At 49.2% G+C, this 119591-nt stretch overlaps 2 protein-coding genes, 1 non-coding gene and 1 pseudogene across 5 annotated transcripts; 3 read left to right on the top strand and 1 right to left on the bottom strand.

Annotated features, from left to right (window-relative positions):
• Positions 1-5084: 5084 nt before the first annotated feature.
• On the bottom strand, positions 5085-25185 carry DAO (D-amino acid oxidase). 2 transcript variants are annotated; one of them, XM_081546016.1, is made up of 11 exons: positions 24670-25185; positions 20646-20848; positions 18374-18488; positions 16749-16825; positions 15626-15691; positions 13984-14038; positions 12403-12507; positions 11394-11476; positions 9425-9542; positions 8655-8753; positions 5085-5414 (listed from the first exon to the last, which is right to left on the bottom strand). In XM_081546016.1, the coding sequence occupies exons 2-11, from the start codon at positions 20837-20839 to the stop codon at positions 5283-5285; spliced, it is 1044 nt and encodes a 347-aa protein (XP_081402142.1). In that variant the 5' UTR covers positions 20840-20848; positions 24670-25185; the 3' UTR covers positions 5085-5282. The 2 variants fall into 2 exon arrangements, with proteins under 2 accessions (XP_081402142.1, XP_081402143.1); XM_081546017.1 differs by lacking the exon at positions 5085-5414 and adding an exon at positions 7676-8096.
• A 2070-nt stretch (positions 25186-27255) lies between these two features.
• LOC145528048 (U7 small nuclear RNA) lies at positions 27256-27299 on the top strand (annotated as a pseudogene).
• Positions 27300-37225: 9926 nt separating this feature from the next.
• SSH1 (slingshot protein phosphatase 1) lies at positions 37226-93220 on the top strand. 2 transcript variants are annotated; one of them, XM_081543007.1, is made up of 15 exons: positions 37226-37425; positions 42659-42699; positions 63003-63106; positions 67674-67738; positions 68210-68331; positions 70378-70446; positions 71994-72059; positions 73545-73739; positions 74822-74915; positions 75834-75962; positions 79001-79047; positions 80865-81011; positions 82544-82744; positions 85063-85636; positions 87118-93220. In XM_081543007.1, exons 1-15 carry the CDS (start codon positions 37357-37359, stop codon positions 88318-88320), a joined length of 3126 nt encoding a protein of 1041 aa, XP_081399133.1. In that variant the 5' UTR covers positions 37226-37356; the 3' UTR covers positions 88321-93220. The 2 variants fall into 2 exon arrangements, with proteins under 2 accessions (XP_081399133.1, XP_081399134.1); XM_081543008.1 differs by lacking the exons at positions 37226-37425; positions 42659-42699 and adding an exon at positions 59631-59952.
• Positions 93221-100022: 6802 nt separating this feature from the next.
• TRNAG-CCC (transfer RNA glycine (anticodon CCC)) lies at positions 100023-100095 on the top strand. Its single transcript has one exon. It is a non-coding gene; the product is annotated as a tRNA-Gly (tRNA).
• The last annotated feature ends 19496 nt before the right edge of the window (positions 100096-119591 follow it).

Genomic DNA, 119591 nt, shown 5'->3' with positions numbered 1-119591 from the left:
TGTACCACGAGGTCACCTGATTTTCAAGACAAGAATCTGAACTCTTATGTGAAATCTCCAAAATATTGAATGCTAGATCAAAAAATTTTTTTTAATTTTGGTGTGTTGGATTGTTTAAAATTTTAAATGTGTGAGTCTAATAAAATTCATCTGTAGGCCAGGTTTGGTTGATGGGCGACCAGTTTGCAGCCTTGGAAAGTTAGAAAGATCTCTGAAATAAATGGACTGCAAAATAGAGAGCCACCAGGGTCTGAGGCAGCCCTCTCTCTGGATCTGAGGTCCTGGTTTCTGTCCCTCTCTGCAGACTAGCTTCCTTCTGCCCCCTCGTGGCTGCTGCATGTACCTAACCTTGCATATGGCTTCCACTTACTAGGGTTCAGCTCTGCACACATAGCTGACTCAGCTGTTCAGTGTCCCACTTTGAAAATCTCAAGAGAAGAAGTTGATTGGTCCAGTTCAGCATTGGTCCAATTGGTTGGGTCAGGGAGGGGTGGGGTCAAGAGGTACAAACATGGCAGCTTTGGTCATGACAATTACCGGTATGCCTGGAACCCATAGCAACACATAGGTAAACTCTCAAGTCTGTTCATTATAACCATTATGGGTCATGTCATGGCATATGGAATATCCACCATATATTGGTATGATATTCAGCAGATGCAGAAAAGAAGTAAGACATGATCCTTATCTTCATGAACTCATAGTGTAGTGTGGAGAGAACACTACACATTGGGACATAGAGCCATACTGGCATTAATGGAGGAATGCAGAGTGCTGTGGGAGGCACACAGGAGGCCAATCCCAAAGCTCTAGGACACTCTGAAGTCTCTTCTGGCTCCTCAAAGATTCCATGATTACCGTCAGACTTAGTCACTGTCGGTTACCTTCCTGTGTTCTGATTCCTTGACATTTGAACATCTAGATACGTCACATATAATCATTCTCCATTAATCAAGAATATGTGATGATGAACCACTTCAAATATCCCTACCCCACATGCCAGAAAACAGAGCACTTCCTGAATTAAACAATTCTATTCGCAATAGCATCAAAAAGGATAAAACAGAATAAATTTAATGAGTGTCCAAGACATTTACAAACTATAAAACAATCCTGAAAGAAATCAAAGATCTAAAAATATAGAGACATTCCATGACCATGAATCTGAAGACTTAAAACTGTTAAGGTGTCCATATCAGAACTCCTAAAATTGACCTCATAAATTTAACAAAATCCCTATGAAAATCCCAGCTGGGATTTTAAAACTTACTACAAAGCCACAAGCAATCAAGATAGCATGGTTCTAGCATAAGGATAGATACACAGACAAACAACAGAATTGAGAGTCCAAAAATGAACCCATACATTTATGGTCAATTGATTCTTGACAAAGTACTGAAACAATTCAATGAGAAAAGATAAACTTTTATAAACTCAGCAAGCAGCCAAGAATTCATTGTAAATATGGTTGCAGATCACCACTGGGGAAGCAACAGGTATGTTAGCTGAAGAAAAATGAAGACATCAAGGCAAATGCCCTACAGTGCCACATGGATTGCAGAATTTCCCCATGCTCCTTCTCTTCTGAATTTTGGGATGGGGACCAGAGGAAACCACATTGCAAAGAGGTCTTTACCATTTCCAAAAAGGAGGGTTACTTTGGGTCTGAATGAGGTCTTGCCTGGCTCCATGTACTCTTTGTGAGTTCTCCAGGTTCTGGGCCCTACAGAGTTCCTGCTGACAACTAACTTCACCCGGTAGGGGTCACTCTCCCTAGGGAACTTTAGGACGGGTAAATCACTTTGGTCAAAAACTAAATGTTATGTTCCACTCCAAGCACCAGGAATTGCCCCCCCCCCCAATCTGGTGAGAATCCCCCAGTTTGGGCCCAAATATGGCTGTGAGGAGGAGAGACCTAGTTCCTTTTCAATGTGTTTGCAGAAAGAGTTGGGGAGGATGCTGATTAAGTCCTTCATTATTGTTAGGACAGGAATTCTAAAATCTTGGCTCTTTCATATTGTTTAGCTTAGGGCCAGCCAGAATCATGGCAGATGTTCCATGAAGGGTCCATCAGGTGAAAGGACATGGATATGGATATGGATGGCCTGGGCCAATCAAGACCTCTTCTCAGCACATAGGGTGTCACTAGTCTCAGATGCATGAGGACTCCTAGGCTATGCTCTTCCACAAAAACCCCAGACAGATGAAAATTCAGCCTCAGAGGCTGTGGCAGATAATTAGGAATGAAGATGCTAAGGTGTCTTCTGGGCTCATTCAAAGCATTCAAAAACATCTAGAAGCCTGTTTGCCATCCCAGAAGGCGCCAAACAGAAGGAAAGGAAGATGTTCACTCTGCCCCCAAAAGATGGAGTATGCTTGATGAGTTTAGTTCCCTATGAAGGGGTCCCTTGTGGAATGATCCCTCCAATGTTTCCTCCTCAAGGGCTACATAGTGCTCGTGGGTCCACACACAGGCACTGAAAGGATTGGGAGTCCTGGATGTGGAACAGGCATTACATGTTGTTGTTCGATGCCTCACCTCTTCGGCCTCCTCACAACACAGTTGCTATATAACGTCCTGCCGTGAAACCTGTTACAGCGTTCCCTCAAGTGCTTCCTGGGGCCTTACTGCGCCAAGTTTGCAACTCGCTCAGAGCTCCATCACATTAACCCTTACTCAGGACTTCCCACACTCAGGCTTTGCACACCCTCTCCCTCACTAGCAGCCTCTACAAGCTTCCTCACTCAGAGCCTCCACACTAGAGCTTCCACTCCACTCCCTAACTTCGAGCTGCCTCCCTCAGAGCCACCTCACACCCTGCCATACTCAAAGATTCCTCACACCTTCCACACTCAGAGCTCCCACACTCAGCACTTCTACCCTCCAACACTCAGAGCTTCCTCACACCCTCCTCACTCAGCATTTCCTCACACCCACCCTCACTCACAGCTTCCTCACACCCTCCTCACTCACCACTTCCTCACACCCTCCTCACTCAGAGCTTCCTCACACCCTCCTCACTCACAGCTTCCTCACACTCTTACTCACTCAGCACTTCCTCACACCCTCCTCACTCAGAGCTTTCTCAATCAGAGCTTCCTCACACCCTCCTCACTCAGAGCTTCTTCACTCAGAGCTTCCTCACACCCTCCTTAATCAGAGCTTCCTCACACCCTCCTCACTCAGAGCTTCCTCACACCCTCCCTCACCTCCCTCATTCAGTGCTTCTTCACACCCTCCCTCACTCAGAAATTCCTCACACACTCCTCACTCAGCACTTCCTCACACCCTCCTCACTCAGAGCTTTCTCAATCAGAGCTTCCTCACACCCTCCTCACTCAGAGCTTCCTCACACCCTCCCTCACCTCCCTCATTCAGTGCTTCTTCACACCCTCCCTCACTCAGAAATTCCTCACACACTCCTCACTCACCACTTCCTCACACCCTCCCTCACTCAGCACTTCCTCACACCCACCCTCACTCACAGCTTCCTCACACCCTCCTCACTCAGAGCTTTCTCACTCAGCACTTCCTCACACCCTCCTCACTCAGAGCTTTCTCAATCAGAGCTTCCTCACACCCTCCTCACTCACAGCTTCTTCACTCAGAGCTTCCTCATACCCTCCTCACTCAGAGCTTCCTCACACCCTCCTCACTCAGCACTTCCTCACACCCTCCTCACTCAGAGCTTTCTCAATCAGAGCTTCCTCACACCCTCCTCACTCACAGCTTCTTCACTCAGAGCTTCCTCATACCCTCCTCACTCAGAGCTTCCTCACACCCTCCTCACTCAGAGCTTCGTCACAACCTCCTCACTCAGAGCTTCCTCACACCCTCCCTCACCTCCCTCATTCAGTGCTTCTTCACACCCTCCCTCACTCAGAAATTCCTCACACCCACCCTCACTCAGAGCTTCCTCACACCTTCCTCACTCAGCACTTCCTCACACCCTCCTCACTCAGAGCTTCTTCACTCAGAGCTTCCTCACACCCTCCTTAATCAGAGCTTCCTCACACCCTCCTCACTCACAGCTTCTTCACTCAGAGCTTCCTCACACCCTCCTTAATCAGAGCTTCCTCACACCCTCCTCACTCAGAGCTTCCTCACACCCTCCTCACTCAGAGCTTCCTCACACCCTCCCTCACCTCCCTCATTCAGTGCTTCTTCACACCCTCCCTCACTCAGAAATTCCTCACACACTCCTCACTCAGAGCTTCTTCACTCAGAGCTTCCTCACTCAGAGCTTCTTCACTCAGAGCTTCCTCACACCCACCCTCACTCAGCACTTCCTCACACCCTCCCTCACTCAGCACTTCCTCACACCCACCCTCACTCAGAGCTTCCTCACACCCTCCCTCACTCACCACTTCCTCACACCCACCCTCACTCAGAGCTTCCTCACACCCACCCTCACTCAGCACTTCCTCACACCCTCCTCACTCACAGCTTCTTCACTCAGAGCTTCCTCACACCCTCCTCAATCAGAGCTTCCTCACACCCTCTTCACTCACATCCTCCTCACTCAGAGCTTCCTCACACCCTCCCTCACCTCCCTCATTCAGTGCTTCTTCATACCCTCCCTCACTCAGAACTTCCTCACACACTGCTCACTCAGAGCTTCTTCACTCAGAGCTTCCTCAATCAGAGCTTCCTCACACCCTCCTCACTCAGAGCTTCCTCACACCCTCCTCACTCAGAGCTTCCTCAATCAGAGCTTCCTCACACCCTCCTCACTCAGAGCTTCCTCACACCCTCCCTCACTCAGAGCTTCCTCACACCCTCCTCACTCAGAACTTCCTCACACCCTCCCTCACTCAGAGCTTCCTTACACCCTCCCTCACCTCCCTCATTCAAGTGTTTCTTCAGACCCTCCCTCACTCAGAGCTTCCTCAACCCTCCCTCACTCAAAGCTGTCTCACCACTTGGATTTCCTGAGCTTTCCTTCCTCTGAGAATTCACTGGATAACAGTTCTGGCTGTACTTCTTAATGTCTGCTGTCCTGCTCCAGACTGGAGACTCTCCTATGTTAATAGATTCTGCTACCCACCTTAGGAGGAAAAAAGAAGCAATGACACCATAAAAGTGGACTCAAGAGAGATACCTTGGCCATTGGAAGAGCCATACTCACTTCTTGGAATTGACCTTGTGGTTTCCTTTCACCTTGTGCTTCTTGCAGAAAGAAGTCAGGGGTGGGGTGGGATGGGGCAAGTGATGGAGCACAGTTTTTAGTGACTGAGAGGAGCAGGGAGTTACTGAGGGGAGGCGGTGGTCACTGGCATCTTCAGAGGTGGGATGGTGGTATCCTGAGCAAATTCCTGTCTTCCAGAATTTTCCCAAAGAGCTTGGCCACCTCTTGGGCACAGCCCCAGTGGATGGTGAGCCCGAAGCCTCCATGGCCATAGTTGTGGATGACCTAGGAGAGGCAAGAGAGAAGTTCTGGGCTGCCCTGGAAGATTCAGGAGCTTCCTGAAGAATCCTGGGCCAAGCCAGATGGTATCAGAACTTCTCTTGGCACCATGGTGGGATGGCAGACCCCAGGAAGAGCAGTAAGAGGGGGTGGTGTTTGCAGAACTGGATGTCAACATCCTAGACTTCTCTTTTACTTAGGAAGTGGACCTGCTTTGAGCACTCAGCACACAGGAAAAGTAGAATCATCTAGAACTTGATCAGAGATTTCTTTCACCCCACATCAAATTATTTGAAGTTCCCTAAATCACTTTCCTCATTCCCATACTGCTCCAGACAGCTGAACCTCCTGTGTTAATAAATAGATTCTTCTACCCACCTTGGGAGGAAAGAAAACAGGGGTACCGTATAGGTAAACTCTGGAGAGGTTAGACCCCAGGGACATTTTTCAAAGCTGAAACTGTTAACAGGGAATTACATTCTATATGTGACTCTCCCCCCAACCCCCCCAACCCCACCCCTGCACAGACAAATTCTGTTACAGATGGACCCACAATTCTCTGTATACACACATTACATACACAAAACTCTTCTACACACACACACATACACACACACCATATGACCAAGATAAAGGAGGAAGGGTAACCCAGATTTCTTCAACCTCAGATAATTCTCACCTTTTCGATAAGCCCAGTTCCCACCCCATGAGAGAGGAGATGAGGGGGGCCCTAAAGAGATGATGGGAAGCCCAATATGGACATCTGAGAAATGGCACTGGACTCAAATTTAAACCACTTCCCAGCCTTGCCCTCACCATTGGTTTGACAGAGGCTAATTATACAGTGGAAGTGACAAATAGATTTAAGGGACTAGATCTGATAGAGTGCCTGATGAACTATGGACAGAGGTTTGTGACATTGTACAGGAGACAGGGATCAAGACCATCCCCATGGAAAAGAAATGCAAAAAAGCAAAATGGCTGTCTGAGGAGGCCTCACAAATACCTGTGAAAAGAAGAGAAGCGAAAAGCAAAGGAGAAAAGGAAAGATATTCCCATCTGAATGCAGAGTTCCAAAGAATAGCAAGGAGAGAAAAGAAAGTCTTCCTCGGGGATCAATGCAAAGAAATAGAGGAAAACATCAGATTGGGAGAGACTAGAGATCTCTTCAAGAAAATTAGAGATGCCAAAGGAACATTTCATGCAAAGATGGGCTTGATAAAGGACAGAAATGGTATGGACCTGAAAGGAGCAGAAGATATTAAGAAGAGGTGGCAAGAATACACAGAAGAACTGTACAAAAAAGATCTTCACGACCCAGATAATCACGATGGTGTGATCACTCACCTAGAGCCAGACATCCTGGAATGTGAAGTCAAGTGGGCCTTAGAAAGCATCACTATGAACAAAGCTAGTGGAGGTGATGGAATTCCAGTTGAGCTATTTCAAATCCTGAAAGATGACGCTGTGAAAGTGCTGCACTCAATATGCCAGCAAATCTGGAAAACTCAGCAGTGGCCACAGGACTGGAAAAGGTCAGTTTTCATTCCAATCCCAAAGAAAGGCAATGCCGAAGAATGCTCAAACTATCGCACAATTGCACTCATCTCACACGCTAGTAAAGTAATGCTCAAAATTCTCCAAGCCAGGCTTCAGCAATACGTGAACTGTGAACTTCCAGATGTTCAAGCTGGTTTTAGAAAAGGCAGAGGAACCAGAGATCAAATTGCCAACATCCACTGGATCATCGAAAAAAGCAAGAGAGTTCCAGAAAAACATCTATTTCTGCTTTATTGACTATGCCAAAGCCTTTGACTGTGTGGATCACAATAAACTGTGGAAAATTCTGAAAGAGATGGGAATACCAGACCATCTGACCTGTCTTTTGAGAAACCTGTATGCAGGTCAGGAAGCAACAGTTAGAGCTGGACATAGAACAACAGACTGGTTCCAAACAGGAAAAGGAGTACATCAAGGCTGTATATTGTCACCCTGCTTATTTAACTTATATGCAGGGTACATCATGAGAAACACTGGGCTGGAAGAAACACAAGCTGGAATCAAGATTTCTGGGAGAAATATCAATAACCTCAGATATGCAGATGACACCACCCTTATGGCAGAAAGCGAAGAAGAACTAAAGAGCCTCTTGATGAAACTGAAAGAGGAGAGTGAAAAAGTTGGCTTAAAGCTCAACGTTCAGAAAACTAAGATCATGGCATCTGGTCCCATCACTTCATGGGAAATAGATGGGGAAACAGTGGAAACAGTGTCAGACTTTATTTTTTGGGCTCCAAAATCACTGCTGATGGTGATTGCAGCCATGAAATTAAAAGACGCTTACTCCTTGGAAGGAAGGTTATGACCAACCTAGATAGCATATTTAAAAGCAGAGACATTACTTTGCCAACAAAGGTCCATCTAGTCAAGGCTGTGGTTTTTCCAATAGTCATGTATGGATGTGAGAGTTGGACTATAAAGAAAGATGAGCGCTGCAGAATTGATGCTTTTGAACTGTGGTGTTGGAGAAGACTCTTGAGAGTCCCTTGGACTGCAAGGAGATCCAACCAGTCCATCCTAAAGGAGAGAAGTCCTGGGTGTTCATTGGAAGGACTGATGTTGAAGCTGAAACTCCAATACTTTGGCCGCCTGATGCGAAGAGTTGACTCATTGGAAAAGACCCTAATGCTGGGATGGATTGGGGGCAGGAGGAGAAGGGGACGACAGAGGATGAGATGGTTGGATGGCATCACCGACTCGATGGACATGGGTTTGGGTAAACTCTGGGAGTTGGTGATGGACAGGGAGGCCTGGCGTGCTGCGATTCATGGGGTCGCAAAGAGTCGGACACGACTGAGCGACTAAACTGAACTGAACTGAACTGAAGTGCCTTCCACCTCTGGGAACCCCAGTTTGCCCTATGAAGCATGGGGACAACCATCCCTGTCCCACAGAGCTGTAGGGGAGATTCAGTTGGGTCATTCTTGTCATGGACACAAAGTAGATGCTCAATAAACGCCCCCTTTTCCTTCTACTTGACACAGACTTTAGCAGATGGAAGCACTGCCCTCTGTATAACCTTGAGCATGTCATTTACCACCGCTAGGCCTCAGTTTCCCCATATATAGAGGAGGGGCTATTAGCCATTATGGCCCCTGCCTGAAGTCAGCATGACTATTCCTCAGAATGCCAGTGCCTTCTTAGGTGTCAGAAGAGGGTATTGCTTTCCTTGCCAAGAAAACATACCTCTGTGTTTGAAGATCCAAAGCGAAGCTGTTCTCTTTCTAGTCGAACCTGGGGGCGTACTGGCCGGAAGCCAGACCATTCACCAATAATTTTTGCATCCTGGGAAAAAAAGCATTGGTAATTCAACTCTGGATTTTTTTTTCCTGATGCCATTTGTAGGTGGTAGAGACAGCTTTTGGAACCTCACGACTATCACCACCACCACCAGTCATGGTTTTTTATTAGCCACCATCACCACCAGCCACCACCATAGTATTGCTTCATCACCACCATTATCACCACGTTCAGATTTTTTTTTTTGGCCGGGCCATACTTCATGCAGGATCCTAGTTCCCTGACTAGGGATGGAACCCACACACCTGCAGTGGAAATGTGGAGTCCCAACCACCAGATTGCCAGGGAAGTCCCATGTGCTTTCATCACCACCAATACCAACCACTACTTCCATTCCCGCCTTCACTACTGTCACTATTATTGTCACCGCTAGCAGACAAATGTGAAAACTGAGATTTCTGCAACAAGTACGTCTGCTCCATGTGAAGACAGACTATGGTGTTTGGGGGATGAGATGTCACCTCAAGAGAGAGCAGCTGTTAGCCATGACTGGATAGGTTTCATTGGCCCACAGCAGGACTTCTATTGTCAGTCCCTTCTTGGAATTATTTTGCTCAATTATGCCAGTCACAGTATCTTCCCACCCTCAAGTTACCTTATGATCATCAAGCTGCTAGGATCCTGGTCTAGAGCAAGAGTATCTCTCCCCACCTTACCTTCAGTGTAGGCTCCAGTCTACAGCAGCCTTCCCAAATGGTGTTGTGGTCTGGGATATTATTCGTCTCACTCCAGTTCCCCAGCTGGAAGATGCCACCAAGAGTCGTTGCCTGGAGCCTGGATAAAGTGAGCAAGGTCAAAGATGAAGGAAAATGAAGTCTTTGAGATAAAGGGGGAGGAGTCATTGCCATGCTCACCCTTACAACCGTGTTTACCTAGATCAACATTATAATCCCACAGATATTGAAAACAAACTTATGGTTACAAAAGGGGAAATGGAGGGGAAGGAATAAATCAGGAGCTTGGGATGAACACACACACACTACCATATATAAGATAGATAACCAACAAGGACCTGCTGTGTATCACAGGGAACTCTATTCAATATTCTGTGATAACCTACATGAGGAAAAAATCTAAAAAAAGAATGAATATATGTGTATGTATAACTGAATCACTTTACTGTACACCTGAAACTAACAAAATATTGTATATCAACTAGACTCCAATAAAACTAAAATATTAAATATAAAAAACTCAAAAAAACCCAAATATTATCACCTCTACTAATAACACCAACATCACTACAATTGCCATTGTCATCACCATCAACTGCCACCACCTCCACCCTCACCATTAACATCACTCTCATCATTGTCATCCCTTCTATGTACAGCATGGTAATGATAGTTAACAATACTGTCTTATATCCTTGAATGTTGCTAAGAGAGTAGATCTTAAATGTTTTCACCAAGATCTACATACATATGTATGTATCTACTTACATACACAAAACTTTAATTATGTGAAGTGATGAATGTGTCAACTAACCTTACTGTGGTAATCATTTCACAGTATATACATACATCACATCATCATGTTGTACATCTTAAACATACACAATGTTATATGCCAATGACATCTCAGCAATATTGGGGAAAATACTGTCTTCTCCATCAACAACATCATCTTCACTACTGCCTTCCTTGTTACCATTAACATGTCATCACCATCAACTCCTTTCACCATCTCTACCACCACCATTAGCATTGCATAAACACTATCATCTCTGCCACACCACTAAAATTGCCATTGAGGCAGTCAGCACAGTCACACCATTAACATCGCCTTTGAGATTGTCTTGACTGCCACATTTTTAAAAATTTATTTGGCTGCATCGGGTCTTAGTTGTGGCACATAGGATCTTTGACTGTTGTGGCATGCAGAATCTTGTTCCCCAACCAGGGATCAAAGCCGACCCCCTTGCATGGGGAGCACGGAATCTTAGCCACTGGACCACCAGAGAAGTCCCTGCCACATTATTAAAAGTCAACATGGATAGCGTCATCTCCATCAGTACCAACTACCACCCCCAATTCCCACTCACTACTATCCATCATCCACACTGATCTCCTTATCTATAACAACATGACCCTGATGCTGGGAAACATTGAAGGTGGAAGGAGAAGGGGATGACAGAGGACGAGATGGTTGGATGGCATCACCGACTCAATGGACATGAGTTTGAGCAAGCTCCAGGAGTTGGCGAAGGACAAGGAAGCCTGGTGTGCTGCAGTCCGTGAGGTCGCAAAGAGTTGGACACGACTGAGCGACTGAACTGAACTGATCCCCGCTCCCACCATTCCTTCATCAATAATACTATCATCATCAGCCCCACCACCACTCCCTTTATGGCCATTCACAACGCTGCTCATGTCACTGCCATCGCATCCACTACCTTTGTCTCCAGCCTCACCGCTACTGTCATCCCAAATCAGGTTCAAGAAAGAGCCCAGGTAAGGCTGAGTCCTGCCATCTCAGAGATTGAATTTTTGCTCAACCTCACTTAAAAAATTGGAGGAAAAAAAACCTGAAAAGATTAAGCAAGAGCCCTGGGGCAAGCAGCAAGGGCATAAAAAGAGCAGGAAGTTACTCCCTCCTTCACCCTACAATGTCAGATTTTTTTACCCTGGGATGATGTATGGAGACTTGTAGATGCCTCTCTCGGGGTCATGGGTGATAATGAAGTGTTTCAACCATGGTGCATCCACCTGTTGATTGAGGACAGAGAAGTCTCATCAGGAGAGTGAGATCAGTGGGCTCCCTTCCCGTGCTCCCTTTATGATCACATGTTCTGGCAGGAGTGGTACAGTTTTCCCTTAGCCTTCCCATGACCCCTGTGTCCCAAGTCTGCACTTGACTGCTTACTTTTGCAGGAAGAGCTGTCCTAATGGAGAGTCACCCCTGGTCCCCAAAGCATCACACATTCTCATCCTCAGAGAAGCCCAACACACATGTGTAAATGCACACACACATTTGCTCACCTTAGGAACACACATACCTATGAATGCACTCGTGTATACTCACATGGGCACACACAAGCATACATATCCACAAATAGGCATGCCTCACACATAGACAGATGTACACAGTGAGAGGTGGGGTAGAACAATGCTTACACACTCAGGCTCTTAAACCAGGTTGCCTGGGTTCTAATCCCAGTTCCACCACTTACTATGATATATATGAACTTGTACATGTTACTTAATCCCTCCATGCCTCAGCTTTCCCATCTGTAAGATGGTAATAGTGATGTGATAGTACCCATCTCAAAAGGTTCCTGTGAGGGTCAAATTAATTAACATGATGAAATGCTTGGGTCTGTGTTTGGCATTTAGCAGACATTTCGTAAACATTTGCTCTTTTATTTTGATACCGGCATATGCAGCTCCCATATAGGAACAAACACACACATATACATGCTTTACTATTAAGGACTCTGCCAAAAAAAAAAAAAAAAGAGTATGTTTGGGAGGGTTGTGTTCTTGGTTCTTGTTTCTTTAACATGCAAATTCCCTGAAGACTGGGTGGGGGTTCCTCTCTCAGAAGTCCCCAATTCAGCCTCTATCTTTACAGATGAAATAAGCAGGCAGAGACAATCTATCAGCAAGAGCTCATCCCTCACCTTCAGACTCACCTTAATGATCTGCCCTCGGCCTGGCTGCAGCAGGGGATCTGGTTGCAATGCCCCAGCCCACACCCCAGTGCAGTTGATAATCACATCGGCGCCTTCTCTTGCCACCTGGTAGCAACCAACAGGGCAGGTGGGTTGAAAGGGGTTGAGGACCCTAGGATCCCTTGGCTCCTTCCACCCTGCAGCTCCCTGCTCCCTGCTCCCTGTGGAAGAGCTAGGGAGTGGGGCTCAATGAGGAATCCACGGACCTGCCTCCAATATTGCCCTGCCATTTACCTACTGTGTGACCTCAGAAATGTCCCATCCCCTCCACAAGGTTCAGCTTCCTTAGCTATTAAATGGGGCTGGTACTATCTGTTCATAGGCTGCTGGTTCCAGTGTGATATAAATGCTATAATGTGTTTGGAAAGGAGTACTACAGAAGGGGGAAAACTTCTTGGAACCTTCCAGAAGATGTCAGAAAGGATGCAGAGATAGTTTTCTCCCTCCTTCTGACTCCTTTTTATTTCATTCTCTTGCCTCCTTCTCTGCCAAGACATCTGCAGAAGGCACGTTGGAAGCCCTAGCTCTGTGCATTTGTATACGATGCTCCATAACTCAAAGATGTAGCATCATGGGTACCCAAACTCCCAGTCCAGCCCCAGTGACTCTCCTTATATGTCACTCCTAAAACACACTGATATTGTTCACAAGCTAGTATTTGCCCCAGTGGACTCTGAGCCCCTTGGGAATGAGAGCTGTGTCTAATTCAAGTATGCATTCCAAGTGCCCATCAGGGCTTGACCTAGAGCAGATGCTCTTTTATTTTAGTAGGTACCAAGGGGGCTTCCCTGGTTGCTCAGTGGTAAAGAATCCACCTGCCAAAGCAGGAGACGTGGGTTCAATCCTTGGGTTGGAAAGATCCCCTCAACTCAGGTTGCCATGCCCTCCAGGGGATCCCCTGGAGGAGGAAAGGGCAACCCACTCCAGTATTCTTGCCTGAAAAATCCCATGAACAGAGGAGACTGGTGGGCTACAGTCCATGGGATTGCAAAGAGTTGGACACTACTGAGCATGCACACATCAGGTACCAAGAGGCTTCCATGTGCTAAGCTCTACTCTGGGTCCTGGGATTGAGTGATACAGCAAAGCTCCTGGTACACAGCCAGTGCCAGCTAGTGGTGCCTGCTGCTATCATTATTATGGACGGTGGTGTCACTCTGGACCTAAGTCACTTTGTTTTGTATCAACATCAACCCAGATGTTAGTAAGAAGCAGCCAAACATCTAGAACTTGAGGACTTGGCTGTGGCTGACAGTGAGAAGAGGCAGCCAGCTCTCTGGCCCTAAAACCCACTGAGGCTCAGACACAGATTAGCCCCTAATGGCCACCATGATCCCACTGTTCCTTTGCTTCTGCCACCCACATCAAGGCAGAATGCCCAAGTCATTCTGGGATTAAAAATAGGCCTAAAGTCTGGTACAGGCCTCACAAGAACCTTGGGACCCTGACTGAGAAGGCCTTCCCCAACCCTGGAACAGGAAGCAAAGGCCTCCCTTCTTTTCCTCTCTCCCACACCCAGCCCCTTCCAGTCCTTCAGCTCACCTCCTCAAAAGACTCCACCTTCCGCAGGAAGAATTTCACTCCTCTCTCAGTTAACCTGGAATAATCAAACACATCCGAAATTCAAGCATTCAGTTCTCTGAGGATGGCAGGGGGGACATTTCCCAAAAAACCTTTTGTGGATGTTAGTCCTACAGGATGCTCCTTGAGAATATGACTATGTAGTCCAGTCAGTTCATTAGCACCTTGATGGACCAGTGACCCATGAAATGTCCCTTGGGAAACCTGAGATGGTCCAAGCCCCTGGTTGAGCAGATGGAGATGGAAGAAGGGCCTTGTTGAAGGTCATAGCGTGAGTCAATGATGGGATTGGGACTGAAACCTGGGTCTTTTACTACCCGCAATATGGCTCTGTATTATCAAAGGGGAGGAGATGCAGAGGGGAGGACGGGCAGGGTTGGACCAATGCCGAATGCTCCTTTGTCAGCAGCAGAGCATGAGGAAGGAGGTGGACTAGGGATGCCCACCTCTCCCCTTAAATTTCACAGAAAAGAATATATGTCACTATTAGGAATATAGTAGAAACATTAGGAGAATAGGAAGTAAAACACCATACAAGCTGAAGCACAATCTCATAATTATTTCACCCTCATAGTTTCCTCAAGATATCAATAGAGAAACTGGGGACACTCTTCCCTGGAGAGGCTGGACAGGAGTCATGAGTGTTCTAAGGTTAGGAGATGTAACCATGTTTTGATACAGAGATTTCCAAACCTGGCTGATCAGAGAACTTTTTAAAATATAAATTTCTGAGCCCCACCCCAGAGAATCTCATCAGTAGCTATAAAGTTGAGTCCTGAAATTTATATTTTTAAAGCCTCCCCAAGTCATTTGAGGAAAGTCACCATCCATTTCAGATTTTTTAATATTAATAAAATAACACACAGGCAATTGATGGAATCTTCCTTAATATGAATGTCTGGGAATATAGATACAGATATATCTCTCAAACTAATGTTTGCTATTTGAGAATACTACAGGATTCTTATCAACAAAAGGAATAAGAGAGGGACATCCACTATCATCTGCATTAGTTAGTGTTCTTCTGGAGGTACTGGCCAGAGCAGCTAGACAAGAAACAAATGTGAGGTATAAAAGTAAAAGCCAACTTATGCTTGAAGATGATGTAAACATATCTGGAAAACCTAAGAGAATCTATTTTAAAACTATTACACTAACATCACAGATTTTAGTGAGGCTGACAATACACATCACATCGAATGGTTTCAAACAGGTGTGGAAAGCGCTGTCCTAGTGCACAGAGGTGGTCAGGACCAAGGATAGCTCCCACCAAACCTAAAGGTTTTCATCAACATTTAGGGCTTACCAGGTGGTGCAGGGGTAAAGAATCTGCCTGCAAGAGACACAGGAGATACAGGTTCAATCCCTGGGTTGGGAAGATCCCCTGGAGAAAGAAATGGCAACCTGCTCCAGTATTCTTGCCTGGGAAATCCCATGGACAGAGGAGCCTGGCAGGCTATACACTCCATGAGGTCGCAAAGAGTCTGACATGACTGAGTGACTGAGCATGTATGCAGTACAAAGATAAATCCCATGAACTGTCATTCACTACAACCCTGGTTCCTGGGAGCTTCTTTCTTCAACGTAAAGCTGAAAATCTCACCTTTCAGTCAGCCACTGCAGATACTTCCTCCCCTCCAGAATCAGGCTTGTGTTGAACCAGCCATAGCTAGAATCACAGTAGGCAAAAGGTGGGAAGAGAGGATTGGAATCAGAGCTGTATTTGAGGGCTATCAAATAGGGGTGGGAACTGTCACATTCTCTGGGCCCCTAGAGGGTAGAGCAGGTACACTCAAGGGGGAAGTGATTTTCAGCTCAAAGCAAGGGAACATTTTCTATCAGAGCCCTCCTTGACATTGGGGTGCGCAAGTGGAAATTGACGTGCATCTGTAGAGAAGATTCAGACATGGGGCGAGGTGAGGAGAGGATCATAGAAACATCAGGATGTAGAGAAAAGAACAGAGGGGTTTGTACAGGGTTGGAATCCCACTGTGGTCACTTGGCTGTGTGACCTGGGGAAGTGACTTGGTCTTTCTGAAGCTTAGTCTCCTCATCTACAAAATAGGGTAGTGGTATGGAACTTCTAGAGGTTTCCCTGGTGGCTCAGTGATAAAGAATCCGCCTGCCAATGCAGGAGATGATCTGAGTCGGGAAGATCCCCTGGAGAAGGAAATGGCAACCCACTCCAGTATTCTTGACTGGAAAATCTCATGGACAGTGGAGCCTGGCGGGCTACAGTCCATGGGGTTGTAAAAGAATCAGACAGGACTTAGCAACAACAAATGGAACTTCTGGGCTTGAGATCTGTATCTATATCCCCTACCGCCCCAGTCTAAAGCACAGTTTGGGCAGGTGGGTTCCCAGAAGGAGTTGGACAGAGCACTGAGAGACTAGAGTACCAGGGGCTCTAGGCCTGGTATGGAACGGGAAATCTGGTGCTTCTATATTCCATATAGTGGGCTTCCCTGGTGATTCAGTCAGTAAAGAATCTGCCTCCAATGCAGGAAACCAGAGTTCAATCCCTGGGTTGGAAAGATCCCCTGGAGAAGGGAATGGCAACTCACTCCAGTATTCTTGCCTGGAAAATCTCATGGGCAGGGGAGTCTGGCGGGCTACAGTCCATGAGGTTGCAAGGGTTGGACACAGCTTAGCGATTAAACCATATTCCATGTAAGTCTATCTGAATTGTGGGGCCTTAGCTCCTTCAGCCATGACAATAATCTTACCTGTAATCAGGAAACATGTCCAGCTCTCTGAGAGTCAGCTTCCGAAATCCCAGAACTATATCTTTCCAGTAAGGGTCCTTTAGAAGAAGAGAAGGTGGCACAGAGATGGACGAACATCGACAAGAGTGATAATAACAAAGACTTAGGTAATGTTTACCATGTGTAAGGCGCTGTTCCAAGCATTTTACTCATACTGATCCATTTAATCTTCACAACAACCCATTGAGGTAGATACTATTTTTAGTTCCATTTTACAAATGGGTGCATTGAGGCTCAGAGAGTTTAAATAAGTTATCTACTGTCACCCAGCTAATAAATGGTGGCACTGAGATTTGAACCCACACAGTGGGGCTTCAGAGTCCATGTTCTTAACCATGGTGCTATGTGAGGGTAAGAATAAGGCTGAGGATGAGTGATAGAGTAGGGTCATGAATAGGGGATGAATAAAAGGGGTGACAGTGAAGGTCACCAAGGGATGAGAGTGGGAGGTTGCAGAGGGAAAGGTCAGACAACCTGGTAGGGGGAGATTTTGGCCTTGCCACTGACTGCTTTGAATTCTCTGAGACTCAGTTTTCTCGTCTGTACAATGGAGTTAATAATCACTCTTTTTTTTTTTTTTGTGGCCACTCTTAGAAGGTAATAGATAATGAAAGTAATGTCCTTAGCACAGTGCTAAATGTTGACTAAAACTTGGAGAGCTGGCATGGGATTCTGGGCACCCAGCCAGACCACCCTCACCAAACAACCTGAGAACATTCCCCATGGTGGTGCCTTTCGTACCACACTGGGCACCGTGGGGTCACAAATGGCCCGGGTTCAAATTCCAGTCCTGCTGCTTAAAGCTTTGTGAGTTCAAGTAAGTTACCCCATTTCTCGAAGCCTCTAGCTTCTCATCTGCAAAAGGAGGACAGTGACAGCACTTACTTCCAGGTTATGATGAGAATCAAATGAGCCACTAGTTATAGAGGGTTAGGACAGGGCCTGGCACCTGGTAAGTACTTTGAAGTCTGTGCCAGGATGAATGTTTTAGTCCATTGTGATAGAAAGTACCAAAACCCCCACGGGAGCAAGAGACCTCTTGACTTCAGCATCAGATGTCTACCACTCCAGGATGTGTTTTGAATTTTACCCATGACCATGAAGGAACGGCTAGTTCTCATGGTTCATCTGAAGAGTTTTTGGTCTCGGGCGGTTTAATAATAAAATGGAAAACAAAAATAATTTTTAAAGCAAAAATAGAACATTTTTAAACCTTAGTTATTTCTTTCTCCTTTTTTTCAAGACTGTTTTTTTTAATGTGGACCATTTGTTTTTTCAAGTCTTTATTGAATTTGTTACAATATTGCTTCTCTTTATGTTGTAGTTTTTTGGCTAGGAGGCATGCCGGGTCTTAGCTCCCCAACCAGGGATCATACCCACACCTCCTGCTTTGGGAAGCAAAGCCTTAACAGCTGGATCACCAGGGAAGTCCCACAAAGATAGAACTTAAACCAAACCTGTCTTGAATGCAGGAGTCTGCCTATGGGGCTCGAAGGACCTCCCCCTCCTCCTGCCCTGCCTGGGCACTCCTTGATCTGTGATCAAGGCTCTGCACTACAGTTCATGGCCAAAGACGTCTCACTCACCGGAACGGCTTCACGGAAGAGGTTGTAGCCTGAGACCGGGGCCAGGCCCATGTTTGCAGCATTGGGAGAACCAATGAGGCTCAGGAGATAGTTGAAGGTCTGCTGGTTCCAGTGCCTGGAAGGATTCCCCCAGAGTCTTGGTCACCTAATACCCTGATCTGGACAAGAGAGCTCTAAAGGTCAGCTTGCACGGGACTGTGCTCAGGCTGGTAGGATGTATCCAAATCCAGAAATTCACCCCATTCACTCTGCAGTGACTCAAGTGCTAGTCACCCTCCACAAACTTTCTCATATTTCCACATTAACAGGACAGAGAAGAGGAGGAACAATGGATGCTCCACCACCATAGAGAACAGGCTTGTGTGCCAAGGGAGAGGGGGTTAGGGGAGGGGTGGAATGGGAGGCTGGGGGTAGAAGATGTAAGCTATTATACGTAGAATGCATAAACTGCAAAGTCCTACTGTATAGCACGGGGGACTACAATCTATTCAATGTGCACGTGCTAAGTCACTTCAGTTGTGTCCGACTCTTTGCAACCCTATGGACCGTAGCCCTCCAGGCTCCTCTGTCCATGGGATTCTCCAGGCAAGAATACTGGAGTAGTTTGTCATGCTCCCCTCCAGGGGATCTTCCTGACCCAGCGATCGAACCCGCATCTCTTATGTCACTTGCATTGGCAGGCAGGTTCTTTAACACTAGAGCCACACCCAATATGCTCAGTATCCTATGATAAGCCATAATGGAAAGGAATATTTTAAAAAAGAATGCATAAAGCTTATATAAATACATAACTGAATCACTTTGCTGTACAGCAGAAATTAACACAATATTGTAATCAACTATACTTCAATTTAAAAAATTAAGAAGAAACAATGCTCCAATTTTCAGGGCAGCAATGGAGAAACATAGAAAACAGACCTAAGGACACAGCGGGAGGGGAGGAGGGAGACGGTGAGATGAATGGAGAGAGTAACATGGAAATTTACAGTACCATATGTAAAATAGATAGCCAATGGGAATTTACTGTGTGACTCAGGAAACTCAAACAGGGGCTCTGTGACAATCTAGAAGGGTGGGACGGATACGGAGATGGAAGGGAGGTTCAGGAGGCAGGGGACACGGGTGTACCTATGGCTGATTCTTGTTGATGTATGACAGAAAACCACAAAATTCTGTAAAGCAAATATCCTTCAACTAAAAAAATTAAGTGGCAAAAAAAAAAAAAAAAAGGAATGCTCCATCACAACTTTCAATATTTGGAGCCCACCTCCAGCTTGGGATCATGTAGCTGCGAGTTTAAATGAAAGCTTTGACTGCTTTGGGGACTGTGAGTCCTGTGGTTCAGGCTGTCTCTGGGAACCGCCCCCCACCCCCATAAATGCCCAGACATTGCTTACTGCTTCCAAACGCTTTATCTTCCTCCTGGGCACACAGCTCGACCACATTTCCTAGACTCCCTTGCAGTTAGAGGTGGCTGCAGTTAGGCGTGGCTGCTGCATGTGGCTGCGTTCTGGCCAATAGACCCTAAAGACTCCTCCCCTGTGACCCTCGTGCTCTCTCCTTCCACAGTCATTCACTGGCTCCTGGCAACATCGAAAGCCACGAGGAGGATGGCAGAGCCATGAGACGGAAGGAGGTCAGGCCCCTGAATTGCCACCCGCTGATCAGGAATATTGGTTTCATAATTTATGGGCATGAGGATGAAACTTCTAACTGAGCCAATATTCATTTGAGGGTTCCTGTGTTGAAGCCGTCGGTGGTTTCTAAACTGAAACAATGACCTCTGCCACTTCTTTGCTAAACTTGAACATCAATCCACCCACTTAGACGTCTTCCTGATAGCCAGATGCACCGGGCACTGACTGCCACCCAGGTTAGGAAAGAGATGGAGACAAAACCTCCATCTGTCTGGCACACATGGCTTCTCAGCCTTTCAGCCACGGTTAAGTGTAGCATCTGTCTGTCACACAGCAAGGACTTAATATGTGTTAGTATTGTCCTTGGAGAAGGAAATGGCAACCCACTCCAGTGTTCTTGCCCGGAGAATCCCAGGGACGGTGGAGCCTGGTGGGCTGCCATCTATGGGGTCGCACAGAGTCGGACACGACTGAAGCGACTCAGCAGCAGCACCAGCAGCAGTATTGTCCTTACAGCATGTCAGGACAAAGCCTCCAGGAAGAGTCATTCTTGGGGACAGGAGCCCTGAGAGAGGACATCCTCTCTGCAGACTCAGCCTCTCCAACCCCGACCACCCCCAAGGACCCTCACTCACGTCTCCTGTGGGTTGCTGGGCTCTGAGAGGTAGGGCTGCCAGAGGCCGGCAGCCACGTCAGTGGTGGTGAGCGGGGTGAAGCGGTCTGCATAGACCATCACTTCCAGCGACTGTAGGACCGAGCGATAGCGCTCATGGATGCAGAGGGCGGTGGACAGGCCGATGACGCCCGCTCCAATCACGACCACGCGCATCGTGCCAGCCTGCAGGAAGGAAGGGCTGAGGTGGGCCACCATCACCGTCACCTCCGTCGTCATCAACACCGTCCACTGACAGCTTAGGAGGTGCCTAACACTGCCCAGCCCTTTTTATACTTGATCCTTTTGTTGATCCTTACCCAGGGGAAAACTGAGGCCCAGAGAGGCAAAGCAACTTGCCTAAGGCCACATAGCCAGTAAATGATGCAGCTTTCTCTGGGGAGCCTCCTTGAATATCCTGTCCCCAGGCTGGGAAAATAAAAAGGACACAGTAGAGTGCCTAGCCCAGCTGTAGGCTAGGCAGTCTAGTGGTTAGGACAGTGTGTGTGTTTAGTCGCTCAATTGTGTCTGACTCTTTGCAAACCCCATAGACTGTAGCCCTCAAGGCTCCTCTATCCATGGAATCCTCCAGGCAAGAATACTGGAATGGATAGCCATTCACTTCTCCAGGGCGGGGATCTTCCCGACCTTGAAATCGAACCCTGGGCCTCCCACTCTGTAGGCTGATTCTTTACCATCTGAGCTACCAGGGAAGCTCTGTGGTTAGGACAATGGACTTCAAATCTCAGGTCTCAGCTATGCTGTCTGCTGGCCATGACCTTGGGTAAGATGCCTCTCAAGACTCAAATTCTTTTTCTGGAGAAACGAGAAAACTAACTCATGCCTCAGAGAGTAGATGGAAGTTTTCACAAGGCAGCAAATGTAAAAAGCTTAACACAGTGTCCAGGGCAAAAGAAGCAATTTCCTGACATTTCTGGAGCACCTACTGTGGGCCAGCCCTGTGCTAAACACTTCTTGTGCGTCACTGCACCTAAATCTCCCACATTCTTACGAGTTAGGGGCTGGTGTTATTGATCCCATTCAACAGATGAGGAAACAAAGACTCAGAGAGGTGGAGTAACTTATAGAAGGTCACACAGCCAGTAAATGGAGCTGCCAGGATTTCATTTTAATTCAAGTAAACTCGATACACATTTACTGCACACCTACTGTGTTGGCAGCTGTGAGCATCTGGGATGCATTGTTTGGCCTCAGAACTCAGACCTTCAGAGTGCATCCTCTCCAGGCCTGCCTTGAGGTACTGGGCTGGCTGGGTATCCTCAGAAATTCAGAAGACCTAGCAGCTTTTGACCTTGAAGCTGCTTGGTCCTCGCACAGCAGGGAAATATTTTGCCGGCTCCTGCTAAGGCAGAACAAGGGGACTTTTTGTGCCCGGAAGGGCCAAATTCAACTTTCCCTCCTCTTTGCTCACAACTCTCCTCCCATGGACCTTGCCTCCTGGCAACTGCGGCCCGTGGCCCTGAACGGCAGGACATTCTCAATATGGCCTAGTTTTGTAAAGGAGAAAACGGCTCCAGCCCACAAGAACTGGACTCTGTTGGGGTTTCAGCAGCCAAGTTGGAGATAAAACCAAAAAACGGAAAAGCATCGTCCTCTGGGTGATTCTCCCTCCAGCCGCGAGCCTGGTTTTGGTGGCAGGGGGACCTGCTCAGGGACCCCCTCACCATCTCCTCCACCCCTTGCCTCAGGAGATTCAATCTCCTCAGCCGTGACATAGGGTTAACCCCCATCTCCCGGATCAGCCTGAAGATTAAACAACTAGCCTGGTGAAAGTTCCTGGTATGGGGCCTGGCCTCAATCTGAGGTGACCTCTTTCTGTCCCCCAGCACCTTGAGAATAACAGGGGAAAGAACATTGGGTCTGGAGGAGAAGACAGCATGGGGAGTCAGATCTGGTTTCACTGCTGGCTCGCTGTGTGACCTTGGCCAAGTTACTCGCCCTCTCTGGGCTTTCTGTCTCTACATAGGCCCTGGAGATTTGACCGCTTTCATACCTTGACAATAAGAAGGCTGGAATAGAGGCTTTTTCTGTGTTTTCCAAAATTCCCTGTAATGCAGGAGGTGTTGTGGTGTGGAAGGGTGTCAGTGATAGCCGGGCTGGGGATTGGGCAGCCTGGCACACACCATCTGTGTGACCTTGGGTAAGTCACTTCACTTGACTGAGTGAGAGGTCTCTGGGCAGGAAGAAAGAGACTTCAGACTGAAGCTGTCACATGGCACGCCTCCAATAACAAGGCTGCTCAAGGATGGCAAAGCCTCTGGTTGGAGGTGAAGGAATGTGCCCACGAGAAGGACATGAGGGGGGACCCAGATCAAGTTCTGAAACCCACCGGCCATTGCAAGGAGGGATAAATAACAGCATGGAGCTCAGTTTCTCCAGTGTCTAAAATTCTAAAATGAGCATGATAGCATCATGCAGAAGAGGAAACTGAGGCTCACAGAAGAGGGGCCACTCAGCCAAACTCACACATTTGTGATCAAAGGATTTGTAGAGTTTTAGGGTTAAATTCTCTGTGAAAGAAAAAACCTGGCAATGGGGAGAAACAGTAGCAGCTGTGAGCTTTTCAACTCTTAATATGTGTCACTCATTGTGCTAAGAACTTGACATGCGTTATCTCCTTTAATCTTCTAACAACCCTCGGGGTTGTCATCATGCCCATTTTACAGATGAGGCAACTGAGGTTCAGGCACCTGCTGGTAAGAAGCAGAGCTTAGGCTGGCCTGACTCACAAGGCTATGTGCTAATCCCATGATTTGAAAAAAACATGAAACCAAGCAGGTGAAGAATAACAGCCAAAGCTTCTGGGTTGTGTTTTTTTTTTTTTTTTAAAAACATGAAATTCAATGAGTGTAGGAATTTTTAGTGTGTTTGTGGTAGGCACAGAATTAAAGGAAAAATATGTGTCCTAAGTCAATTATCTCAGTCAAATAAATGAATCAGATTTGATACTAATTGCAGCAACTGTGTGTTTCTGTATGTATTAAAGTGGAATATAAATAGATAAGATCCTTATCAGAATCGGCAGTCAGACTGTAGGATCTAACAGAGCCAGACTTGGGTGAAATCATTTATGCATGTGTGTAATGAGTTCCTGGACTGGGTCTGCACACAGCTCTGTTATCGTTCATCCATTTTCTCATTGTTACTGATGTTTCTATTAGTGTTGCTATCTTCTGCTTTATGCTGTTAGTTTAACCAAACATGCTTGATGTGTACATTCAGGAAGACGCAAACAGCTGGGGTTGTTACATTTGTATGTGTGTGTGTGTATAATTATAATGTCTACCTGTATGTGGATCATGAAGGGAATTCTGGCCTTATGCCACTTGCCAGACACACATAGAAGCGGTACAGACATCCTCTCACTTTACCCTTACAACTGCTCTAAGAGGTTCCACAGACTGGGGACTGAGGTTTAGAGGGAGGAAGTCACTCCCCTAAAGTCACACAGCCGGTGTGGCACAGAGTTTAGATCTGGACCCAGTTCTGTCTGAGCTTCCTGGGCTGTACCATAGATCTCTTAGGCAGCCATCAAGAAATTGGCACATGACAGTGTCTGCTTACTTTCCAGTCTTCTAATAGTTTGCTTATAACCTCCCTTGTCCCTAGAACAGACCTCGAAGCATGAAGACTTTGATGGCTGCATGTGCAAAAAACAGGAAAGACTTGTTTTTTTAAAATCTAGTCACAGGTGAGTTATCTGAATAAATATAATCAGCTCCCTATGGATACCTCTTATAAAGTTTCAGAGTTTATTTTTAAAATGAAACATATACTATCAATGCTGGATAACCAGGCCACCACTCCCAGCCTCCCAAATAATAATAATTGACCTTTTATTGAGTACTTGCTACCAGCCGAGTTCTGTGCTAAGCCCTCTGCAGTTATCACCTCTTTTAATATCCAGGTTAACCCTGGAAGAGGTGAGTTATGATCCCTATGTTCTAGATGAGGACACTGAGGCTTGGAGAGGTGAAGGCACTTACCTGTGGTCCCTGCAAGGTTGTCACCTGCGTCAGGCTCTAACGTGGACCTTCTCTGTCGACACCGGCAGGAACGCTTACATCTGTTGTGCCCCCACCCTCGCCCCCAGTCACCTGACGTGCCAAATCTCTAGCAAAGAGGCAGCTGCTGTGGGCCCAGGGTCCTATCTCCTGAAGGGAGGCTCCCGATTCTGGGGCGTCCTGTCCTCAGCCCGGACTGGAGCTCAGGGTCAAAGTCTGAAGGGACGGACAGGGCACGGCGGCGAGGGGTGGGGCTGGGCACCCGCCGCCGCCGCTCTCCGGGGCTGGATCCCGGCCAGGTTGGGAGACCTCACCTCCCCTCGCTCCGGTCCCTGAGAAGTTGCCTGACTTTTCTGGCTGACCCCGAGTCCCCGTGGACAGGCCTCAGAGAGGGAGGGAGGAAGAAGGGGGGTTCTTGGAGGGCTGATGAGCACAAGGAGATCTGTCTCCCGGGCCAGCTGGAGACGATCCTCTTTCTTCCCTCTTCCTGCTGCCACCCTGGGGGAGGGGACGGCGGCTTCCTGAACCACTGTGCATCTGGCCTGCGGGGGTGGGGGGAGTGGTCAGGCTGGCGGCCCCTGAGGGGAGGTCAGAGACACAGGACAAGAGCTCCTGGGGCCAGCCAGCCAGCCAGCCTAATGCATTCTGGGATGCCGAGTGGATGAGACTCAGGGCGATGCCTCTTTGGGCCAAAAAGATGGGTAGCTCTTTGCTCCTCTATCCCAGAGACAGGCGTGGCTGGACGCCAGGTCCCCTCCTCTGCCAGAACTAGACCCGGAGCAGTGATTGTTAGAGCCTGGAGAGCATCAGGCACCTCGCTGTATGGTTAGAGAGACTGATGCCCAAAGACAGGGACCAACCAGCCCTGGGTGAGTCATCCTTTGAGTTAGCTTTGAAAGTCCAACCTCTAACCCCTTGCCTTCAGCATCCTCAAATAACAATGTGCAGATGACATAAGAAAATGCCTGCAAAAGACTAGTGCATTCTATTTTTCTTAAATAATAAAGAAGATGGCGTGAACTCCGCCATTTACTTATATGATTCCATTTTATTTGAAATTTTTAAACAAATATCATGGGTAACACTTATTTATTTATGGCTACACTGGGTCTTTGTTGCTTTGCACAGGCTTTCTCTAGTTGCAGTGAATGGGAGCTACTTTCTAATTGCGGTGCACAGGCTTCTCATTGCCATGACTGGTCTTGTTGCAGGGCACGGGTTCTAGACCTTAGCTGCCCCAAGGCATATGGAATCCTCCTGGACTGGGATTGAACTCATGTGCCCTACACTGGCAGGTGGATTCTTAACCACTGGGCCACCAGGGAAGTCCCATGTATCACTATTATATCTCACAACCTTAGGGAAATTGCTTGTGCCTCTAAGTCATTGTGGGAACACTTAAAACTTAGCAAAAGTCAGCCAGATATCTTTGTGCCCTTCCCATTCCAACAATGATTTGGGTTTTGTGAATTTCAATGTGCCAGTTCTAAATATTTTGCCTAGATTATCTCACTTAATGTCTAAATGAACCCTAATAGTAGGTAGTGTCATGATCAACTTTCTCTTCATAGTTGAAATTCAAAAGCTTGCTCCCAGTATCCACTATAGCTAAACATATCTCTATCTTAAAACCCAGCAACCCTACTTTTATGTACGTATCCAAGAGAAATGAAGACAAACACCACCCAAAAGGCTTGTACAAGAACATTCATAGCCCCAAAGCAGAAACAACCAAAATGTCTATCAGCTAAAGAATGGGTAAACAAATTGTGACATTTTCAGACAATGCACAGCATGGAATATTACACAGCAATGAGGAAATTGAATACTGCCACACACAACAGCTGGGTGAATCTCATAGTCAATATGTTGAGTGGAAGAAATCAGGCAGGGAAGAGCCCACATAACATAGAAGAGGTAGCCCACACTAGTAGGTGGTGACTGAGGATGTGGGAAAGATGCTTACTTCTGGGGCTCAAGGAATTTTTCTTGGGATGCTAGAAGCATGTCCCTTTTCTGGGTGGTGGTTGTGGGAGTGTGTCATATTCATTGGAAGGACAGATGCTGAAGCTGAAGCTCCAATACTTTGGCCACCTGATGCGAAGAGCTGACTCACTGGAAAAGACCCTGATGCTGGGAAAGACTGAAGGCTGGAGGAGAAGGGGGCGACAGAGGATAAGATGGTTGGATGGCACCACCAACTCAATCAACATGAGTTTGAGCAAGCTCCAGGAGTTGATGATGGACAGGGAGGCATGGCATGCTGCAGTCCACGTGGTCGCAAAGAGTCAGACATAACTGAGCTACTGAACAACAATAATGCATATGGGAAAAACCATCAAGCTGCACATTTAAGATTAAGATGAAAGGACTTGACATGGAAAAGAAAGTGGTGGGGAGAGAGGGAATAAAAAGAAAGAAGAGAAGGAAGGAAAAAGGAGAGAGTATGAGAAAGGAAGGAGGGAGGGAGAAAGAGAAAAGAGAGAACTTGCCCATAGTAACACAGCCTACAAGCAGAGGCTCAAATTTGAACCCAGCCTAGTGTTCCCAGATCCAACAAATAAAAATAAGTGTTACAGCTTTTTAATAATTTTTCTAGTAGGACTTCCCTGGTGGCTCAGACAGTAAAGTGTCTGCCTGCAATGCGGGAGACCCAGGTTCAATCATTAGGTTGGGAAGATCCCCTGGAGAATGAAATGGCAACCCACTCCAGTACTCTTGCCTGGAAAATTCCATGGACGGAGGAGCCCGCTAGGCTACAGTTCATGGGGTCGCAAAGAGTTGGACACGACTGAGCGACTTCACTTTCTTTCTTTCCTGTCTGTACCAGAAAATCTGCCATGGGAAAAAAAAAATAGAGGGCACCCTGTATTTTGTCCAGTGACTCTCACCCAGGCAGTCTGTATCCAGAGCTGGAACACGCAGCCACCACCCTGGAGAGCTTTACTGAGAGTTGAGAAAGGCCCCAGGCACCCAGGGCTCCCCCACCCCAGCGTGGGAGGCTCTCCATGTCTTCAGAGTCCTGGGCTGTGGGCAAAAAGCAAATTCAGTATTTACTATATCCCCTAGAAAGGATGTGAGATTTTTGTCTTTATCAGAAGGGAGTATGAGTTTTGTTTTTTAAAAAAAGAAAAAAGTGTTGAGAGACACTGAGCTGGTTGAATCTGCCCATTTTATGGTTGGGTAAACTGAGGCCTAGAGAGCAGGAGGGATTCGCCCTTCTTCCTGCAGGGGTATAGGGCTTACTTGGTCTGCTGATCACAAGGACATTGAGAAACTACTCTGAAGTCCAAAGTTCACTGATCATACTGATAGGAGAATCCAGGAGGCTTCTAAAGGACCTTTGAAAGCCATTTCTGTCTATTTGGCTGGAGCTGGATCAGATTCTTCTGACCCATTGGCTCGCTGATAACAACATGGCCTTCTAGCAGCTCTGAAATACAGTCAGGCCAGGACAAAAGGATCCTTGGCCAGGAGAGTTCTCTGAAGGAGGTTGAACTCTGTGGGGGGCCAGGTGAAGTTACAGAATAGCCAGTTAACCTCACACATCCACACACACTCTCTCAGATGAAATTAGTTTTATTAGAACTTTTCTAAGTATTAGCATCATCATAACCTCTATAATTGTGTATAATGCTGATGGTAGAGAGAAGAAAGTACTAGTTACTTGCCACCACTAATCCCACCACCAAGAATATGGGCCATTAACATTTTGGATGAATGTCCCCAAATGTTAACATAAATACATCTGGGTTATGGGGCTTTTTTGACTTCTGTTCTGTTATCAATATGGCATATCCTGAACACCCTTCCATAGGACTGTAGACCAGGAGAATCCATTTTACACAGGTTGCCATTGTATGTGGATATAACAATTTTTTTCATGGAGTTTGGTCTTAGTGTTTATTTATTTGTTTGTTTGGCTGCATCAGGTTTTAGTTGTGGCATATGGGATCTAGCTCCTGGACCATGGATCAACCCCTGGGGCCCCCTGCATTGGGGGTGCGGAGTCTTAGCCACTAGACCACCAGGAAAGTCCCAGGATGTAAAAATTTGTCTGTCATACAAAGCTTGATAATCTCTTAAATCCATCCATGCTGCTGCCCCCAAAAGTTTTAACAGCTCTTGTATGACAGACAAACTGGGGGAAATCACAGAGTGATTCCTCTGCTCAAATGTCACCCTGTCCAGAGGTTTCCCTGACCACTTAAACAGCCGCCTCCATCATCATGTCCCCCAGATTGCTCTGTTTCTCTCTCCAGCCCTTTCTTTCTTATCAGGTTTTTTTGATGTGGACAATTTTTAAAGTCTTTATAGAACTTGTTACAGTATTGCTTCTGTTTTATGTTTTGCTTTTTGGCAGTGAGAGTTGTGGGATCTTAACTCCCTGACCAGGGATTGAACCCACATCCCCTGCATCGTAAGATGACGTCTTAACTACTGGACCACCAGGGCAGTTCTTCTCTCAAACTCTTTTTTACTACTTGATATCATATTTTATTTATTTGACACTCATCTGTACACATCATGTTCTAAGAACTTTATTCATTTAAAAATGATGTATTTAAATAGTCATATATTATATGCATGTGTTAACATGTGTTATGGCACATCTATTTAACTACATGCTGTTTGGCTATATCTCCCACCTGATTGGACACCACCAAGGACAGTGACTCAGCTTGTTCCCTGATGGACCCCAAATTTCCAGACTGGTGCTCAGCGGAGCATGCACGCATGCTCAGTCATGTCCAGCTCTTTGCAACCCCATGGACCATAGACCACCAGGTTCCTCTGTCCATGGAATTTCCCAGGCAAGAATACTTGGGGTGGGTTGCATAGGCACTCCATAAATTCTTGTCCAATGAATTGAGTGAATGTAAAAATGATATAGTGCCCAAGAATTGGGTGCAACATATTGTATTATGACATTCTAATAGTTTTTTATAGCTGTTAAATAACACAATTTTAACTGAGTAAATTTTTAAGATCGAATTGACTTAATTGAATGATTGATGAATGATTCACAAATGGGTAGAATGCCATCCAACAAGAAGAAAGGCGCTCTGAGGAGCTGGACAAAAAGGAAGCCTTTTATAGCAGAAAGGGGAAAAGAATGAATTGTTTCAGGCTTAGGAAACCTACCTATGAGAGACAGAGGGGGCTGTGTGGCAGATTACCTCATTGGTACTGACCAGAAAATTCCAGAGTGACCGGTTAAGACTACGTTCCTGGAGGACGTTGTAACTGCAATTAGGTTAGATATTAAGTCTTAGTTTGCTGATGTGGGGTTTAGCCTGGTCAACTACAATTTGGCATTTGCTATTAGGACTTGCTACCTCTATAAGGATTATATCATGTGCTGTAACAGCTGCTGACTTTCAACATCCCTTGAAAGGAGTTCAGGGTGGAGAGCAGAAATGAGACCCTATGTGCTCTGGGAAAACCTGACAGAACAGGTCTTTAGATAGATCTTTACAGGAGCTGATTTTATGAGCCCAGTTCTTGCATCTCCTCATACCTAGAAAAGCACTGAAATCCTTCATGGTGATGACTGCTCCTCATGACTAGCAGAAACCTTCTGCAAAAAATTGTGTGCTTGATTGCACGTACTTCCCCTTCACCAAAATCACATATGTACTGACCGTTCCTCCTACCTCTTGGGAATAGTTCTCAGAACTATCTGAGATGCTGTCTCTTGGGCTGAATAGTCCTCATTTTGCTCCAAATAAAATGTAACTCACAACTCTTATGTTGTGCATTTTTTTAAAGAAGTCAACAGCACAAGTGATTCCATTTGGGATCTGTTGTTTCTTTTTAATACAGTATGTGTGTATTGTTTTATATTCATTTTCTATAGCGCCTACAACCAATTACTAGAAACTCAGTGGCTTAAAACAACAGGAATTTATTTTCTTGTATTTCTAGAGGACTGTAAGGAGATCAAACCAGTCAATCCTAAAGAAAACCAACCCTGAATATTCACTGGAAGGGCTGATGCTGAAGCTGAAGCTCCAATACTTTGGACACCTGATGTAAAGAGCCGACTCATTGGAAAAGACCCTGATGATGGGAAAGATTAAAGGCAAAAGGAGAAGCAGGCAACAGAGGAAGAAATGGTTAGATAGCATCACCGACTCAATGGACATAAGTTTGAGCAAGCTCCAGGAGATGGTGAAGGACAGGGAAGCCTGGTGTGATGCAGTCCGTGGGGTTGCAGAGTTGGACACAACTTAGTGACTGAACAACAACAAGAGGTCAGAAGTCTAAAATTAAGATGATGGCAAGTCTGTGTTCTTTCCGGAGATGATGAGGAGGGAATTCACTCCTTTGCCTTTTTCTGCTTCTAGCAGCCACCTGCATCCCTCGGCTCATGGCCTTCCTCACATCACCCCAACCTCTTGTGTTGTCACATCTCCTACTTCTCACTCTGATCCTTCTTCCTCCTTCTTATAAAGACCTTTGGTTTGTATCAGGCCCACTCAGATAACTCAGGATAATCTCCCTACGTCAACACCCTTAACTTAATCACAGCTGCAAAGTCTTTCTTACCATATCAGGTAACACATTACAGGTGCACATGGACATCTTTGGGGAACCATGATTCAGTCTCCCAGAGCTTTGTTATTTAATACTTGTGAATTGCAAATCAGTTGCTCTGAAAATGGAATTATCTGTAGTGTTCTCTTCCCTTCTCCCCTCCTAGGCTATCCGGGAAGAACCTCTGTCTCTTGTCTGAGTTCTAAAGTAGAAAAACAAGTGTCCAAGTAACAGGCTTCACCACGCCCTAGCTCTGTGACCGTGGGCGTGCGACTAAACCATTCTGTGCCTCAGCTTCCTCAGCCATGAAAGGAGAACCACAACAATGTGACGAGAAATAAACAAAGAGGTTCAAGCCAGGACAAAGCAGAGGGGCTGCAGGAGCCTTGATAAGGGGTACCTAATCTGGCCTCAGGTCAGGGAAGGCTTCCTGGAGGAGGTGGCCCTGGGGGCTATCATGGGGGACATTCACATAAAAAAACCCCTGTCCCTAACACGTTTGCAAATCACTTTGCCTACTACCTAGCAGACAGCAAATAATTCATTAACTGGCTGTTTTTAATAGTTGCAAAACTGAGACTACAAGGACCATGATAATTAAATACAGTATGATGAAAAAAATAATTATGATACTGAGTGGAAAAGACTCTACTGGATGCAAGGAAACTTTGGAGCTGGGTCTTCCACCAGGTTCCCCTCCTCCATTCCTAGGGTTCCTTGAAGCCTAGACCAGGGAGCTCTCACTTCTTTTCTTCCTGCCCCATCTCCTTACAGGCCACAAGGCAAGCCCACAGGTCTTTTTACAGCTGGGTTTTCACGGAAGTGTTTAGAATGACCAAAAAAATTTTTGTTTCCATTTAGAATGATCAAAATTTTAAATACAGACAGGGTCAGATGAAGACAGGATCAGTGAAAGTGCCGTATTGGAGGCTGAGGCAACGGGAAAGCCCAGTAACATAGTACACATCCCATTCAAAATGTTGATATTTTGTTCACTGAAGATTTTTGGCATACCGTTTGATTCCTGAAACTATAATCTTTCTCTGGTATTCCCTGGTAGTCCAGTGGTTAGGACTTGTGCTTTCACTGCCAAGGGCCGGGGTTCAATCCCTGGTCGGGAAACTAAAATCCCACAAGCTATGCAGTGTAGTCAAAAAAGGTGGGAAAAAAGAAAAAATATATATAGGCTTTCTCTTGGTTGAATTTTTGTTGTTGTTGTTTTGGTTGCCCCTTTACATTTTGTGTTCTCACCCTGGTCCCAGCCCAGCTCCTGAGGTTTTTCTTAGAAACCATGTGACAAGAGAGACAGTTGTGACAATGTTGAGACAGTTTGCTGTGTGCCTGGGGGTAGGTGGGGGGAGAGATGTGAAATCCTGGGAAAATGCTGAGTCCAGTCTAGGGAGCAGTGAGGGAATTTTGGAGGTGGTGTCTGGCAGGAGTTAATGTGGGAGGGAAGAGGGCCCCTCAGCTGTAAGAGGAAGTGAGAAAGGGTGGGGATGGTCTCTGGACCAGTGGGTGTGGGTAGAGAGGTAAGCAAGGCCAGGGTAGAAAGATTAGGGTTTAGTTTTATTTTTTTATTTCAATTGAAGTATATAGTTGATTTACGATGTTGTGTTAATTTCTGCTGTACAACAAAGTGATTCAGTTATACACACACACACACATATACATGTATGGGCCTCACAGGTGGCACAGTGGTAAAGAAACCGTTTGCCAATGCAGGAGATGCAAGAGACTCAGGATTTAATTCCTGGGTCAGGAAGATCCCCTGGAGTAGGAAAAGGCAACCCACACCAGTATTCTTGGAAAATTCCATAGACAGAGAAGACTGGTGGGCTACAGTCCATGGGGTCTCAAAGAGTCAGACCTGGCAGAGTACAAACACACACACACATATATACATTCTGTTTTAAAATATTCTTTTCCATTATGGTTTATCATAGGATACAGAATATAGTTATCTATGCTACACAGTAGGACTTTGTTGTTTACCGATTCTATATATAAAAGCTTACATCTGAGCAGGCTCTGGGCATTGGTGATGGACAGGGAAGGCTGGTGTGCCACAGTCCATGGAGTTGCAAAGAGTTGGACATGACTGAGTGACTGGACTGACTGATAAAGCCCTAACATATAAGGAAAATTCATTATGATGAAATAACATCCCTGGAGGACATAGGGAAGTCTCAGCAGTATGTCTGTCTTTTTTTTTCTCTTTCTTTTTTTGAAGTATAGTCAATTTACAATGTTGTGTTGAAGTGTCTGGGTTTTTAAAATTATTTATTTATTTATTTATCTAGGCCACATGGCATGTGGGATCCTAGTTCAATCACGAGGGATCAAACTCGTGCCCTCTGAAGTGGAAGCTCGGGGTCTTAAACACTGGACTGCCAGGGAAGTCCCACGTGTGTCTGTTTTCAAATGAATGTGTTCAGAATTGAGAAGTAAGATAGTCATTAGTCAACTGAATACTGCCCATAATTTTGTCTCATGCTTGACATTTAAAAAATAGGTGCTAAATAAACAGAGCAGTTTGTCTGCCAAGATGCCAGTGTGTTGGGTCAACTTCTCCAATATTAGGAGTGATGTTTCCCTCTATAAACTCTGTTTTCCACATGATGAACAGCTCCCGACAAAGCTCTCAAACAAAACAAAGTATATTCTGCCCTCTGTTTAAACATAGTTGCATTTCTGAAAACTCAGTGAAAAATACTTTGTGTTGATATGTCAAATGGAGTCAGATAATTGTGAAAGGTGCTTTCACCCACACAGGAGTCCTGTGGGAATGGAGCAATTCTTCCTGGGAGCTGAGAAGAGTGGAGGGCACTGTCCAGTGAACTGCAGGACTTTCAGCACTTTTAGCATTTCCAGTTCCTGCCCTCTAAACGCCAGAACCACCAACAGCTCTCCCCATCTGCCAAGACATTCAAAAATATTCACACAAATTAAAAAAGAAAATAAATAAAGTGGAGAGAGGGGAGGGGGACTTCCTTGGCAGTCCAGTTGTTAAGACTCCCTTCTTCCACTGCAGGGGGCACGGGTTCATCCCTGGTGGGCAAACTAAGATCTCACATTAAAAAAAAAAATAGTCCAAACCACCTCCCCCCATCCCCCGCCACAAACCCTGCTGAGAAGAATGATACTGAGGGAATGTGGAGGAGGTCCCAGCCCTTGGATCTAGGGGAAAGAGCAGGAGTATCGCCCAGGCTGCCTGTGTTGCTGGTTTGGCAGTGAGATGCATGGGACAAGGACTGGACCGGTAAATCTGCAGATGCGTGCATGCGTGCATGGGCTGGGTGAAAGATGAGAAGTAGGGGATTTGGGTGAAACTGACGCCAAGTTAAGCCACCCTTTTAGTATCTTCCTCCATGTCTCTCTCTCCCAGCCCCATACTGGTCACCTCCCCCCAGGACAACAATAGCAGCCCATCCCTGGCCTCCCTGCACGCCTCTGTCCCACAGTCCATTCTCCAAGCCTTAGCCAGAGCTTTCCAGAGAGCAACCTGACTCCCTCTTCCCCATCCCTAGGCTCCAGGTGGCTGATGGAAATCTCCTTTCAGTTTCCGGCCTCTGTGCAGGCTCTCCCCTGGAGATCACGCCCAGCAGTCAACTCTCACCCTCACCCGTTAATCCTGCTCATTTGTCAGGTCTGAGAGCAAATGCCCCCTTTTTGGAGAGGCCCTACCTAACTTCCCAAGGAGTTAGCTGGGTTTCTGGACACATGGTAAGAATTCATATAAAAAGATGGGCCAAATAAGTTCCTATCGATTTAACTGACTCTCATCAAATCCCCTAGGAAAATTAGAGATACCAAGGGAACATTTCATGCAAAGATGGGCTCGATAAAGGTCAGAAATGGTATGGACCTAACAGAAGCAGAAGATATTAAGAAGAGGTGGCAAGAATACACAGAAGAACTGTACAAAAAAGATCTTCACGACCCAGATAATCACGATGGTGTGATCACTCACCTAGAGCCAGACATCCTGGAATGTGAAGTCAAGTGGGCCTTAGAAAGCATCACTACGAACAAAGCTAGTGGAGGTGATGGAATTCCAGTTGAGCTATTTCAAATCCTCAAAGGTGATGCTGTGAAAGTGCTGCACTCGATACGCCAGCAAATTTGGAAAACTCAGCAGTGGCCACAGGACTGGAAAAGGTTGGTTTTCATCCCAACCCCAAAGAAAGGCAATGCCAAAGAATGCTCGAACTACCGCACAATTGCACTCATCTCACACGCTAGTAAAGTAATGCTCAAAATTCTCCAAGCCAGGCTTCAGCAATACGTGAACCGTGAACTTCCAGATGTTCAAGCTGGTTTTAGAAAAGGCAGAGGAACCAGAGATCAAACTGCCAACATCCGCTGGATCACTGAAAAAGCAAGAGAGTTCCAGAAAAACATCTATTTCTGCTTTATTGACTATGCCAAAGCCTTTGACTGTGTGGATCACAATAAACTGTGGAAAATTCTGAAAGCGATGGGAATACCAGACCATCTGACCTGTCTCTTGAGAAACCTGTATGCAGGTCAGGAAGCAACAGTTAGAGCTGGACATGGAACAACAGACTGGTTCCAAATAGAAGAAGGAGTATGTCAAGGCTGTATATTGTCACCCTGCTTATTTAACTTATATGCAGGGTACATCATGAGAAACGCTGGGCTGGAAGAAACACAAGCTGGAATCAAGATTGCCGGGAGAAATATCAATAACCTCAGATATGCAGATGACACCACCCTTATGGCAGAAAGTGAAGAACTAAAGAGCCTCTTGATGAAAGTGAAAGAGGAGAGTGAAAAAGTTGGCTTAAAGCTCAACGTTCAGAAAACTAAGATCATGGCGTCTGGTCCCATCAGTTCATGGGAAATAGACGGGGAAACAGTGGAAACAGTGTCAGACTTTACTTTTTTGGGCTCCAAAATCACTGCTGAGGGTGATTGCAGCCATGAAATTAAAAGGCGCTTACTCCTTGGAAGGAAGGTTATGACCAACCTAGATAGCATATTTAAAAGCAGAGACATTACTTTGCCAACGAAGGTCCGTCTAGTCAAGGCTATGGTTTTTCCAGTGGTCATGTATGGATGTGAGAGTTGGACGGTGAAGAAAGCTGAGCGCTGAAGAATTGATGCTTTTGAACTGTGGTGTTGGAGAAGACTCTTGAGAGTCCCTTGGACTGCAAGGAGATCAAACCAGTCCATCCTAAAGGAGAGCAGTCCTGGGTGTTCATTGGAAGGACTGATGTTGAAGCTGAAACTCCAATACTTTGGCCACCTCATGCGAAGGGTTGATTCATTGGAAAAGACCCTAATGCTGGGTAGGATTGGGGGCGGGAGGAGAAGGGGACGACAGAGGATGAGATGGTTGGATGGCATCACCGACTCGATGGACACGGTTTTGGGTAAACTCCTGGAGTTGGTGATGGACAGGGAGGCCTGGCGTGCTGAGATTCATGGGGTCGCAAAGAGTCGGACACGACTGAGCGACTGAACTGAACTGAGCTGAACTGAAATCCCCTAGTGCTGGTCAGTTCTGTGTTGTTCACTGTCGAATACTCCATGCGGGGCACTTAATAAGTGCTCAATAAATATTTCATAAATGAATGAATGAATAAACGAATTTACGCAGACTGCTCCTCGAGGTTCAAGGCGCAGGGACGAGCAGGTTTTTATTTTCTGTCTCTATGCCTGCTTGCTCCGCGCATTCCAAGCTGCGCGGTCACGGAACCTCAGTTTCCCGGCCTGCACAGGGGCTGGGCCTCGTGGGGAGCGCTTGCTCGAAGTCGGGCGCGCCCCCGCTTCGCAAGCTGGCGCGTCAGGCGCGCGCGTCAGGTGCGCGCGCGGAACGTGACTGGCTGGCCTGTGCCTCCCACCGCCCCTCAGGGCTCCCGCGCCGCGCACGCGCACGCGCGCCCCGCGTGGGCCACGCCCCCCGCCCGCGCTCCGGCCCGGCGCGCGCCGGCGCGGGGGGCGGGGGCGGCGGCGGACGCCGACGGGGAGGGGCGGGCCCGGCCCGGCTCGGCGCGGCCGCCCGCGCGCGGCTCCTGGAGCGCCCCGGGCCCGGCCCGGGCGGCGGCGGCGGCGGCTTTAGCCAGAGGCCTCAGCGGCCCCCGCGCGCCGTACCGCATCGCAGCCATGGCCCTGGTGACCCTGCAGCGCTCGCCCACGCCCAGCGCCGCCTCCTCCTCCGCCAGCAACAGCGAGGTGAGCTCCGGGCTTGCGGCCCCGGCCGGGCCGAGCAGCCGCCGCGCGAGGCCTGGGCCGCGAGTGCAGGGCGCGGGGCGCCGGGGGCTGCGCCGAGACAGCTTCGAGGGGTCCTCGGTCCTGCGGGGACCCCGCTGGACGAACCCCTCCTGGGTAGCCGGACTGGGGTGACTGTGTACCCCCGTCTGGGGTTGACTCTGTGTGTGTGTGTGAGACCCCTGTTTGGGGGTGACTGTGCATGAGACGGTGTGTGTGACCCCCCCCGTGGGGGGTGACTGTGTGTAAGCGTGACTCCCGTCTAGGGTTGACTGTGTGTGTGACTCCTGGGTGGGGGGTGGCTGTGCATGAGACAGTGTGTGTGACCCCCATGGCGGGGTGACTGTGTGTAAGGGTGGCCCCCTTCTGGGGGGTGCCTGTTAATGAGTGACGCTGCCCCCTCGCCCCGTCGGGGCTGACTGTGCAGGGTGCTTGTCTTGAGACTGGAACTCCTGATTGGGTAAACTGCGTGAGATGCCGGTTCTGGGATTCCGGACCCTGTGTGCCCGGCTGTGTGTATTCTGCGCCTGCCGCTTCCTGTGTGTGATTCCGGCCTGTCCCCTGGGGGCTGTGTGTGTGTAGTGCTGGGGGGGAGAAGCCCTGTGAAGGTGTGAAATTGTTCCCCCTGGTGCACGCCCCTGGAGTTCTGGCTGTGGGTGTGAGTGGCGGTCCCGTGTCACTGTGCGACAGCGACCTCAGGGTGCTGGGTGACGGTGCCTTAGGTCTTTGCGCGCGGCTGAATCTGGGTTCTTCCTGTCCCTGATATCGCCCGAGGCTGGGTGTGTGTGTGCAGCTGGCTGTGTGGCCGAGGCTGATTCTGGCGTTCCTGTGATCGCCCCGGTGCTTTGGGGAGCTGAATGTGCCTCTCTGCGCGGTGCGGGTTTCTGTGGGTCTGCGTGTGACCCAGGCTGGCTTCTTGCCCCGGAGTCACTGGGGAATTCGTCCTCCGAGCGTACAGCTGGGCTGGGCCAAGCTCGGCTGGGCCTCCGGCTTCCGAGCAGGAGAGCTAGTTAGGGCCTCGGGTCTAAACTCAACATTCGTGGCCAGGCTGAGCGTTGACCCACAGACACCGCAGCTGGAGGAGGAGATGGGAACTGTTTATACAGAAGGGAGAGGAGGCTGCTGGGGGAGGGCCCTGCAGGCCCAGGAAGTGACCCCGCCAGCATCTGGGCAATTCAGGCCCCTTCTCCCTGGGGGAAGTTGACTGATATCACTGGTAACGTTTGTGTGTGTCTGTGAGAGAAGAGGACCTGTTTGGGGTGTAACAGCCCTGCCTGTCCGGCCGGCTCCTGGTGGGCAGCTCTTCAGCCTGTTTCATTGGGACTGGCAGCAACATTTCTCAACCTGGCTGCACGGTTGAACCTCACAGCCCTGGCCCTCTTGAGGAAAGGCCGTTCATGAGTTATCTTGCCTGTAGACAGAAGGTTCTAACAGTCCCTGCTCTGCACGGCAGCCAGTGGCCTGCAGCTGGGAACTGAGTGCGACAGCTTCTCGCTTCCCCACAGACATATGTTCCCCTACATCATTTCTACTACTGCTATCTTGCAGTTTACAAAGTACTCCTCTGCACTTAATTTCATGGTCCCTTCTCAAAAACAACGGGTGAAGAATTCAGCTTCGGGAAGAGGTTATTTGGACAGCCTGTCAAGCCTGAAAGTGAAGTGAAAGTGAAAGTCGCTCAGTCGCATCTGACTCTTTGCAACCCCATGGGTTGTACAGTCCATGGAATTCTCCAAGCCAGAATACTGGAGTGGTGGGTAGCCTATCCCTTCTCCAGTGGATCTTCCCAACCCAGGGATCGAACCCAGGTCTCTCACATTCTGTACCATCTGAGCCACCAAGGAAGCCCACAAATACTGGCATGGGTAGCCTATCCCTTCTCCAGTGGATCATCCTGAACCAGGAACTGAACCGGGGTCTCCTGCATTGCAGGCAGATTCTTTACCAACTGAGCTATCAGGAAAGCCTGTCAAGGCTAGGCCTCTGATTCTAAACCCCACCTTCCCTGTGTTACTTTGCATCTAGTCTACTTCTGCTCTAAACACGTTTAAAAAAAAAAAGTTTTTTTTTTGACTGTGTTGGGTCTTTGCTGCCCAGAGGCATGTAGTTCCCTAACCAGGGATCGAACCCGCCTCCCCTGCATTGGAAGGCAGATTCTTAAACACTGGACCACCAGGGAAGTTACCACATGTAAAATTTTTTTTAATTTTTTTTAACCGAGATAGAATTCACATGCCATAAATCTGACATTTTAAAGTGTACAATTCAGTGGTTTTTAGTACATGCCCAAGGTTGACCAGCCATCACCACAGATTCCAGAACGTTTTCATCACCCCCAAAAGAAACCTCACAGCCCTTAGCCATCACCCACAGCCTCCTTCCCACCCACCCCTGCCCTGCTCTCACCAAACTGGAGGCAACCACTAATGTTCTCTCTGTTTCTACGAATTTGGCCTATTCTGGGCATTTCATGTAAGTGGAATCATACACTGTGTGGCCTTTTGTGTCAGTTCTGTTTCACTCAGCCTCATGTTTTCAGGGCTCGTCCATGTTGCAGCGTGAGTCAGGACCTCATTCCTTTTTATGGCTGAGTAATATTCTATTGTATGGATGCGCATTGTGTTGGACCTTGGGGTTGTTTCCACTGAGCATATTTAAAATTATTATATAGAAAGCATTATTTTCACCAGGTGCCAGTGACCTCCAAAATAAGAATAAAACTCAGACAGCTCTTCCTCACCTTGAGTAAATCAGCAGCGTTAGTGGCTCCAGGAGCCAGCAGAGACTGGAATGTTCCCCAGAAGGTGAGGCATCTTCCAGGTGGGGTGAGGCATGAAGATGCAGGAAGGAAGGGAGAGGGCAGCATGTGTGCCATCTCTGCCTCTGGTCTGACCTTCTTCCAGTTACTTCCCCTCTCTGAGCCTCAGCTCATCCGAGAGGTCCAGCTTCCCTCTCAACGTGTGTTCCTTGGCATAGGTAGCTTCCTTCTCTGGAGTAATTGACCTTGCATTGCCTTTTGTCCTGAGACCCTCAGGGAGCGAGAATTAAGTGATTTCGACATCTGCATCCCACCCCATCACTTCCTTACTCCCCAAAATGCGCATCCTTCGTTGAGTCAGACACGCTCAGGTCACTTCTTTCCTTCCCCAGCCCGTGGTCCTCCTGCCCGGCATGGGAACCAAGGGAAGTCAAGCCCAACCCGCAGAGCAGTGCTTCCCTCTTTTTGGTTTTGTTCCTTTCGCCTCCATCTTTATCTCATTTATATCATGAACCTTGTCTCATTCTTTTGTGAGAACAGGCAGAGTGCCCAAGAATAGATAAAGCAGTAGCTTTCAGGAATTGTGAGTTTTGACCAACAGTCAAGGTGACTAATTTTCACGGGTGGATCTCCAGTTCTTTTGGGGAGGGGAGTATCGGATCAGGGTTTTTCAACCTCAGCGTTGCCAACGTTGGGGCCAGAAAACCCTGTGTTGCAGGGGGCCCATCTTGTGTGTTGCGGCGGATGTAGCAGCACTCGGACTGCTACCCACTAGATGCCACTAACGTCCTCCCAAAAAAGACTCTGGCCTTGCCTGGCATCCCCTGCCAAGAGCAGTGGTCCCCAGTTGAGAATGACTCGGTCAGACCCAGCAGTCTCTTCTGAATTTGTTCCTGTGGTTGTGTGAGTTGTTTCGTGTATATTTCACCTCGGGGCTGAAGCTGGTGGCCCTGTGGTCAACGGAGCCGTCTCTGGTGTTTCCACTTCTCCTTCAGCATGGGGTGGGGAGTGTGAGAATGAACTGATGCTCTCTGCCTCTGCCTAGTGCAATACGTACATGATCTTATTACAGCGTGGGGATTCCAGGACCTTGTGTCATATTCATTGGTGAAACTGCCACCTGTGGTGTGTGTCTGTGGCTGCCCGGAGCCCTCCACACATGACCTCTGTATCCTTTTCCCACCACCGTCAGCTTCTGTCTGGTTTCTGTCCTCAGTCAACCTTGCATCTAGCCCAGCCATCGCTGCTTTCCAGGTTTCTCTCTTTCCCATTCAATGGGCCCTTCTGTGTAACATACTAAACATGCCAACTCCCAATGGTGGAAAGTTGTTGGGGTGTGTGTTTTCTTCTCATATGAGTTTTCTCCTTGAAAGAAAAAGAAAAGAAAAATTATAGTTGGGGCTTAAATCATGGTTACTTTTGGAGCCTTTAACCCTGCTGGTCTTGTAACTTTTAGAAGATGTTAAATATCCCTTTCTTTCATGTCTGGAAATACACTAAGAGCCTAGAAAGTTTTATATTAAACATGAAAGCCTTTTTGAGAACCTACCAAAAGCTTTAAGACCCACTGACAGCCTGATCCTGGCTACCTTCTATTAAGAAAGACTTGCCTGGAATGGTGGTGTTGGTGGTTGTTTTTTAAACTTGTGTTGTGGCTTAAAATGGTGTTGATCATTTGTGATTACCAGAGGGTGGGGATTGAGATGAGGGGGAAATGGATAAAGGCAATCAAAATACATAAACTTCCAATTACAACATAAATAAGTACTACAGACACAGTATACCACATGATAAATAAAATTAACACTGCTGTATGTTGTATTTGAAAGCTAGTAAGAGTAAACCGTAAGAGTTATAAAAAAAAAAATGGTGTTGATCACTCAGCTATTGCTTAGACTGAAGAAGGAAACAGAGCCTCTTAAAACATCACCCCCTTCCCCTAAAAAAAAAAAAAGCAGGGGACTTCCCCAGTAATCCAGAGGTTAAAGACTCTGCGCTTCCAATGCAGAGGACACGGGTGCGATTCCTGGTTGGGGAACTAAAATCCCACATGCCTGTGTGTCCAAATAAATAAATAAAATTTAAAAGAAAGAAAAACTGGATGAGCTCCAAAGCAGCACTGGAAAAGGGAGAGCTCAGGGTGGAACGAGTGTGTGGAGTACCTGGGCTGGCTAGGAACACTGTGTTAGCAGGCACCCATCTGCAGTGCCTTGGAAGGCAGGCTGGAAAACATCAGGAACCCTGAACATTCCTCCGTGGGAATTCTTCAGGGGAGCAGCAGAGCAGGACTGGTCCAGGAAGGGTGCGGTGTTTGGAAGGAGCCAGGTTTCCTGGACATCTGTACCTTTTGCAGACACCAGAGCAGAAAATGTGAGCCTTGTGTCCGAGGCTCGTTGATAGCGGGGTCTGGGCTGTGACATTCTCTTCCTTTCTCTGCAGTTGGAGGCCGGCAGCGATGAAGATCGCAAGATAACCCACAGGTAAGCAGGCTTCGTGTTTTCACCGTTTTCACCCTGGAGTCTTTTTTCCAAGCAGGTAAGAAATACTCTTGTGCCTTTCTAAAAGGGAGAACCCTGGAGAAAGACTACAGCAGCTTTTCAGTAGGAGGAGGGCTTTACAGATGATCCAGACATTTAACTGTAAACAGCTTTGATAATTATGTAACATTCAGAGAAGAAGAAGAATTGCCAGTATTCCACCACCCTGGCTTTGCCATGATGAGTATCTTTACAAACTTCTTTCCAGGTTTTACCTCTGCTTTAAAGAAAGTAATCATTCTCATGTGTTCTCACGTTTCCATCCTGCTTTTGGGAGGGTATTCCTTTTGAGGTAAGTACATTGCTGATTCGAAACAGACATTCAACCTTTCAGTTTATTGATTCAGGATGTGTGTGTGTGCGTGCACGCATGTGCGTGTTTGCGCGTGTGCATGTGCGTGTGTGCAGGCGCCTGTTGAGAAGTTTCTCAAGCTTGTAGTCCTCAGTTGCTGTATTCCCAAGGAGACACCAAAAGTATGGTTGTTTTTCTTTGCCAAAAAGTAGGTGTTTTGTTGGCTTGCAGAAGCTTTAGTACTCTATTATATAATGCATTCTTCTGTTCCAGTGATCTAGTCTTAAACTCTGGCTCTTAAGAGTTTAAAAAAGTAAACAGCTAGATTTAAAAAAGGGAAGAAACTACACAGAATTTCAAGGATACTGTTCTTTTATTATTATTATTGTCTGTTTCATCTTGGGAAGGGGAGGAGAATTAACTGGAAGAGGAAATATGTGTTGAGAAACTGGGGTCAGCCATTCATTGCTGAGAGCAGGCTGTCGTCCTGGTTAAATGCACACACAGCAGTGGTGGAGCTCCGCCTCGCCTGTCTGTGAAGTTTCCTGTGTGTTTGAGGGAAGGAGGCACCCTTTTTTCTAAAACTCACACGTATAGAAACTAATTGTCTTAGTACAATGGCCAGGTCCTCGTTTTCACATTACGCTGGAGGGAGGACCAGTCGCTGTGACACATTTCCTTCTTCAAACTGGGGGTTCTGGTCACTTCGAGTCTCGAAGGCTGGAATCAACCAGATTCCCAAGTGGGGGCAGTCACGGGCCGTGTTGTGGATCAGCCGGTGGAGGCCGGGAGGGGAGTGGAGGTATGCTCCGGAGACTTTTGGGGGAGGGAGGTCGGGGCAGAGGGCCTGCGGCGCGCGCTGCACCCCCAGCTTGTCTCCAGTCCTTCCCTGGACTTGGACTCTCTTCTCCTCCTCATGCTAGACCCTTTCTTCCAGGGCTCTTCCCCAGGAGATGGCACTTAGATGATCTTTGGGGAAAAGAACTATTTCGTTTTTTTACTTGCCCTTCCGGTGCTGACAACATAGCGCTTTGAATTGTTTCCATTAATAAAGAACTTACAGCCAGCAGTGATAGGAAAACGTGTATGTGCTGCTGGCCAATAAAAGGCCCCTTTCTTTGCACCGTTTGGAGCTGAAGAGGGCCATTCAGAGGGAAGTAAAGGCACCTCTCTGCAGGGCCACATCTCATCCTCACAGCAACCCCAGGAGGAGCAGGTATTCCCACCCTCCATCCCTCAGGTCGCAGGTTGCATTCCAAGTGGGGCCTCCATTGTCCGTAACACTAGAGTTTGTCATAGGACTCCGCCTTTCCGGGGAACAGTTTAGTGATTCAGTTGGACACGGGTGTTGCAGGTACAGGCATGCGGACTTACTGAGGTCGCCCAGGTGGTTAGAGGCAGCATCAGGGCTGGAACCCAGGACTCGTGCTGACTTGTGGCGATGCCTCCCGGGAGGTCAGATCACCCTGGTGACCCCCGTGAGTTCCTCTTTACTGCTCTCAGCGAGTCCCCAAGGCCATCGTGAGTCCTGGGAGACCCAGGCTGGGGGTGACCTGGGCTCTGATCCCGTCCTCACAGCCTCCCCTTTCTTCCACTCTTCACTCACCTGGACGTTGAGACCTCATTTCAGGCAGAGGACAAAGTCCTGCTGTCTAGCCCTCTGTGCCGAATGAGAGAAGTGCTGAGGTCCCCGTATAAGAGGCGTGACTGCAACTCATTGGCATCTGCGTGGGGATTTGTGTTTCCAGACCTCTTCTCTCTGAGCTTCTCCTCGAGAAAAAATGTGTGGAATGGCTGGTCATTCTTTGCTCTCTAGGGGGAGGAGAGTTGGTGAGAGGAGATCTCTCTTTGCTTCACATTCATCCTGAAGTTAATCTGACCTGATTTGGTTTCTAAAGGGTGCTGGGGTGGGAGAGAAACTGGGACCTGCAGGGTTGTCCTGTTCCCTCGCCCCTTTGTCTGCCTGTGTACCCTTAATTGACAGCTTCATCTTGCAGGTCCCCCAAGAAGTGGTCTTGGACCCAACGTGTAGCCAGTGAATTGCTGAATTCGTGGGTCAGATCTTTCTCACCCTGCCCTCTTCCCCACCCCCTCCCCCCGCTGGGAGCACCATGGTCAGGTCCCTGTACCTCCCCCGGTTTGCTGAGGCGCGGCCCATCAGCCCATCCTTGGACCTCAGTTTATCATCCAGCTGTCAGAGGGCTGGCAGTCTGGACCCACCCCCAGCTTCTTCCTCCTGGTCCACACAGCCTTTTCTGCCTTCAGCCTCATCGCTGGCCCTTCCTTGCACAGACGTGCCATTTTTCAGTTCTACCGCTGCTCCCTGTCCAGGCTCCTTCTCTAAGCCAGTTTCTTTTCCAGTTGGCCGCAGCCCTCACGGCCAGCTCAGCGTGCTCCCCCGCAAACCTCTGTGGCTTCCCTCTCCTCAGCAGGTACTGCACCTGCCTTCCCTGGCAAGTACCTGTGTTTTTGTCTTGTCCCTAACTGCTGGGGCTTCCCTTAGGGACAGGATCTTAGTTCTCCGCCTGCACATAGCACGTCAGGAAGTTTAAACATAAAAACTTAGTTTTGATTCTGCAGTAAATTGCATTCATGTACAAGAAAGACATTTCGAGGAAAGATAACAGGGTTCAGAGTCTGGCTCCTGCACTAGTGTAGAGGTGCCCACATGCCTCTAGGAATTACTGTGTCTCTGTAGGTCTCTGTTCTTCCACCGGTAAAACAGATAAAGCGCCAGTCTTTCAGGGTTGACCAGTAGTTTGTACGGAGCTCCTCGCCTAGAGCCAGGTCCATGATGGGTGTGGAGGACAGTGGCTATGATCAATCTTCAGAGAATGGTGTTCTATCAGTGTTAGTTTCACGGCCCAGCAGTAGAGGGTCTGACTCCCTGCAGGCACCGGGCCCACTGCGTGGGGGCTGGGAGGGCCGTCCCCATGGATGCCCTGTGACCAGGGACCAGCCTGTATTGTTTACACCATTGTTTACGGTGACGTCCCCGAACGATGGAAATAGGAGCGCACCTTTCGCAGAATCTTGACTGTCACCCAGTCGGTTTCTCCGAAGGCCTGGGGGGTGTCTGGGGAGCCGCTCACCGCCCGCCCAGAGGGAAGCTGAGGGACACCGAGCCCTCGCGCCCCCTCTCCCCTTCCCTCTCTCCGTGCAGCCTGCTGCCGGCCCCCGGCAGTCCCCTTTGGGAAGCTGCGCTGTTCAGACTGTGGGAACCGGCGAGCAGATGGCTCCGCCACAGCAGCCCCTGGCTCCCTCGCCATCCTGGGAGCTGCCTCGGTCTGGCAGGAGACCCAAGTGGTTGTGTGCCAGGCAGGGCCCCGGGAGGGAATAGGGTTGTGTTGTTTCCAGACGGTGGATCAGGAGTGAATGTTTTGCTGCCTTTTTTTTTTTTAAATCCAGCGTTTCCAAGTCAATCACATGAAAATCATCATTAGTGTTCCTTTAATTTCTTCTCTTGCTTGCCCAAGCAAACATTTGGGCCAGAGCAGCAGGATTTTGTCTTCTCCGTTTTACCTGGTTTCAGTGGGAAACCGTGAACTCCCGTGCACCCGCCTTTCCCTTGCTCCTCTCCCTGTTTCGGAAATCCCCAGAGGACCCCGATCTCCGTGTAACCTTCTCTCCCCCCGTCCCGGATGAGTCAGGGTGAGGTGTGTCCTCGGTCTGCAGACCCTGCTTCCCATCTCCTTTCAGAACCTCTTCTTCAGTGCCCGTCTACCCCTGGAGCTTCCTCTGACCTCCTTGCTGGTTTCTCAGCCTGGACTTTGACTGTCCCTGTTGAGAGTCAGGTCTGTCTGGTTAAGTCCTAACCAGAGGTGTCGAGCTTCTCCACATTCAGGCTCTGTGTAGCAGGCTGCTGTATCAGTGATCTACTGCTGTGTAACAAGCCGCCCCAAACTCAGCAGTCAAAAACAGTACACAGTTATTACCTCTCAGCTTGCATGAGCCAGGAGCCCTTGACATGATTGAGTTGGATCTTCTGCTTGGGGTCTCACATGGCTGCAGGCAAGGTGTTGACCAGGGCTGGGGTCTCATCTGCACTTCGGGCCCTCTTCCAAGCTCACACTGATTCTTGATAGAATGCATTCTCTTGCGGCTATAGACCCGGCTGGTGGCTTCTTCAAGGCTGACAGGAGCGTCTGCTGCCATCAGGGAATACCATCAGGAGACAGATCATTGCCTTTGTCGTCAGTTATAACCTAATTAAGGGAGCGGCTCTCCCATCCTGGTCCTTGGTCCCAGCACACACTCAGCACAGGGGGCTTGTCCGGGGTCCTGGGCCACCTTAGAATCCGCCCAGAAGTCTCAGTCCACGGGAGTTCTTGAGATGCGCCAGTCTAACGGAGAGAAAGACGCATAAACAAATAGGTTTCTGTTCAGTGTTGCAGACATGGCAGGGTGTGTCACGTAGAGGCGATGCTGGCTAATGGGAAGGGGCCAGGAGCCCCGGGGAGCCAGCAGGGATCGACCACCTGCCAGACCATCCTGTTCTCTCGGCTACGCGCCCGCACGCCCCTTCACCCCTGAAGACCTCAGTCATCCTCCCTTCCAGCCTGAACCCCAGGGGCCCCGCCATGAGCGGTGTGCCCTGTCCCGTGACCTCCCTGACTGTGAGCTCGAGTGAGGCTGGTGCTTGATGTCCCTTCCCAAGCAGTGGGTCTCCTGGGTGGGCACCAGGGGAGAGAGGTCTGTGTGCACATCAGGGCTCCCATTCACGAAGGGCCTGTAGGTGCTGGGAACTTGGGCAGCTCGTCTCATTTCTGTCACCCCCACGAGATGCCGGCCTCATTGTAGGAAACCACAATTCCCTGGGGCCAGAGCCAGGGTTTACATTCAGGTCGCTGTGATCAGAAACCTGCATCCCTTCCTGTCCCCTCCCTCACGACTTTACTAGTAGCCACCTCCCACCCCCACCCCACCTTGAAACACTGGGGATGCACACACTTGTAACAAGTGAAGAGTTAATTTGATTCTGTGGGAATGTAATTAAAATTACTAAGGTTAACTTAAAATGAATTTTGCTCAGGGTCTAGTAGGTTTCATTAAACGTTTGAAATAGCAGTGCTCAGACTTCTAAAGCGTGCCTCGAGGCCCTGGTCTCATTTTCCTGTGCACTTAGCACACCAGGGAAATGTGTGCGCCCAGAGAAGGCTTGTGTGAGCCCTTTCTTCATAGTGGTACCCATGATCACTCTATGGTAAACGGAGCAAAGCTGTGAGAGGGAGACAGAAAACCTGAAGTTCTAGTCCTAAAATGTGTTACCTGCTGTGCAGCTTTTAGGCCAGTCACTAAACGTCTCTGGGCCCCCACTGCCTCCTCTGTCAAGTGAGGTGAGATTAGATAACGGCTCCCAAACCCAGGAATAAGCATCTTCACACCCACCAGTTTAGTTCTGTGTCACCTTGTTACAGCTTCTAACTATCCTCTGTAGCTTTGTAACAGCACCCAGCTGTATGGGGTGGGGGGGGGGGGCGTCTTGCTGAGTCACCCTGAGATGGCGAGAACTGGCGTGGCCTCTGAGAGGAAGTGGACCCTCTGCTTGGACCCACTTCCCCCTCAGTGCGTGTCGGGCCAGGCACACTTTGCCCCGGGAGCAGGGCCATGCCCTTGGTGGTGACCACCTGGGCAGAAGGGACTCCCGCCTTCAGAGGTCATCTTGGCGTATGTTGTGCTGCCATGAGACACTGTGAATTTGGGCGGCTTATTGGGAATATGCCTAAGACTAGGAGGAGGCCCACCAGAGTCTTTCTGCTTTAAGGAAGGCTGCAGGAAGGAAACAGGATTAATCAAAATAGGATTAGGAGGGACCACTCCCAGGGCATGCCAAGTGATGGGCTGGGGGTGGGGGTAAGACCAGGAGTCTGGCCTGCGAGGCTCCCACATTGGAGCATGGAAAGCCCTGGAGAGGGTTCGCACTCCCGCAGTGGAGATGGTGTGTGTTGCTGAGAGTGCCCCACTGGTAGCCTGCCCCGCCCTGCAGTGTTGGGAGAGAACCAGAGATACATGACTGCCATGTAAATTACACAGTCATGCTTCTGGCTGTGCTTGGGTGGGGCAGGGCCTCTGGGTCAGGTCTGTATGCCCCCACCCCACCCCCTGTGTGACTGTAACCTCAGGGCAGCCCCCCTGCCCTCCCTGAAACAGGAAGAGTCCTCCTGGGCTTCAGGAAGCTTCTGTGAGATTGAGAGAGCGTCTTGTATATTGTGTTGTTTCTGGTCCTTGTCTGACAATGGGGCACCATTATTTTCACTGATTCTGGGAAGCGAGAGTCCCTTTTGCCGCCTTCCTGACTGTCTTACCACCCCCCCCCACCAGAGGAGTTCCAGACCAAAACCCAAAAAGGTTAGCCTAGTGGAACCCAAGGGAAAAAAACAGCCACTGCCTGACCTGTCTTCCTCCAAGTTACACGGAGCCTGGCACCGGGTTTTTATCCACAAAGCATCACATCTTGTGTGCCTTTGTTTATTTTTACAAGTTAAAAAAAAATTTTTTTTGTTTAGTTGAGTGGCTACTTTTGAAACTTTTTTTTTTTTTTAAGATTTTGTTTCAAAGAAGGCCCAGAGGCCCCCTCCTTAGGCAATGCCCCGGGTGCTGTGCACTGGCAGAAGTGACCCCCACACGCTTGCTGAGTGTTCTCAAGGCGTGAGTCCCCACATCAGGACTGCCGGGGAGGGGACTGTTGATGTGGTTTAGAGAGAGCCGGGCCCGCTGCCACCTCCAGAGATCGCTCGTCCCTTCTCCCCAGACGTCCAAGCCCACGGTTCCGTGCTGTATCTGAAGCAGGTGGAAGTTGGGAGTGTGTCTGCTCAGGTCTGCGGTGGAGACCGCTGAGCCCTGCGGCGTGCGAGCTTCCTCAGAAGCCCACTCCCCAAGCCTGGGCGCCCTGTGTGGGCCCCGCCACACCGGGTGGGAGGGGGGAGTGTCTCATGAAACCACCTGATAACGGAGGCAGTTTTTATTTAAGAGTGATTTGCCTTATCAATTCAGCCAGCATATGTTTGGTGCCTGTGTATGTTTTGGGTTCTGTGCCGAGTGCGGGGAATTCCATGTTAAATATAAAAAGACGTTGTTAACGTTCCAGAGGTATCTCTTGTGTGCCACGTCCACCGTGGCTCCCAAAAGGGATTTGAAACAGCATATAACATTTGAAGCGAACCGTATGATATAAAATTGGAAAAGTGGGACCTGGAGAACATGGGGGAAAATAAAGCAAAGTGAGGGGACGGTTGTATGTGGAATTCAAGGCATAACGTGGGTTGGTGTGATTATCAGAGTTTGGCTCTACATCTGACTGTGAGCTTCCGAGGAGGCAAAGCAAAGAGAGAAACGACGATTGGTTGTCTGGTTCACGGTGTCCTGAAAACACCGCCCAGTCAGTCCCTCTGCAGAACTGTTCCTGAGGGTGGGCGTTTGTGAGGAGATCCAGTGTGATAAGCAGTGAGGTGGCTTGTCTCAGGCTGGGCCCTGAGGCCCACCCCACCAGTTAACCTGTGCGTTTGTGCTCTGGAGAGGTGAAGTCGGTGGCAGTGCGTGACGCGACAGCCACCGCAGCTGCCAAAAACAGGATGCTGAACTGCATCCTGCAGGCCCTCAGCGTCCCGACTCTACGTTCCTGTCCCAGCTCCACGTGCCCGTCACAATGGGAGGCTCTCCAGGGCAGGTCGGCCCCCTGCTTTTCCGAACATGCGGTCTCAGAGCAGGAAGATGCTAAAATTAGGGCTCACGTGGGCCAGGGCCCTGCGTGTGTGCTCAAGGCCTTCAGAATCTGGACACCCAGAGACTGAGAGGGACTGTGAGAGGGGAGTTTCCCATCATCCTCCACGGCCTTGTGCACAAAGCAGTCCTGCTGCTGTTCTGGAAGTGCGGAGGGGAGGTAGTCCTGAGACAGGGAGAGATCTTGAGTGCTGAGGGACAGAGCATCCCTGAGAGGGAAGCGGGAAGCCAGGACATCTGCCAATGATGATGACCAGCGAGAGGGTCTCAAGTTTTTATCACTGGCCAATAAAGAAAAATTGTTGTTTAGTCCCTCAGTCTCGACTGACTCTTTTGTGAACTAATGGACTGTAGCCCACCAGGCTCCTCTGTCCATGGAGTTTCCCAGGCAAGAAGACTGGAGTGGGTTCTCATTTCCTTCTCCAGGGGATCTTCCCAACCCAGAGATCGAACCCGCGTCTCCTGCATTGGCAGACGGGTTCTTTACCACTGAGCCAGCCGCCAGGGAAGCCCAAGAGGAAAAATGAGAGGGAGTGTGTTGTCAAAACCCAGTTAAGCGGAATTTTTTTAGAAGTAATTTAAAAAATTTGGAAGCAATTGAAAACATACATAAAAGTTGCAGATGGAGTACAGAGTACATTTTTCTGTACTGTTTTGAGAGTAAGTTGCCAGCCAGATGCCATTTGAATACAAGCAAGGACGTTATCTTATAGAGCAGGCCGTTGACCCAACTTGACCTGATCCATGACTCCATCTAATCATCAGACCCCATTCAGCGTCCACCGTTTGTCCCAACGATGTCCTTTGCCGTAAAGGGTCCAGGTCAGTATCGCCCACTGTGTGGCATGGTCCTGTCTGCTGCGTCTCCTTCAGTCTGGGACATTCCTCAGTCTTTCTCTGACTCTCATGACCTTTTGAAGGGACAGGCCTGTTAGTTTGTAGAATAGAATGTCCCTCAGTTTAGGTTTGTCTGATGTTCCCTCAAGGTTAGATTTGGGCCGTGCAGCGCCCCGTGACGTTCACCGTGGTCGTCAGGTGGCTTTGCTGGGCTTCTTCCCTGCACAGGTGTTCTCCCTTGTGCCATGAAGAAGTGTTTCTTGTGGGAATACTCTGAGATTGGGTCAGTGCCCAGTGCCCCCTCCACTTTTCTGTTTATTTATATCTGTGTGGACACCTGTTTGTTTCATGCAGTGGTTCATAGTCTGTTAATTATGTTCTTGACTTCAGGGTTCAAATTGCCCCTGATTTGGCCTGTGGGGTCTCGTTCAAGTTGGCTTCCGTGTCCCTGGACATGTTCGCATCATCGTTTCAGCACTGCCTTTTTTTCCGACACCAGATGGCAGACCTCACTTTGTAGTTTTTGCTCCATCTCTGGAATCCATCATTCTTCCACGGAGCCCTAGTTCCTTTTAGTAGAAAAGGGATTTCGAAGCAGGCAGGTGGTTTTTGTGATGGGTAGAAATAGCAAATCACTATATTTTATGTCTGGAACTGGGGCTTCCCAGGTGGAGCAGTGGTAAAGAATCCTTGCCTGCCAACGCGGGAGATGGCAAGAGACGCAGGGAAAATCCTGAGAAATGTCATGGATAGAGGAGCCTGGTGGGCTACAGTCCATGGGGTCGCAAAGAGTCAGACACAGCTGAGCGACCGAGCATACACACACGTGCCTGGAGCTAACAGTGGTGCGGGTCAATTATGCGTCAACAAAGTTTTTTTTAAATAAAGAATTTATGAATCATTTTAAACCCTGTGAGTAATCATCGAAAAGGATAATTGATGGATGAGATTAGGAGCTGGTGCTGGACCCAGAAATCTGACAGTGGAATGCAAAACGTGGGAAGTGATAGATGCAGGTTGCCAAGTTCCATTTATTTGGGTGTTAGTTAATTGATGGGCCCAACTGAGAACTAAATGTCCACTAATGTAAAAAAAAAAAAGGCAGAAAATATTGCCCTTTTTTTTCATGTACTCTGTAAAGCCTCCTTGAAGCTCGTCCTGCTCTCTAAACCCAAATGATACTAACACTTATTAACATTTATTTCTTTTGAAGAAATAAAATACCAAATTAATCTGGAAAATAGAAGCAAAGAAACTGAGGTAGATATGCTTATTATCACTATTGGAGGTGTTCTCTGCAGGTCCTTTCAGCGGGCAGAATTTGGGACTGTGTGGCTGTATGTGCACACACGAACACACACACATTGCACGTTTGCATCTATATTATTCCCTCTGTTTATGTTGAAAACCATGAGTTCAAACTGATAACCTTCAATTCTGATCCAACATCTCCGGGTTCATTGTAGTTTTTTCTCGCTCCATATCTGTAATCCCTTTCCTCACAGTGAGAGAAACCTGGCTCCCATTGTCCCTAAAGTGTTTACTTGTCTGATCAACCCCCTTGTCTGCCACTAGCCTCCCATCTTTGCAACCACCTCTCTGCTCCTTACCACACCCGCTCCCCAACCTGGAGGCCCTCCCTCCTCTGCCCACCAGAGGGTTTTTCAGTCTGACATGTTGGGAAAAAGAAGCAGACTTGCTCTCTTAATGCTGTTTTCCCAAGGTGTCCACTCAGCAGAGGTTTGTCGCTTCCTGGTGAGACTTCCAGTGTCATTTCCTGGCTTTTCCCCTCCTGGGCCACTAGAACTTGGATAAGCCATGTAACCTCTCTGAACCTCAGTTTCCCTGTGTCTAAGATACTCACAGATGGGTGCTAAGGGTATCCATGACGTGCCCAGCAGGACACACAGCAAAGATGTTTATTATTGACTTTACATTTGCTGAGTACACATTACCTTCTGTGCACTGAGAGATGGAGAAGTCACAGCTTTGACTCTCCAGACTCTGGTGATGTGGACGACTTAGTTGTTGTATTGTTTGAAGCACTCGGTTGCCAAGAGGACCCAACCTCCATGTGGCTGTGACAGCATTTATGCAGCAGCGAATCTTTATTTTTTTTTTCCCTGAAGGTTGTAATGCTTAATCAGAGGTGTCTGATAATTGATTGAAGCTTGAGAAATATTTTCCCGGGTCACATGTTTTCATTGAATAATCGAGCATCTTGTTAATTTACTTTTGAAAGAGATTTGCATTAATTTATTATTTTAGGCTGTGCCAGGTCTTCGTCGCTGTGTATAGGCCTTCTCCAGTTCTGGCGAGTGGGAGCTCCTCTCGAGCCGCGGTGTACCAGCTTCTCATTGTGGTGGCTTCTCTTGTTGAGGAGCACAAGCTCTGGGGCGCGTGGTCTCAGTAGTTGAGGCGCACGGGCTTAGTTGTCCTGTGGCATCTTGGGATCTTCCTGGGCCAGGGATCGAACCTGTGTCCCGTGCGTTGACAGACAGATTCTTGATGACTGAGCCACCAGGGAAGCCCTTTAATTAATTTTTTTATTGAAGTTTGGTTGATGAATAGCATTATATATAAGTTATAGGTGTACTGTATAATGATGCACACTTTTTAAAGATTATGCTCCATTTATAGTTATTATCAGCTTCCGGCTGTGTTTCCCATGTTGTACCGTACATCCTTGTTGCTTATTGTGCACATAATAGTTTGTACCTCTTGATCCTCTGCCCCTGTGTTGCCCCTCCCCACTGGTAACCACTGGTTTGTTCTCTGTATCTGTGGTTCTTACGTTCCTGTCCATCCTGTACGTGTTGAGCACCCAGTGTTGTAGCCACTCAGAGATGACCAAGGTGTGAGTCACAAAATGGCTTTGAGACTGGAGGAGGTACATAGCTCAGTCAGTTTGTGAGTATTTACTTCTGAGTATAGACTCTGCTGTATGTCAGGCAGGGACAAAGACTTAAAAAATGATGTGTGTCCTGGCCCTAGAGTCCCATCGTGAAGTTAAATACACTGGCGTGAAGATAATATCACCACCAGTTAGTAGGTAAACAGGGCCAGGAACAGTTTGTGTCCTTGGGGTCCTGTCCCTTTCTAAGTATGTGACCTTGAATGAATGACTCACCCTTTTAAGTGCTCAGTGAGAGAAGGTGCTGTAAGATGTTGAAAAGCATGGCTTGCAGCGAGGGCAGCAAGGGAGGGCTTCCTGGAGGAGGCGTGAACATTGGTAGGTGGGCAGAACATGAGGAGGCTGTGTGTAGAGACACAGAGTAGAAGAGCTGACAAGAGCCATGACAGATGGGGATGGAGCAGAGAATGTGTGGAGTGTGGGAGGAATAGTGTAAGAGGTGATACAAGGAAGCTTTTTATTATAAATCACTTTTGCTAATTGCATTATAAGCCTTGAAGTCAGAGCATGTAAAGCTTAGGTTAGCAACATGAAAGGCTGTGGCTGCCACAGCAAGTTCAAGGGTTCTGGGTTCTCTAGATGAGGCCGCATCATTGAAAGCCCTGGAGCTGGGATCTAGTGCAAAAAGGGCAGTGGCTGGGAATGGCATGGAGCAGGTTAGAGGCCAGGGGTCCTCCATTCTCCACCCTGATTCCCACTAGGCTGCAGGCTCCCGGCGTAGCTGTGCCATCCAGAGCATAGCTGCTCACCACACGTGGCTGATTAAAGCCCAGTATTCTTGGGCTTTCCTGGTGACTCAGATGGTAAAGAATCCACCTGCAATGCAGGAGACCAGGGTTCCATCCCTGCATCGGGAAGATCCCCTGGGGAAGGGAATGGCTGCCCACTCCAGTCTCCTAGCCTAGGAAATCCCGTGGTCAGAGGAGCCTGGTGGGCCACAGTCCATGGGGTTGCAAAGAGTTGGACACGACTGAGCGAATTTCACTACTGAAGTCAAATAAAAAGACAGATTTAGCTCATCCGTTTCACTCATCACCTTTCAAGTGTTCAGACCCTAGGCCTCTCCGGCTGCCATATCAGACGGCACAGGTGGAGAAGGTGTCCTTCCTCTTGGACAGCATTGCCCCGCAGGGACGCTGAGTAACCCACACAGAGCCGGGCACATGGGGAGTGGACGTCACACGGCTCACGGGGCTGGGGGCCTGGGAAGGAAAGAGTGCCCTCGCCAGGTTAGAACTGGGCCACCCATGAATATGGGATGGGGCTGCCTCCCAAAGAAAGGGCTGGGAACCGGGGACAGTTGAGACAGTCCGTTCTTGGAATTTTTGAGTTGTTTCTGAAAGCATTTCCTTCATGTGCCTGTTATTTCTGGCTGGCTAGGTTGTCTCTGCTGCCATTGCATTTCATGCACAATGCGGCCTTTCTCCCTCCGTGTTCTCCAAGGGAGCTTCGATCCCAGTGTACCAGACATTCACTGGTAGATGCACCAGCTCCAGCCTCCACAGACGGGGCCTGAGGGCTCACGGGGGCCATCAAGGAGCCCTCCCGAGGTTTGCGGAGCCAACCCAAGGCAGGGTATCTGCTGTCCTACTTAGGCAGGGGGAGAAGGCCTGCTTTTGCGAGCTTGCTGGTATATTCAGCTGCTCTCTCCCACCCGTCGCTATGAAGGCACACTGTGTAGCTGGCTGCAGAGAATGTCTCTTACTGTCCAAAATACTTGCGGACATTCCTTCTCTCTGAGAGAAGCCCACGCCTTCTAGCCAAACAATACATGCCCCAGCAGCAAAGACATTTGTAACAAGCCCTGCCAGCATTTCTTGCTGGTGACCCCATTCCCTGAGAGTAAGGCCCTGCAGAGCTGGAGTTTCCCTGTGGTCAGCATTCTGTGTGGAGGGGAGCCTTCGAGGAGAGGGCTCTGACTGGTAGGTAGGTGAATCAGGTGAGTTGTTGTCTACACTTAGGGCCCAAAGAACGGCCTTTGGGACAAGGCCTTACCAAATGGCCCTGTAAAGCACAAAATGGAAATAAGGTGTTGGTACACCTTGGGGTCTCTGTGACTTTTGAACTTGAGTTCAAAATGAGAGAAGCGTCCGCAGGAGAACAGTGGAGAGAGTGTTCTGTCTCCATCTGCAGGGTGCCCGCCTTATTCCCTACAGTAAGTCTTCTATCTCTGTTGTTGTTGTTGAACCACTAAGTCGTGTCCAGCTGTTTAGAGACCCCATGGACTGAAGCCCACCAGGTTCCTCTGTCCATGGGATTCTCCAGGCAAGAATACTGGAGTGGGTTGTCATTCTTTTTTCCAGGGGATCTTCCTGACCCAGGGATCGAACCCAGGGCTCCATCACTGCAGGCAGGTTCTTTACTGTCTGAGCCACTGGGAAAGCCCAGTATTTGTTAAACTCGATGGAATGAATGGAACCCCCTCTTGGAGTGTACATGTGGACCACCTTTCCTGTAGTGACAACTTTCCGTCAAGAATTATCGTCAAGTCCACTGGACAAACCAGTCTACTCTGTAATCACTGGGCAGAGCTGTGTGCAATTCTATCCATGCAAAAGTTATTCAGTTCATTTCAAACAGTCCAGTCAATATGAAACCTTTTTTTAAGAAATTGAAGCATAATTGATTGACAGTGTTGTGTTCGTTGCAACCTTTTTTTAGAGTCTGTACTTTTAAGCCAGTGTTCTCTGGTTTTGTTTTTTTTTCCCCCAATGTGTAGCATCAGAAGTCCTAAAATCATAACCAGTTAAGTAACTTCTTGTACCCTCTTCTATAAAATGAGTTTCATAACGCCTGCTGGGTTCTACGTAGTAGAGCTTCTTCAAGATCAAATAGGCTGACATCATCCAGAGAGCTTTTTCAACAGCAGGACTTATCAGAGGTCTGATTCATTGTTATGATTGTCATCTCAGATGACTGTGATTCAGGACTGCCTTTCACGGGCAGGAACACCTGTGACTTTGAAAGCATTTGGTAGGAAAAGGGCACATGTAGTTATCTGCTAACCTGTTGTGCTACTTCTAAGGATGGTATTATTTTGTTGTTGTTTTTTTTTTTTACCTGGCATGGCCTCCCTTCATTGCACCTAATTGTGTTCGTATCCTTCCGAGAAGACCGCAAGTTTTTATGGGTGTTATCTTTCACCAGCAAAAACATGTGTCGCGTACCTGCTGTGTGTCAGGTACTCTTATGAAGGAAGCAGTTTCTTCTGTGTCTTCCGTAATTGTTAAGTTCAGCGGTTCTTAGCCCTGACTGTGCTTCAGTAGCAGTTTTGGGACTTTTTTAAAAAAATAAGTGGGTGCCGAGGACTCGTCACAGACCTTCTGAATTAGAGTCAACTGATATTAGACCTGAACGTGAATGTTTTAGAAGTTTTGTAGATTCTTCCCACTTACAGCCAGAAGTGGAATTTAGAAGCATTAGTATCATATTCCATTGTGCGATGTCTCTACACCGAGTGTTTCCCTTCTTCAAGGAGTTATGTTTCTAAGTGGCCTGGCACACATCCAAACTGCCCAAATGTGGACCCATCCCTTAAAGATTGTTGTCTTTACCTGGTCGACACTCATTTGGGCTTGGCTTACTGTGGTTCTCCTTACTCTGCAAATACTTGGCTATTTGAATGACTGAACAGAGCCCTGTAAGTGAATATCAGAACATACACTTAATAGACCAGGGGTTAGAACCCAGAAATACGGATTCCTAGACCAGTGCATTGTATGTTTTTAAACTTAGACATGCATTTAGAGTCATCGAGGCAGTGAGTTAAAAATGAGGTTGCCCAGGCTCGCCCCCGGATGCTTTCAGGAGCCGGACTGACCTCCTTCATTTGTGAAAAAGAAGAGAATGTCTTCCCACAGAGCTTGGGGAGTAGATGGGGTGGCACGTTGTGGGTGCTCGTTGTGGGTGCTGTTGGTGAGAAGCAGCCTCTTGACCAGCGTGGCTCTGCCTCTCCCCAGCCACCCCCCAGGACCCCCATTCAGTCCAGAAGGACCGGGTGATGGGTCCTGTCCCGTAACAGTGATGGTGGCGCCCCCAGGGCTGATGCTGGGTCTTCTCTTTCTGAGGCTGTTTCCTGTCTCTCTCCGGCGCCTGATGCGTCCATGTGCCGGGAAGAAGGACAGGGGACGGGTCCTCTCTGGACTCCTCAGTGCTGTTGGGCCTGGCCCCAGAGAGGGCGGCAGGGGCTCCACTCTGGTCCTCCTTCTGGGATGGGCAGTGGCGAGGGCACTCCAGGGGTTAAGAAGGTGGGCATGGGCCAGAGAGACGTGGGTCTCAGCCCATCTCATAGAGGTTATGCTCCTGCGGCTGAAGTTTCCTCAACCACAGAACAAGAACGATCGTAGCGTGTGTTTCATTTGATCCTCTTGTGAAGGTTAATTTTATCATTTGGGAGCTGGGAGAACTTTGCAGGCGAGGCCCTCCCGGAAGTCTCAGTGCCCTTCCTTCACAGAACATTGCAGAACCCACCGCTCAGACACACTCTCCTCCCAGCCCTCTGGGGTTCCCTTCTCAGGGAGTTCATCCCGTCCTGCCTGGCATCATATATAGTTAATTGCGTCCTTAATGTAAATATTTCCTCTGCCAAAAGAAGCAGTAAAAGCAGCGCTGGCTTCCGCCAGTTGGGTTTCAGCATCTCATCCCACACCCTCTGGGACACCCACCTGCTCTTCCTCCGCAGCCCACCTTGTGCCCCTTGCAAGAGGCTCTCAGAGCCCCTCCCCTTCCCTCTACCTGGAATGCCATTCCCGCCACACACACACTCCTCAGATCTGCCTCCTCGAGGAGCAATTAGCACGACTGAAGGACTTCCAGGACGTATCTGTGCTTTTAAAAAACACCCAGTAACCAAGGCAGCTGCCCACAGTCCCTGTTGGGCGAATGGATTGTGATTTGAAAGAAACAGAAATCCTTCAGTCTGTCGGTTTGAGCAAGAATGGGGTCCTCACGGCTCGGGGCGAGTTTCTGGGCCGCCAGCTGTTTTTCCTCGCAGTTTCTAACGCACACCCTATCGCTTGTTCCCGAGGCCCACAAAAAGCCGTAGGAGTAAAAGTGATTAGAGGAACTTCAGCTGTTTTGCTCCCTCTGAATAGCCCTCTTTCATCAGGATAGGCAGGGACAAGGGCCTTTTTTAAACCCAAATATCAGGGAAGGACGAGGGTTCCACCAGAGCCGTTTGCCGTCTGGGTGGGAACGCCATCCTTCCTTCCATCAGGACGGGCACTCTGCCGCTTCCCCGGAGGGCTCCATCCAGCCTCCTGTTCAGACGTCCATCCTTCTCCGGGAAGCGGGGAGGGCAGGGTTTGGGGGCAGTTCAGATCACACGATGTGACCACAGCGGGCGGTCTGGGACCTCTTCTGTGATGCTGACATCTGCTTCTCCAGCCAGCCACCCGCCCCTACTTCTGCTCCTCAGAGGTTTCCAGCAAAGCTAGTATGTATCGTCACCGCCGATTTCTGTTTCCCTCCCGCGTCTTGGTTTCTGGGTGACACTGGCTGTTGCTGCTCGGAGGGTGGGGTTTTCCGGAGGACCCTGTCCGTCTGCAGTGCCCTGTACAAATTATGACCCCACGTCATCGCCTAAAACCTGCCTCTGAGACTCCTCTGTATCATGGAGATAGAAAGCGGTGAGGATGAGGGTAGGGAGGGCAGGGGGCTGAACTTGTTCTTAATCCCCCATTGGGATTTTTCTCGAGGCGACCAAGGGAAACATTTCCGTTTCGTTTGCCTGCGTCTGACCTCCCGGAGCTTTAGTCTAAAGAGCTGTCTTTTGGGGGACCAACATCTTTGGGGAAAAGGCTGATTCCGCTGGAATGAGGATGGGTAGTTTGTGCGTGTGTTTTCCTCATCTAGAGAACCTTGAAAAGGAGGCACGCCATCTCCGAAGTGGGGGTGTTTGGAGACTGATGAACCTGGGGACCGTGTGGTGTCAGAGCCCTGGCTGCAGGAGATGAGTGCTCACATCAGCCACCCAGCAGGCAAGGGAGGCTCTGAGCCCAGGGTGAGCTCAGAGCAGAAGACGGGAAGCAGGGCCATAAAGAATAGCCGTGTCTCATTTTCATCAGTCCCATGACTGCCAGGCTCTGTGGCCTCTGGGCCCGGGAGTCATCCAGCGAGGTTTTTTCCTCGTGCCCCATCTGCTTACTGTCTGAACCGTGGGGCCGTCTCCCAGGTTGGGGAGGGTGTGTTTTCTGAGCCTCCCTGCCTGCAGCTTCAGATCTCACCCTGCACAGAGGAGGACAGAGGCAGAGTGTTCCCCGGGAGCCCAGGCACACCCCCCTGAATTGACGTGTAGCCTCGAGGCTCTTGATTCTGTAACAGCCTCAGAAACACTGAGGAACAACCGGCCTCGAAAGCGATCACGGGATAAAACCCGCCTATTCTTCTGCATTGTTCCTCCTCCACCCCCCACCCCACTCCCCAAGGAAATATAAGGGAAACCGAGGGGAATTTTTGCCCATGATTTCCAAGGCAAAGGTCACCGTCAGTGGCTGGCTGTTTCCAGAGGGCTCAGGTTTCTGGTCACCATGGATTTTTTTTTCCTTTTTTTTTTTTAAACTCATGAACAAAAACTGGTTGATGATGCCTTGCAAAGTTTTTTTTTTATCCCTCACCAGCTGCTTGGATGAACTGATTGCTGTTTGAACTTTCATGCGTTTTGTTGGAGTCGCTCGGGCAGTGATGGAAGTAGGTAGTAAGTGATCCGTGTCTTACCTAAAACAGCATAGTTGTAAGATTTGTAGTTTGTAAATCTTACAAACTCAGTTGTAAGATTTTAAGGAAAGGGTGAGTGACAAGTTTCAGGGGTAGAAAAGTGTTGGACAGGTCTCTGCCGTTTGCTCGAACTAGATAGCCTGGGTTGCCTGTTGGCCAATGGATGCTAATGAGCTTTTTGCCTGCCATGGGTAAGTGAGACTCACAGAAAGGGTGTTTCTCCTTTCTTCCATTATTTATAGTCCTAGACTCCTCAGCGCTTGAAACTGGCGTCACAGGTACAGGACTCACAGGGTGGAAAGGGTGACCTGGCAGTATATGATGATGGATGAAGACACGCCCTCCAGATGTGAACTGGTGCCCATAGGAAAGAGAGAAAGCCGGTTGTCAGTAGGATAAAAGGGGCAGAACTAAAACCTTAACGTTTGCTGTTTGAGCCGTCGTGATTTTGTAGCGTGAAAGGCAGAAAAACGAACAGATTTCATTGGTGGTCTTCATAGTATGGAAGATAACCATTTTTTTTCAATTCCAGAAACTGCTGACTTGACATTGGCCCCTGCGGTGAGGTTTCTTAGCTTCTGGAGTTGTATTCTGACTTAGCTGAATATTCCAGGATGAGAATGTTTAACTACCAACATTAGCTGTCCTGGGCAATGATGATTTTGTTGTTTTATGTTACATAAGATGTCCTTGTGTTTCTGTCAAGAATTGATTTGTTTTTTGTTTTTTTTAAAGTGCTTCTATTTCTTAGCGATTTTTGTTTCAATCAAATATGTTAATTGGTTGCTCAAGAGAGAATGAATGATATATATAGCTCCCTATAATTTGAACTGTGATTTTCACAAAATTAATAAAATGAAATGTTTTTGCATTATGACTTTGAAAGTTAAAATATCATTTACAAAAGTTAATATTTGCTCAATATAGTAAATTTGGAAGATGCTAAGAAGTAGAAGAAGATAACCTTAGCACTGTTAATAATTTTGGTGGGTCTTATGTGTAGTTTTCAGAGATGATGGTTTTTTCTAAGTAACTGTTGGTAATTAATAGCTAATATAGTCTATGAGTTCATACAGACTGGATTTCTGCATAAGCTAAAGATTTTCTTGGTAGCCAAGTCATGAAAGTGAAATTTTTTATTGTAATTCTTAAAATCATATGTTGAATATGGATATTATTGCCTGTTAAAATAACAAAGACCAAAGATTCCCTCTGCTGAAAAGTTCACTGGGTTAACTTGAGCTTTTCTATAGGAATAGCGGGCACAGCCACCTGTTTTTCTTAAGATGCAAACAGATAGTGAAAGTATGATTTCATCTTCCTTATGCTGTGTAAACCGAAGACACCAGGAAGCAGTGAGGTTGTTAAAAGTTCAGAGCGCTGGGGCAGAGATCAGCAGCAAAAGTCTGAAAAATTCACAAAAGTAACCATCCTCTGCTCATCAGAGAGTTGGTCTCTGTTTCTAGAAGACATCGTATTATAGTGGGGTCCCTTCACAGTGTCCTGCAGGAAGGGGCTCCGAGTGCCAGAGGAGCCCACGGAGACCCTCAGGTGTTGTAGCCGAAGTATCCCCCTTTGTCCCGTAAACTCTCCGGCAGCAGGCTTGTGGCAAAGGTTTGGGGGAGTACTGTGTGAAATTACCATAGGAACTATTTCATCCTGTTGGCATTTTACATGCCACTCTCCAGCATTTCCTCTGCAGCTTGTCTTTGCCCATTTTCCTCTGTGAATTCCAGCCTAACTATGTTGTTTTTTTTTTCCTCTCCGCAGCTTAAGTGAGAGCTTTTTCATGGTGAAAGGAGCAGCCCTCTTCCTACAGCAGGGAAGCAGCCCTCAAGGCCAGCGGAGTCTTCAGCACCCCCACAAGCATGCAGGTGATGGCTCTAAACTGATGCTCTTACCCAGGGAGTTATCTTCTGTGCGACAGAGCAACCCTCCAACACTGGTGTTCAGCACTTGGCTAGTTTTCAAGGCCAGGGAAATAGCGCAGCACAGGTTGGTAATGACAGGTGCAGGTTAGAGGCTCTTTTCTTGAGGCCATGTGTGTTTTCCTGATGGCACTGGGAGCCAGCAACCCTTTGACCACGTGTGTGTATAGAAGAAGGTCAGCAGCTTTCTGTTTGGTTGTAAAGATTCCCTATTCAGTCTATCAGTTAACTGCAGATTTTTGGGCTTCTCCTAGTGGCTCAGACAATAAAGAAGTTGCCTCAATGCAGAAGACCCGGGTTTGATCCCTGGTTCAGGAAGATCCCCTGGAGAAAGGAATGGCTTCCCACTGTAGTATTCTTGCCTGGAGAATTCCATGGACAGAGGAGCCTGGCGGGCTGTAGTTCATGGGGTCGCAAAGCATCGGACACAACTAAGCAGCTAACACTTTCACTTTTCTTCACATGCCTTTTTAACAAATGCACGAGAGCACCTTATAGCCAGATGTTGTCCCCTTGAAAAGTACTGCCTTGGGGTGCTAGATGCCTAGTCTGTCATTGCTCTGAGCATTTGGAAAGCTCTTATTTGGGGCATTTCTTTACAAACCCTGGGCACATACTGGGGTAGGAAGTCTTTATTCTTTAATGGTGGGTTGGATTTTTGGAAGTAGACAGAAATTATAAAGTGCGATCAAACCAAGCATTCACTGAGGCACAAAAGCAAGGAAATAAGAAATGTCTACAAGGACTTCCCTGGCGGTCCGGTGGTTATTCACCTTCCACTGCCGAGGGTGCGGGTTCAGACCCTGGTTGGGGAACTGAGATCCCATGTGCCTCCTGACCAAAAAACCAAAACAGAGAAACAGGAGCAATATTGTAACCAGTTCAATAAATACTTTAAAAACAGTCTACATAAAAAAAAAAAAAACCCTTCAAAAAACAGAAAAGAAATGCCCACAAAGTGAAAGACAGGGAAGCCTGACATGCTACACTGCATGGGGTTGCAAAGAGTCGGACTGAGTGACTGAACAACAACAACAAAGTAATAAGACTGGTTTTCTTAGGTGACTTGACCCTGAACCTGAAGGCATTTGGGAGTAAAGGATTAGGGAGGCATTTTCATACAAGTGGATCTTTGTAGTCTGTGGGGAACCTCTCCAGGCGCTTCTTGGATGGGCAGCTCACGTCTCAATGGGCGCTGGAAAGACCTCGCCTCTCAGAACAACAGCGAATCAAAGGAGCTGGCAATTGGGGCCGGTTCTGTTGTCACTTCGGTCATCTTGTTTGTCTAACCTCGAGTCAAGGAAGCCTCATCTGGGAGCTGAGTCCCTAGGCTAGAATTTCCTATCTTACATTTTATACCAAACCCTAAGGCTCAGTCAATATTGTCACATGCTGGTATTTATAATCAAGATTTAGGTCTGTCGTAAGCTAAGTAAACAATCCTTCTGCACAGGGAGGCACTGTGTTTTGTGGAAAGAATATTTGCTCTGGAGCCAGACAGACCTGGCTTCTGATCCCAGTTCTGCAAGCACACAGAACTTCCAGTCAATTTCTGAACCTTGGTCTCCTAATCTTTACTATGGGCATCAAATATCGGTAACTCAGATGACGAGAAATTTAAAATTTATGCACATTAACAGGCCTACCTTCTCCTTGGTGCTCTGCCTACTTAGCTGTAATTATTGTTACAGTGACTTCTGGTACAATAAAACTACAAACAGAACCTTTGCTCCTTAATCTGCTAGCAGTTCTGCCTATTGGGAGTGTAAACTGTTGTTCGTGGCTTAACCATAATGCGTAAGCAAAGCCAATGCTCAGTTTTGTTCCCTAAGTATTAAATGTCACCTTCCTCAAATTCAACGAATATTTGCATACTGTGTGCAGTCTTGGGGAAGTGACTACAAAACCGTCTTGTAAAATCCCTCATTCCAGCTGGTTGGTGCATCTCTGGAAGGTAGCACAAGGATGGGAAGGGAGCCTGATGTGTTGGCTTTTCTGCTCTGGGGTCTGGGGGGGCCAGTGAGCTCAAAAAAACAGGGCTTGCCCACTGGCCACAGATGCTCGGTTCATGATTGTGGGTCAGGCCCATGCTGGACTTAACAGCAAGTCCCCCAGACAACCCACAGGCCCCTAAGCAAACCCCATGCCAAGCTGAGGACAATTGCAGCTTAATTCTCTCCATGTCGAGTAATTCCGCTCGTGTGAGCCAGTCCAGTCTAGCCGAGACTCTTCCTTTCCAGGGCCGACCTATGCTTCAGGCTCACATTCTCTGCCTTTTTTTTTTTTTGCAAGTGCTTACTGAACTCTTTAACATACAGAGACTGTGTGAGGCTGCCAGGCCCAGGGTTGGGATTTCTCTCTGTCAGCAATTCTGCGTCTCGGCAGACAGTCCCACTGAAAGGCCTCTATCTGTGTGGAAAGCTTCGTTTTCACTGAGCCACTCATCAGACAAGGGACTGGTGTCCGCCTTCATCCGTGTGCTTCTGTGACTCAGAGCAGGTGGTGGGGGTGCCCAGGTTAGCCGGAACCAGCCGTGATGGTTGCGTGCCATCCTGACATTGGTGACACAATAGGTGAGCGTGCCATTGGGTAGAGAAACGGAATGAGGCTCATACCCTCCAAGTCATTCCTCATGGGACATGGTGGCAGCATAGGGTGTTGTACTCTGTGGGATCCTGGAAGAGAGAAGACAAAGGGCCAGGTTTCCAACAAACTGACTCCGCTCTGAGGCTGGAAGTACTGTTTGCACATCGTTTGTCAACCTTCTCTAAGATTAAAAAGATGCTTTTTGCCAAATGAACATGGCCAGGGACTCTCCTGGCCATCCAGTGGTTGAGACTCTGCACCTCCATGGCAGGGTGCAAAGGGTTTAATCTCTGGTCAGGGAACTAGGATCCCACACACCACATGGCCATAAAAAAGAAAAATTTCTTGAACTAAATAAAAAAATGAAAATTCAACATACCAACTTAAAAAAATTATATGGGAAAAGCAAGTTAAAAAAAAAAAGGAACACATCTGGTGGATTAATCCCTCTGGGTTCTAATCGTGATCTGTAGGATCATTTTTTTTCTTAAGATAATTGTTTCTTAGGAGTGTTGCACAACCTAAATGATTATGGATTTTCTGTGAATTACTGCTTGTACTTTTCTTCCGCATCAGCATCTTTACAGTTGAACCATTTCTTCAGAACAAACCCCATGCAGACATATTTGAAATATACATAAGCTAGGAAAAAAGCGGCATTGGAAACACCCTCACTACTTACTAGTTACGAAGCTCAGTTATGGGGGCCCCTGTGCCTAGGACACGCAGCCCTTCTCCTGTGGGTTGGAGCCTGCGTGGATGTGGAGGCTCACCATCTCCAAGAAACTCTCTTCCCCTCCCTGCAGCCCAGAGGCACCCCCTAGGGACCCTGCGGCCACTCAGTGATGTTCGGAGGCTGACGCTGGATTCCCGTCTCTTTTCAATCACCCAGGGGAAACAAACAGAAAAAGAGTATATGATTTTTAGCAGGAAAAAACAATGCCATTGCTATTTACTCAAATTGTATCTGGGTACCCAGCACATATGTTGGAGAAGGCAATGGCAACCCACCCCAGTACTCTTGCCTGGAAAATCCCATGGACGGAGGAGCCTGGTAGGCTGCAGTCCATGGGGTCGCTAGGAGTTGGACACGACTGAGCAACTTCCATTTCACTTTTCACTTTCATGCATTGGAGAAGGAAATGGCAACCCACTCCAGTGTTCTTGTTTGGAGAATCCCAGGGACGGGGGAGCCTAGTGGGCTGTCGTCTATGGGGTCGCACAGAGTCGGACACGACTGAAGCGACTTAGCAGCAGCAGCAGCACATATGTGCTCTCTGTGGAGTGACTTAAAACATTTCCCCTCCTGGTTATAGAAGTCATGTCTTTCACCCTCTTTTAAGGAAAGTGGTGTGTGCATGTTAGTCGCTCAGTCATGGCCAGCTATTTGAGACCCCATGGACTGTAGTCCCGTCAGACTCCTCTGTCCATGGAATTCTCCAGGCAAGAATACTGGGATACATTCTCTTCTCCCAGGGGATCTTCCTGACCCAAGGATGGAACACACATCTTCTGCACTGAAGGCAGATTTTTTAAGCGGAAAATAACCCCAAGTCCTTTTTCTTTCAGACCAACCCTCAGCAAATCCCTCTCTTCAGCTGTGTCTATAGTTTCTGCTGCCGCCGCCCCTGCAAAGTCACATTTGCTTGAATTTAATAATGTTTCTCCTCTAGGCTCATCTGTATTTTTCAGATTTTGTATGTAATAAAAAAAAAACCCATATTGCAATTAGTTCAGAAAACAAAAGCAACTTTAAAAATCCCAGCAGTGAACTCTCTCTCTCACCCATGCTCATTGTGCAGCATTCAGGAGTGGACTAAGGGAAGTCCAGGTCTTCTTCCAGACCCTCAAAAACCAGCCTCTCCTGGGTGTCTGCCTAGAAAGTAGGTGGGTGACCTGTTTTAAACCTTCTCCATTTGTCCAACAGGGGACCTGCCTCAACATCTTCAGGTCATGATCAACCTTCTGCGTTGTGAAGATAGAATCAAGCTGGTAAGAAGAGACGAGTGGCAAGTTTTCATTTTTAATTGTGACATTTGGTAGGCACTTATTGACGAGCAGGGAGTTGGAAGGGAGGTCGGGGAATGAGGGGGTGAGGGGGTTGGCTCTATTACATTATAGCAAATTCTCCCAAGCTGTTTGCTAAGGCCAAATCCCCATCTGCTGCTCTGTCCCCCATAAGGTGCGGGAAGGGTAGATAAGGTCTCTGGGTCAGTCTGTGCTAAGCTAGAATCGTCCTTCTCTGGGTTTTATTTGTTCACACATTTTTAACGAAGTTTGAGGGTCTCCTCTGACCCAGGCACTGTCCCGCATGCTGGGGATATAAACCAGATGTAAGACTTTCATCTTAATTCCGAAACTCTCAAGGGAAAGATAAAAACAAAAGTCTCTGGTCTTGGGCTGGTGGAGGAAGGGGTGGCCTCCTGAAAAGGCAGGCCAGCGAGAGCATGTCTGCCCATCTAGGCCGTGCGCTTGGAGAGTGCCTGGGCGGAGCGGGTCCGCTACATGGTGGTGGTGGACAGCAGTGGGCGCCAGGACACGGAGGAGAGTATCCTGCTGGGAGTTGACTTTTCCAGTAAGGAGAGGTGAGTCTGCTCTGCACGGTGGCTCCCCTCTGGGGCAGGGCCAGGAGCTGCTGCTGGAAAAAGGTGTCCAGGGTCCCACACCCACGGTGGGGACAGTAGATGTCAAGGTGGTCAGGCCCTCGGGACCGTGGAGCCCCTCGTTTTAGCTCTCACGTGCTGTGCTGGTCCAGTCTCTGCTCTCAGAGAGTTTAGGGTCTACACTCTGCTTAGAGATTTAACCCTGGGTCGTATCAGGGGTGCCCTCAAAGAGGGCGCCTTAACCAGGAGGGCTTCCTAGAGGAGGTGACAGCTGTGGTGAACACTCCAGGGCAAGCAGGAACCAGACCAGGTAAAGCAAGAAGGCGCCCTCCAGGCCGACCATCCCATAGGGAAGTATGCGATTGATGGGCATTGTATCAAGGGCCTGATTCAGTTTTAATATCCCGTGGGCTCCCAAGTACTTGTTGATGGGTCCTGGGTCAGAGACTTGAAGAGAGGTTGGGAATTTCCCAATAACTGGAGGCCAAGTTTTTAATAGTTATATCATAGACCCTATTATGTGTGTGAAATGAAGGTGAACGACTCTCCTTACATCTCAGAGAAGTTAATGCGAGTGAGATCATTGCAGAACCTGAATTTGTTAAAACTGGATTAGAGTAGACTCCCTTTATTCCTCATTAACCTGCTCTTCATTAAGCAAACCACGCGTTTGCATTCTCCTGAGTATGAGGCAATAGGCTCGGCCCGCGTACACAGGGCAGCAACAGTATCCATAGTTCTTGGCCTCAAGGAGCCTGTAAACTCAGCAAGGAGAGAGCCGTCACCAAAAGTCAGGGTGACGTGCCCAGTAATGGAGAAGTGTGGGGTGGTCGTGGGAACCCAGGAGAGGCATGGGCCTGGCAGGGAGCCTGCCAGAGGCCTTCAGGAGCAGGCGATGGCTAAGCTGAGTCTTAGAGGACGAGTGGGCTTGTCAGGTGAGTCCAGGGTTGGGGCAGGTCAAAGGGTGCATTGGAAGAGCATTTCAGGCAGAATTGATAGCAGAAATCACAAGCTGCAGAGGCAGTGGTTGGCGTGGAGACCGTGCTGTCTTGTCTTGTTCTTGCAAGGGGGCTGCCATTGGTCCTACCCTTGCGACCAAGACTCCGTTGCTTGTTACAAGTAATGAAGTAAAAGGAAGGCAGATACAGAAGCAGAGGGTTTGAAAAGATCCCCTACGGCTGCTGATACTCGGAGGATGAGTGGGTTTCGAGAACCTGAGGACTGCCCGTGTGCATGGTTTTGTGTGCATAGCCATACTCCCTTGGGGGCTGTCAGCCCGTAGCAGAGATGTCTGTGTAGGGTCCCCAGAGGTGGTCTGAGCTGGCCCTGGCAGTGACGGCCGTTTCTCACAAGCCAACTCTTTTTCAAATGCCTGAAAAATTTTCATAGTGATCCGAGGAGACCCTCTGATAAAGCCGTTTCTTCCCGTCTGTATTTCTCAGCGATGCCAGGCTCTAAAGTGGTCAGGTATCGTTTTGCTGTTAGGATAGGCCAAAAAAAAAAAAGCAGATTAAGCTCGATTTTAAAACACCAGCTGCACAGCAGGTACAGAAACAGAGGTCCAGAAGTGAACTCCAGTCCTGGTGTTGGCACTCTCCCCACCCCTGCCACCCCAGGACAGGAGACTGAGGGTAGCTGCCACAACTTGCCTGTGTCCCCCAGACTGTGTGTGGCCTCGTGCCAGGCATGTGCCTGCCATTGTCGGCTTCACCCCTGCTGCACTGCAGGCGTGTGGTCAGCTGGTTGCTCCTGGCCGCCGAGAGCTGCAGCTGTGACTTAGCATTTATGGAGTCATGGTCCCCCGTGACTGTCTCTAAGCTGGGGTTTCTGGCCATCCCAGGCCCACGTCTTCTGGAATTCAGTGGTGGGCACTCCCTACAGACAGATACACCCCTAGGTAGCCGGACCCAGGGCAGGTGGTGGTTCCCCTCCGTGAGCTGGACCAGCTGGGTGGAGACACAGCGAGGGAAGGCCTTGTGCAGAAGGGTGGACCCTAACTCCAGATGTCTCCTCTTCCCTCCTGTGTAGTAAAAGCTGTACCATCGGGATGGTTCTCCGACTGTGGAGCGACACAAAAATCCACCTCGATGGAGATGGGTAAGGAGACCTCTTTAAAAAGGCTTCTTTCACCGTAGACTTTGAAACACAAGTCAGTTTGGACATCGCTGGGTAATCATTAACAGAATCTCATGTGTGACATGTTTATCACGTCAGGAGAATTAACATTGCCCTCCCGTGAGGCACACAAGGCAGAGTCCATCTGGGACGTGATACAAGGGAGTTTGGCTTCCTGGTGGCTCAGTGGTAAGGAATCCACCTGCCAACGCAGGGCACATGGGTTTGATCCCCTGGAGAAGGGAATGGCAACCCACTCCAGGTATTCTTGCCTGGGAAATCCCATGGACAGAGGAGCCTGGCGGGCTACAGTCCATTTGGTTGAAAAGAGTCAGACACGACTGAGCATGCACACACCTCTAACGGTAAGGGAGTTTGGGTCATGAGGTACCAACAGAAAGAAGCATTCTACTTCTTGGGAGATCTTCTGCTGTATGAAGTTCAAGAATAGCATTAAATGGACGTTCAGTCATTTGCCTTGAGTTGTTAAATGCACACTCGCCGTGGGCCCTCCCCAGGGCTGGTCCCTGTAAGTGCACGGGTAATATGGTGCGACTGGAGTTCCAGGTCTCTGAGGCCTGAGGGAAGACACGCAACCAGGTGCAGTGGTGCTTCAAGGTGCCACTTGGGGGCGCTGCAGAGGAGCAGTCATCCCAGTGGGCCCGGGCAGGTAGACCAGGGCCAGAGGGCCGTCCAGATCCCAGAGGGGCAGCGACAGGTGGGGGGGGACCTCAGGTACAGCCACAAGAGAGAAGAAGCAGGAGAGGAAATGATCGCCACTTCCAGCAGGAAAAGTTATGTGGCTGCGTAGATAAAACTGGGAGGGAAAAATGAAAATTAGATTTACTGAAGACATGGGCTTACTTTTTAAATTTTTTTAATTTTTATTTGTTTACTTTTTAAAAAATTTTTGGCCCGGCCGTGCCGCATGCAAGATCTTAGTTCCTCAACCAGGGATCGAACCTGTGCCCCCTACAATGAAAGCAAGGAGTCTTAGCCATTGAACCTCCAGGGAATTGCCATATATATTTCCCTTTTAAACTTTTATCTTTCTTTAATGTGTTTCTTATGCAACTCTAAAAAACATAGATGGAGACTTCCCCGATGGTCCAGTGGCTGTGACTCCAAGCTCCCAGTGCAGAGAGCCCCTGGTTGGATCCCTAGTCAGAGAACTAGATCCCGCATGCCTGCAACTAAGACCCTAATGAAAAAAAAAAAGCCTAGATAATGTGTGTGGGGCCAGAAGCAGGGGAGCGGGGTGGGCAAGTGAAGCAAGAGTGTCCAGTGCTGGGATTGCCTTTGCTGGGCCTTCAGTTTTTGGCTGACTTGGCGTTGCTGGGTTAAAAGCCAGTCTTCCAGATCTGAGAACCTCTCTTTTTTTTTGGCTTTGGCCCTTGTCTCTGTGGCCTGTGGTCCCTCATCAGACAGTGTGAGACAGACTTGTCCTCGGGGTGTCCCCCACCACCTGGCAGTGACGTGGCTGGGGGCTCTGACTTCTCACCACACCGTCTTTTGTTTTTCATTCTCAGCGGATTCAGCGTCAGCACCGCCGGGAGGATGCACGTCTTCAAGCCTGTGTCTGTCCAGGCCATGTGGTAAGTGTGGTTTTAGGGACTTTTAACTCCTTACAAATATTTTCCTAGCTGACAGCATGAATTAAAAAACCCCATCTCCTTAGAAGCACATTTAGGTATGTTTATTTTATGTGTGTGGCAAAATACATGTAACATAAAATTTACCATTTTAAGCATTTTTTTTTTTGGCCACTCTGCGCCGTATGCAGGATCTCAGTTCTCCAACCAGGGGCGTCGAACCCACACCCTTTGCATTGGGAGCTCGGAGTCTTAACCACTGGACCGCCAGGGAAGTCCCTTAAGCATTTTTTAAGGTTGCAGTTCAGTGACATTAAATACATTTACAGTGTTGTACACCCATCATCACTGCCCATTTCCAGAACTTTTTCATCACTTGAAACAGAAGTTCTGCACTTATTAAACGTTAATTCCCCACTGCCCCCTCTCCCAGCCCCTGGTAGCCTCTATTTTTCGCTCTCTCTATGAATTTGCCTGTTCTGGGTCCCTCATATAAGTGGGATCATACAGCCTCTGTCCTTTTGTGTCTGACTTCTTGCACTTGGCACGATGCTTTCAGGGTTCATCCATGTTGCAGTACTTCATTCCTTTTTAAGGCTGAAGAGTAAGTTCATTATGTGGATATACTGCTTTTGTTTATCTGTTTGTCTCTTGATGGACATTTGGGTTACTTCCTCCTTTTGGTGGCTGTGAATAGAACTGCTGTGACCTCTGGCGGACAAAGTATCTGCTGAATCCCTGCTTTCGGTTCTTTGGGGAATGTATCTAGGAGTGGAATTTCTAGATCATGTGGTAATTCTGTGTCCTGCCTTTTAAGGGATGCCCCCCATACACTGTCTTACACTGTAGCCATTCATTCTCTGATAATTTTTTCATCCAAGGCCTTGTTCATCCACCCTTCATTGATACCTGATTCACCCCATTCACTGAGAAACACTCAGCCCATATTTTCGTAAAAAGAAGTAGGAAAAGGATGAGTAAATCGGCTGCTACCATATGCGTCTGCAGTTTTGTTTTTTCTGCCCGACTCTGCCTCCCCAAACCTCCTCTGCAGTTAGTTCTCCTATTAAAATTAGTTTCTAGAACTCATTTCCCTAAGAAATCTGAGCATCTAAGCTATTCTGACAATGATGGGAGGGAGCTGAAAATTAACTGACTGATGACACAACCAGACTCTCTGTGCTGAGTGTTGAGGAAGCTTTCCTTCCAACTGCTCTGCTAAACTGGGGTCCCTGCCTTCAAGGTAACCGCAGCCTCAGCAGTGAATCCGTCCTTGGGAGCCCACCCGTGGATGGAACGTGACCTGGGAGCCTGCCTGACTGGGCGAGTTAGGAAGCTTTGTTGTTTCCTCGTTGGGGCTGATGACAGGTGCTGTCTCGGCCCTCGGGGTCACTGCCCCGTGTCCTGGAGACCCGCAGAGGTGCCTGGTGGCCGTGCGGCCCCCTCGTGTCTCCTGTCCCTGACCCTCTCCCGCTCCCCTGTCCCCAGGTCTGCCCTGCAGGTCCTGCACAAGGCCTGCGAGGTGGCGCGCCGGCACAACTACTTCCCGGGGGGCGTGGCACTGCTCTGGGCCTCTTACTACGAGAGCTGCATCGGCTCTGAGCAGAGCTGCATCAACGAGTGGAACGCCATGCAGGACCTCGAATCCACGCGGCCTGACTCCCCCGCCCTGTTCGCAGACAAGTGAGCGCAATACCTCCCCACCACCCCCACCCGGCCCCCCGAACCCCGGCCCGCACAGCATCACAGCCCTGTCATATCCCAGAACCAGCACCGCAGGCAGGGGCTCCTGACCTGCAGCCCCAGGGGGTTGTCTTTGACTGGAGGAGGATCTGTGACTTCCACTCCCCATCTGGAAATTATAGACGAATTCAGGTGTGAGTGCATTTCTGGGGAGCAGCTCCGTAACTGTTCATCAGCCTCCCCATGCCAGTGCTCCAGCCCTTCCTCCCCGGGGCCACAGACCAGGTTTGCAAAGCCTCTTCCTCTGCTTATAAAAGTGAGTAAGCTCATAAGATGAATGTAACATCTGGTTCCTTGGGTCCCAAAACACGACTGAGTGAAAGCAGGCCCGGGGCCGCCAGTCAGAGGCCACAGAGGTGCCCCGTGTGCCACACTCAGCCCTAGTCCCAGAAGGAGGGAGCCACTCGCCCCTTCTCTCTTGGTAAGATCCTCGTCCTGAGTGTCCTGTTCCTCAGGGACATCGCATGTAGGAGGGCTGTAGATGGAGGGGAGCCCCGCAAATGTGGGGAGGACCAGAAGCCACGTGTATGAGGCCTCCAAGAAATTACAAGAGCGTTGGCGAGAATATGTGCCTTCGAGCATAATGAAGGCACATCATGTGCAAGAAGGATTGTCCCGGTCAGTCCGTGTGGCCCCAGGGTTAGGACCAGGCTGGCATGTAGAAGGTGCAGGGAGGCTCATAGATGTTGGTTCTGTTTAAATGTGTAAGGAGGTAACAGGAGCCGGATGCAGCTGGGACCACGGGCTGCCTGAGGGCCCCAGGGGTTCCAGCCTCCAGCCCTGAGAGTCCTGGGCTTTGCAGACCCGCACGAGGAGTGAGCGTGCCTCGCCACCACCATTTGCATCCTCAGTCTGCTGTCCCCCCCGGCAGCCCCCCGGGGACGTCCCTGCCCCTCTCCCCTTCTCACTGAGAACGTGCCCAAGCTGTGCTCCATGCTGCCCAGGCGCAGCTGGGGTTTCTGTGAACGCTAACCCCGGGCCTCTTCCAGTTCTTCACGTCCCTAAACATGACTTCTCCCCAGGCCGACCGAAGGGGAAAGGACGGAGCGTCTCATCAAAGCCAAACTCCGGAGCATCATGATGAGTCAAGACCTGGAGAATGTAACATCCAAAGAAGTAAGAGTGCATCCCTGCTGGGCGGGCCGAGGTCACGGGCGTCCCTGTGTCCAGTCGCCCTAGCACAGCCTAAGTCGGGTAGAACCAAAAGGTTGAAGCTGCCCTTGTAAAAAAGTCACATACAATCTGTTTATGAATTAGCACGTGTAAAAAAAAATCCTTCCAAAGCCAGATGAAACTGCCCTTTAATGTTCTTCTGTATCACTCACTTGTTTTCTTCTTTCTGTTGCTTTTTGTCCATGGAATGCTGTGAATTATAGTAACAGCTGAATTCAGTAGCAGGTTGATGGTATACAAAACAGTCTTTTTATGAAATAATACATAATGAAGCCCATCATGATATCTTCCAAAGCGAGATGAAACTGATCTTACATTTTCATGGTGATAGATTTGAGCATTGGAAAAGCATTAAGTGCTTTCAACTCAGTAGAAAAGATCCCAGGGAATCAGATTCCTTCTTTGAAATCATAAATGTCCCCCAGTCAGAGTCACTTTGAGGCCGAGTAGCCTGTATTCCTGCCACCCATGCGTGTGTTTGGTATGTCTAAATGGATATGTGATGACTCTTGAAAAAAGCCCCCAAATACCTCTTTTGAAAACAGCCACAGTTGGGCTTCCCAGGATGCTCAGAGGTAAAGAATCCACCTGCCAATGCAGAAAACGCAGGTTTGATCCCTGGGTCAGGAAGATCCTCTGGAGAAGGAAATGGCAACCCACTCCATATTCTTGCCTGGGGAATCCCATGGACGGAGGAGCCTGGGGCTACAATTCCAGGAGTTGCAAAGAGTCAGACACGACTGAGCCACTAAACAACAACAGAGTTCATGTTGTGACTTTACTTCTTTGAAGGAACTGGTTTGTTGTGGGGTTTTTTGTTTGTTTTTTTTTTAAACCCTCCTAATACTTTCCACTCTGTAGATTCGTAATGAATTAGAGAAACAGATGAACTGTAACCTGAAAGAATTCAAGGAATTCATAGACAACGAGATGCTCCTTATCTTGGGACAGATGGACAAGCCCTCTCTCATCTTCGACCATCTTTATCTCGTAAGAGGCACAGCGCCCGGCGGGGCCTGGCTCGGGGTGGGGGTCGTAAATCAGACTGGGATTTGTTTGGAGTTTGCAGCAAGTCATGAGGGGGGAGAAACTTGAGTTCCTGGAGCCTCCGTCCTGACTTTTACGGGAACTCCCCTCTTGACCCTTTTCTCTGGCCTGCAGCCTGCTGGTTTGCTCACCAAGCCAGACGTTGGAGCCGAGGCTCCCAGCTGAGCTGTGGGGAGTTGTCTGAAAAGCTCTTTGGCGTGGGCTGCTGGCTACCCTTTTCAGACACACGCCACCTTCCCGCCTTCCTCGGTCACTACCAGAAACCCCCTCCAAATGGTCTGCAGGCTGGAAAAAACAAAAAAAAGCCCCGTTACTGAAGGGAACACACATGCCCAACCTCAGAATTAGGCTTGGGCGTCCCGAGACACGAGAAAAGGTAGAGGAGGCAGCATTCCCTCGCCACCCCCGCTGCCCTGGCCCTGCTCTGATGGAGGGAGCAGATCCTACTGACACACAGCCGGCGGGGGCTGCACATCCATCACTCTCTCTGCCCCATCTCTCACTCAGATTTTCATAAAGCTGTCAATCTCCATAGAAGGCAGCTGGCACGTTTTCAAAGTCAGAGGACCATAGAGAAAGACACGTTCCTACAGTGAGGGGTCCATAAGGCATGATGGAGACTGGAAACCACCCCCCCCACCCCCGCCAACCACAAGCAGGTTCCTGTTCCTCAGCCTGACCAGCTAGGTGCCTGGGAGCAATCCTTTTGGCCTCACTTTTCCTTCATCCTGTACCTCAGGGCAGAAGGGCCTCCCCAGGCGGCTCAGTGGTGATTCAGTAGATGAGGGTTTGATCCCTGGGTCGGGAAGATCCCCTGGAGGAGGAAATGGCAACCCACTCCCATATTCTTGCCTGGGAAATCCCAAGAACAGAGGAGCCTGGCGGGCTACAGTCCATGGGGTCACAAAGAGTTGCAGGGTCACTCTGAGTGACTGAGCAAGCACCCACATAGCTCAGCGGACCATTACGAAGCTTAAGTTAGTGCGTATTTAAAGCACCGAGTGTAATTTCTGTAGGCACTCGTAAATGATACCCATGGTCAGGCAGAAATCACTTCCTTGGGAAAGTTGAGAGAGCATATTGGCTGCTGAAGGCGTGACCGACTGTTTTCTGCCTGTAGGAAGTAATCAGTAGTTCCCCAAATGTGTAAGTCGTGATAATACTTAATGGAGTAAAGTTTAACATGTTTTTATATACTGATCTATAACACTGATCTGTAAATACTTAATGAGGTATATATGTAAATTGGTTAATGTGTGGATTTGAAGCCCGAATCTTGAAAGCAGCCCCGTCTCTACTCTTCTCCCTGCAAAGTGGTTTATCTTCCCTGGTGGACACACAACCAGAGGCACCTCGGCTGGTCTCTCCACTAGGTGGTGATCACGGCAAGGGGATACTCACAGCCCTCGCGGAGCTCTCGTTATTTTTTTCAGTGTGGCTGGGTGCTTTATGTCACTTTTTCCATGAGAGATACCAAAGGAATTTTTATATTTGAGCCTCTCCCTGCAGTATGAAAAATGCAGCTAGTTGCCCGCACACTGCCAGCTCCACTGGGGCCCTTGCCTCTGGAGGGGTCCGCCCTCTCGGGAAGGGAAGTTTATAGGGAGACCACGAGGGTGCTGCTGCTCTTGTGACTCTGTGTCCATCACATTTCCTAAGAGCAAAGTGGTGTTTTTATCTTTGGGTTTTTTTTTTTTTTTTTCTCTTCTGTATTCTTTGCCTGCTTGGAAATGGAGGGTTGGTTTTTTTTAAAAAACCATTTTTAAAATATGAAGTTACAACATGTGTGACTTCCCTGACGGTCCAGGGAAGTCTGAGCTCCCAAAGCAGGGACCTCGGGTTCAGTCTCAGGTTATGGAGCTAAGATCCTGTATGCTGCATAGAGTGGCTGGAAAAAAAAAACCAAAAACATGATATAGATGGTTAGGAAATATAAAGGGCTTCCCTGATGGCTCAGCAGTAAAGAATCCACCTGCAATGCAGGGAATGTGGGTTTGATCCCTGGTTTGGGAAGAGCCCAGGAGGAGGAAGTGGCAACCTACTCCAGTATTCTTGCGTGGGAAATCCCATGGACAGAGGAGCCTGTCAGGTACAGTCCATGGGGGTCTCAGAAAGTCAGACATGACTGAGTGACTGAATCACCGCCAGGAAATACAAGTCTAAGGAAGACAAAGCATCCTCAATTTGACAAATCTAGAGGCAGTCACTGTTAATACTTTGGTATGTTTATTTTTCTGTCTTCTGGGTTGTTTTTTTTTAATGCATTTGTAACTTCTTAAAAAAGAAAGAGAAAGAAAAGGAAAGGAACCATACTAGTTGATGCCATAGTTTTGTATCCTGCTTTAGAAAACCCTTTTTCACTATGTGGTATTTCCTTGTCATTAAATACCCTGCAAAAGTAGGATTTATTTCAATGGCTCCGTCACATGGACCCATCATCATTTGTGTTACTGATTTCTTTTTGTTGAACCCTTGGGTGGTTTCCGCTGATCTGTTATTATAAATTACCATAAATATCCCTGCACATATATTCCTGTGTGAATTTTGGGTGTTTCCTTGGGGTAGCCTTTTTTAAGTGGAATTTCTAAGTCGGAGGGTGGGAACTTTTTTAACATTGCCAAATACTTCCCAGAAAAGGTAAATCCATTCCTGCCTGCAGTGAGTGGCATGTAGAAGTGCCCTCTCCCACCTGGGAGGTCGGAGGTCACTGCTTCTGGTGCCCGGGACCCTGCCAAAGACCTAGGAAAAGGCGTGGTGAGAGGGACGGGGGCGGGGTTTCCTCAACCTGCCCTTCTCCCCGACGATGCCTTGAATTCTCCGGGAACCTGCCTTGATACTGGCCTCTTTGAGTTGGCTTCCTCTGAGGGCAGGGGCTGTCGAGATTCCGCATCACCATCAGGGCTGGCGCACACCGCGCATCCTGCAGGCAGCCCTGAGCTGACGTGCAACACTCACGGGGGTCTGTATGATCTGTCCCCCAGGGCTCTGAATGGAATGCATCCAACCTGGAGGAACTGCAGGGCTCAGGGTGAGTCTGCTCCCCTTGTCTTCCCTCGTCCTTCCAGGCAGCTTAGAAACCTTCAGCTCGGCCGTCCCGCCGAGGCCGAGCCCTGGTGCTGCCCACCCGCCCGCCTGGAATTGCCCGCACCCCAGTGTCCAAAGCGGCCCCTGACTTGCTTGATTGGCATAGCTAAACCAGATGTGCTTCGAAATGCCACCTCCTTGAATAATTCAGGGGCTTTAGATGTCACTGGGGTTTGGAAATGTGGGTGTCAGGGAGAACGATTCAAAGCCACCCTCAAACTATACAGGGCAGCCTGGATGCTGGGAGGGCCACAAACCCACTCCCGCTCCACTGCCCGGCAGGGATACTGAGCGTTGCGGTACCTGTGAGCCAGTCACCAGTGCTCCTTGGACCACTCCCAGTTATATCTGAGGTTGTACTTTTGGGCCTGACATCCGCAGTTAGATACTCAGTGTTGGCCAGAAACACATGCCTCCGTCTGAGAAATGCTCAGCAGCAGAAATAAAAAAATTTATAAATCTAGACCTTTAAGAACAAATGTCTGGACATCTTTTTAAAAAACAACACAGCCACAAAATCACCATCCTATGTGTCTGACATGATGGCATTCTTGAATTACTGCATTTAAAAGTCAAGACTAAACAAATCTTAAAATATATCTTCAGAGCTACTGGTTAAGATGTATTCTTTCAACAGAAAGGGATCTTGAAGTGGAGGGTGATCCTGTCTATGCTTTATCTTGCTGGGAATAAATAAATGATTTTAAAGGTTTTTCTTTTTTTTTTCCCCCCAAAGCATTTATAAGTATTCTCTCATGAGATCTATTTGAGTTGTTTTCAAACTCATGAAATTGTTTTGGTCTTCCAGGGATGTAAGTATTATAGAGAACTATAGAACCTGGGTTAACTGGGTTAGCAAACCCTCCAGACTATTTATTTATTTATAGCCTGTCTTGTTTGAAAAAGGATTTAAGGCAATTCCCAAGGGCATAAATAATGGATGGATATATTGAGCTTAACTACTTAAAAGTGGAGACATTGGGGTTTTTTTTTTAAGCCTCTGTATTCTCATAATAGTTAATGAAGTTTGAAGCTTTAAGAGAGTTAAAAAATGTGTTTAATACATATGATGAATTTCTAGAATTAACATTGTTTGACAGTGCTTTGAATGGAACTTTCTTTTTAAAAGTTTTTTAATGCAGAAATTTGTTTTTTATCATAAATATAATATATTCTCATCATACAGAGGGCATTTAAAAGATACCCAAATGGCAGCCTACTCCAATATCCTTGCCTGGAGAATCCCACAGACAGAGGAGCCTGGCAGGCAGTCCAGAGGGTTGCAGTGAATCGGAGATGACTTAGCGACAGACTTTGACTTTCAAAACAAACAAAAAACCAAAAAAGAAAAAAACCCACTATGACATTCTGCCATGAAAACACAGATCTTTTATAAATGTGTATTTAATGTTCTCTCTGCACAGTTTTTTTTTTCCTTTTGCATTATCTTTCTTTTTTTTTTTAATGTTTTTCTTTTGAAAGATAATTGCTTTACAGAATTTTGTTGTTTTCTGTCAAACCTCAACATGAATCAGCGATAGGTATACATATATCCCCTCCTTTTGGAACCTTCCTCCCATCTCCCTCCCCATCCCACCCCTCTAGGTTGATACAGAGCCCCTGTTTGAGTTTCCTGAGCCATACAGCAAATTCCTGTTAGCTATCTATTTTATATGCACAATTTTTTATTACTTTGTTTTTTTGTCGCTCCTCATTCTGATTCTCCAAATTTTTTCTTTATCTTTTTTTTTCTCACTGCAGTGTTGACTATATTTTAAACGTTACTAGAGAAATAGATAATTTTTTCCCTGGCTTATTTGCGTACCATAACATCCGAGTCTATGATGAAGAGACCACAGACCTCCTCGCCCACTGGAACGAGGCGTACCATTTTATAAACAAAGCAAAGTAAGTGGGCGGAGAAGCCAGAGAAACCAGGCTGGGGAAGAAGCTGACTGGCAGCCACGGGGTGGGCAGACATTAATGAGGACCCCAGACACAGCCACCTCCTGGCTCGAGGGGCCAGTGACGGGTCACGATCCTCTGGTTGTAGAGCACAGGACCCCAGGCACCAGAAGGGCCAAGTTGTTCATCTTCTCTGGGGTCCCAAATGAGCACCTTCTCTCCCACCTGCCATGCCATTTGACCCCCATTTCATCATCAGCTCTGGCTCCAGCCACGGCTTCTGTATCAAGCACACACTCTCAGGCGCTCTGCCCGTGGGGAGTTGCTGAGCCGGAGCAGAGAGGGGGTTATGCGGGCCAGACATGACTCAGAGGACCTTTGGGGCTGCTGTCCCAGAGGAATCTGCCCAGACATCTACTCGGGCAAGTGCCTGGAGCTGTGGCCGCCTCCACCTGAGTTTGCTGGACTCCTGTTCACGTAGCATGGGATTGACCGTCTTGGGTCCCCCACTGCCCCAAGCCTGTCACCAGCATCAGCCTGTCTGTTGTCCTCACCTTACCCTCCCAAGGAACACCTCTGTCTCCCTGGAGTAGGACCAGCAGGCAACAACTCTTTTGAGACGCTATCAAGAGACACCCCCGCCCCCCCACCTTCTGCTTTGTACCTCCAGCTCAAAGCTCCATGATGTGGGACCAAATCTTAGTTCCCTGGGCTCCCAGGGCATAGACTGCAGCAGTCCAAAAAAAACAAATTGAGATCTGAGGATGAATTTCAAGCCTGGGGTAAAGGAAGTGAGCATGTCCCCACCTGACAGGTGGGCTGCATCTAATGTAAACAGGCAGGCTGGCGCCCTTCCTCCTGTACAAATAAACCCTCACAGGCGCAGCCCCCCCAGCCTGTCCCCCCTCACCTTTTTGGAGCAGCGGCAGCTAGAGCAACAGTGTTCCTGGCCTTGCGTGTCTGTTAAATCTGCCCTGCCTGGACCCGTACCGTCTCCTTACAAAAAGCCTATTGGCCCATCTGTTTCCTTTGGCTTCTTTCTCTGGTGGCTCCTTGACCCTCCTGTCTGCAGAGGCGCTTTCTCTCCCAGGGCCCTGGAGCTTTCAGTTCGCTGACCCCGTTTTTCTGTAGTAACCCACTCCCTGTCTCCATCTGCTCTGCAGATAACCCCTTTCGCTGCTGCCCAGTTGCTTCCTGCCCAAGGGGCTTTGGTCTCTCGACCCTTCCCAGCCAACCTGGGAAGACTCCTGCTTCTTCGCTGGAGGTGGCCTGATTCCGGAGCTCTCTCCCTGCCAAACTTGGGTGCGGCCGGAGAGCTCGATTTCCCATTATATGCTAATCGATTTGGCAGCGAAGTTATTTCCTTCTGAGGGTCTGTGGATACCTGCTATTTAAATCTCAGGACCTTGGAGGGTTTGGGCAATGAGATAACCTCAGGGTTTTTTGTTTTAAAAATATGTGTCTCACGGAAGCTGAGAGAATGCAGTTGCATAAGCTCGTGCCTTCTCCCCCCCACCCCGCCCCCGCTGCTTCAGGAGGAACCGCTCCAAGTGCCTGGTCCACTGCAAAATGGGCGTCAGTCGCTCAGCTTCCACGGTCATAGCCTATGCAATGAAGGAATTCGGCTGGACCCTGGAGAAAGCCTACAACTACGTGAAGCAGAAACGCAGCATCACGCGCCCCAACGCGGGCTTCATGAGGCAGCTGTCTGAGTATGAAGGCATCCTGGACGCCAGGTGGGTGACCATGTGCCGGGAAGAACTGACCGGCAGAGCCGGGCTCCAGGAGCCCTGCCGCCCAGCCACGCTCCCGTCTGGCCCAGCATTGGCTTCCACAGCCAAAAATCCTGCCTCGGGGTTGGGGGGGGAGGAGGGGAGCCCGTCTGAGCAAAACAGCTTTTGTTTGGGGTTTGATTAGCGGTTTCCAGGAGGGATCTGTGTTGACTGTGTTGGCACGCACAGAAGGCTGTTCTGCGGCTGGAGGGAGCGGGGCACGGCTTCTGATCCAAGGCAGGACTCCCACGTGTGGCTCAGCCTGGGGCTGCCCCATTTCCTAAGCATCTGCTCTGTGCCCAGCCCCGTGCCAGGCTTCACCACAGGGCAGCTCCAGGGACTGCAGGGGCAGACCCGGACCTGCCGCCGCCAAGCTGGCAGCTCAGGCCTAGCTCATCCATCTGCCCCGGCCACAGTCTCCTCTCCTGAGTTAAGAATTAACCCCATCCCCCCACCCCCCGTCCTGCTCTTCCCTGGTAGTTCAGTTGGTAAAGAATCCGCCTCCAATGCAGGAGACCCTGGTTCAATTCCTAGGTCAGGAAGAGCCCCTGGAGAAGGGATAGACTACCCACTCCAGTATTCTTAGGCTTCCCTGGTGGCTCAGATGGTAAAGAGTCCACCTGCAATGCAGGAGACCTGGGTTCAAAAGATCTGGAGAAGGAAACGGCCACCCACTCCAGTATTCTTGCCTGGAGAAGCCACATGGACAGAGAAGCCTGGCAGGCTACATGGGATTGTAAAGAGTCGGACACGACTGAGCGACTTTGACTACCCGCTTGAAGGATTGTTGTGAAATTTACGTGAGCACCATCCAGATGCTTCAGTAGGCCCATCTCGTAGTCAGTGATGATGTAGCTGCTTTTTAATTCTCTAACCACCACCACCCGCCTACCTACCCCGCTGTGAGAAAGGTCTGCAAAGGACAGGATATCTCATTTACGGGGAGTCAGGAACTGACAGTGGAGGTTGAGATGTCCCATGTCACACAGCCAGAGGATGGCCCAGGGAGGAGGGGGATTCCCCAGGCCTGTCAGCCTCTGGGGATCCCATGCAGAGTGATCCTGCCCCCATGGAGGGGTCCCTGGTGACCCCGGGTAGATCCACTCATTCTCCCTGCTCAGTCTGCCCAAGGCCTCCCTGACAGCTGTTTCTGCCCGGCGCCATGGGGAGGCCGCAGGCTACGTCCCCCAGCTTCTTGGCCATGTTTGAGGAAGCAGCTGGGGGTCTGGAGAATAGCTCTGGACATTCCTGGCCTCCTTCACTGTCAGCCAGAGAGCAGCTGGACAGATGTGCAGGCAAGGCTGAGGGGGAGGGGATGGGACAGATCAGCTCCTTTAGCCCTTCAGTCACTTGCTGCCATCAGCGGTTTGCAGCCCAGCCAGGGGTCTCCAGGCCAGGTTCACAGCAGCATAGCATTTTGACCTTGAATCCCAGCCCCATCTGAGGGCCTGCCTGGCCTGGCCTGGCCTGGCCCGGCCCACGCACACAGAGCAGACGGCCGTGAACGACCGTGATGCTACTGAAAAACAACAGCAAGCCCTTGGTCTGCACATCCTTTTATGTTTACTTCCCTTAACCCTTGGCCCCGCGATGGTGGTGAGTCTCTTAAGGTTCACCGAGGTGACTCATTGACCTTATTTCATTATGAGCCTCTTCTTTTTTTAACCCTTTATGTTTAAAAATTGTTACATAAAAATAATACTATAGTTCTGTAAGACTTTTAAAAACTGACCTGTAATCTCTCAGACCTACACAAATATTTCCGATTTTCTGGCGTCTTCCCAATTTTATTCAGGTGCATCACATGTTTACGTGGTCACGTGAATGTGTGTAAATTTTTACCAACTCTCTGCTTTTATCCACATTCTTTTCCTACAAAGGAAGTAGGAAAAGATTCAGTTTCTTATTTGACAGATGGGGTGGGGGCGGGGAATAGAGCCAGAGTGTCAGTGGTGTGACCAGGTTCACCAAAGTGAGCTAGGACACTGGGGCCGTGATAGGATTTCAGGTCCAGACTCCCGTGTCTGCAACATCCTCATCACGTGACAAAGCTGTTTATGTGACCATCCACGGATCACTCCTGTGGGAGCCACAGTGACTTAGGGTCCCAGGGCCTTTTCCATCATCCTTAAATGTCTCGGGGATAAATGAACCAAGAGAGGCTTCACCCAGGTGAGCCCCTGGCGTCCACCCAAGCCTTGGGCTTCCCCTCCCGCCAGCCTCTTCCCAGGACCCTCTGGGCAGTGGCCTAGGCTCACCTTCCTCCGCCCTCCTTCCCCCAGCAAACAGCGCCACAACAAGCTGTGGCGCCAGCAGACCGACGACAGCTGCCTCCAGCAGCCTGGAGTGGACGACCCCGCGGGGCCCAGGGACTTCCAGCCAGAGACCCTGGGCAGCACCCCGGAAGCCCAGCCACCCTGCTTGGATGCCACCGCCACCCCGCCTGGGTTCCCGGGCAGCGGGGCCCTGGGGGGGCCTGCTCTGCCCTGCTGCTTCCGGCGACTCTCAGACCCCCTGCTGCGGGCCCCCAGCGACGAGACGGGCAGCCTCGTCCACCTGGAGGATCTGGAGACGGACGCTCTGCTGGAAGAAGCCGCTCAGCTGGCAGAGGCATCCCGGCTAGCCAGACCCCCCCCAGAAGGTCCTGGACTCTGCGAGAGGGAAGTGACAAAGAAACCAGAGCCGGGGAGCCCCCAGGCCCAGGGCGGCTCGTTGCCGCAGGTGGAGGAGATGGATAGGGAGGAGGCCCTGGGAGCCGGGAGGTGGGGGCGGCCTGCAGCCCAGCTTGATAACCTGCTCAACAGGGAAAACCTAAACAACAACAACAGCAAGAGGAGCTGCCCGGACGACGTGGAGGTGGGCGTGGGGGGCGGGGTGTGGCACACGTGCCTGCCGCTTCGGTTCCTCCCGGGGGGCAGCCCCTAGGTGGATTTCTGAGAGGTTCTTCAGGCCCTTGGGGATGGTAGACAGTGGAGGACCAGAGGCCCCCGAGGAATGTCTGTACACTGCCCCATTGACCCCGCTGCCCCATTCCTGCCTTACACAGGGCTTCTAAGTCTTTTTTCTTACATCAAATGTAAGACATGTAACTTGTTACCCAGCTTCAACCTTTACCAGTGTGTGGCTTCTCTGCATTACATCTCACCCCCATGCACTTTTCCACACCCCCGATTGTTGTTCAGTCGCTCAGTGGTGTCTGACTCTTTGCGACCCCATGGACTTCAGCTCGCCAGGCTTCCCTGTCCTTCACCACCTCCTGGAGGTTGTTCAGACTTGTGTCCGTTGAGTCGATGATGCCATCCAGCCCCATCTCGTCCCCTGTCACCTCCTTCTCCTCCTGTCTTCAATCTTTCCTAGCCTCAGGGTTGTTTCCAGTGAGTCTTCACATCAGGTGGAAACAAATCAAATCCCCGGTCTGTCGTTCCCATCACAAATGCTTCCGTATATAACGGGACCACAGTACCACTGCCACCTTGGGAAAATTGATAGCAGTCCCCCAGCACCGTCTTACATAAATTTACAGACCCCATTGGTGTATGAAACCCACCTCCGGCTGGTTCCGTCGTCAAGGCCGCGGGCACCCACATTAGGGTCTGTGTTAGAGTCATTCCCAAGCCGTCTTTGCCCTTCGCCACCTCTCTGCAAAGAGCACAGTCAGGTGATGGTTTCTCGGAGCCGCGCTCTGTTCTGCCAGACTTGCAGGGTCCGTCATCAGGCTGCAGACTCCAGACCTTTTCTGAAAGGGAGACCCAGTTACTGTGCCAGAAACATTATTTCACTAATTCCCACGATGCTCTGAGGGCTTCCCCAGTGGCTCAGTGGTAAAGAATCCACCTGCCGATGCAGGAGGCATGGGTCCCATTGCTGGATTGGGAAAATCCCCTGGAGAAGGAAATGGCAACCCACTCCAGTATGCCTGCCTGGGAAATCTCATGGACAGAGGAGCCTGGTGGGGTCACAGAAGAGTCAAGACATGACTGGGTGACTCAACAACAACAATGATCCTTTGAGGGCAAAGTCACCCTAGTTTCCAGGCGAGATTGGGGCACTGGAAAGGGTGCAGGTGGTGGAGGCAGGGGTTGAGAAGGGAGGCCCTTGGAAGTCCCACTCCTGGCCGTGTGGCCAAAGGATTTGTCCAGGATCGTGGGCTCGTAGCTTCCAGGAAGTTCAGTGTCTCTAACTCGTCTCTGAACCTGCATCAGTCACAGTCAAGCAGGTTCCGGTTCTGAGAGCTCTGTCCCAACACCAGCTGAAGGGAGAGCATTGCCTGCCACCATCCTTGTATTTTTCGGTCTTCAGCTTGTACTGCACCCTCACCACATTCTTTTCCCTTTCAGCATGATGCGATCTTCGGGATCCTTAACAAAGTGAAGCCTTCCTACAAATCCTGCGCCGACTGCATGTACCCTGCAGCCGGCGGGACCCCCGAGGCCTTCGGGGAGCGATGCAAGAACCCCGGTGCTCCCGCCATCTGTACCCAGCCCACCTTCCTGCCCCACCTCACATCTTCCCCCGTGGCCAGCAGGTCCCGAGCTTTGGAGAAACTGGCCTCTGGCCCAACTGAAACCGCCCCCTTCTTAGCACCAACAGGCTCAAGGAGGCCAGACACCGGTGGCCCAGGGGCCGGGGCTGCCCCGGAGCCCCCAGCCAGCCTTCTGGAACCTTCCAGAGAAACTCACAAATCCCTACCAAAGTCCCACCTCGTGAAGAATTCTCACTGTGATAAGAACCCTCCCGGCTTGGAAGCAGCAAAGGAAGACTCGCCACCCAAGAAAGATTTGAAGCCGGCCAAGGACCTGCGGCTCCTGTTCAGTAAAGAGGCTGAGAAACCCACGAGCAACAGCTACTTGATGCAGCACCAGGAGTCCATCATTCAGCTGCAGAAGGCGGGCCTGGTCCGCAAGCACACCAAAGAGCTGGAGAGGCTGAAGGGCACGCCTGCCGAGCCGGGGGCCCCGTGCCGGGACGGCCCAGCTGCCATCCCCGAGGAGAACCAGGACTCGCCTCTGCCCAGCCAGGCCCCGGGCCCCGAGAAGCCCGAGGCCAGCCCCCCTCTGCTAGAGGGAGCCCCGCTGAAGAGCCCCCCTCCCTTCCTCTGCCGCCCCGACCACACCAGTCACTTCTCCAAAGACTTCCTGAAGACCATCTGCTACACCCCCACCTCGTCCTCCATGAGCTCCAACCTGACACGGAGTTCGAGCAGCGACAGCATCCACAGCGTCCGCGGGAAGCCGGGGTTGGTGAAGCAGCGCACGCAGGAGATTGAGACCCGGCTCCGGCTGGCGGGCCTCACCGTCTCGTCCCCGCTCAAGCGCTCCCACTCCCTGGCCAAGCTCGGCAGCCTCAACTTCTCAACCGAGGACCTGTCCAGCGAGGCTGACGTGTCCACCATGGCCAACTCCCAGGACGCCAGGTTGAGCGAGTCTTCCCTCTTGCACGAGTCCCCGGCAGCTGCCAGGAGTCCGGCTGCAACCTCGAAACCGTCAGGGAAATCTGCCCCGGAAAACTTGAAAAGCCCTTCGTGGATGGGCAAAAGCTGACCCAGCTATGGCTGCGTTTGGACTTGTGCGATCCCGCCCTTTGCCGCCCTGTGGATTTCTGGTCCACCCCTGCCATCTGGATGTCTCTTAAACGATTGGCGTTATCCTCGCTTTTCCTCCCCTTCTCTTTGCAGAGGGGAGAAGAAGCAACAAAATTGCCAAACATATAGCACAAGAAGAGAGGGGGCAGCGTGGGTGTTTGTGGCCTGGGAGAACCATCAGCTGTCGGCCAGTAGACTCTGACCCCAAAGCGAGTTGTTTCCAAGAAGACTCGTGTTTTAAGAAGAGCATTTATACGGAGATACGCACGCATCAAAAACCCCTCCATGCACAACCTGCAAAAGAATAGCTGTAGTGTCGGCGTCAGCACCGCAGGGGCTTGTCTTCGCTCATGCAGGCCCTCACGGGGAAACCCTTGGATGGCACTAGAATTCCTACCTCTGATCCTGCTGTGCGCTTTGTTTATTTTTAAAAATCCGATAACGACCAAGGCCTGTTCCAGGGGGAAATGCTGTGTTAGAAAAGGTTTTTTTCGAAAGAGAACGTTTCTGTCATTGCTGTCAGGACACCCCCTACCCCCAAAAAGCGTCAAGACTTTTAAAGTTGCCTGCACCAAACACTGCTACTTAAAGCAACAGGAGGGCACAGACGCTGTCATCCGACCGACTCCGGGGTGCGTGGAGGTCCTCTAAGCTTTGACTTCCCAGTGCTGGCGTGTTGTCACAGCTGAGTGATGCGGGTCTGGCCAGCCCTGGAGGAGGCAGGGGGCAATGTGTGTGTGGCCCTTGTTGTCCCCCCCCCATCTGGGGAGAAGGACCCACAAAGTTATCGTTGAGTCTCACCTGCTGCAGAAGCCCACACGGTCCTGCAAGGGTTTCGAAGGCGCTCGAGCGTCTGGCGGGGCTGGGGAGGGGGTTCGGAGACATGGGTCACCCCACCGGGACCTCCGGCACTCAGGTTCATTAGGTCACACGTACTCAAGTCGAGGGAGGGAAAGGAGATGTCAGCAGTGAGAGACGCTCAGTCACTCAAGGAACAGCTCGGCAGCAGCTTCTGCGAGAAGCAGGACCAGTGGGAAGCTGCTCAGATGTTTACAAGTCGCCCCTTCCTGCGGTGAGAACGCTGCTCCCTGCTTCTCTGCGGCTCTTCCCAGCAGGCTGGGAAGGCTTGAGGTCCCGCCCGGCTCCAGGGGAGCCCCTCTGAGGATCTTGAGTGGAGGGACTCCTCTGATGTCAGTGGGCAAGACAGGATATTAAAACATTTTGGAGAGAGAAAAGAGGTTGGTTAGATTTAATGCAGGTGTCAGCCAACCATGGCTGGGGTGTGTGGCCCTATGAGCTAAGATGGGTTTTTTTTTTCCCATATTTTCAAGGGGCTAGCCAAAAATTACCAAACAGGCAACAGAAACCATGTAGCCTGCAAAACCGAAGATACTTTGCAATCAGGCCCTTTATAGAAAACCTTTGCTGAGCCCTGGTTTTACTTGAAAACCCAGGGCTTGCCCCAGGCCCTCGGGGAAGAAACTCCGGGGAGTTAGAAGGCCTCCCTGCCTCTTTTGTCACCTCAGGCCAAACCCTGCCCTCTTCCTAACCCAGTCCTTGCCAGCTCACCCCCAGTGTCTCTCTCCTGGGGGTGGGGGGGGCCCCTACTGGCTGAAGCTTTCCCACGGTTGCAGCTTGCCCTCAGATGGGTCCACCGGATTATTTCTGTGAAACTAGACATCCTTCAAGGGCCAGCCAAAGTCCAGAAGTGGGTAAATGAGTCTCCATCTTACATTGGTCCAAACTGAGCCTCTCAGAGCAACCCACACAGAGTCTTCAGAAACAAGGCCAGTCCATGTTTCAACTCGTGGGTAGAGCTTTTGCAAAAAACCCTCTCTCCAGAAACTTTTTCTCCCTGACCTTTTTTTTTTTAAGTATATGTTATTTCACCTTATAGGAATTTGTTTCCCCACCACTGTCAATTGGAATCACCTTAGATGATCCACTTATTCCAGAAAACCCAGTTGGGTTTCCGCTTCTCTCTCAGCCAACACAAGAGCATGGTCTCAAAGAAAAAGGTGTCAGGTTCAGTGTTTCGCCAAATTGCATTTCATGTAGGTCAATTTTTGTGTCAAAAGAATCCTGTAGATTTGATGATGACCAGCTTATGTTTTGTTTTTTTTTTTAAACCATGCCTGGGTATGATGTATTTTTGAAGACCTTCATTTTGAAAGCCATAGTGTTTATTATCCAGTTAAAGGATAGGAGGAGGATTACAAAGATGAGAGGGTCTTTGGCTTTTGGCAGAGTTATCCATTCATTGTCAGAAGTTAGTCTGTTAACATTGAAACTAGGGCCCAGGTCCCCACTGTAAGAGCAAAGCAAAGCCTTCTTGATGGGTAACATTCTAGCCTGGAGAAGAGGATGAAAGTTTTTCTCCGAGACCCAGATCGGTGGTGTAGAAACCTACGGTGGATTGCTATTTTGACCAGAGCGTTCTACCAGGCTTGGGGGCATCTTGACAAAGACAGATGCATTAGTGGTCTCTGAAAAGAAAGCTTGCACCATAAGCTATGCCTCTTCTTGACCAATGCTTTGTCTGTACGCTTAACGGATGGGGGAAATTCCGAATGTGGGTGGCAGAGGTTTATGCTGTGAAAGTCATGGATTTTGGTGACCAGCTGTCTTCATGGAATGCCTTTGTTGAACTAGGCAAGAGCAGAAGGTTTCTGAATCAGCTTGGTACCCCATAAATTCAGCTGCATTTCTTCCTCCCCCTCCACCTCCCTCCCGCTTTCCCTCCCATTCGCACGGCATGCCAGCAGGAGACCCAGTTTGTCTAGGTCTTCCTCTTGCGTTGATATGCGGAGGTCTTCCCATTGAGTTTTGTTGAGTCGAAGCAGGGAACTGGTCAGAGAGAGAGGGGAAACTGTGCTGCCCTCTGGTCGGCACTTGACCTTGCCGATTTCCATGTCTTTTTCTCGTGGCAGTGTGCATCACTGCATGAACGTCTTGAGACCAGGGTTCTTGCCCCCGGTCTCCCCTGCCTCCTTGGTCTCAGTGCAGGCACCCGTGCCCACCTCCAGGCCACCAAATAGATCTCTGCTGGGTGGGGGCACCCGTTCCACCGGGCAGGAGACTGCTCTGTCCAGCCTCCTTCTGCTCCATCCCACCCTCTCCAGCTAAGAAAGCATTCCAGCCCTTTAAAGCCTTTTCCCTCCTGGATAAGCCTAGAGGATGGATACCTAGGGTGGAGCCAGAACGGCCATAGAATTAACATCAGAACAACCCTGTATGTCAGCCTTGGCACTGAGGCCCCATCCCAGGGGCCTCTGCTCCTTAGTGAGAAGAAGTGCTGGCATCTAGTCAAGGTCACGTGCGGAATCTCACCCAAGGTGTCTGAAGACCAACGCGCTGTCTGTCGCCTGGAAACGCTGCTCTGGCTTGCCAGCCAACAGGGCTTCCCTGGACCCCCTTAGGCAGCGAGGGAACCTCTTCCCCTCCAGCAGGGTAGCCAGGCAGGTGGGAGATTTGGGACATCCAGACAGCATGGTGCAGGCTCACCTGCTCTTGTCCTACCCCCAGCATCTTGGCCAGATGAAGGTACTTACAGATCCCTGTGTTCAGCTACTTGGTCTTTTTATCATCTGCTCTGGAGAAGGAAATGGCAACCCAGTCCAGTATGCTTGCCTGGAAAATCCCATGGATGGAGGAACCTGGTAGGCTACAGTCCGTGGGGTCGCAAAGAGTCGGACACGACTGAGTGACTTCACTTTGTTTCTGCAGATGAATACCTGTGTGTGTGAGATCGTTCTGCACAGATACATATATTTGAGTCTATACATCTGTCTCTTAAATGAGAGCATCACGTGCGTTCCCCTTCCCTCATCCACACACAAGCCTGTCACCCGAGTTGTGGAGCGGGTCCCCTTGAATGGTCTGGAGCGAGTCACCTTGAATGGTCTGACGCGACACCGTGCGGTGGATCTGGATGTGACCACCTCGGTTTTTTTGTCCTGTAGTAGACCCCCGTGGCCCCAGCTGGTGTCAGTCTCCTAGCGGGACCCTTTAGAGCCAGATGCCCGTCCTCCACTGTCCCTCTGTCAGCCGCGCCGCGCAAGGAGATGGCCGCTCCCTCCCGCCTCCTCGACACTGTAATTATTGTTTTACAATCGAGTGCCTTAATAATAGTTTACAAATACTGTGTATTTATGGGCAGCCGTTCCGCTTTCGCCTTCTGTGATTGGATACTTTGCCTTGTCCGCGCTGGTTGGCGCTGGGGCTGGAGTTTGCCTGCCCCATACTTGGGCTGATCTACTAGGCGGCCCCCCGTGCCTGCCCACAGCCAGGCCAGGGGCATCGCTAGAAGCAGCGCTGGCTGGCGGTCCCTATGGGCAAGGCAGGAGCTGTTTCAGCCGAAGGCCTGTAGTAAGCGAAGAAAAGACAGGATTGGTAGGCCGGCCAGCTTAGGCCCCCTCTGGACCACAGCCCTGCCCCTCCCCTATACCCTCCCCATCACACAGCTATTCTCCTGTTCAGTAGAGTTTTTATTACTACCTTGACCCTCCTGTTTCCCTCTCTTTTCATGTCCTGAGCTCTTTGCAACAAAATGCAGGTACAGACCACCCTCCCCAGTCAGGAGCTCCCCTCCTCCCAAGATAGCCTGCCCTTTGGTTTTCAGAAGCTGCCAGTGGGTGCCAGTGTGTTGCGTTATGATATCAATGATTTTTTTATTATATATTGTTTTTCTTCTTGTTTTTTTTATATTATATATTTAAAAGGCAGTATCTTTTGTACTGTGAATTTGCAGTAGAAGATGCATAATGCACTTTTTTTTTTTTTACTTCTGTTGGTGTGTACTGTATATAGTCTGTGTGCTTCTTGTGAGGAAAATAAACTTTTTCTTTATAAATGCTCAATGACCTCTGAACTTGTGCAAAAAGAAAAATAAAGCAGCAGCCCTTCCAGCCCTGGCTAGTAGAGTCAAGACACAGCTGTGTGCTGGCCCCACGCTAAACACCTGGACAAGTGAGACCAGAGAAAGAACCAGGAGAAAGGTCAGCTGCTGCAGAAATCATCTTTTTTTCCTTTCTGATCTTGCCAGTAAGAAAGAGCAGGCCTACTTGTGGGTGGTCACTTGTATACCAAAAAAACCTGTCCTGTCTGCCCCCACCTTGGGTGGGACTTGAACCTGAGGGGTGTGCTGGAGAAATTCACCACCTTAACTGCTCACACAGAAGAGGGGATGGGGAGGGGGGGCTCATCGTGGCTAATGGCCAAGACAGAAACCCCAGGGAACCCCAGTCACCAGACACAGCAAAGACTTACGCCGAGCTCAGGGCACAGTCCACTGCAGATCACAGCTTTTGGTGGCTCTCCTCCCATGGTGTCTGAGCCAAGCCAGGCTGCTTCCAACAGAAAACCCTGCCTTCCAGCAGGGCAAATGGAGCTCATATTTCCTCTTCGCTGCCTTTGGGTGCCATGTCTGACAGTCCCATGGGCGAGTCACATGGGTGAGTGTCAACCATCCGCCACTAGTGCCTTGACGGGACCACGAAATTCCAGAGCCTATGGGTCCAGAAACAGTACATACTCCATTTAGTTCATCTAGACTTACTCCGCCCCTCACCTGTACTCACGGAGATGGGTAGATAAACCAGGATGCAAGTTTTTCACTTAATAAGAGTTATAACCGTCAAGGGGAACTTCACTGGCAATCCAGTGGTTAAGAATCCACCTTTCAATGCAGGGGACACTGGTTGGATCCCTGGTCGGGTAACTAAAGTCCTATGTGCCATCAGCAAAAAAAAAAAAGGATATCGTAAAATAAAAAAAAAATTACTATAAGCATCAAGCCAACCAGATTACTCTCATTTGCCGATGAGCACATTGAGTCCTTCTAGGAAAATCTGCACTTGAAGCCAGATTATGGTTGCTGTGCTCAGTCGCTCAGTTGTCTGACTCTTTGCGACCCCATGGACTATAGCCCGCAAGACTCGTGTCCATGGGGTACTCCAGGCAAGAATACTGGAGTGTGTTGCCATTTTCTCCTCCAGGGGATCTTCCTGACCTAGGGATTATACTCACCTCTCCTGCATTCGCAGGCAGATTCATTACCACTGAGCCACCTGGGAAGCCCAAATTATGGTTAGGAATTGCTTATTCAGTAGAAAATTGAAGCAGAAGGTGAGTGGGGTGACTGCTGACTGGCCCCATCAAGCTGTAATGTACCCCTCTCTGTATGTGAGGTTTTTAGAACTGAACCACTGAGGTTCATGGTTCAGGACACTCTTCCTAGACAAGGCTGGAGACCCCTAACATTCTCTTCAGGCTCCCAAGGTGAATCCGAGCCAGAGGAGGGGGTCCAGCACTCCTTGCGATTCCCGTAATTTCCCTGGGAATTGTGATGGCCACGTCTAGAAAACCATTGAAATAGGAATGCGGTGCAGTTGAGTAGGTTTTCCTTCCGCCAGTTACAATCACATTCCACACATGTTTTCTGCAGACAACACCCACCCTTCCACATCACCCTTCCAGAATGTGGGTGTTCCCAGATCACCAGATACTCTCTTCACTCAGGTCCCCAGAGAACCTTCCTGTGACTGACTGCTTTAAACCTGATCTTGTCCTCAGAGTAGCAAGCCTGAGGTCACGTGGGGCCCCAGGTCTTGCCTCCAGGGGCCGTGGGCATGCAGGGAAACAGCTGCATGCTCGTGGAAGCCCATCCTGGTTAGACCTCAGAAGAAGTTCCAGGAGGCAGAGCGTTGAGTTCATGGCGTTTCAGAAGGATTCACTGCATGGTAGGGAAGCCCCTTCCAAAGGTGTCCAGCAGCGGTGCACCAGGTCAGCCCTGCCCAGGACAGGCCATCCACCCACCCCTACGCGCTCACAGGAGGGAGTAGAACTATATTCCTGAGACTTCCGCATACCCAGCACTTTAATGAACCCCGTGGAACCCTCCAAAGGCCCTTTGATGTTACCCTTAGTTTTCAGTTGAAGAATCAGACCTGCAGGGTGTAAGTCATTTGGCCAAAGTGACCTCTAAAAGGGGGTGAAGCCAGGAGGTACTACTCCTTCTCCACCCGAAACCCTCCCAGATGGGTCCCCCCACCACAGAAGTATAAAGCAGCAAGCTGAAGCAGCATTTGATCCCCCTGTAGGTACCAGCAGGAAAACATTGAGTCAGAAATGAAGCCTCCGGCCCCAGGGAAATCTGACCCACTTCAAAGGCTACCTCGGCGGGCAGCACAAGGTGTGTTTCCCGCCCCCAGATCGAATTCACTGTATTTGACCTTTAAAGGGAAGCTGCTCACGCACCCTGAAGTATTCTGGCAAAGTGTCTGGTGTCAGCCCCACATTCCTCTTTGTTGTTATTAACTGTTTCTGCAAGTGAAGGGTGAGCAGAAGCCCTAGCACAGAAAAGGATGCTTGGGAATTGGATGCTAAGAGATAGATTCTCCCACAGGCAGCTGGGGGTGCAGAACTCCTTCTGGTTTTGAAATTGGATCTCACAACAGGTGAAGGACAGTGCTACCGACCTCGTGGGGCCAATAATTTGAGAATTAGCCGATGATGTATGCAAACCTCTTCTCTGCTGGCACACAACCTGCTGAGTCAGTGGCTGCTACTGTTGGTGCCGGCGGGAGGGGAGAAGGAGGCCAGCTGCAACCAGCATCTGGGTGCAGGTGTTTCGTGTGTGTTACTAGGGTGATCCTCACGGTAGAGGGGACTGTTCTACAAATGAAGAGGTGGAAGCTCCAGAGAGGTTAGGTCACCTGGATTGGGGCCACACAGCCAGGAAGGGACAGAAGCTCAGAGTGCCTGACTCCAAATTCATACACTTTCTACCTTACCATCTTCTCTCCAAAAGAGACAACCAACCCTTCGTGGGCTTTGTACTTGATACATGCGTGCCCAGTTGCTTCAGTTGTGTCTGACTCCTTGCAACCCCATGGGCAGACTCTTTGCAACCATAGCCTGCCAGGCTCCTCTGTCCATGGGGATGCTCCAGGCAAGAATACTAGAGCGGGTCGCCATGCACTCCTCAGGGGATCTTCCTGACCCAGGGATCGAACCTGCATCTCCTGCTTTGTAGGCAGATTCTTTACCATTGAGCCACCAGGGAAGCCCAGTGCATAGTAAGCGCTCAGGTCAGTTCAGTCGCTCAGTCATGTCCGACTCTTTGCAACCCCATGAACTGCAGCACGCCAGGCCTCCCTGTCCATCACCGACACCCGGAATTTACCCAAACTCATGTCCATTGAGTTGGTGATGCCATCCAACCATCTCATCCTCTGTTGTCCCCTTCTCCTCCTGCCCTCAATCTTTCCCAGCATCAGGGTCTTTTCCAGTGAGTCAGCTCTTCACATGAGGTGGCCAAAGTATTGGAGTTTTAGCTTCAACATCAGTCCTTCCAATGAACACCCAGGACTGATCTCCTTTAGGATGGACTGGATGGATCTCCTTGCAGTCCAAGGGACTCTCAAGAGTCTTCTCCAACACCACAGTTCAAAAGCATCAATTCTTTGGCGCATCCCCTGGATCATCGAAAAAGCAAGAGAGTTCCAGAAAAACATCTATTTCTGCTTTATTGACTATGCCAAAGCCTTTGACTGTCTGGATCACAATAAACTGGAAAATTCTGAAAGAGATGGGAATACCAGACCACATGACCTGCCTCTTGAGAAACCTGTATGCAGGTCAGGAAGCAACAGAACTGGACATGGAACAACAGACTGGTTCCAAATAGCAAAAGGAGTACGTCAAGGCTGTATATTGTCACCCTGCTTATTTAACTTGTATGCAGAGTACATCATGAGAAACGCTGAGCTGGAAGAAACACAAGCTGGAATCAAGATTGCCACGAGAAATATCAATAACCTCAGATATGCACATGACACCACCCTTATGGCAGAAAGTGAAGAAGAACTAAAGAGCCTCTTGATGAAAGTGAAAGAGGAGAGTGAAAAAGTTGGCTTAAAGCTCAACATTCAGCAAACTAAGATCATGGCATCTGGTCCCATCACTTCATGGCAAATAGATGGGGAAACAGTGGCTGACTTTATTTTTTGGGTCTCCAAAATCACTGCAGATGGTGACTGCAGCCAGGAAATTAAAAGATGCTTACTCCTTGGAAGGAAAGTTATGACCAACCTAGACAGCATATTAAAAAGCAGAGACATTGTCAACAAAGTTCTGTCTAGTCAAAGCTATGGTTTTTCCAGTAGTCATGTATGGATGTGAGAGTTGGACTATAAGGTAAGCGCTCAGTCAGTTTCAAATGAGCATAAATGAATGAGATATGCTGTGAAAATGACTGCCAAGTGTCAGTCACCACAGCTGGGAAAGCTTGGGGGCACCCACAACTGCCTAAACCAACACACACACACACACTCACACACACATACCACAGCTGGGATAGCTTGGGGGCACCCACAACTGCCTAAACCACATTCTTGCAGGATCAGGACCGGAATTGACCACCTCGAGGCCGCTGCACACTGGGCTTGGCTCACTGGACTGGGCCCCTCCACCCCCCCCCCGCCCCGTCCACCCCCCCCGCCCCCTCCACCCCCTCGCCCCTCCCTGTCTACACTAGGTGTTTGCCATGCAAGAATCAACGAATCCAGAGTTTAGTTCCAGTCCAGAAGAATCTGAAAGGTCATCCAGACCAGACTCCTTTGTAACATCCATCCATTCAGTCATTCTCCCCCATTGCTGTGCTCCTGCCCGAGGCAGAGAGGAGCCTCTGTTTCACCCCCCGCGGGTCCTGACGGAAAGCCCGCCTGTGAAAGGCAGGAAGGAAATATACAACCTGCCAGTGGCAGTGGGGCTAGGTGGGCAGGAGTCCAGCTTGATGTTTTCCCCTCTCTTTATCAATTCCAGAATCCCTCCAAATAGAATTGTTGTTACTTTCATACTTCAAAAGCAAAATGTAAAGATTTCATAAAACAATGGGCTTCCCTGGTAGCTCAGCCTGGTCAAGACTCCAGCTGTAATGCAGGAGACACCGGTTCAATTCCTGGGTCGGGAAGATCCCCTGGAGAAGGAATAGGCTACCCTCTCCAGTATTCATGGGCTTCCTTGGTGGCTCAGACGGTAAAGAATCTGCCTACAGTGTGGAAGACCTGGGTTTGATCCCTGGGTTGGGAAGATCCCCTGGAGGAGGGCATGACAACCCACTCTAGTATTCTTGTCTGGAGAATCCCCAAGGACGGAGGAACTTTGGCATTGAGCTAAGATTTGTTCTCCAGTCTCCCAGACTTCTGGTTCTAGGGAATTCAGCACAGCATTTGCGCAGGGTGGGTGGTCCTTTCTCTCCTCTGATGGGGTAACATGGGCCCCCCGGAGCAGAGATCACACTCAGATCACTGCAGCTCGGAGGGGCCAGGCTGGGGCTCACTATCCTGGTCTGTATGCTTCTCCAAGCCACTTGTGCCCACCCTCCGAGCCCTTGGGGCCTGGCTTCCTGGGCAGCTGCCTAGAACCCTGCACTTACAAGGGCCCCGCGACTGGTCTGATGCTCTGCCATCGCGGGCTGTAATTCTTTAATGAGGGCTAGGCCTTTTCATATCCCACTGGGCCCCGCAGAGGATGTGGCCGGTCCTGGCAGCGTCACCACACTTAATCAAGGGCTTTGGAGCAAGACAGCCCGAGGTCTTGCCCCCTAATTCACCCACTCTGTGACCCAGAGTGCCGGCTTTCACCTCTCCATGCCCCCTTTTCCTCGTTTGAAGAACAGGGATGACCTCATAGCGCTGCCACAACGATGCGTGCCATATCATCGGCACACAGCCGAGACCCGTGAATGTAGATATTATTTGCTAGACGAAGTACTGAGCACATATCCTGGCACAAAGCCCTCCCTCCGTGAGGAGCCCCTGTAATCGTGGGAAAGACAGAGATCAGCCGCCCGCAGACCAGCCCTGTTGACGGCAGCTCCTCTTCCCACGCTGTTTCCTTAGCATCCTCTGAAGGGCCGAGGGAAGCCGGCCGCCGCGAGCTCCCAGAGGAGGGCTTTGGCTGGGCTGTGCACACGTGTGTCTTCCTCCTCCTCCCTCTCCTCCCCACCGCTGACCCCATGGAGGATGCCATCTCTGCCTCCCTCCCAACACAAACCCCATTTGTTCCCAACCTGGACCCAAGCGGTTCTTCTTCTCAACAGGCCTTTGGGGAGGGGAACGGTGTGGGCGGCTTGTGAGCGTGGGCTTGTCTCTGCTGCAATCCAGAGGTACATCCTGTTCTGGCGTTGCCATGGCACAGCCAAACATCTGCCACAACAGACGGCTAGGGCTGGCGGCTGGCAGCGAGGCTGCGGACGGGTGAGGGCCAGGACGTCCCCCCCTCTACCGCCACCCAGACACACATGCACGCACAGACTCACATCCACGTGCAGACACACGCATGCACGCACGCATGCAAGTTGACTTTCCAGAACAGGCAGATTTCCCATAGAGAAGGGTTCCCAATTCTCTTCCTGGAGAGCAGCCCTGGCAGGGGCCAGGTTGTCCCGAATTCTCATCCTGGTCAGCCCACAGCCAGCTTCCCGGATCCCGATCTGCTCCTGAAATGGAATTCATTTTCCTGGCTGTTACTGCTTTTCCTGATTCGAAAGTAAAACCTGGTTGTTGTAACACAGTCACATGATGTAGCCGACTGACAAGAGCTGCCCTCGTGGTGTAAGAGTACATACCTCTCATTAAAAATACACAGGCAGGGACTTCCCTGGTGGTCCAGTGGCTAAGGCTCTGCACTCCCAATGCAGTGGATCCGGGTTCGATCCCTGGTTGGGGAACCAGATCCTACATGCCACAACTAAGAGTTTCCATGCCAAAACCAGGAGATCCTGCAGGTAGCAATGCAGATCCTGCGTGCCACAACTAAGACCTGGTGCAGCCAGATAAGTAAAATAGAAATACTTAAAAAATACCTGGGCAGAAAGTGCAGGGAGCAGCACCTGACCCACAGCACACACTGTACACGTGTCTGTTAAATAAAACAATTTGTTAGCATGATCTGATTCCATCTTGCTGTGCAGGTGTCAGGAACACATTTTCTAGAGGAGGAAACTGAGGCCTAGGGGTGCCCAGTGGGATCTGAACCCAAGTTATGCCAACCCTAGTGCTCCAAGCCCAGATTGCTCCACCCTCTCAAACCCCCACCCTTGGCTGCTTCCTGAACACCTTGCAGGGTCCCTTCCAACCCTCTGATCACAGGCCCCAGCCCTGATCTCATTCCTGCTGGAGGCCCCAGGGATCCAGCCAAGGTCACAGACCTGGCCCTAGACTCCTTGAAGCCACCCCTGGTCTGAGGCCTTTGAGGATTTGTTTCACAGGTTTGTGCTGTGTCCCCATGTTCTCAGGATGTCAGCACTCTCTGCCTCTCCCCAAGGCCTAGGCATTGGTGACATCACACCCCTTTCCTCTGCCCTCTTTCTCTCCCCTTCCGTGGGGGCTCGGTTGAGACCATAATGTTAGTAATAACAGTGACATTTCTTGAGCCATACTGAACAAGGTGGACTTTGTTATCACCATTTTTCAGATGAGACTCAGAAGGTAAATGACTTTGTGGCCAGATGGTCCAGCCAGAAGGTAGACAATTCCAGAATCAACTCCAGGAAACCATCCCCAGCAGCACCTCCTCCCGCCCCAATTCTAGAAGAAATGGCTGTTCTGTCCCAGCACCCCATGGGCACGCTCAAGACCAGTATCCTGGAACTTCCCTGGCCGCCCAGTGGCTAAGACTCCATGCTCCCAATGCAGGGGCCCCGGTTTGATCCCTGGTTAGGGAATTGGAGGAGGAAATGGCAATCCACTCCGGTATTCTTGCCAGGATAATCCCATGGACAGAGGAACCTGGCGGGCTACAGTCCATGGGGTTGCAGAGTTGGACACAACTGAGTGACTGAGTACTCACTCAGGGAACTAGATCCCACATTCCACCACTGAAGATCCTCCCTGCCACAGCTAAGACCTGGGGCAGCCAAAATAAATAAAAATAAATACTAAAAAAGACCACGAACCCCGCTCAAGTTTATTGTGGTTCACCCTGTCCCTGTACCTGACAAAGTAGGTGCTCAATAAACATTTGTTAAATGAATAAACAATTAAATGAGTGAATGGTGAAACTTCTCTTTTCCCCACTTGGGCCAGGAGAAGTTTGGGAGAATCAGGCCTGAGTTTGATTCATTCCTCTGCCACTTCCTGGCTGTGTGACCTTGACCAGTTACCTAACCTCTCTGAGCTTGTTTCCTTCTGGGGGGAGAGTCAGAGATGGTCTACCATGACCACACATATTAATAGTAGATGCCCTGTAGAGAGACAATTCAGGCCCAATGTCAAGCTCCAACACAGACTAGCTGTGTGACCTTAGACAAATCACTTTCCTTCTCTGGGCTTCATTTTCCAGATACATTCCTTGGGGGTGATAACAGCACCCGTAGCTCCGTGGTGGTGAGAGTGGAGGGACACAGTGAGCTTCCTAAGTAAGTGATGCTCTGCAGGGCTTGTGTGATGGAGAGCGAGCTCTCTGGGAGCGGGGACGGCTCCTAACTCTCCCACCCACCCCCTGGCTCTGCTCAGTGCCAGGCACACAGTAGGTCCTCACACGCTCAAAGGAATGGAGTCTTGTTTCCGCTCTTTGTGCTGCAGCCCCAGAGAGCCAGCGCTGGCTCCTGAGCACCCCCTTCCCAGGCCAACTCTCCTGTGTTTTCCATTTCATTTCCGATGAGCTGGAGTCGGAGCACCAGCTCTGCCCCTGCTTTGTGCTGAGCCTGGTGGAGGCAGGGTGGCGGCGGCTTCTCCAGGGTGCACCTCCCAGCGGGCATGGGCAAGGAGGGCAAGACGAAGCCCCTCCAGAGTTAGCCCTGCTTTCCCAGGGGCCCAAGCTCCTCAGACAGGAAAGTGTGGGGCTTTAAGCCGAGAACCCCTGCTCCTGGCTGTGTGACCGCGGACACGTCACCCCACCTCTCTGAGCCTCTCTTCCTGTACAATGCGGCTGTTGATGCTGGCAGCCCCCTAGGGTTGCTGCGATGCAGGTGAAGTGTGGAGCACACAGTTGGCACTGCATAGATGCACTGGGCACTGCTGTCTCTCACTTTTTATAGTACAGCTCTTGTCTTCCATAGATGGAGAAACTGAGACCCAGGGAGGGCCAGTGTCTTGTCCAAGGTCAGAGAGCCTATATCTTGCTGGTTTCAGCTCTGGCTTTAGCCATTCTCCCTGCACAACCCCAAATACCAGCAGGGCTGGGCCTCTAGGTGGACAGACAAGGGGGTCCCCTGGGCTGAGGGGAGGGAAAGGGGATGGAGTGGTGGAGAGTATCAACAGGAATAAGAGGGCCTTACTTGTTTTCTCAATAAATCCTGGAAGAGCTATGAAAGCGGTATTATTGTCATCCCCATTTTACGGATGAGGAAACTGAGGCTCAGCGAGGTGAAGTTAATTACTTGCTCCAATCACACAGTGGTGGGAAGAAGGGTCTTGACCGCAGCCCCAGATCTGTTTTTTTTTTTTTTTAGATCTGTTTGTTGAATAAAGGAGGAGACAGTGGACAACGGAGGAACCCTGAGATATGTAGGTTGGGGCGTTCGGTCGCCTCCCCCACCCTGGGATGAGAGGTGGGGGTGGTGGACACGTCAGCAGCATCTAGGGTTGGGGTATTGTTAGTAGCTCCCAAAGTATGGGAAGGGGGAACCCTGTCATCCTTATCGACACCCCTGAGTCAAGAAGCCTCCCATTGGGGTCAAATGAGCGTAGGACGGTCTTCTGCGGCCTCAGGGGGCGGGGCGGGGCGTTACCTCCTGCGGCCCCGCCCATGGGGTGCGGCAGCACCGCCCAGCCCCAAGCAGTCGCCCACTTGGCCTCTTCCCCGGGACTACCCCGCACCCAGACTCACTGGGTCAGTCGTGTACAGTCTGGAGGAGAGAGCACTCTCCATGCGCTTCCCGGACTCCTGGCGTCCAGGTGCACCGTCTCCAGGGAGCCGCCCCAGGGTACACCGGGAGCCGTCTTGGTTTCCCCAGCGAGGACCCACCAGTTTCAAGGTCCGAAAGATAGAAGGCAGAACCCTCCACTCGAAAAGGTGAACATCTTTGGGAGTGTCCCTTCCTTCTATCGGACCTTCAGGCTGTTTGGGCAGTTAATCCTCGGGGGCATCTGGGCACCTGCGTTCTCAGTACCGCTACCCATTTGTCAGTGACTTCAGGTCCTCGCTGACCCTCGATTTCCTTTTCTCTGCCACCATGGCTTGGAGCTAGGCCTTCCACCTTAAAACGCAAAGACGAGACTTCATTTTGTGAAAGGCTCTACCTGTAGGATGATAACAGTGCCTGGTCCATTCGAACCTCCTTCTCCTTATTGAATTCTCACAGTAACCCTCCTGGGAGGTGCTGTTACCCATTTTACTGATATGGAAATGAGATCATGGGACTTCCCTGCTGGTCTAATGGTTAAGTCTCTGCACTTCTACTGCAGGGGCCATGGGTTTGATCCTTGGTGGAGGAACTAGATCCCACATGCCATTCGGCATGCCCACCCCTGCCAAAAGAGGGTCGTGCGTGGATGGATGTTGTTCAGTCGCTCAGTCCTGTCCACATGGACTGCAGCACCCCAGGCTTCCCTGTCCTTCACCATCTCCTGCAGCTTGCTCAAACTTGTGTCCATTGAATCGGTGATGCTATCCAACCATCTCATCCTCTGTCGTCCCCTTCTCCTCCTGCCTTCAATCTTTCCCAGCATCAGGGTCTTTTCTAATGAGTCAGTTCTCGGCATTATGTGGCCAAAGTATTGGAGCTTCAGCATCAGTTCTTCCAATGAATATTCAGGGTTGATTTCCTTTAGGACTGAGTGGGTGGATGAGAGTTGCAGAAATGGGGCCCAGAAACCCCTTACCCCCGAGGCCTGGCTTCAAAGCCCCATGCTCATCCCACTGAAACACTTTCTCCTCCGATCATCTGCTTGAACCCCACAAGGGCTGGCTTCTCAGAGGAAAGGTCAAGGGGTCCTTGCTCCTGTTTCCGGTCAGCACCCTCAGGTCCCTGAGACCACCTGTCTGCCTTACCCCTGGGAAAATCCTTGGGAGGAGGGACCGCGGATGTGGACATTGTGTCACTGGCCCAGCCTGTCACTGTCGCTCACAGCTTCCACACACAGTGAAGGAGGGCCCCTCACAGAAGTCTAGGGGGGAGCTCCGATTTGGGAATCAGAGTGAGGTGAAGAAGTGGGAGTTGTGTCAGGAGCTGGAGGTGAAACGTGTTCTGGGCGGAGGGGGGTTCTGGTGTAGAGGCCCAGCGATGGGGGCCAGCGCTCTGGCTTCTGCAGACTCTCAGTAGTCAAGATAGCAAGTAGAGGCTACAGCAGTGGCCCCCGACCTTTTTGGCACCAGGGACCGGTTTCGTGGAAGACAGGAGTGTTTCCACAGGCCGGGATGGTGGGGATGATTTGGGGATGATTCGAGCACTTTGCATTTATTGTGCACTTTATTTCTATAATTAGTACATCACTTCCACCTCAGGTCATTAGGCATTAGATCCCCAAGGTTGGGGACCCCTGGGCTAGAGTGATGAGCCAGGTGCAGACCCTGCAGGGCCTTGTAGGCCATTGTCCGGGGTCTGGACTTGATCCTGAGGGCGCTGAGGAGCTGAGGAGTTTGCAGACTCTGGAAGGACATGATTGACTTTCCCTCCTGAACCCCACTGTTTGGTATGGTTGCCCCTAGCCCCATTGTCATGGACTGGATAGTTCTGCCCCTCTCCCATAGTCATGTTGAAGCCAAGTACCCATGTATGGGACCTGTGAGGGTGATAAAGAGTAAATCTGGTCATAAGGGTATGAGGCCCTGGAGCTTCCCTGGTGGCTCAGTGGTAAAGAATCTGTCTGCTGATGCCAGAGATGCGGATTCGATCACTGGGTCGGGAAGATCCCCTGCAGAAGGAAATGGCAACCCGCTTGAGTATTCTTGCCCGGGAAACCCCACGGACAGATGAGCCTGGCAGGCTACAGTCCATGGGGTTGCAAAAGAGTTGGACATGACTTAGCGACTAAACAATAAGGGTGAACCCCTAACTGTGTAGGGCTGGTGCCATTATAAGAACAGGAAGAGGCACAGAGCTTTCTATCATGTGAGGATATTATTTATAAACCAGGAAAGCAGGTCGAACCAGGAACTGAATTGGCACCTTAAATTTGGACTCCCCAGCTTTTGGAACTCTAAGACAAAAAATTTCTTTCTTTCTTTTTTTTTTTTTGGCTGTACCGTGCAGCATCATAACTTCCCCAGCCAGGGATCAAACCCGTGCCCCCTGCATTGAAAATGTGGAGTCTTAACCACTGAACCATCAGGGAAGTCCAATAAACTTCTTTTGTTTAAGTCTCCCAGTGTGATATTTTTTTATGACTGTGTTAGTCAGCCCAAGATGACTAATACACACATGGTTCACTAAAGTTAAAATTCACTTCGTTGGGACTTCCCTGGTGGTCCAGTGGCTAAGACTCTGAGCTCCCAATTCAAGGGACCCGGGTTCCATCCCTGGTCACGGAATTAGATCCCACATGCCGCAGCTAAGAGTTCGAATGCCACAACTAAAGATCCTGCCTGTCACAGCTAAGACCTGGAGCAGCCAAATAATGAGTATTTTTTTAATAATTCATTTCCTCATTGCACTAGCCACGTTTCAGATGCCAGTGCCTACATTGGTCACCATATTGGACAGTACAGATACAGAATATTTTCATCACTACAGGAAGTTCTGTGGATAGCACTGTGCTGGACAGATCACTCGAGGTTCTGGGCGGAAAATGTTGACAGAGGAGGATACCAGTGAAGATGGGGTACCAAGAATCCAGTGAGAGATGCCGGTGGCCAGCGCCTCCTATGCTGCTGGAAACACAGCAGGCGCTCAATAAAAGACCACTGAATGGACGAATGGGCTGGATTTGAGTGAGGTCGTGAGGATGAAGATGAGAGGATGATCTCGGGAGGCCGGCAGGAGGCTGAACTGATAGTGAGGTGACTGGTTCAAGAGACAAGGACAGCACCTCGGTTCTGGCTCAGGCAGCTGCGTGGACGGTGGGGCTGTTGCCTAAGGTGGGGACCTGGGAGGAAGGCAGGTGGGAGGGTGGGGGACAAGGATGAGCTCGTGTCTGGGTGCTGGTGCCGTGGCCACGTGGAGATGTCTGGGAGGCCATTGGATTTTGGTGCCCGGAGGCCGGCAGTGAGGTGTGGGCCAGGCAGAGGTTTGGCAAGAGATGCCCTGCCCCCATCCCGGGAGAGGACGCAGATAATGAAGAAGGGGCTGGGGTAGAGGGCTCGGGAGATGACGTAGCTAGAGCAGCAGCAGCAGCAAAGCCAGGGGTGAGCAGTGTTTGAAGGGCCAGGATCACTAGGCACCAGTCACCTAGGCCCAGCCAGCCCTGGGTGCAGCCAGGTTTCTGGTGACTTTGGAAAGAGACGATTCGGGGTGGGGGAGGGAGAGAGAGAGATGAGGACAGTGACAGCTGGCCTGGCCAACTGGAATTAAAGAAATGGCTGCAAGTCTCGAGAAGTTTGTTGGTGAAAGAGTTAAGGCTGTTACTGTAGGCGATGCTGGGTGGAGGAAGGGAATTTTTTCCTGGAGATGGGAAAAACCCGAGCTTGGTCACAGGTCATGGGGAAATGGGGTGGGGTGTGTTAAAGACTAGGGGGAGGAACAGGGGCAGTTAATTCAGTGAGGTCCAGTAAGTGGGGTTTGAACCCTGCTTGACCATCTACACGCGATCCAGTAGCTGACCTCAACATCCCAGCCAGATGGCTGTGTCTTATTTATCCCCACTTCAGAGACGAAGAAACTGAGGTCAGGGGCATTCAGCAATCTACCCCTGTCACTCTGGTCACCTTCTCCTAATTCTGCAGAGGCTCCCTCTAGGCCAGCAGGGCCTGGTCTTGAATCCGGCCCCTCCAGCTCTGACCCCAGGGTGCATCCCAAACTCTTCCTTGTTCGGGGCTCAACAAGCCATAAAGTGATAAAGAAGCACCACGATTCCCAAGTGGGAATCATTTAGCCAGAGAGAAAGAGCAGGAGATGCCATTTATTTAGTGCTAGTATTTCCAGACTTACAACACATGTATGCTGTCGGCACCACGTTCCCAAGTATGGTGTCCTGTGGGTCTGAAAGTGAAAGTCGCTCAGTCTTGCCTGACTCTTTGCGACCCCATGGACTATATAGTCCATGGAATTCTCCAGGCCAGAATACTGGAGTGGGTAGTCTTTCCCTTCTCCAGGGGATCTTCCCCACCCAGGGATCGAACCTAGGTCTCCTGCGTTGCAGGCGGATTCTTTACCAGCTGAGCCACAAGGAAAGGCCTTCTTTCACTGGGACTGCCCCATTTTAATCCTGAGGACCGTTCACTATGCTCACGTTTTGTGCTAAGCCTTTAAATGCGATCTCGTTACACCTCCCAGCACCCATGAGAAGTAGACTCTCTTCAGCGTGTGTGCGTGTGTGCTCAGTCGTGTCAGAATCTTTGAGACCCCACAAACTGTAGCCTGCCAGGCTCCTCTGTCCATGGGATGCTCCAGGCAAGAATACTGAAGTGGGTTGCCAATGCGTCCTCCAGGGGATCTTCCCGACCCAGGGATCAAACCCATGTCTCCTGCATTGGCAGGCAGATTCTTTACCACTGAACCACCAAGAGAAGCCCATGTAGACCCTCTTACTCTGCCCTTTTTAAGGAGAGGCAAGGGAGGCACAGAGAGACAAAGCAACCTGCCCAAGGCCACTCAGCATGTCTTTGGCAGAGACGGAAATCAAAATGAGGTCCGTTTGCTGCCAAAACCTGTGCTCATGTGCCAAACTGCTTCATCTCTGTTCAGGTTATAGCAGGAAGGCGTCTTATTTTTCTCTCTCGCCTCTGGTTTGCTGACTGAGGCAGAGGAAGAGTTGGCATCCAGTTCTCTTTTAGCTTCTCATTCTCTTCTCCCTTAGGGATGGAATTCTCCCAGGCTCTGGGGGTATAGGACTCAGTTTTATCTGCAGGGAGACTGCGGCAGTCTGGCTGGACAAACCCGTGTTTGCGTCCACTAAAAGCTTTTTGAGATCTGGAAGCTGTAGGGAAATAGGGACAGATGGAGCCATAGATTTCTTCCAGAAATGGTCTCATTTTCTTTGCAATCTCTGATAATTACTGTGTTGGAGGCGGGGGTGAGGGGGGAGGTCAGGAAAATGGCTAGTCATTTTCCACTGGACTGGTGGAGGGGGAGGGAGTAAGGGATAAACGTCTGTTGGTAATTAACAGGAGAAGGCATCTCCCGTGGCCCTTCCAGCACTGGATACCGGAGAGAACCCTCGGTGTCTTAATCGGTGTAGGTGACAGAGAAGATTGGAGAAGTGGATGAGAGCTGACCCCTGACATCGAGCTGGGCAGTCCACTTCTTGGGATCAAACCCTATAGCAGGCTTCTAAGCCTCTGGAAAGATAGCCTGGTTAAGAGGGTGTTTCAGCGACACAGGTACTCAGAAGCTGAAGTGCTCAGCTTCAGTTTTCTGGGGGTGTTGAGGAGAAAGAACCCAGCAGGATGGATTTGTAAATAAAGAGCTGTCCTCCTTCCTACTTCATTCAGTCCCACATCGGGGCACTCTGAACCTCAGTTTTCTACCGATGTGACTCAGTCCCACGCTCACCAGTAGAAATAGCCATTGCTCAAAGTGAGATGATGTCCTCCCAGTTCCTCTCTGGGTATCTGTGCTGAAGCCAACTCAGCTTGTCTTAATGTAGAAGGCCACGTAGATCGTTTACAATTGCTTACTATTGTAAACAATGCCGTGATGAACAACTCTGTGCCTAAAATCATTTGTAGCACCTGCCATCTTTCCTTAGACCTGGTTCTCAGAAATGGCAACCTACCTCCTACGGGGCCCCCCTAGCGATCCACACCTCCTAATAGTCCCAGCGTTTATGCTGTCTTCCATGGTGAATTATGCTGACCTGAGTGGACAGTGTGACTTTCTTTTTCACATTTTTATTTAATCTATTTGGCTGCACTGGGTCTTAGTTGCAGCACGTGGGATCTTAGTTTTGGCTTGTGAGATCTAGTTCCCTGACCAGGAATCAAACCCAGTCCCCCTGCATTGGGAGGGAGGAGTCTTAGCCACTGGACCACCAGGGAAGTCCCGATAGCGTGTGACTTTCAAGGCTGAGTTATTAAAAGCATTGCAGCTTCTGTCTTGGTTTCTTGAATCCCTCAGTCTGGGGAAGCCATCCGCCATGTCCTGAGAGCACTCAATCAGACCTGAGGAGGAACTGAGGCCTCCTGCCAACAGCCCCTCCTGTTTGTCAACCATACACATGGACCAGTTTGGAAATGGAAGTGGCGTCTGAGGCAAGCCTTCCACTGACTGCAGCCCTGGCTCTCACCCGACTTCAAACTCATGAGAAGCCCTGAGCCAGAACCACGCAGCGGAAGCTTCTTCCAGATCTCCAGTCCGCCAGACATGATAAATGATATTTCTGTTTTAAGCCAACTTGTTTCGGGTGATTTGTTTCACAGCCGTAGGTAAATGATATGCTGAACCAAAGACCAGAGCATTCTTTAGACGCATGATGGAGAGTGCCATTTTTTTTTCTTTCCCTTTTATATTGCCAGATTGTCAGCACTGACTTTGACATGTAATTGACCTGATGATTGAAAGTGGCCTCTTGATAGGAGTTCCCATTAGCTCTGGCGATGCAGAGTATATTGGAAAGCCCCGTATGTGACCAACGCTTGCCAGGTGGTGCTAGTGGTAAAGAACCCACCTGCAATGCAGGAGACTCAAGAGATGCTGGTTCGATCCCTGGGTCAGGAAGATCTCCTGGAGGAGGAAGTGGCAACCCACTCCAGTATTCTTGCCTGGAGAATCCCCATGGACAAAGGAGCCTGGCGGGCTACAGTCCATGGGGTCACAAAGAATCAGACATGACTGAAGTGACTAAACACGCATATACACACGTATGTGACCAACAGCCCTTTCCAGGCTGTTCCCATATGCAGATTGGTTTTTGATTTGTGGCCTTGAGCCCTTCCAGGGAAAGATTTTCACAACTTGCTTCTGTGCCCAGCTAAACCTTCTAATAACCTGAGTTGCTCAGCAGAGAAAGCTCAGTCTGTTGTCAGTTAATTGGTCCTTGCTTTCTCTGGATTCTCAAAAGTTTTTGAAAGCGTCAAAGATAAAAACATCTGGCTCGCGAAGGACTATTTCACCAGAGGCCATACAACTTGAATAAGGGTTATCATGAGCAAGGCGGCTTCCATTTCTCTGACTCATGTGCTCCAAAGATTCCCCACTTGATGTACAGACCCGGGGAACCTGCCTGAGCACTTGGAGAAATACCAAGGGCTCCATTCATTCAATCATTAATATGCTCGGTAAATATTTATTTAGCATCTCAGACACTGTTGAGACAATTCAGAGGAGTGTAAGTCATGGTTTTTGTGCTTGAAGTTATTCACAGAGGCAGCAAATGGTGTAAAAAGTCCATAGTTGTAACAGTTTGTACTGGGTTCAAATCCCAGCTAACCTATCTAACAAGCTGTGTGACCCTGGTCTGGTTTCTGCCCTTCTCTGAGCTTCAGTTGCCTCTTCTAAAAGGAAAAGATGATAGTAGTATCTGTTTGCAATGGTTTGAGGTTTACATAAGATATGCCTATGAAACAATTAGTTCTGGACCTAGAACCTGGCATGAATTAACAAGTACTGAGTTTATTACTGTTGGTAGTAAAAGGTCCCTCAGGGCCTCAAATGAGCTCACATCAGGAAATACAACAAACTCATATACATATATTTTTAATTTTATTGAAGTATAGTTGATTTACAATGTTGTGTTAATTTCTGCAGTATAGTAAAGCGATTTGGTTATCCGTCATGTATGGATGTGAGAGTTGGACTATAAAGAAAGCTGAGCGCCGAAGAATTGATGCTTTTGAACTGTAGTGTTGGAGAAGACTCTTGAGAGTCCCTTGGACTGCGAGGAGATCCAACCAGTCCATCCTAAAGGAGATCAGTCCTGAGTGTTCATTGGAAGGACTGATGTTGAAGCTGAAACTCCAATACTTTGGCCACCTGATGCGAAGAGCTGACTCATTGGAAAAGACCCTGATGCTGGGAAAGATTGAGGGCAGGAGGAGAAGGGGACAACAGAGGATGAGATGGCTAGATGGCATCACCGACTCGATGGACATGGGTTTGGGTGGACTCAGGGAGCTGGTGATAGACAGGGAGGCCTGGCGTGCTGTGATTCATGGGGTCGCAAAGAGTCGGACACGACTGAGAGACTGAACTGAACTGAACTATATATAATATATATTCTTTTTCATATTCTTTTCCATTATGGCTTATCACAGGAAACTGAATATAGTTCCCTGTGCTATACAGTAGGACCCTGTTGTTCATTCATCCTATATATAATAGTTTGCATCTCCTAATCCAAAACTCTTTATTCATCCCCCACCCTGCCCCGCTGCCACCACAAATCTGTTTCCTGGGTCTGTGAGTCTGTTTCTAACGAGTACTGACTTTGTTACTGTTGGTAATACAGTAATACAATGCCTCGAATGAGCCCACATCACAAAACAAGGCAGATTCCTATTTGAATCCCGACTGTGTGACTGCACAGAAATGCCTGCAACAGTCAGAGCCTCTGTTCTTGATCTGTAGACTAGGTCTAATCAATGCACCTTCCCGGCTTATTGTCCAGATTAAATAAGACAATGTCTGCCTATGGACACTCAGCACACAGACCTGTAATATACAGTAGCTATTTCTGTGAGGGAAGATGATCAGAAAAGCAAATTATTGCAATGCAGTTTTATAATCGCTGTAACCAGGTCTTTCCTATGGGTTTTGAGGGCTGGGCATGGATTTCTGAGGAACCATCCTGCAATCCATTTGTGTAGCTAGGAACTGGCAGAACAAGTCTTCACTTGACTCTGGGGCTGGAAATCTGGCTGCAGAGGCAGGACCCTGGGTGGTGGGCAAATGGTCCTGGAACTTCCAGGAATGATGGAGCTGTTACGAGAGTTTGTCAGACCGGGGTCCACGATTCTGCTCACCATCAACTAGCTAAGTGAAATTAATCAGTGCAGTCTCATCTTTGAGCGTCAGTGTCTTCATCCGTGAAGTAGTGTTAATGACGACAGTTGGCGTGCACTGAGTGCCAGCTACGTGCCGGACTTTGTTTTCAGTGTTTATATTCATTAATTCACTTAGTCTTCATAACAGCCCTATGAAGCAGCTGCTAGTATCACATTCCCATTTTACAGATGGGGAAGGCATGCCACAAGGAGGTTAGATGGCCTGGCCAGGATTTAAACCCAGGCCATCTGAGTCCTCAGCCAGTGTTCTTTTTAACTCTATGTATGTGCATGTGTGCTCAGTTGCTAAGTTGTGTCCAGCTCTTTGCGACTCCATGGACTGCATCCTGCCGGGCTCTTCTATCCATGGGATTTCCCAGGCAAGACTACTGGAGTGGGTTGCCATTCCCTTCTCCAGTGGATCCTCCCCACCCAGGGATCGAACCTGCATCTCTTGCATCTCCTGCATTGGCAGGCAGATTTTTACCACTGTTCTACCTGGGGAGCCCTTTTAACTCAGCAGTTTTATTTATTTATTTTTAACAATATGGAATATACCGTCCATATTCCAGCTACTTCTCACACCACTGGGCTTCCCTGGTACCTCAGCTGGTAAAGAATCAGCTTGCAATGCAGGAGACCCTGATTTGATTCCTGGGTCGGGAAGATCCACTGGAGAAGGGATAGGCTACACACTTCAATATTCTTGGGCTTTCCTGGTGGCTCAAATGGTAAAGAATCCACCTGCAATGCAGGAGACCTGGGTTGGGAAGATCCCTTGGAGAAGGGAAAGGCTACCCACTCCAGTATTCTGGCCTGGAGAATTCCATGGACTGTATAGTCCATGGCTGGAGAAGGAAATGGCAATCCACTCCAGTATTCTTGCCTGGAAAATCTCATGGACAGAGGAGCCTGGCAGGCCAGAGTCCATGGGGTCGCAAGAGTTGGACACGACTGAGCAACTTTCATCTCATGGGGTTTAGGGAAGGATAAAATTAGGCAATGCATGAAGAGAACTGCACCTAAAGTCTTGTGCTCTGTAAAGGAAGTTGCTGGGTACCTTTTTTTGCTATTTTATTCCACCTTCTACAAGGAAAGTATTTTTTCATTGTTACATATTTTAGAAAGGTCCTACGTTCCCCCAGTGCTGGCCATGAAATACATGGAATAGGTGGCTAGGACACAGAGGTGAACATTTGAGGGTCCCCCAGTGAATGGTACCATCCCTGGGTTGCGAAGATCTACAGGAGAAGGGAATAGCTACCCACTCCAGTATTATTGCCTGGAGAATTCCATGGGCAGAGAAGCCTGGCAGGTTACAGTCCATGGGGTTGCAAAGAGTCGGACAGGACTGAGCAACTAACATAATACTATTGCCAGGCACTGTTCTAGGCACTGGGAATACATCAGCCAGAAGAATTTCTGGATCCTGCCGACCCAGAAGGAGAATTCCCTAGATTCCCACATTACATGGTTCCTTCCTACTACTAGCAATTTTGGAGGCAAAAGCATCTGTGTCTCAGAGTGTTTGTTCTCCCATCTCAGCCTCCCTTTGGGAAAAGCCATTTTTCTCGCCTCTCAGAAAAGGAGGTACATTTCCTTGGGGGAGAGAGATGATCCCTCATCCAGCTCTTCTGTTGGGAAAGGTAGCCGCTGATGGGGACTAACATCAAAACCTGTAAAGAAAAAGGGAACAAATCCAAACCACTTGACAGAGGCTCCCACGGCCCCGAGGACTGCAGGCTGATGTGACGTTCCTCTGCGTGTTCAGGGAGTTCTGATTCTGTACGAGAGCACAGCACCCATTGAGTTCCAAATGCAGCCCTGACACAACAGTGTCTCAGCAGTTTGGGTCCAGGGTGTGGGGAGAGAAGAGTGCAGGTGCCAAGTCAGACAAAAAAAAGAATTTTTTTTTTTCTGCACCACGCTGTGTGGCAAGTGGAATCTTAGTTCCCCGACCAGGGATCGAGCCTCATTCTCACCAGTGAAAGCACTGGACACAACCAGGTCCCAACCATGACCCATGGTCCCTGGTCCCAACCACTGGACTCCCCACGAATTCCTGCAACATGATTCTTTTTTTTTGACTGCACCTCACAGCGTGTGGGGAGAAGGCAATGGCACCCCACTCCAGTACTCTTGCCTGGAAAATCCCACGGACGGAGGAGCCTGGTAGGCTACAGTCCATGGGGTCGCTAAGAGTCGGATACGTCTGAGCGACTTCACTTTCACTTTTCCCTTTCATGTACTGGAGAAGGAAATGGCAACCCACTCCAGTATTCTTGCCTGGAGAATCCCAGGGACGGCGGAGCCTGGTGGGCTGCTGTCTATGGGGTCGCACAGAGTCGGACATGACTGAAGCGACTTAGCAGCAGCTTAGCAGCACAGCGTGTGGGATCTTAGTTCCGCTGTCCAGGGATTGAACCTGCATATCTTGCATTGGAAGTGTGGACTCTCAGCCACTGGACCACCCAGGGAAGTCCTCTTCCTTCAACACGATTCCTGATTCTGCAAGATGGAGTCATAATCTCAGGTTTCCTGCCGAGCAGAAGCCTCAGTTTCTTCTTCTGTAAAATGGGCGAGTAATGGGCCTATCTCCTAGGTAGCATTGCTGTGAGGATTACATGGGATCTTACCTGTAAAGCCCCTGGCCCAGCTAGACTTACTAAGGTTCTGTGTGGGCTTCCCTGGTAACTCAGATGGTAAACAATCCACCTGCAATACGAGAGATCTGGGTTTGATCCCTAGGCTGGGAAGATCCCCTGGAGGAGGGCATGGCAACCCATTCCAGTGTTCTTGCCTGGGGCATCCCCATGGACGGAGGAGCCTGGTGGGCTACAGTCCATGGGGTTGCAAAGAGTCGGACACAACTGAGCGACTAAGCACAGCACAGCACATGTTTGACCCAGGGTTCCTCAATCTCACCACTACTGACTCCTGGGACCTAAACCTTCTTTGTTGTGGGCTGGGATGCGGCCTGTCCTGTACATTGCAGGATATCAAGCAGCATCTCTGATCTATACACACTAGATGCCAGTAGCATCCTCCTAGCTGTGACAACCAAAAATGTCTCTAGACAATGCCAGATGTCCCCGGGGAGGAAGTGTGGAACAAAACTACCCCCTGCCTGGTTGAGAACCTCTGGTCTAAGTCTTTCTTGTTGCTATTAATGAACAATAGTTCCCTTCTCATGTGAGGCTGAGGCACCTTGCTGATTTGCAAGGGAAGGCCAGCTTGAGGTTTGGAAGCTGCAGCTCTTGCTGCTGCAGACTGCCTGGGCAGTTGCAAGGTTTGTAATAAACCTCAATTTCAGTTATGAGATTGACGCAGATGAGTGAGCTTTTTTTTGCCAAAATTCATGTTTAAATTTTGGAAACTCTTTGCAGGAGCATTGTCTGGAGAAATTGTTCCAGCTGGGGTTCTGCTGAGGTTGTCAGAGGGTGACACTGGTCTTGGAGCCTGGAGAGAACACCTTGAATTTATAGCATTTCTCCTTTCCCTTTAAAAAGATATTTTTTTTTTTCAAAATTTATATCATTGGATGCACTTTGCAAAAGAAGTAGAAAACACAGAACAGGAAGTGTAAAATGGAAACTCACTGATAACTGGGATCCTGTCACTCAGAGATAATTTCTATTATAGTGTGTGTAAAGAAAATCACTGGCCAGTATCACTGATGAGCATAGATGCAAAAATACTATTACAAAATGTGTGTAAAAACAGGACATACTGTTTTCTGACCTGTCTTTTTCATCTAACAGCATCTGGAACATTTTTATGTATCATTAAACAACAAATATTCTTCCATAAAATTCTTTTATTTTTCCTGCTTAAAAACCTCCTGTGGCTCCTGGCGGCCTGGAAATAGTCAGGATTCACGGGGGAAAAGGATGAAGCCACACTTCTTGACTCATGTCCAGGTGTTACCTGGACACATGGAGGCAGAGACCACGGACCGCATGAAAGAAGAGGGCAGTGGTTGGGTTCTGGGAAGTCATTTTTGCCTCCAGGGTGAGGTGCAGACATTTCTGACTGCTGTGTATTGTCTCCAGTGCCTAGCCCTATCTGTCTTTCTGATCATGTCCCTCATTTATAGCCTTCTGTCCAGTTCCTACCCTGGAATGTATTGATATTAATCCATCTCGTCTCACTGTTTCCCTTGAGGGCTGTTTCCCTAGCAGACAGTGGTGTGATAAGCATTCTTCCACATAAACAGTTAATCCTCATTATTTGTGGACTCTATATTTTCAAATTCAGCTACTTGTTAAAATTTGTGACCCCCCTACAAAACCATACTTGCTGTCCTTTATTACCAGCTGTGGGCACGTGCGCACACAGAGTGGAGAAAAATTTGAGTTACTCAGTGCACAGGTTGGCAGCTGAGGTTGAAGGAGGCAAAGCTCTGTCTTCCCGTTTCAGTTCGTACTGTAAACAAGTATCCTTTCCCTATAAATCGAGTGCCACGTTTTTAGCATTTGTGTGTTTGGCATGATTTTGCGACTTATAATGGCACCCAAGTATAGTGATAAAGCGCTGTTTAGAGTTCCCAAGGACAAGAAGGCTGCACGGTGCCCTATGGAGAAAACACATGTGTTAGTTTCATTCAGGCATGAGCTGTGGTGTTATTGGCTGTCGGTTCAACGTTGGTGAATCAACTCCGTGTGTGCGTGTGTGCTCAGTTGCTCAGTCGTGTCCAACTCTTTGAGACCCCATGGACTGTAGCCCGCCGGGCGCCTTTGTCCGTGGAATTTCCCAGGCAAGAAGTGGGTTGTCATTTCCTTCTCCAGGGATTCTTCCTAACCCAGGGATCAAATGCACGTCTCCTGCATTGGCAGGCAGGTTCTTTACCACTGCACCACCTGGGAAGTTGAATCAACTACACACACACACACACACACACACACACACACACACACACACACTCACATATATATATTTCAACAATGTACACGTTAGATAAGATGTCTTCCAACAGAAGCACACAACATAAGCACACATATATTGATTGGCTGGTGAACATGTGATCAGAAGCCTGTAGGAACCTAACTTTATATTTCTCCCAGAAGCAATGATTCAATATTCACTCATTTAGTGTTTGTGGTGACTTTATAGAATATATCTCTTGAGTAATGAGAGTTGATTGTGTTTTTGCATGTCACCATGATTATTGCCTTAGGTTAAATTTCTGAGGATGGAATTACTGAGCCCACGTAGAATGCCTCTACTGAGGTCTTTTCCGTTTGTATCAGTTAGTTCTTACTGCGTAACAAACCTGTTTCCACCTCTGTAAAATGCTGATTTTTAAAAAGCCATATTATTTCCCATCAACTTATGAGGAGTCAAAGAGTTAGTGTCTGGTAAGTTGGTTAACTCTGGGCCTGGTGAGCAGTATGCGCTTAATAAGTACACGCTCCATCACAGCGTTTACTTGTATCGAAGATCTGTAGCAGGTACGCTCACAAACATAATCATAGGTTAGTGTTTTTTCTCCCCATTGAAGAGATAAGGAAGCTGAAGCCCAGGGAGGTAACATGACTTGTCCAAGATGTCAGAGCCAGGAAGTGGCAGGACCAGTCATTACATCAGAGCTTCTATCATCAGCTCAATCCAATAGGGCTGTCTGTGGTGCATGGACTCATTATGGTGGTCTGAGACTGAACCCACAGTGTCTCTGAGGTCTGCCTGTATCATATGACCCAGCAATTAAACTCCTGGACATTTTTCCAGAAGAAATGAGGACTTGTGTTCACACAAAAACGTGTACATGAATGTGTATAGTGTTCATAGCAGCTTTATTCATAACAAATGCTCTCAAACAGGAAACAGCCCAGATGTTCTTCAATGGATAAAGGGTTAAACAAATTCCGCTCTTTATCTATGGAATACTACTTAACCATAATAAGGGACAAAAGAAAAACGAAAAGATAACAACAAAAAGTCATAAGGAACAAACGTGTAACAGTCTCAGTGCATTTCCAGAGAGTTATACTGAGTGAAAAAAAGCCAGCCCCCTAGGGTTGTGTAATACATGAATTCATTTGTCATTCTTTTTTTAAAAAAATATTTATGTACTTTTTGGCTGTACTGGATCTTTCATTGCTGTGAGTGGGTTTTCTCTAGTTGCAGCGAGGGGGTTACTCTTCATTGTGGTGCCCAGGTTTTTCATTGCAGTGACTTCTCTTGTTGCAGAGCGTGCGCTCTAGGGCCCATGGGCTCAGTAGATGGGACATGGGCTTAGTTGCCCCTCAGCATATGGCATCTTCCCAGACCAGGGATCAAAACTGGGTCCCCCACATTGACAGTCAGATTCTTAATCAGGGGAATACCAGGAAAGTCCCATTTGTCATTCTTAAAATCACAAAGATTATAGAAATTGAGAACAGATGAGCAGTTGCCCGAGGTTAGGAGGGAATGGGGGCAGGAGGGAAGTGGGGGTGGCTGTAAAAAGGGCAATGTCAGGGGTCTTCCTGGTGGTGGAAATATTCTGTATGTTGTATCAAGATATAAATATCCAGAGTGTGAGATTATACTCCAGTTTTGCAAGATGTTACCACTGGGGGAGGGCTTCCCAGTTTGTGCTAGTGGTTAAAGAACCTACATGCCAATGCAGGCGATGTAAGAGACACTGGTTCGATCCCTGGGTCAGGAAGATCCTCTGGAGGAGGAAATAGTAACCCACTCCAGTAGTATTGCCTGGAGAATTCCATGGACTCAGGAGCCTGGCAGGCTAGAGTCCATAGGTTGCAAAGAATCAGACACAACTGAAGTGGCTTAGCAAAGCACACACCATTGGGGTAAAAAGCACATGATCTCTTTGTATTATTTCGTATATTTGCATGTGTACCTACGATTATCTCAAAATCAAACATTTAAATTAAGAAAGGCATTCCAGACTATTATATATAGAATGGATAAACAATAAGATCTACTGTATAGCAAAGGGAACCATATTCAATGTCCTGTGATAAGCCCTAATGGAAAAGAATATGAAGAATATATATGCATGTATAACTGAATCACTATACAGTAGAAATTAACACATTATAAATCAACTATACTTCAGTAAAATAAATTTTTGGAAAAGACATCCTGTCCATTGCCAATCAATCATTTCTAGTTCTATCTTGCAGAAAGAAGCACTCCAAGCAGTGAGAATCAAAACTGATCAATGGAGGGTGAATTTTAATATTCCCCAAGTTTTGTCCT

Source organism: Giraffa tippelskirchi, chromosome 11 (assembly GCF_054371585.1).
Source record: "Giraffa tippelskirchi isolate mGirTip1 chromosome 11, T2T-mGirTip1v1.2.pri, whole genome shotgun sequence".
In the NCBI taxonomy this organism is placed as follows: Eukaryota; Metazoa; Chordata; class Mammalia; order Artiodactyla; family Giraffidae; genus Giraffa; species Giraffa tippelskirchi.
Note: the sequence above shows the minus strand (reverse complement) of the source record. Positions and strands in the feature narration are given on the sequence as shown.

Bases quoted from the DNA above. Each gene is read 5' to 3' on its own strand.
- DAO (XM_081546016.1), bottom strand. From the start codon at position 20,839: ATGCGCGTGGTCGTGATTGGAGCGGGCGTCATCGGCCTGTCCACCGCC. The intron at 15,692-16,748 runs GTAAGATTATTG...CTGTGATTCTAG, and splicing joins GACATGTTTCCTGATTACAG to CTATGGCTGGTTCAACACAA. The intron at 11,477-12,402 runs GTGAGTCTGAAG...CTCAATCAACAG, and splicing joins GCCGAGGGCAGATCATTAAG to GTGGATGCACCATGGTTGAA.
- SSH1 (XM_081543007.1), top strand. From the start codon at position 37,357: ATGGCCCTGGTGACCCTGCAGCGCTCGCCCACGCCCAGCGCCGCCTCC. The intron at 68,332-70,377 runs GTGAGTCTGCTC...CCTCCTGTGTAG, and splicing joins GACTTTTCCAGTAAGGAGAG to TAAAAGCTGTACCATCGGGA. The intron at 72,060-73,544 runs GTAAGTGTGGTT...CCCTGTCCCCAG, and splicing joins GTGTCTGTCCAGGCCATGTG to GTCTGCCCTGCAGGTCCTGC.